At 33.7% G+C, this 144,179-nt stretch overlaps 3 protein-coding genes across 12 annotated transcripts in view; 1 reads left to right on the top strand and 2 right to left on the bottom strand.

Annotated features, from left to right (window-relative positions):
* The window catches only part of LOC138703817 (MAPK regulated corepressor interacting protein 2), a 35,471-nt gene extending 840 nt beyond the window's left edge, over window positions 1-34,631 (top strand). The window contains exons 4-6 of the mRNA XM_069832023.1: window positions 11,887-11,940; window positions 23,681-23,737; window positions 26,317-34,631. Of these exons, the coding sequence (XP_069688124.1) occupies window positions 11,887-11,940; window positions 23,681-23,737; window positions 26,317-26,387 (182 nt within the window). The 3' untranslated portion in view covers window positions 26,388-34,631. The remainder of the gene's footprint in view (window positions 1-11,886; window positions 11,941-23,680; window positions 23,738-26,316) is intronic.
* Window positions 34,632-38,422: 3,791 nt separating this feature from the next.
* On the bottom strand, window positions 38,423-52,049 carry LOC138703816 (uncharacterized). Of its 7 annotated transcripts, none has more exons than XR_011333268.1 (7): window positions 51,896-52,049; window positions 51,410-51,598; window positions 49,208-49,392; window positions 47,169-47,470; window positions 42,518-46,074; window positions 39,776-40,038; window positions 38,423-38,687 (listed from the first exon to the last, which is right to left on the bottom strand). XR_011333268.1 is itself a non-coding variant. In XM_069832021.1 (7 exons), exons 4-6 carry the CDS (start codon window positions 47,438-47,440, stop codon window positions 39,887-39,889), a joined length of 3,981 nt encoding a protein of 1,326 aa, XP_069688122.1. In that variant the 5' UTR covers window positions 47,441-47,470; window positions 49,208-49,392; window positions 51,406-51,598; window positions 51,896-52,049; the 3' UTR covers window positions 38,423-38,687; window positions 39,866-39,886. The 7 variants fall into 7 exon arrangements, 6 of the variants coding, with proteins under 6 accessions (XP_069688122.1, XP_069688117.1, XP_069688120.1 ...); XM_069832021.1 differs by having other exon boundaries at window positions 39,866-40,038; window positions 51,406-51,598; XM_069832016.1 differs by having other exon boundaries at window positions 39,866-40,038.
* A 16,731-nt stretch (window positions 52,050-68,780) lies between these two features.
* LOC138703813 (mpv17-like protein) lies at window positions 68,781-131,447 on the bottom strand. 4 transcript variants are annotated; one of them, XM_069832007.1, is made up of 6 exons: window positions 131,345-131,447; window positions 86,283-86,420; window positions 83,731-83,825; window positions 74,266-74,378; window positions 73,381-73,451; window positions 68,781-72,156 (listed from the first exon to the last, which is right to left on the bottom strand). In XM_069832007.1, the coding sequence occupies exons 2-6, from the start codon at window positions 86,412-86,414 to the stop codon at window positions 72,019-72,021; spliced, it is 549 nt and encodes a 182-aa protein (XP_069688108.1). In that variant the 5' UTR covers window positions 86,415-86,420; window positions 131,345-131,447; the 3' UTR covers window positions 68,781-72,018. The 4 variants fall into 4 exon arrangements, with proteins under 4 accessions (XP_069688108.1, XP_069688110.1, XP_069688107.1 ...); XM_069832009.1 differs by lacking the exons at window positions 83,731-83,825; window positions 131,345-131,447 and adding exons at window positions 78,297-78,391; window positions 118,534-118,683; XM_069832006.1 differs by lacking the exon at window positions 131,345-131,447 and adding an exon at window positions 118,534-118,682.
* Window positions 131,448-144,179: the final 12,732 nt, after the last annotated feature.

The following is a 144,179-nucleotide window of genomic DNA, read 5'->3' as shown; positions in this document are numbered from 1 at the left end:
TTATTCAGTGGTGTATAGAGACTCTGAAAACCACAACATTGTATCTGGATTACATTTGTTTTTACCAACAAATTTCACGGTAGTTTCCAGATTACCACGATATGTAGTGAGGTTAGGTTTGGTTTGTTTCTGTGAATAGACAAATGGGCGCACATGTTTTGTCCTCGAATTTCGATCATAGTTAATGTCCTGTAAAATTGAGACATTCATTTAATGGAATGTAGATGAAAGCGAAGAAGGAAGTAGAAACTCACGAATTTCCATGATAGACAATCAACTACCCCTTGATTATAGACACAAAGTCACGACTCTTTTGGGTGAAATACCATACCAGTACTCAACCCCATTCGAGAAATACAAATCCCTGTAAAACCGAAAGAACGATAATTTTAGTCAAACCCAGTGGATACTACGTAACTTCTGATGTTGCCCATGACTTGTCAGGATATTTTTTCATTAATAAACTTCCTCGTATGTAATCGTGTAAACTTTGTAACTAATTCAACAGTTCATAGCATAAATACTCGTAAAAAAATGACTTTCATATTCCATCGGCAAGTCTATCGTGCTATCAAAAAGGAGTGCGTTATATGCAGGGCTGGGCAAAATACTGACATCCAAGTATTTCAAATACGAATACTTCAAAGAATAGTATTTGAATTACAAATAAAAAATACTTTTAAAAAATTAACCAAAATACATTTGTATTTCAAATACTCAAAATACATTTGTATTCCAAAATACTCGATGCAATATATAAAGAAGTGAGAATATTACTGAAAATCTAAAGTATTATACTTACTTACTTACAAATGGCTTTTAAGGAACCCGAAGGTTCATTGCCGCCCTCACATAAGCCCGCCATCGGCCCCTATTCTGTGCAAGATTAATCCAGTCTCTTGTCATCATATCCCACCTCCCTCAAATCCATTTTATTATCCTCCCATCTACGTCTCGGCCTCCCCAAAGGTCTTCTTCCCTCCGGTCTCCAAACTAACACTCTATATGCATTTCTGGGTTCGCCCATACGTGCTACATGCCCTGCCCATCTCAAACGTCTGGATTTAATGTTCCTAATTATGTCAGGTGAAGAATACAATGCGTGCAGTTCTGCGTTGTGTAACTTTCTCCATTCTCCTGTAACTTCATCCCTCTTAGCCCCAAATATTTTCCTAAGCACCTTATTCTCAAACACCCTTAACCTATGTTCCTCTCTCAGAGTGAGAGTCCAAGTTTCACAACCATAAAGAACAACCGGTAATATAACTGTTTTATAAATTCTAACTTTCAGATTTTTTGACAGGAGACTGGATGATAAAAGCTTCTGAACCGAATAATAAGACGCATTTCCCATATTTATTCTGCGTTTAATTTCCTCCCGAGTGTCATTTAGATTTGTTACTATTGCTCCAAGATATTTGAATTTTTCCACCCCTTCGAAGGATAAATCTCTAATTTTTATATTTCCATTTCGTACAATATTCTGGTCACGAGACATAATCATATACTTTGTCTTTTCGGGATTTACTTCCAAACTGATCGCTTTACTTGCTTCAAGTAAAATTTCCGTGTTTTCCCTAATCGTTTGTGGATTTTCTCCTAACATATTCACGTCATCCGCATAGACAAGAAGCTGATATAACCCGTTCAATTCCAAACCCTGCCTGTTATCCTGAATTTCCCTAATGGCATATTCTAAAGCGAAGTTAAAAAGTAAAGGTGATAGTGCATCTCCTTGCTTTAGCCCGCAGTGAATTGGAAAAGCATCAGATAGAAACTGACCTATACGGACTCTGCTGTACGTTTCACTGAGACACATTTTAATTAATCGAACTAGTTTCTTGGGAATACCAAATTCAATAAGAATATCATATAATACTTCCCTCTTAACCGAGTCATATGCCTTTTTGAAATCTAATGAATAACTGATGTACTGTACCCTTATATTCCCATTTTTTCTCCATTATTTGTCGAATACAAAAAATCTGATCAATAGTTGATCTATTACGCCGAAAACCGCACTGATGATCCCCAATAATTTCATCTACGTATGTATCTAATCTTCTCAAAAGAATATTGGACAAAATTTTGTACGACGTCAACAAAACTGATATTCCTCGAAAGTTACCACACTTCTAAAATATTATATTACCACACTTCTAAAATATTATATTAACATTAAAAGTATTATCTCGAAGTTTCATATAAACACTGTAACTGAACATTCTTCCTTTTCCCAGTCAGCAATGAAATTCGCGGGTGCTCTTGTAAAGGGGGTTAAGTCAAATTGTAAGGTATGTAAACTTTTCTTCTTTGGTGCTGAACAAAACCCTTTTGTCACAAAATACGGAGCACTGTAACTGCATCATGGATGGCATTAAGTTAATCAGTTGTGGCAAGAAAACTAAGTGTATGGCTAGCACATCTGAAATGGTAGACAAATAAGACAAAAGTTCATTCTTCAAATCCAAATCCAAAACTTGAAGGACAAGAAGAAGAAGAAAGTATTTTGAGTATTTGAAATACAAAATATATCAGTTTTATGTATTTAAATACAAAATACTTTCGAAAATCCTTACAAATTACAAAATACAAAATACAAATGTATTTCAAATACTGCCCAGCCCTGGTTATATGACAATGTCTTCTTAAACTTTTTTCAGCAAGACCTCTGCAGTGCTGTTGAGGTTTCTTATAGATGAAGAATCAAGTCTCTCTTAATTACTTGACTATATTTCGCATGCTCGATTGATTTGGAACAGCAGAATTGGGGAATTCGTCCCGGAATATTCTTGTCACTGTTGCTACAGGTTCTGTTTTCACAAAATTATCACTTTTCTGACGTATATTGGTTACGAAAAACGCAACTTACTGACTATACTGTACTTAACCTTGATGTAGGATAGTGATGTCAAAGCAAGCGCATTTTTCTGACCTTGACGTCGTGTGCAGGCAGCAAGCGCTAGGTATGGAAAGAGGAAGGGTTGTGTGTATGAATAAGCAACCTGTTGGATTAAGAAAACAGTGGTGCACAAACTTCAGACGGAACGTGAAATTTTATGTCGTTATTTTTATATGGCTTCTTTCTGTTTAATATTGTCTATATTGTCTGTAAAACAAAAGTACTAACACTGATTTCTTAATATTGCACTTGTGTTTTAAATTTTAATAACATAATAGAGAGTTAAGAAGGAATATTCACTTAAATTCCATAGTAGTATAATATTATACTGTATTAAGTGGATGAAACACATCATTCATAAAGAAAGTGATGTTCCAAAGAAAGAGATTGAGTATGACATGATAAGTTGGAATTGATATTGATGGTATCTTTAGCCTTACAAAAGTAATCAATAAACTAATCAAAACAATATTACAGTACAAAGCAAAGTTACCTAGGTTCTGTATCTGTTTTAAGTGTAACTAATATTACGTAACAAAACTTTTATCGCATTATGCTTTTAAGGTAATATTTGTGAGCAACTTCCTATCATCCGAATATTAAATTATTTTCTCGAAATGTGCTGAAGTTATAGAGCTGACATTTTTACAACACATGGGCACGTATCTTTTGCTTATGATGTAACAATAGTTGCTTTGTTAATTCATTTCCTTACAAATAATTTCCATGCGAATATTTTCAAAATTTTCAATACACTATCTTCAGTAATACGTATATACGGTATATTAAATTTACGAAAACATTCTGTAACGGTACTAAATAAATAGGCCTATACCTGAAAATTTCACTTTTCTATACGAAAAGTTGAGAAAATATTTCTTTTGAATAAAAAAATCAAACTTGTGAAAAATGAGCATTAAAATTAAAACTTACATTCTTATAATGCACTTATACTTCTCAGGAAAATCTAAAAATTACCATGGATACAGTTTTAATAAGTTCTCTTCCCTTTATCTATTGAATCAGTGCTGGCCATCCCTGTATATAGCTCGACCAAGCGGCATATACTATCTCTTTCGTCTGTCTCTTTCCTTGCTGCTGTAAAGCGCTCAGGCTCTCCTGGGCTCTAAAGCGCGCGCTTGCTCCTGTGAGCATCAATTGACATGCCTGATGTAGGATCAAGAACGAGCGATGCCACCGGCATGGCTCAGATGGTAGTGTGTTTGCCTGCTGATCCTGAGTTGCGCTCGCGCGTGAGTTCGATTCCCACTTGGGCTGATTACGTGGTTGAGGTTTTTCCAGGATTTTCACTCAATCCATTAAGAACAAATGCTGTTTTTTTTTTTTCGTCGCTGACCCTGGATTTATTTCACCTATATTATCTCCTTCATACTGTATATATCATTCAGACACCAGATAACCACAACAGCTGATAAAAGCGTCGTAAATAACCCACTAAAAAAAGAAACTTTCGGTGCTGGTCCCTGGACTCATTTCGCTGGTATTATTAATGCAACAAAACTCTTTAAAAATGCCTTCTTCTCATCTTGATCTCAGTACCAGATTTGGGTAGATGGTTTAGTAGCAGAGACAGCTTTTCTGGCGCTCTTGTCAAATCCCATTTCTCGTTTCAACTGAGAGAATATGGCAACACAACACATATATCAGGCTTTCACCACCTGTAGTCCCGTCGCTCTTATTTCCAGCAGCTAATCACGTTGCAGTCAGGTACATTTAAATGTGTGCGTCTTGTCATTCACTGCTGATGACATTATGCACTTTCTAAGACTCGATAAATACTTTAATATAATCGCCCGCCATTTTCGTTCTTTCGTTGGTGTTCGCATAAAGCACACTAGAACGTTATTTGCCACTCAATTATTTGCTGAATTACAGTGCGTTTGATTTATTATCATAGGAGCTACGACGTGATAATGTTTAACAGTGCGGCAAATAGATTCCTCGTCTGGTAGCTCGGCAACGAAAGAACAAAAATGGCGAACAATACTACCTACCTAGAATTTATAGAGCCTTCACTTCCTAAGACGTAATCAAAGAGGAGGAGTCACGCCGGAAATAACAGCGACGTGACTTTAAATTTCAGAAAATAGCACTCATTGGAAAGATTATATTGACACAATAACAAAGCAAGTTACTTTGAGAATAAATATTACTTTCAAATCTAATGCTGTAGTTCTACACAAAATTATGCAGACACTAAGAAAAAAAATATTGTGAAAATATTCGCAGGAAGTTGTCACTCGAGTTCATGACTTCAAACACTCAGAAACTAGTCAGGGGGATGAGAGGCAAAGCTGGATGACTTGAATTTCTGAATACCGAAATTCCATGGTTTTCTCACAATCTGCGATACTCTGTTTTCTGTCACTCCATAGCATTCCGTACATTTTTTTTTTTGTTCATACTACGCAAGCCTTTATTTAGTATGTAGGATCTTATATGAGTCGGAATATTTTATGCATATAAGAGCTATTTTACTTTTTCATCTACTTGGTCACTGTCAGGGACATACGCAAGTGGGGGGTTATCGGATTTGCCTCCCCCCCTGAACATTTTGAAAAAAAATTACACATTTAGAATTGAGTATTTCTTTTATTCGTAATCATTTCCCCTTCTGTAATTTTTCACTGTCAGAGTAACAAAATCTACATCGACATCCCTCCTATCCCCTCTTCAATGTAATATAATATAATGTGTTGCGGCACATTCGAATTATAACAATGCTATCTTTATTATAAAGATGCCTATTCTTCACCTGACTTAATTAGGAACATTAAATCCAGACGTTTGAGATGGGCAGGGCATGTAGCACGTATGGGCGAATCCAGAAATGCATATAGAGTGTTAGTTGGGAGGCCGGAGGGAAAAAGACCTTTGGGGAGACTGAGATATAGATGGGAAGATAATATTAAAATGGATTTGAGGGAGGTGGGATATGATGATAGAGACTGGATTAATCTTGCTCAGGATAGGGACCTATGGCGGGCTTATGTGAGGGCGGCAATGAACCTCCGGGTTCCTTAAAAGCGAGTAAGTAAGTAAGTATTGTAAAGATACCTATTGCCTAGTTCCGACCTGGTAATAAAATGAAGTTTATATGATATGAAATTTAACTTGGGCAAACATATTGAAAGGGGAGCCACCGGCGTGGCTCAGTTGGTTAAGGCACTTGCCTGCGGTCTGAAGTTGCTTTCGGGCACGGGTTCAATCCCTGCTTGGGCTGATTACCTGGTTGGGTTTTTTCCGAGGTTTTCCCCAGCCATAATGTGAATGCAAGGTAATCTATGGCGAATCCTTGGCCTCATCTCACCAGATATCTTGCTATCACCAATCTGATCGACGCTAAATAATTTAGTAGTTGATACAGCGTCGTTAAATAACCAACTAAAATTAAAAAAAAAAATTGAAAGGGTTGTTCTGACAGTTCTGCAGTGCAGATGTTAGGCTAAATATTAGCAACTCCCAGTGCTCACTCATGCTATTCTGGTATAAAGAAACACAAACATTCAAGTTCTGATGCGGCCTCATGGTCTAGTGGTCAGAGCTTCTGGCTATAGTTCATGAGGTTCCGGGTTCGATTCCCGGTTAGAGCACAGGAATTTTTCTTTAAAGGGGATTATTCCTGTGTTCGTCCATGGTCTGGAATTTAGGTTAAGTTTAGATTTAAGACCTCTCCTGGCACCACATTATCATAATCCTATCACATCATCGGGGTAATGTAACTCCGCCTTGCAGACGCCCCAACCTCAGAAGTGGGTTACAACTAAGCCACGGCCAGGAGAGAAGACCAGAAATGTCGAAAGACAACCTGGTGGCATTGGATTAAAAAAAAATATATTATGCATTGTCGATTTTAAACTCCTTTTAAGAGAGCTATTCACCGGTTCGTTAGTTCGAGTTCTCACTTTATTGTGAAACGTTCGTTTAACATTTTGTGCATTTGATAGTTCATATTTTTAATATAAACTTCACATTATCGTTCCGGGTTCTTTAATATGTCTCAGCGACCACAAAGCTCAGTTTTACAATTTTTTAGCAAAGTATGAAAATGTTGTCACGAACGTTCTTCCCGGAACTAGTTTCACATCCCCATGTGAAAACTCAGCTGATGATGATGATGATACATAAATTTTAAAGTACTTGTAAAAAATTTTAATAATAACCTTAACAAAATTCTGCATATGCCACTGGTCACTGTTGTGTAATGTTTTGTGTGCGTACTGCTTGTATTTATTGGTTGAATTCTGGTTGATTCTATGACCAAAAGTTTTAACTTCTTGTTGCGGTGAATGGTAAGAAATACGCAAAACTCATACTTACTTACTGGCTTTTAAGGAACCCGGAGGTTCATTGCCGCCTCACATAAGCCCGCCATTGGCCCCTATCCTGAGCAAGATTAATCCATTCTCTATCATCATATCCCACTTCCCTCAAATCCATGTTAATATTATCCTCCCATCTACGTTTCGGCCTCCCTAAAGGTCTTTTTCCCTCCGGCCTCCCAAGTAACACTCTATATGCATTCCTGGATTCTCCCATACATGCTACATGCCCTGCCCATCTCAAACGTCTGGATTTAATGTTCCTAATTATGTCAGGTGAAGAATACAATGCGTGCAGTTCTGTGTTGTGTAACTTTCTCCATTCTCTGTAACTTCATCCCTCTTAGCCCCAAATATTTTCCTAAGAACCTTATTTTCAAAGATCCTTAACCTATGTTCCTCTCTCAAAGTGAGAGTCCAAGTTTCACAACCATACAGAACAACCGGTAATATAACTGTTTTATAAATTCTAACTTTCAGATTTTTTGACAGCAGACTGGATGATAAAAGCTTCTCAACCGAATAATAACAGGCATTTCCCATATTTATTCCGTGTTTAATTTCCTCCAAAGTATCATTTATATTTGTTACTGTTGCTCCAAGATATTTGAACTTCTCCACCTCTTCAAAAAGATAAATTTCCAATTTTTATATTTCGATTTCGTACAATATTCTCGTCATGCAAAACTCGTGGATATTAGCCTATATTTTGTTACTAGAAAAATTGTCTGCTTTTATGAGTGACACTTGATAGAGTGATAACAGTTTTTATCTTGTACTAAAATAATTTGATGAAGGCTAGTATTTCATCAGACTGTATCGTATTCTTTCGTAATTTGGTTATTATATTACTGAATTTAGGAATTTAATGATAAATATCTTGAAAATTACACACACGTACAATGAAGTAATACTGTCATTTATTCCGGAAGTGAGATTGTAAATTTGATTTATATGAAATGTGACAGTACAAGTTTAGAGAAATAAATTTTGCAATGTTGATTGATACCCTTTGGGCTTGACCTTAATGTGGTTGTATACATATGATACAAGTACAAAGATCAGTTTAACCAGCCTGATGTTCCTTTATCTTATCAAATGTTAAGCTTCCACCCAACTTTTTAGCATCATGCTCCATGTTAGCTTGACCTGTTTATTGCTACCTGAAAGCAAAGGTCTATTTCCTTACGTAATCTGATAAGGGTTACCTAAATTTATGTACAAGGAAATGTAGTTAATGTTTTACCATACTTCGAACTTTTAACGTAGGCTGTTTTTAATCAGTTGTTATGTTGAAAATCTATTGTTTAAAATAATTGTTCGGTAGCTAACGTAACATGATAAAGGCTATCCGATGTTACATAACACATTTTGTTCGTGTTTACCGTGGCAGCTTTAAGATATGATATGCTAAAAAAATATTAAATATTGACCATCATATTTACATAGTACTGTACTTCAAGCTGTCAAAATAGTCGAATCTTTTAGATACTCGGTTCTGTCTCAGAAACGAATGAAACTTTGTAACTTATTTATTCAGAGGTGGAGCAAAGTTGTTCTGAAATTTGACATTTTCTTTATACAAACAAATCTTCAAAGGATGTTAGCAATTAGAGTTAATTTATTTTGACATATCATATAGCAGAAGCCATTTTTCCTGTCTCAAAAGTTTTATCCGAACTTGACTCTAGTTTTAGTGGTAGTGTAGTACAAAACCAGCAGATCCTGGTTCGATTCCTGACAGAGAAAGGGAAAGAGAAGGCCTGAATGAACAATCAATATTTAGATTTTGGTAATACTATACACACTGTATGTATTGTGACTTTTTTTTTTTTTTTAATGTTATGTTTTCATGTAGTCTACACAATTTATGAATAGTTTCTAACCTTTTAACTCTAAAAACATTGGTACATATTTATTCCGAAATTTTACTTATCCGAAATTTATTTCAGTTGACAGAAGTTCGTCCACACCTATGGAGTAACAGTTAGCGCGTCTGACCGCGAAAACAGATGGACTGGGTTCGATTCTCAGTCGGGGCAAGTTACCTGGTTGAGGTTTTTTTCCGGGGTTTTCCCTCAACCCAATATGAGCAAATGCTGGATAACTTTCGGTGCTGGACCCCGGACTCATTTCACCGGCATTATCACCTTCACCTCATTCAGTCGACAGTGGTTGGCGAGTTGGTATAGCACTGGCCTTCTATGCCCAAGGTTGCGGGTTCGATCCCGGGCCAGGTCGATGGCGTTTAAGTGTGCTTAAATGCGACAGGCTCATGTCAGTAGATTTACTGGCACGTAAAAGAACTCCTGTGGTACAAAATTCCGGCACATCCGGCGATGCTGATATAACCTCTGCAGTTGCGAGCATTGTTAAATAAAACATAACATTTTCACCTCATTCAGACGCTGAATAACCTAAGATGTTGATAAAGCCTCGTAAAATAACCTACTAAAAAAAAAAACAAAGTTCTACTGTACAAAATTTTATTAAAGGTATGTTGCTTCGATATTATATATATATATATATATATATATATATATATATATATATATAATCCTAGTCATGATATAGTAATTTCTAGTAACACATAACTGGCAGATTTTGAACGAACATTGCAACTTCTTATCTATCCTTAATTTCACTTACTAGAGGTACTAAATCTTCTCAGAGTCTTGGGAAAATTCTCCATTGCATTCATAATAATGCTAAAGAAAATGCGTTTGCTTAAGCAGTGACAAAACTATTATGTCGATAAATGAATTTGTAGAAAATAAATCACAGTTAGCTTTCCATGAATAGCTTTTATTTGTTACATTGTGGAATAAATAATTTCAAAAGTGCCCAGACTTTTTATCTTAAAATATATAGTCTGTAATTTAATGGTCATCTGCATTTTTCCCCGCAATATAATTATTTTCAACATGGAGTGTATCAAACCTATATGCAGAGATTTATTTTTATAATGCTATGAAGTTTAAGTGATCAGATATAAGAAATAAGTGTTGTGTTGACTGATAAATTATGAAATCGAAGTATTTCTCAATTTCATTGTTATGCAGAAAATATATCTTGGAGAATAAAAATAATACACAGTTATTTCAGGCTGCCAAATCATCTATTAAATATCAGTGATTGCTTCGTGTTTTCCTAGGTATGAATGGTTGTTTTACACTTATACTGGAAATATATATGTAGGCCTAAGGTTCTGTAAATGTATTTTATAATACATCTTGATTATACAACTTTTAACACTGTATCACTTCGGAATATGTATGATAAGAACTTTCTTGTGTTAAATATTAACGTACCTTGTTAACATGTTTCGACCTATTTTCGGTCATCTTCGGAACTGGTCGTTGTTGGTTTTGGCACCTCTTGTTTCCTGTGTGGGTGTGTTCGTAGTGTAGAGTCAAAGAGTGTGTGTGTTTTGAAATTGAGATGTGTGTTGAGAATATCGTTGGGGTATGTTTTCGTGTGTCTGTATATTTCATATTGTTCTAGTGTGTTGAGTTTCTGGCTTTTTGGTTGGATGTGCAGTATTTCCATGTCTGTGTTGATGTCTCTGTAGGTGTGGTTGGCATTTGTGATGTGTTCTGCATATGTGGAGGTGTTTTGTAATTTTGTTATGGCTGTGATGTGTTCTTTGTAACGTGTTTGAAATGATCTGCCTGTCTGTCCTATGTAGAAGTTGTTGCAGGTGTTACATTTGAGTTTGTATACGCCTGTGTGGTTGTATTTGTTTGTTTGTGTTGTTTGTGTGTTGAGATGGTTTTGTAGAGTGTTATTTGTTCTGTATGCGATGTTGTAGTTTAATTTCTTGAATGAGGTTGCAATTTTTTGTGTGTGTTTGTTTTCGTTTGTTAGTGTGATGTATTTTTTGTGTTCTTGTGTTTGTGTTGTATTCTTCTGTTTTTTGTGGTTTTGTTTTGTCTTACGTATTATGATGTCTATTATGTTAGGGTTGTATCCGTTTTCTTGTGCTGTGTATTTGATTGTGTTTAGCTCTTCGTTGTAATCCTGTTGGTTCATTGGTATGTTGAGTAGTCTGTGTACCATTGTTCGGAATGCAGCTTGTTTGTGTTGTGTGGGGTGGTTGAATGTGTTGTGTATGTGTGTTGTTGTTGGTTTTCTGTATACTTTGAATGTGTGTTTGTTGTGTTGTTTGAACACACCCACACAGGAAACAAGAGGCGCCAAGACCAACAACGACCAGTTCCGAAGATGACCGAAAATAGGTCGAAACATGTTAACAAGGTACGTTAATATTTAACACAAGAAAGTTCTTATGATACATATTTTATAATGTTAAATGTGTATTAAGAATGATAATGACCTTACACATTAAACAATTAAACAATCGATTATTATGATACTAAAACTGTGCTAAAACCCTGATAAGTTCCGTATATCTTTCTTATTTTTTGTGAAATCTTCCTTCTTTTTTTTTTTCTAAAATAAATCTGGCAACTGTAATCAGTGTGCTGTTAGTGACATCAGTAATTTGTTATTTCGTGTATATGGAGGACGGGAAGGGGTTACTAAATATGTATTTTTAATTTCTCTAGTTTAATAAAATGAAATTATATATGAAGTGACCAATGTGAATTAATTTCTTCTATTTTTGTGTTGTTTGAACAGCTTGGGATAAGGTTTGCAAAGAGTATGAACAAGAGCCATCTGAAAATAGTCCGAGTAAGTATACAGTGATTATTTTGTGTTTAACTTAGTAAATTTCATAATGTCTTCCGAAGGAAAGTTTCTTTTTCTAAGTTGTGATGACTTGTGAAATAGTACGGTATATGAAGTGATGACTGGTGAACCAGTTTTCCTTTTTTTTTTATCGCAGTTCAAACTTTGGCTTGTTTGGATACTGATTAGCTCACAGAATGACACGTTATTTTCTGACTGTGTAACGTAATTCGTTAATGAAAAGGAGTTACTTAAGAATATCATAAAATAGACAATATTAGTTTATTGGCAAATAAGATTTAATTTTTATTGAAATTACTGTTGTATCTGCTGTATTTAGTTGATATATTATTTTACGTAGGTTATTCGAAAAACTTTGTGTATGTAATTTGCCTCTTACCAACACAAAACAATAAAAATATCGTATTTATTTAGGCCACTCTTCTCACAGTGGTCGAAATTTGTTGTATATAAAAATGTTGCCGTCAGATTTCGTAAAGAACAGTATTATACATATATAAGAGATTTAGATTGGACTTGTTTCCTTTCATTCACAATGAAAATTAAACATAACGTAAGCGTTAACTTAAGAATATAAACGTTGCGGTAAAATCAAGAAGTCATACCATCATTCACGATGGGAACATAAGCATAACAGCAAACAATTGGTAACCATGGAAACGTAACAACGACGCCATTTCCTCATATTCTGTCGTATACTTCAGCGCTCCACGATTGTGTTCTGTTTACAAATCATGTAAGCATAAGCATGAAAGTTTGGAGTTTGTAAACTTTCATGTTAACGTCTTACGGTAATGTTTATGTCAATGCTTATGTGAATCATTGTGAATGATCTCATTTGGTAGCCTGGGCGCAAACTTCTGTGTTTATGTTACGGTTATGTTTAATTTTCATTGTGAATGGGCCTTTAACAGTTGTGACAGCAGCTTGCCCCTTACATACTTAGCTAAGTTATCATAAGATATATTTGGAAGTGCATGTCGGATTTACGTGTGAATGTTAAAGGCCCATTCACAATGAAAATTAAACATAAACATAACGTAAGCATAAAACCTTGTGTCCACGTTATTTAATGAAAGCATTCACTAATGAATTACATAAGCATAAACTTAATCTTAATCATAAGACTCCAAACTTTCATGCTTATGTTTATGCGATTTGGAAACAGTACACAAGCGGAAAGCGTGTTTTCATTTTCGTTTAACATCTCATAGGCTTTGCCTACAGGCAATATTTTGATCTATTGGCCGTGATGATAGCTAGGCGCGCAACATGGAATCATATGACGAAAAGTTGATTATTTTACATCTCCGTTTCTTTGATTTCAAGTATTGAAAGCCATATACTGATGCCATTGTAGTTATTAGAAACATAAATTGAATAGCTACATCGTCAGTCATTGTGCAATTCTCCATTTTTATGTAATAGATTCTGTAGTTTTGTTGATTCGGTATGTTTGTTTCCACACATGTGTTATGTTTACGTTATGTTTAATTTTCATTGTGAATGAGCCTTTATAAATAATTTTCGAAGACATAATTTGCATGTCATATCTAGTCAAGGAACTTCAGTTATTATCTTTGTGTCAGTTATTTTTCATTTATATAAATGTCAGTATGTTTTTGAGTGTGTATTATGTACATGTAAATGTGAAATATTTTTGTAAGAGTCTTAATTGTTTTGGCCAGTGATGAATTCAGGGGTTGACTTCAAAATGAGAGGAGTAATATCCCATCTCTAAGCTCAAAATTTCCCCTACTCGAGTATTTCAATATAATTTTAAATATTTTCGACAAGTTTCAACTTAAAAAAATCAATATGTACAAAAAAAATCACATTTCAGCTGTACATAAACGTAAACATAAAAGTATCTCAAACAGATAAGGGTCTCTCTACTTTAAAATTGTGTATGAAAGTGAACTTTACATGCTGTTACTTAATTTCTTAACTTTGAAACTAGTAATATAAGTATCTATCCATAATAAAACATGGCTTACCAATCAGGCACTTAATCCAGAAGTGTGTTACGTATAATAGTGATGGTGATGATGATAATAATAATAATAATAATAATAATAACAGAAATAAAATGATGATAATAATAATAATAATAATAATAATAATAATAATAATAATTACAATTATAATAAAATAATAATCAATAGTAATGATGATAATAATTTATTTTATTTTTATTTATTTATTTACTGATATTTGTGTGCTGACAACATCTATAGGCCAATTACAGTCCAGCACATTAGTACAATACAAAAAAAAATGCAATAAGATAATATTACAGTGTAGTATATACAGTCACGAAGCTCAATATGTAGGAAATATGCATTCATACGTAGTTGCTAACCACTAGGATCGCTACTATCGCCCCATTACAGACAATGTGAAATAGTACCAGCACAGTCTATTGTTCCTAGTACCCTCAACAACTCAAGCTTCGTGACTGTATATACTAGACTATGATAATATCTTAATGCATTTGTTATATTATTATAACAATAATAATGATTAAGATGATTAATAAGGAGCGGATTCCTATGTAATTAAATATTCTTTTTGTGTGTGATTAAATACAATTAACAAAGTTAAAAATTCCGAACATGAAGTTTCAAGTTTAAAACCCGAATTTTATTTCACATAAAACACATATTTTCACAAAAAAATTATGTAAATACATATTTTCAAGAAATCTAATATAAACACACAAATTTGGAATTTTTTACTTAAATAATTTTTTACAAGAACTTTTAAATATTTAAAACTAAATCAATTATATCACTCAGAAGTACATTATCTTTTTAAGAATTCTTGATTGCTTCATGTTTCTAAGCGCTGTGTGGTGTATCCGTGATCCATTTTCGTAATAATTAGTATTGCCTCAAGTTCTGCTAGGCAGCATACCAGTGCCATTATTAGAGAATAAATTAACATGGACAAGGAGGAGAGATCTTGCAACACACAATTAGGAGTGTTTATTGTTGCTGAAGATGATTTAATTCCACGCTTTGTTTGTGAAACACAATAAATAAGAGTTCGGGTATAAACATTATTTAATTTAAAGAAATCTCTCGCCTCTCGCTCATGTCTATCAAGTAAGGCAATATATCTTGTTGTGATTCCCTGTTATCGGGCTTCGTAAATCGATATTCTTCAAGATATACTGAAAGATGGTTGTTTAAAAAACGATTTGGCTTTCCTAGTAGCAAATATAAGCTTTTTGTGTGACACCATAAAAAAACTCGAAACATCCAAAAACCTGTTGTCTGAAACAATGAGGTGCGTGCCGTGAAAATTAAACTAGACTCGCTACCAGGTTCAGAAGCACAATTACTAAGGGACAAATTCCAGAATGTGTTTGGGAAAAACAGTGGATATAAAAAATGTATAAAGTTGCTCAAGTATTGGAGGGTGTGCCTGTAGGTGAAATTGACGGTGTTTGTGTTTGTGACATTCCTCTCTTTAAATATCCACGTCTGACGTCCTGTGATGTGGAAAGATCATTTTCACAGTATGTCATTGATCAGAGATAATCGGCATGCATTTGTGATGGAGAATTTGGAGATGACCTTTGTTGTTCACTGCAATTCTTGGCCAACTACTAGCACTCAAGTGTGGTTGCTGAGTACCTAGTAACATTTTTTTTTCAAGCTAAGTAAGGTATTTTTGTCATATTTAAAAAAAAATATATATATATATATATATTTTTTTTATCAAATATTTTCGTACTTTTAGCACATAAAAAATAAATATATTTAAATTTTTTATCACATAAAAATCCGCTCCCTAATGATTAATGTGAATTAAAACATAACCTATGATACCAACTGACATAAATAGTTGAATTAATAAAAAAACATAAGAACATAAATTGCCAAAATTTACTATTATAATACAAATCAATTAGGCTAGTCACTACTATACATTAAATGTATCAAAATTACAACCATGCATATTGGCATTTTTTATACATATAGAGACCAGAGAAAGAGATTTAGAATTTCCAATGTAGAACATTTTGTGAACTCTAAATTCTTTTGTAGGAATACGAAAGTTGACATTACTGATGATGATGATGATGATGATGATGATGATGATGATGATGATGATGATGATGATGATGATAATGGGGGACGACGATAAAAATAATAATAATAATAATAATAATAATAATAATAATAATAATGGGCAAAGAAAGCATTTCATATTAAAAATAATTTGTGGCATGGTAACTCCAGCGAATAGGGACTATAAAGGATGGACACTGAACGAATTTTCCTGTGTTTTGTTTCTCTGTGCGCCAGCGTTTAGTTCCACTTTCAAGCGCTAGAGGTAGTGTAATCGAGGATACGCTAAGATAATAATTGAGAATACAGTTGAGACACAGGATCCAAACATCGCCTACCTTATTGCATAATCCAGTAATGCTTTGCTTCAAATAAATTCAAGTTAACAGCTTTTCCTTATTTCTCAGTGACAAACTAATTGTAATAATAATTTTTTATATTTCAGATATAATAAATTATATTATAAAATAATATAATACATTATAAAATTAAGTATCGAATTCATTTAATATTTGTATATAATATAATATAATATAATATAGGTACGTATATGGTTTTACTTCTCATAAGAGTTTTGTTTTTCCATTTTCAGCGCTATCAAATGATTACATATTTTAATTGTTGTTGGGGTCAACGTCTCAACTCTCATTATAAAGGAACTCTAGAGCCTAGACATTACAGTTAATGACGGATTTATTATTTTATGGATCCAATTTATTTTATTTGAGTACATAATGTACCTAGATGTATTAATTGTATGTGTTATATTTCCGCTGTATCGACTGCTAGCTGGTGTGATGTCAGCGCCAACTCTAGGGAAAAAGCAGAATCTCACGCTCTAGCTGGCTTGAAGGTCATTGAAATCAGTCTGGCTACATCAAAGGTATCGACGCGAAGTGTCCATTCTTTATAATCCCTATTCGCTGGTAACTCCATCCTGTTTTTCCTCCCCACCATCACGTATTACAATAATGTTCCATATGGAAGCCAATAGATTAAAAGTGAGCTGAAAGACTCCAGTGGAACATCAAGAACCAATTTATACAGTAATAGAAATAATTAAATGAACAAATAAACTGACATAAAAATGAAAAAAAGAAATAAAATCTATGGAAGCATTCGACTATTAACTGTTGATAACAGAATTGAAATGTAAATAATTGCGCCTGCAGGAAGTATCTTTAAGTTATGTTAAATAGAGGAATTGATAAATTCTATTTATTTATTTCTCTTTGGTGTCACTCATTGTTTTGGATCCTTGTACAGTTGCTCTACTGAATCACCCATGAGGCCAACTCTTACTCTGGTGTATGTTGGGTTTAATGAACTGTATGGAACTGTGAAGATACCTGTTTGTCATCAGTGAAAGTTCCAAATGGTTTAGATTGGTCATTGCTGATTTAAAACTGATGTCGAAGTGCCATATTAGTCACGATTTTATTGTAATTGTTCTAGAATGTATACGATGTGTTCTAATATTTCTGCTTGTGAAAAATTTGTGCCTCATTGTATGAATATTAATATATCCAAACGAACAGTTCTTAAAATTTACTACACTCGTATCTTATCTTTATTTATTCTAACGTTTGAGATATATATGTAAATTACTGGTAGATAGTTGAAAGAATAATTTCTTTTAGCCTTGGAAAGTCAGAATTTGAAATTATAAATCACTAGTGGCTTGTGCAGCAAATGCTGCTAACTAAGTTCATTAGACGTTCAAATAAAAATTTTTCAGATTTATTTTCAATAAAGAATACCAGACATTTTGAAAGTTATTTGCTTCCATAATAATGAAACATACTCCCTCTGAATGGTTTTTTATACCAAATATTTTTATTGAACTTATTCACCTTCAATTCTTGAGTTTCAACGCGAAAACGTAAGTAACAATGTCAGGACGATCAGTGGGTTTTTCATGTGGGAGTAAAGCAATAGCTATTTCAGGTCATTGGGGATAGTAGGTGAAAGTTAAAAAAAAAGTCAGGTTTGCTATGCTTTCGAACAATAGACCTAGCATCTTGGTATAGCTGCTGCATGTAGAGCTTGAAATGTAGAGGATAAAATCATTTTATCCTATTAAGAGATCTTGCTGAAATGAGCAGGAGACTACAAAATTTTGTAGGCCTCTTATTTTATCAGTAAATAATACCTCTTGGTCTTTCCTTAGGAACTGTAATTTTTGCGCTCTCTCGAGCCAATACTGAAGAGAATGGCGCATTTAAATATCTACACCACACTGCCATTAAGTATATGAAAAAGACCCAATCCCGCTTGATTAATAACTATAAAAATATTTGATTTTTAATAACAATATTATCTTACGCAAGTTTTGTAGTTTTATATATAAATAATAGCCACCCCTCAGTAAATTATAGAAATGAAGATCTAATTTAAGATATTCTCTACTTATATAACCCCCAAAGTTTCACTTTCATATCATCAATATAGCATTCATATGTATAATTAATGAAAAATAGTCACATCATGGCATTAACTATAATATTTCATTTCTAATGGTAATAATGTCATCAAACCATCTCAAGTTTTGTAGATTTTAATATCCAATACACAGCTGTACTCAGAAAATTACACCGCAGAATCAGACCTGTAAATTATTTTGCAAGTCTTGAAGTTTTTAATAACCAATTGACTTTGAACTCATATGCTTGTAGAAACTGATAAAAATACGCATAGGTACCTATATTTTAAAATAAATTTACTTCCTATATAAGTCAAATATGTAGGAAATCGTTGATAATCTATGATTGTTAAAAACTACAGTTTTCGCATATGGTCCAGAATTTTGTATGTGCAGATATATCCAGGTTGTGCTTATGGAAGTAGCCATAGAGTAAACGGTTTACTTGATTTTGCTGTTGAAATGTGTACTTCATCCACCCACTTAAATCAGTCACTTCACTAATCAAAGAAAAGAATTTTATGCTCGACCTTGCCGAAATGTAGTAATTATACACCTGGTAGCAGCCCTTTAATGGACTTCATTAAAGTACACCTATTCATTAAAGTTCAGGTGTTCCACCAATCAGAAAACACCATTGTAACAATATGAAAGCGCAAGTATCGATTATTCTCGGATATGCAATCGAAAGACAACTAGCGAAACGTCACGGAGGCTGGAAATCCAATACTGTCGCAGCAGGTTATGTTCTGTTACTGTAATAATTAATTAGCGTTAATTGTAAATAATATTCAAATAAATTCAATTTGTCATCTCGTTTTTCAATGTCTAAATCAATTTCAAGGTTATATCAAGATTAATGTTTATTTTACTCTCTAGATTATATCAAGGTCAATGACATTTGTGTCTCGGAAAAAATCAATACTTTCGCGTCTGCGCACATCTCAAAATTTTCGAGATATTGCACAAGGTCAGTTCCGCTCCCCAGTCAGATAAGAATAACATGAATACTTATGAATAATTTCAAGTTAGAAATATGGTCGAGCATAAAAAGTCGTATGAAACTTGCCTATAATGGTAGTAATTAAGACGCTCGTATGAAAATTATGAAACTCGCTTGCGCTCGTTTCATAAACATACTCGCGTCTTAATTACTACCATTATAGGCTCGTTGCATAATGTACTATTATACAATGAATTATTTTGTAATGTACTTCATAATTTAACTTAAATGCTTAAATAAAATGCTGTTGTACCTCGCAGTTAAAAGCAATTCTATATTTACCTTGTGCAACAAATATAACAATATCAACCTCATTGTTACGGGAGAACTACTGACCCTGGCCTTCTTCCTCTTTTGCGTCATTATTTACCTCTCACCTTTCCAACGCTTCTGTTTATTCTGCATCAGTAATGTTAATGAAAACAAAGCCAGAAAGGTTCAACCCCTTTCTTTTGTAAAACAGCTCACCTTTACTTGGCACACTGCCATATTACTTCTGGCCATCTGCCTAGAATGCGACCTGATGGATGGGCACATGGGACCATGTAAATAGCTTCTTCCCCTCCTGTGCTTTCGAGAAATACTATTCATAGTCACGAGTTTGGTGCGTTGTAAGTTTGGAGTCGTATTTTACCACCTGACATCCCCTGTGTTCTTTAGTCAGTTTTTTTATGTCTCTGTTCTTTACGACAGATGTGTGATGTAACACAAAGTTGCTTAGAAGATTTCAGCGTGTGTGTTATTCTCTTTTCCTGGAAACAAATTCTGTTTTCAAAAAATTCTTACGAGTGTGCTGTGCATTAAATTAGTTTTTTAGGTAATTGAACTGTCGGCTGAAAAGTTTCCTCTATAGCAGTGAATATTTATGTCAAAACAAATTCATGCCGACAGGTGTGTAGGCAGTTTGTAGAGAAATTCCCCGATATTCGACCTCCAAATAGAGGTATACAATAGTTCGAAATCATGTCATTAGATTGAGAGAAACTGGATCGCTGAACTCAAAAATTCGTAGACCAAAATGAAGGGTTCTAACAGAAGCAAAACTTGATGATATTGGTACATCACTTGAATGTTCTCCTAATGAATCTTTACGTCGTGTTGCACAAGAAGTAGGCGCATCAAAAACTTCAGCCCATATGGCTACTAAACTTTTAAAATTAAAACCTTACAGAGTTAAGTTACTGTAGTTCAAGAATTAGGACCGTATAACAACGAAAGTCGAGTGAATTTCTGTAATTGGGTTTTACAAAACATTGTTGACGGTATTGTTTGTCCACATTTAATCATTTTTTCTGAAGAGGGATGGTTTCATTTACGTGGTTATGTGTGGTCACAGAACAATACATTCTGGTGCACAGAAAATCCGCGATTTACCGGTATTGAAATAAAATTACGATTGTGTGCATGCCATTAATTAATGAAAGTTGTATGAATGCAATATGCAGAGATTATGCATCTAAAATGCCACGTGTTACCTCGCACTCTACAGGCCTGCCCACATTCTTCGGATCAAGCGTGACTCGATTGAACTAAGTTTATTGTTGTTTATCGTTAGTAAAATAACATGTACAAAAATACAATCTTAGTTCTTCCCTGAAGGAGTAAAAACTCGTGCTTAGGGAGATATCTAAACACAAAGATAAACACAAACAAAGATAATTATTTGACACAAACTGGGTCAAGAAAAAAAAATTACAGGAATAAATTAAATTTAAAAATACAATTTCAATTTTAACAATTTAAGTCATACAAATACATATACATATTAAATCAATATATATTCTTTAAAAATTAAATTCCTAACTCTATTTTTGAAATTTCTGATATTAAAATTTTCCAAATTTGGGTATTTATGAATTATTTTATTGTATAACCTTGGACCAAAGTAGGTACCTTGGCTCAGAGCTGTGCTTGTGAAACACTTTGGTTCCTCTAGTCGTATAAAATCGGATCTTTTAGTTCCATATTTATGATGATACAATTTGAATTTATTACGATTTTTATGTATGAAGATTAATAAGGCAATATAATAAATCTGTTTAATTTTCAAAACATTAAAATCAGTAAACAAAAGCTCGGATGAGTAATCAATTGGTTTATTAAGGCATATTTTAATTATTCTTTTCTGAATAAGTATTAGTGGAGTGAGATTAGATATACATGCATGTCCCCACCCTAAAATTCCGTACTGGAGAATGGATTGAAATAAAGCTAAGTAAAATATTAATTGGTAAATATGACCGAAGTATAACAAAGAAATAAATTGTTTTACGTAATCTATTGCATAAGTATGTAATATGTTTATTCCATCGTAAGTGCCTCATTGATTTTTTTTTTCATTTTTTTTTTTTTTTTTTTAAATATGAACTTGTATTAAAGTTTTATTTTCAAGACACAAATTTTCAGTAAATCTTCCTTTTTAATCTTTCTTTGTGTTTTCATTTGTTTTCGTTCGTATATTCTTTTTTAATTATTTTTTGTCTCGTTATAAATGTAACCTGGTGCTGCAAAAGATAAAAGTGTATGTCTTTAGCATTTTTGATATTGAAGAAGCTTCTTTTACACTGACAATCAGCTTGTGTACAGCTTTGTGGTGAGATGGTCTATCTTTATGAATTCTCAGCTACTACAAGGACTAGTTTAGAGGTTTACATTGTTATATCTGCTGGTTGTAATTGTATTTTCATTAATTTTTTAACGTTTATGATTTTAATACCAAAAAACCGTAAGTAATGTCATTAATTTTAAGGGATTATTCTTTGAGATATTTAAAAAAAAATGTAATACAATTTAGTTTGTTTTTGCATCCTTTTCGAGAAAAAAAATTATTTTATATGAAACATTTCATAGCGTATTTCAGGAAAGCTATTGAATTAATTCCAAACATGCTCAATCAATTTAAGACAGCAGTGTATTATGATAATAAATGATTGAAATAAGTTTAGTTTTGTTCGTAAAATGTGCAGAAATTTGATCCGAACAAATGTAAGTTTTTGTTCTGCAAAGGAATTTTTAAACATTATTGCTTAGAGAGAGGCAGATATAGTGAGGGTCACATAAGAACAGTTCCTAAACAGAAAATATTGCCGTCTTGTCAGTGTTGCCAACTGCTACTAGATATCACACAATCCTACGTACTAAATGACTTATTTACTTACCGTACTTTGTTGGAAGGTTATTCTAAATAATTCAATAATTTGTAACATATTTTCGTAGGTAAACTATACGAGAAAGGGATCAACATGTCAAGTATTTTGTCTGGCAATACGAAATTCATTGATTTGACTAAACAATTGACTCACGAGACCTAACCTAAAAATGTATTTTGTTTTACCACGTGAAATTATTAGTACTAACTCCGAAAACTTGCTCGACTATAATCTTGAATTATAACCACAATGTAACACATAAAATAACTATTATGTATTAATATTAATACCGATATTAATTAATTATTAGTATGTTTCAAATTTCACTAGCTTCCAGTAACCGCTCAGAAAACTAGTACAATTTTAATTTCATGGAACTCCAGTAGTGACAAATATTGTCGATATTTTGTCTCAGCTGCCAACATACAAGTTACAAAATCACTACCACATGTAGTGTTTCTCAGTATCAAAATTCGAAACGAAGTTGGCAAAAGAAAATTCAACCTGCAAACTAGAAAATCACCATAATCCACTAGCTTATGTAGTAATGGGGGGAAAATAGTTAGGTTTCACCCTTAAGGTATGAAGTAAGCTGACCCGGACTATATACGTGTCATAGGTGAGCTGGTGTGCTCAAGACATCTGGTGAGAAAACGAGAAATGTAAACATAACACACACAATAGATTTTAAAGACCTCTCGGGAAATTTTACTTATTGTATGTAAGTTTACTGATTACCACTTTAAAGATGAAAGTGGGAGGGAACTATTTCAAAGGCCAAAACTAATTTTTTTTTTCAATAATTTATTTTCATAATACACTGCTCTCTTAAATTGAGTAGCATATTGGGAATTAAGTAAATGGCTTTCCCTAAACACGCTATGAAGAGTGTCGTTTAAAACAATTTTCATCTTGAAAAGAAAGCAAAATCAAGCAAAATTATATTAAACTTGTTCGAAATATCTCAAAGAATAAACACCTGAAATTAATCTCATGCTGTATACTCAAGATACAATTCCTACTTTAGTCCCTAAGCACATCAATTGAATTGAACAATTTTTAATTTCAGATACTCCTCACTGTATAGTATACCATAATGATGGTGAACCAAATGGAGTACTGCAAGGTATGTATTGTTTGAGTGTTTGCACAATGTTTTGTGGGTTGAATGCAGTAATAGTGAATCTACATTTTATTGTCACACATTATAGCAAAATTGTTCTGAAAATGAGCAGGTTAAAGTAGGTGGTAGATAAAGTATTTTTTGATAAATTTTTTTCAATAAAAGTAACGCAGAAAGGTAGGAATTCGTATATAAGATGTGTGCCTCATTTGCGTATTAATTATCTTTTTATGTATTATTTTGAAGGTTTAACTTTCGAGTTATTTCCCTTTTGAACTAGCTCATCGATATGTAGAGAGATAACTTAAACAATTTCTACTTTTAAAATCTGTGTATTAATTAACATAAGTATATATGCTAATAGGAAGACCCAAAAAATTGATAAAAGTTTATGAAAATAAATAACTTGACAATATGCATCTAGAATAGAAATGACTGGAAGAAAATCGTTGACAAGACCAAAACTTATATGAAGTTGTAGAGCTTAGATAAAAAGATATCTATACTAATAATAAATCTGTAGCCGAAATTTTTCCGGTAATTCTCGATTTTCCAAAAATATTTGGTCCTAACATATATAATTAACCACCCAGAAACCGAAAATCGCGTTTTGAAATTTTTGTTTGTATGTCTGTCTGTCTGTCTGTCTGTTTGGATGTTTGTTACCTTTTCATGCGATAATGGCTGAACCGATTTATATGAAAATTGGAATATAAATTAAGTTCGCTGTAACTTAGATTTTAGGCTATATGACATTCAAAATACGTTATTTAAAAGGGGGGTTATAAGGGGGCCTGAATTAAATAAATCAAAATATCTCGCTTATTATTGATTTTTGTGAAATATGTTACATAACACAAGTTTCTTTAAAAATGATTTCCGATAAGTTTTATTCCATGCAAAATTTTGATAGGATTGATATTTAATGAGATAAATGAGTTTTAAAATTAAAATAATGCCATCTAAGGCAGTGCAATGAAATAAGAAAAAATGACTTCGTCTATAAAGGACCTTGGACAACAACAATCGAAAGATATTAAACATGGCCTATAGAGAATGTTTCTGTGTTTGTATGAAGTAATATCGGATGCTAAATTAACCGATTTGTATAATTAATTATTATTTCACTATTGGAAACTGTGGTTTCTCTAGATGGACATAATGCTATAATGTTATTACAGTAACTTCTAAGTGAATCGAGAACAGGTAAGATTAAAATAACTTCTTATGCACAGAAAACTTAATAGGCTATTTTGTACATTCATTAAACTATGGTTGCTTGTAATAACAATTAAGAAACATGTTAAAGGAATTGTCATTGCACCAAATGAGTGTCTCTGGACCAAAATGATCGCATTTTAATTATTTAAATACAATTTAAATTGAGTAACATATTAAACGATTTATCCTTATATCAAACACGAATGTTCCCTGGATCAAATGTCCTATTTTAATTATGTAATTACTTTATATTTATTTCTAACAAGTGCATCGGAGCACACGGGTACGACTAATATTCTAATAATTTACTCAGTATTGTAACTTTAAACTAGAGGTGGAATACCTACTTTTAATAAGGTATAATACAGGGTGATCTGTTTACGAAGACATAAAATTAAAACGTGATAAAATGAGAACTGTTGCTATGTACTGTTAAATAATTTGTACATGTATTCTAGAAGAATGGGAGTTTTGTCCAAATTAGACCTCAATGTGCCCACAGTTCATATCCTGAAGCTAATTCCTCCCATGTGTGGTCTAACATCTCAGGGGTAACTTTGTCGAAAGCTGAGAAAATCTTTGCTCTGAAATCATGAATTCTACAGCACTCTCATAAATTTTATAGTATATTCCTATTACAAAAAAAGAGTAATTAGAATAATAGTAGGTGCCACTCTAGGGAATCTTGTAAGACTATTTTCAAAAAACTACAAATAATGCCCATGGCTTGTCAGTATATCTTTTCATTAATAATCTTCCTCGTATGTAATCGTGAAAACTTTGTAACTAATTCAACAGTTCATAGCATAAATACGCGTCAAAAAAATGACTTTCATACTCCATCGGCAAGTCTATCGTGCTATCAAAAAGGAGTGCGTTATATGGCAGTAAACATTTTTAATAGCCTCCCTATCAATATAAAAAATGAAACTCAAAACATAAAATTATTTAGGGCCAAATTAAAGAAGTACCTAATTTCTCACGCCTTCTATTCTGTAGGTGAATTCATGACATTCAATAACACTTCATGAAATTGATACTAAAACTTTGTGTTGTACTAGTAGACTATATTGTATGTAAATCTCTTGTGTATATATTTCATCTAGACTGTGACTATAAATTAAGACTTTATAATAGTATTAAGTTTTTTGACTTGTTCCATATTCTAGCTGTAAGCAATGTATGAATACCATGGAATGTTAATAAATACAATACGTCATACATATGATATGAATAATAAAAAAAAAAAAATCCCATATTAAAGTCCATTCAGTTGTTACTTGTCTGGAGAAAATAGTCTGAAATCATCATTGATATGTACTGTATATTAATATTGTTGCATTGATTTCTGCTTGTTTCAGACTTCAAACCTTTTGATCTGGAGTCCTGGTGGGGAAAGCGACTATTTAACACTATTACGAAGTCAATATAAAACTCAGAAAACTTCTCTCTCTCTTTCTCTCTCTCTCTATCTCTCTCTTACCTATCATCAAGTGAATCAAACCTGCAGGACCACTGATCCCCAAATCACGTGCAATGCAGCTCTCAATCCGTCTTAGAGAAGAAAATGGTGACTCATAAGGCCATGAACTCAATAACTACAAACTCCGAACTTCAGTTTGTTTAACTTTTTTGGGGGTGACTGTTTCTGCAGAACTATGAATTGAAGGTGTCAGCACCTTGGCAAAATAGATATTATTGTAAGATATGGCCGTAAGTCCATATTTAACAGGAAACCAGGATAGTCTGTCCTGATTTTCTGGATCCGTTAGCTATTCTGTGAATAAATGAAAACGAATAAAGTAATTTCTTTGCTGCCAATGCGTTAATTGTCACTGCAGGATAGCATCGGCACAGAGAAATTACTATAGAAGCATTTGCTCGATGTAATAGTGAACTACATCTTAGAATGTCTGCCTGTAGTAACAACCAACATCTTGTAGAGTTGGGCAATACGGTTCTTTTTTAGAAGTCGATTCCAACTATTCAATCATACATTACGAATCGATTCTAACGATTCGTTCACGATTCTTCCCTGTCTGTGATTCCAACTATTCTTTTGAATCGTCAACGGGTTCACGATTCTTCCCAGTCTGCGATTCCAACTATCTTTTGAATCGTCAACGAACGACTCACAGGACACTTTCCTTTGCAAACCACGGGTAGAACAAAAACGTTCTACATCTCTCGCATAGATGGCATAAGAGGCGAGACATTGGATTGTCTCTCTCTCATTGGCTGAACCATTCATCATGACCTTCATTAGTCTACAAAATTATTCAAGATAATTATAATTTGTCAACTGAACCTTATTATCAAGTACATTATTTGCATTACATCTCTATTTGGCTAGGTTCAGGTTCGTGTTCATTATTTTTCACACTTAACAAATGCAGTATTTTCATTTCACTCTCGCTTGGGAACATTCGGCACGGTTTGGAAATGTCCGCTCACAGGTTACATCAAACAAGTAAATAGAATCTTGGGTTACGATACCATGCCGATTCGTTACTATTCTTTTGAACGAATTTTCGTTGATACCACGAATTGATTCTTACGATTCTTTATTATTAGTCGTTCGAATGAACGATTTGTTCACGAATCGACTCAACTCTAACATCTTGGTTGATAACAGCAGACTCTGATGTAAAGCCTTCTCGATGGTAGGTGCTGCTGTCAGCCTCGGGGCTTACGATAAATTAATAATATTGAGGAACAAATTTTCAATGTGAACATTTAAAAGAAATAGAATCGTAACTCTAGTCGTACATAGCATTCTCTTCTGAGTCTGCAATAGCGTTTGCATCACATTGAAAATTTTAATCCTGTGATAATATTGTGTCTTCTTGTTCTACCAGTACTTTCAAGTTACTGGTAGATAAAATCATTTTTATGGAATATCACTAACAATGAAAAGACAGGAAACCCATTTTTTTTTGTAGGCAGATATGAGATAATTCGGCGAACTCCATTAGTAACTAGTTGTGAGATACTGTTTTCAGTATTTGATATCTTTTTTTTTTTTTTTTTTTTAAGGAAAAGTTGTAATGAGAGTTTGTCTGATATCTCTTACAAGGAGAGGACACGCTCTGAATATCACCGAATTAAATAAGATTTTGTGAGATGAAAGTACAAGACGTGCTGTTTAAAGTCATACCTGGTATGGGTGGCCAATGACCCCTCGTTTTGAAAATATTGGCTATTGTTTGTGACATACTTCCGTTAGGTGTCTAAAAGGAAAACATTAGACTGTGTAACGGCGTAGCCCATATGGTTGTATGCTGAGTTATCATCCAGGCAACCTGAGTTCGAATCCTAATGCCTTCTCATTTTTTTAAAGCTTGATATTATTATTATTATTATTATTATTATTATTATTATTATTATCATCATTTTAATTCACTTTCAGTTGTCAGCTCCTATATTCAAAGCCATGTTGAAATATGCGTGGTATGCATCAAAATTAATAAACGAATGAGAAGTGTTTGTGAATATGAAGGATGTCTGTTTCGCAGCAGAAGTGCGGAAAAATGTGTGTGACTGTGGACAACCTTCTTTCATTTGCTGTGCATGGTGCAGGAAATATATATATTTTGTGTGTTTTATGACATTTATCATAATGAATCGGGACACAATAAAGTGGAATGGCTGCTACAGAAACAGAACAGACGCCAGTGACACATCTTACCTGCCTACATAAGCAATATTTCCTTGTTTATCCTTTGCAATACAATGTTAGTTAATTATAATTTGTTTAAAACATGATGAAGCGTTCAATACATTGAGAAATATGATATATGTAAATAGATAACTGTGATCACAATATTAATCATTATTAAAAAAAAAATATATATAGGACCAGTTAAGATTCGAACTCAGATTGTCTGGATAACAACTCAGCATCCAACCATATGGGCTACGCTGTTACACAGTGTAATGCTTCCCTATTATGCACCTAACGGAAGTATGTCACAAACAATAGCCAATATTTTCAAAACGAGGGGTCATTGGCCACCCATACCAGGTATGACTTTAAACAGTACGTCTTGTACTTTCATCTCACACAATCCTATTCCATTCGGTGATATATAGAGCATGTCCTCTCCTTGTTAGCCAAATTTGTTTTTATATGGACTGCAGAAAATTTATCTTTCTGCTGCAAATGTCATTCCAATTAATGTTTTGGAAAACGAAACTAATTTTTCTTCCCCCTTTATTGGTTTGGTAAAGGGTGACTGATCTGGCTGCTGAAATCTTGTAGTAATATTATAATTAAGGATGCCAATATGACTTCCGTGTTAATTGAAGTATGTTATTGGATTACTTAATTGTTTGAATGTATAGATCTTGTATTCAAGATGATGTACGAAAGCATATTATACCCATAATACACACCTAAGCTAGCCACTAAACAATTTCTTTTCATACTTTCTTACATTCTTAAACGTTACTTGCTGTCGGTGGAAGATTTATATGTTTGTCTAGCTAAAAATTTATTGTAGACATTAAATAGTTGTTAAAATTGTATTATTACAGTACTAGATTTTGTGGAGAATTGGTTAGAAGGGATCTACATTTCTGGATTTTGAATAGTGTTTCAACTATTATTTACGTAATAATTATATCTAAAAGTGTTGCATGAAATGCAAAATATAACAAAAAAAAAAATCCTTGCTAAAAGAAATGGTACGCCTGAGTTGCCAAGCTTTTTTACGAAATTGCTATACCCGTCATTCTCATTGCAGTAAACAGGTTAAATGATGACGTAATTATATTTTATGAATTGAATTTTGCTGAAATTGTGTTCTGTCTGGAAATCACATTCAAGAACATTATTTGGCATGTTTTGTTTTCTCTTGTTTTCTGCAGACATTTCTATTGGAATTTTACTAAATGAGTTACGTCAGAAGTAAATGTCAATTTCCAGTTCTGCTACACTTCAACAAAGAACATTATTTTTACTAAAATAAACCCATATGTTTATATAATGAATGGAGAACTTCCATTACATAATTCGAAAATGGTGACAATATTAATGTAAATTAGAGAAAACAAAATCAAAATGCATTATACTACAAAATTAAGAATTTATTTTATATTTTTACACCAAACTGTTATATGACGTCAAAGATGAATGTCCTCCAGTATTTATTTTGCATTGTGATTTCTTTATATTTCCAATATTCGTCACACAAGTAATAATTTCTTCCTGGTTCCAACGTGGAAAATGGGAAGTTACTTTCTACGTCTGTAGAACTTAATCACATATGTTGCATGTACAAACATCACTCTATAAAGTGTCGTCTTTGAATATTAATATTTGCACCAAATACCTTACTATAATAATACCGGACAGCTGTATACTAGCAGCATTGATGTGAGTGCGAAATATCGCGGACCTGACATCTAGTGGAGCAGCGTGGAATTACGTCCACAAATACAAATATTAACATAGTGGGATTCGGACTATTGTTCAAAACGTGAGTTACTAATGTGGAACAATATATGAAACACTTACGAAATGTTGAATAATATTTAATATAAAATTATCTTATATCAAAACTGCATATTATGAGAAATATTGCATACTTCATATAACTTTCCGTAATTAATTGTTATATATTTTTTCTTTGATTTAATGAGACAAAATCAGTTCTGACATTAGGAATGAATTTACAATAATGCTTTATATACGCATTGCTGACAACTGCAAAGATAAAATTGATAGTACTGATGTTTCTAATAATTAGTAAAGCCATGTGGACAACAATAAAACTTAATTTGATATAACCTTAAAATTTCCGATACATTTTAACTTCTATTCATTTATTAGGTCTAAATAAAAAAGCCAATTTGTATTTTTCTATCAACACAAAGACGAAGGAATTAGGCCTACTAAAGAATGTTGTTGACTCACGTTTTATGATCCCTCGGAAATCGAAAGTACGATTTGGAGCAATTTGTAATGCTGTAATTGTAGCAATTATAAACATCACATAATATATACCCTGACATTTTAACACAGCACTAATTAATAAAACTATTAACTAGCCCAGCAACAATATACATTGCAGTTGATTACAGCTTGTTTCGCGAGTATCGCCCACCGGCTGCCTAGGTAGCAGCACCAGCGTCGTTTGTGCACTGTCCGGTATTATTATAGTAAGGTATTTGTTTGCACCTTTAATATTTGTTTGTTACTGTGTATAATTTTCTCTTTGGTGTAGTGTTTATATTTGAAAATATTGATAGAATATTCTAACAACAAAATTATGGTATTCTAATGACGTCATTCTACGTATTTTAATCCTATTATGTGAAGTTTATGTAAGTAATATGTCTCTTCTTTGAACTCAACTTGGAATTTGGATTTTGTGAGGTGATGGCTAACAGTTTGAAACATTGTTAATTATAGTACTGAAATTTAAGTGGCTTGCTTTGGTAGTGTGAGCAATTGGTAATAATGTGGTGTTTAATTGTTAGGTTGCTGTGGTTATGAGGTTTGCAATTAATTAGTGTTTGATACATTCATTGGCTCAGTTTCATATACCTATATAAAATGAATCGTCGATTCTGTGGTAACTCTGGTTACAACTGTAATATGCCTTTAGTGAAATGCGAGATATATTACTTATGACCAGAAATTTGATTGATTCATCAATAATGAAAAGTGGACCTGCAGGAAATACTGTATGTTCCTTCTGGGCCTTAATGGGCTGAAAAGACTTGCGTATTAATTAGTAATTAACAGATAGCATTTTATGACATTTTCATTGATTACGAAACAATAGTGATGCAGGTAGTAGTAACTTTGATACTGACATAATTTGGTATTTAAAAAGTATTGGTGATAAATTTCTAATTCGCTGTGTAGAAGAATTTTTGTTGTCATGAAAGATTTTATTTTTTGTACTTTAGAATCTGAAGTGTGCCAAAACTGTACTCCCTGCTTATGGCGTAAGTATTTTAAGATATAACTCAGTTTTGGCATTAGAAATTAACAATACGACTTTAGACTAAATATACAATGTATTCTTGTACTTATTCAGTATATGTAGAAGTCTCTATTCATATCTATTTATACTGATTCTCCTATTGATGAAGGATAATTTTAATGAAGTTGATACTAGCGTTCTTTATTGGATGTAGAGGATTTTGTTTCTTCAGGGCACACAGTTTACTTTCTGCTTAATTTATTCCCTGTTTCAATGATTTCACTACAGTGAAACCTCTCATTTACGGACATCAAAGGAACGTAACGATATGTCCGCATCTGGGAGGTGTCCTTTATTGGGAGGGAGACTCCCCAATCTAACAGTAAATTTATAGTATGTGTTATCTATCCCTTCACGCTTTAAGTGAGCGAGTGCGAATCCGATCTAAAACGAGAGGACCCCAAGATCTGGCTGCTGGACAGAAGTTTCGAGTGGCACTACCTGGCTGCAGACTTCACGCAGTACTTCCGCATGATGCTGGTACACCAGGGTCTGCCCCAGTGGCAGTTCAAATTCACGCCCATGGACCTAACACCGTGGGCTGAGCAAATGTTCGTGTTGATCGCACCGCATCTGCTCCAATCTGATGTGAATAACCCACTCACACAGAGCGTGGACTAGTGTGACATGCCGTATAACCACCTCGACCCTGCGGTCTTAATTGAACTAATTTATTTCCAATTAATTCAATTAATTTTAAATTACTCTTGATTTATTGCAATGTAATCTATTTTGATTAATTAATTTTATTTCATTGATTTAAAAAAAAATGAAATGTATTACTGTAGTTTAATTCTAAATACAGTATACTGTACTACAGTAAATTCTTTGCAATTTTGAACTATAGTAGATAAGACCGAAAAAGGAAAATACAGTACTGTGCCATGCAATTTTATTCTATGTCTACAGTTATGCAGTACTGTAATTTACAGTTTACAACTTAAACATTACGTTCAGGTGCCATGTCTCTCGAAACAGAACAACTGATAGAAGTGAAGAGAATAATCCCACTAACACAATCATGTGTCGAATACAATTGAAGACATTATTACAAAAACAACCCTTGTCAAAATTGCTATTTTTCAGGAGAACAATAAAAATAAATAGAACAACATAACTCGGCTGTTCCCGTACAACTGGTGTTTATCCTTGTGGCTATTGCATCTGACATGGGCCATTTTTTGAGTCTATAAACATTTGAAATAGTAGCAAATGTATCCTTAACTCAATTTCATTAGAAGTGACTATGGCTGTTTTTGTAATAATGTCTTCAGTTTCACGATCGCTGAGTCCACACCTGTGGAGTAACGGTCAGTGCGTCTGGCTGCGAAACCAGGTGGCCCGGGTTCGAATCCCGGTCGGGGCAAGTTACCTGGTTGAGGTTTTTCCGGGGTTTTCCCTCAACCCAATACGAGCAAATGCTGGGTAACTTTCGGTGCTGGACCCCGGACTCATTTCACCGACATTATCACCTTCATATCATTCAGACGCTAAATAACCTAGATGTTGATACAGCATCGTAAAATAACCCAATAAAAAAGAAAATAAATAAAAATAAAAACGATCGCGGAAACCTTGGACCCATCAGACAGGTTAAATTTTATGACTTTGTTTTATCCTCCAGCTTCCAGTTAACAAGGGGTAGCCAGCTGGGCTAGTGGTAGCCTACGAGACTCTTATTGTCTTCTTTCATGTTAAGGGATTTCTGTACAGTTCTCAAAACTAAATTTTCCATTTTTGTAACACATTAGGTCTTCAAATCCAAGTTCTTCTGCAATCAGGAGGTAAAGCAAGCTTTAGGACTGTGAAACAGCTGTCCATGTCCATAAAAAAAAATAAATAAAATAAAGGTATCCCTGTAACATGCCATGAAGGCACTTGGGGGCATGGAGGTAGAGCCCCATGCTTTCCATGACCTCGGCACTAGAATGAGGTGGTGTGGTCGGCACCACACTCTGGCCGCCTTTTACCCCCGGGAAAGACCCGGTACTCAATTTTATAGGAGGCTGTGTGAATCTCAGGGCCGTTCTGAAAGTTTGGCAACGAGAAAAAATCCTGTCACCACCTGGGATCCAACCCCGGACCTTCCAGTCTGTAGCCAGCTGGTGTCCGTAAACGAGAGTTAAATTTATCATTATTTCTATATTATTTCAGTTGGGACATAAAAATCTGTCCGCATATGAGGAGTGTCCGTATCTTCGGGGTGTCCATAAGGAGAGGTTTCACTGTATATAAATTTCAGCCATAGAAATGTATTTAAATGAAAACTGCTTGCTCAGTTTAAAACATGACTAATGAGTGATTTACTAGTTTCTTGCAAGTTTTGTATTTGGACCAAATGTATAAGAATGTAAGATTACTTTAGCAGTTATACAATAACCCATAGCACAGCCACCTGATCATTATGCACTGTGATACTAGTGAACGTAGTCAGCTACAGCGTGTGGGCCGCCGCTGCCCCTGTGCACACTGCTGGCAGTGGAAATGGACTTACTTTCCCAGCACAGTACTTTGCACTGTACTGTTTTATAGGAACAGTATTTTTGCTGTAGCATAGCGAAAAATAGTTGTATATAAATTTAGACTGAACAATACGGCAAAGTTGTTTTGTTTTTGTTATTTGTAGTTTATTAAAAATTACTAGACAAATAAATTGCATACTGTTGTTGCTGTTGCAAATATTTAAAATGATTGTTTTTCTCTTCTTATAGTGATTGATCCTGGATTTTAAAATACAGGGCTACTACAAAGGCTTTACCCGATTCCATAGCCTTGTATTATGAAAAGTATGAGACATACATTATTGAAAGTTATACCAATAAAAAGAGAAACTCGTCAAGTTTTTGGTCCATCAACTGCTACAAGTGCTCGATGTGACCTCCTCAACAAACATCCACTCGGTAGTCTAACTCCTGCCACACCCGCTGGAGCATATCACGATCAACTCTAGCCACTGCCGCACGGATCCGGTTATTAAGTTCTTCAAGATTAACTGGCAAAGGAGGTACATACACTTGATCTTTGACAAACCCCCATAGAAAAAAATCACAGGGAGTCAGATCTGGCGACCGAGGAGGCCAACGGAGAACACACCAATCGTTGTTAGAAGCCCGTCCACACCATCGCTGTGGTAGATGCTCATTAAGATACTCATGCACTTCCAGATGGAAATGTGGTGGAGCCCATCTTGTTGAAATAAAAACCATGGTTTATCCTCATGTAACTGAGGCATCAACCACATCAACAGGCTTCTAACAACGATCGGTGTGTTCTCCGTTGGCCTCCTCGGTCGCCAGATCTGACTCCCTGTGATTTTTTTCTAAGGGGGTTTGTCAAAGATCAAGTGTATGTACCTCCTTTGCCAGTTAATCTTGAAGAACTTAATAACCGGACCCGTGCGGCAGTGGCTAGAGTTGATCGTGATATGCTCCAGCGGGTGTGGCAGGAGTTAGACTACAGAGTGGATGTTTGTCGAGGAGGTCACATCGAGCACTTGTAGCAATTGATGGACCAAAAACTTGATGAGTTTCTCTTTTTATTGGTATAACTTTCAATAATGTATGTCTCATACTTTGTATAATACAAGGCTATGGAATCGGGTAAAGCTTTTGTAGTAGCCCTGTATATTCTCCCTATGTTACAGTTTGTGCATTCACTGGATGTACAGTTTGGTATACTTAATGAAACTTTTGTCCCCTTTGACGGGTGCCTTAAAATTTATGGCCTTAAGAACTCACAGTTGAAAGCATAGTATGTGTCACTCAACCTTGCATGAAGAGAGCATTGGTGCTGCCTGCAGATATCAAGAAACAGGAGTGTTTTAAAAATGTGGAGATAATGGAAGTCAGTGTAAATATAAAGGGTCCTTAAGCTATCGCAGCGGACTCATTATCTTGTGGGCCCGATTTCGATCCCCAGCATACCCCTGATTTATAACTTGTGTTAGGCATTAAAGAAAATAGATGCTGATTTAACATCGCAGTTCACCAAATATTATTGGGACGCATACAGGAGAATGGAACAAATCCAAGATCTTTAGCATTGGTCAACAAGAACAAAATACAGTAGAACCCCGATTATCCATCATCCTCTTAACTGATTGATGGATTAACCGTCTGTCTTTCTCTGTCGTTGTTGTTTTTTTTTTTTTTTTTTTGCTGTAGAAATATAATCATTAGGCGCTGTACATTGTATTAGCACGTTATTTTTATTCTAGAGAATGTTATTACAAGCCTTTCCTTACACAGTATAGTCTATTGTTCGAATTGTCGTACTGTATAACTTTTATATGAAAATTTAATGTAATTTAATGTTTTGTACGGGTGTCAAAAGAAATCTCATTGTGCTAAGAATGGAAAAAAAAAAAAAGTGTAAATGGTTTGGGGGAAGAGAAACTGTGGCACATTTCACATCAGAATACAAGGTTGGAGTGTGTAAAGTACGTAAATCTATAACACGAGACCTCCACTACTCATATCTTTCCACAGACAGCCATTGCAAGGAGTTTTATTGCCCCTTAAAAACCCATCGTTGACAATCAGACTTAAATTAGCGAACTTCTGATCCACTATCTAGCATATTAAACGCAACATCACGAAGGGAATTACGAAAATGTAAAAATATTATTCACTAAATTTACGAAAAAATTTTATGGTACGGATTATCCGATTTTTTCGATTAACCGTTCAGCCCACACCCTTCATTACCACGGATAATAGAGGCTCTACTGTATATAAACCCTGAATGATAGTTCAAAACATAAGATACTATAAACAGGAATATGATTTGCAGCATAATAAAAGAACTATGCTTGTTAATTGCTTAAAACGTATGAGGAAGTATTTGGCATATTCGTGACACTAACGTTTCCAACCTGTAATGATCATTTAACCATTGTTTCATTCATTCAATTTTGAATAATGAGTTGAGAATCTTTTCTTTTTAAGTTCTTTTAAGACGCCCAAATCCAGTGCCGGCTCCTGCATATTTCTTAAGAGGAGGAAAGAAGTTAACAGCACGAAATGACACCTTCTTGAATGAAACATGCTACAAATTAGCATACATGTAAGACCAGGTAGTGTTGGGGTTGGCCTTCCCTTCTGTATAGCAATAATCTGTTCTTGTAAACTGATTTTCATAAATTGTCCAAAATATATTATGTTTTCACTTCCATTCATTGCTGAATAATTGCGCAAATTAACAATTACAAGGAAATTCACAACCTCGTAGCATTTTTCACGCATACTACAGCATCACACATGTTGGAAGAGACTAGCTACTAACTCGTAACCGGAACCGTTTTACGGAAATGGAAATGGGAATGGGAAATAATCTAAGGAAAGCGAGAACACTGCACCCACCCACGTGGTCTGTGTTGCCACATGTACATTTTACAAGTTCAGTATCACATGCTTTTGAAGAATATCAGCTCTTGTAAAGTCATACTACCATTATTGTTCAAAGCTGCCGGTGGCCGATTAATTTTTTATGTTAAAAATGATGTAGTTTGGAGTACCTACTTTCAGTTTCAAATATATTTGTACAAAACTGACAACTTGGCTGTTGCCCTGTCTAGTAAACAATGAATAGAAGTGAATTTCAGGGGCCAACTACGTAGAACTACTTCCTCTTTATTTTACATAAACCCGACTTTAACTTTCAAATATCCACGAAAGTTTCAAACCATGAATAGTAGCCTATATAAAGTGCTATGAATAATATTTTTGATTTATAATTTTAAAAAAGTTTACATGGTGTCTTTCAAAGCGTTGCGTTAAAACTGTTTTTGTTGTGTCTCCTCCTAGATGTGTTATAGTCTGGTTGAATGCAGCATTGTTAGGTGGCAGCGGTAGCGAGCTTGCTGCACGACCAGTCGGTTTCTATTTCCCGCCCATGACTGATTCAGAGGAGGATCTCCTCCCTATCCGTTCATTTGCTTGCTTTAAAACTCTGCTTCTTTCTCTGGCCGCTAGCGCGCTGTTGTTTGTGTGTGTTAACTGCAGTAGAGGAGGAATGGAGTGCCTTTCCTCCACACAGACGATCTCGCATCTTTCTCACAGTTTTCTAGCAGCACATGAGCGCACATTGTTTAAAACTCGATGAACTGAGTTTTTCTTATAGCTGTGAACTTAAAAATTATCGAATCTTCCTCGAATTTCAAGGCACATATTTTATTTGGTATTTACTTTCAAAAGAAGAAAATGTGAGGAGGACGTTCCTCCCTTCCCTCCCCCGAGGAACTGCCACTGCCCAAATCATAGTAATATCTTTTATTGATTCAATTTCTGTTTTTTCTCGTTCCACATTTCGATGCTGAGTTCTAATCTTCATGAAGAGAAATATAAAGTTGGAGGCACCTTGTTGGGATGACATTTAATGGAGATCTAGTTTCTTCCACTACCCAAGTAGCTGTTATGATACATTTGGCAAGCCAGTGGTGGATTTATAATATTGTATGCACAGAAAACAAATGTTCTGCAATATCCATTTTATTTCTCAAGTTGAAATAAGTCATTATACAAAAAGAACAAATGTAGAATTTTTAAAAACAAGTACAAACACTTCATAACAGCTCAATAATGTTAGTGTTATTACAAGAGTGAAGACATATTTATTCTGAATAAAGTGTTGGATAAAGTACTGCTACTGCTGTTATCTTTCGTAACAGTTCTGCTGCACTTTCGTGTGTAATTATATGATATTTCAATATCCTTTTCGAAATTTCGACACCCCACAACCTGAAAAAATAACGTAAATGAGCATAAAAACATTAATTTGCTAATTAGTTGATTGAATAATGAAATCTACAGTTATTTAGCTCTAAACCTTGTCATAAATATTTGCCTTTATTATTTTAATGCTGTAATGTTTTATATTTTTGTCTCTTCTAGAATTGAATCAGGAATTTGCAAAAGTAACCAAGTCCGAAAAAGTAAATTTTAAGAAAAAGACAAAAACTTTTTGTACGGATCTGGATGTATGACGTCCAAATATGTTTATACATAATTCAAATGTGTACATTCTATAGGACTTGGCTCCATGAGAAATAATCCAGTAAGAGTGTACCTTGCCTCCCGTTTCAGTTACCTGTCATCATATCATAATCTCTTCACACGCACGCAAAATAGCCGCATACTAGCCATACCAACACATAAGACATCATCGTATTCATCATCGTACACAATCTCGCTCTCGCGCTTGTGGAATACCCTACCCAGTGACATCAGACACTGTCGGAATTTAGTAGCGTTCAAAAGCAAACTTATTAAGCATTTTCTAACTGCGTAGAGTAGGTTTAATTTTTACTTAGTTAAAAAAAAAATTCTCTCTTCTTAACTTTTACAATAAACTGTCTAGCCTTTATTAGTCACTTCATCTTCTAGTACTTTGAATTTTATTGTATCTGTAAATTTAATATTAATTGTAATTATAATTGTAGTTGTAATCCCCTGGTAGAGGGGGAGAGAAGGCCTGATGGCCTTATCTCTACCAGGTTAAATAAGTAAATAAATAAATGGAGAGCCAGAAACGGGTATAAACTAAATTTGCAAAAAATATGGACTTTGTCCATTTTGCAAATTCCTGATTCAATTGTAGAAATAATACAACTGTCCCTTTCCTATAGTAAAATATCTTTCATGCATTCTGCGCCATTTATTTTCTGAAAATAGATCTTATTTTCCAATGCTAACAAGAATACTGACAGTGAAAAAATAATTCTTGCTCCGTACTGAAATACAGGTGTAAAGTTTATTTTCATCTTTCAAATTTATGAACTTTTATATTCACTTCTGATAGAAGATTTTTAAATTTATTGTTAGACTACCTTAATATTGCTGATTTTAGCTTAGCTTGGAGTTAGATGCAGTAACAATTCAATGAAACTGGCAACAGCATTTGTCCAAGTATTACGCACTTGTATTACTGGGTGTACCTATCACTCGGATATAACAGCATCCAACTTGTATAACTCCAGAACCGTCTCATCCAGGATCATTTGGGCATCTTGTTTGGAGGTGATCAGAGCCTTGTCTGCTATAATGCCAATCTGAAGATGCCCGTGGTAACTTAATACAGTCACGCCAATACCTGTGCAGATAATGAAAAGTTGTTAGTTTAATAATGTTTAATGTAGTATTTGTTAATTTTGAAACAACATTCATTTTGGCTATAATTCGAGTGAAAGCATGACGCTGAGAAGTTTCACCAACAGACTTTTCGTCTACAAATTTTTTTGCCAACACAGTAATCTATAGTTAAAAAATTTGTTCAATTTTCGGATAGAGAGGTGCGGTATTTAGGCAACAGTATAGTTTGCAATATTGTCAGTAATTCCAATTATGAATCCACAAAATCTCGTTCAATTTTCGGATTGACAGGTGCAGCATTCAAGCAATAATTTAGTTTGCAATGTTGGCAATAATTCCAATTATGAATCCATAAAATCTCAATCAATTTTCGGATAAAGAGGTGCAGCATTTAGGCAACAATTTAATTTGCAATGTTGGCAATAATTCCAATTATGAAGCCATAAAATCTCGTTCAATTTTCAGATAGAGAGGTGCAGCATTTAGGCAACAATATAGTTTGCAGTGTTGTCGATAATTCCAATTACAAATCCATAGTTACAAATCTTGTTCAATTTTCGGATAAAGATCATACACACAAACGTACTGTTGCCCAATTATTATTATCGGACAAAGTGTTGACTAAGGAAGTAGTGTTGTCGAAATTAAAATGTTAGTAAAAAGTTTGTAGACAGCTCTGAAAGTGAGAAGGCAAATTGTATAAAACGGCAAGTCTGATGTCAACTACAACAACTATGATATTTAATTTGAAATTATTTAATTCCTGACAAATTTAGTAAATATATGTAGGTAGCTTTCATTAATACTGGATTATGGAATTATATTTCATATTAAAATATTTATGCATTTATATACATAAGTAAAGCTTTTCACTCAATTGATAGGAATAAAATATAACAAGCTTTAGAAATATGATCGCGAGAATTAAAAATATATATTCAAATTGCATAAGTTGTGTAAAAGTAAAAAATAAAAAATCAAGGTTGTTTGAAACTTCAAAAGGAGTTAGACAAGGAAGTGTACTCTCTCCATTATTGTTTAATGTTGTATTAAATGGAATTCTAAAAATTATGACAAATAAAGACATAGAAGAAAATATGAAAATTTTGACATTTGCAGGTATATTAATATGGGAAGAAAGTAAAATGAAATTAAAAAAAAAAAAAAATTGGAAGAATGGCAGGGAGAATTAGAAAAATATGGCCTACAGCTAAATCTTGAGAAGTGTTTAGTGATGATTGGAAGAGAACAGTCTGGTAGTGGTTGGAAATCACATTTTAAAAGAAGCTGAGGAAGTAGATTGTTTAGGAAGCAGGATTTCATACACAGGAAAAATTCAGCAAGAAATCACTGATAGGATTGGACTAGGTACTAAATTTTATAACATAGTAAAACATATTTTTTTTGAAACTCGGAGGTGTCAAAAGAAATCATAATTATGATGTATACATGTTATTACATGCCTATAGTTACATACCTTTGGTGCTGCACCATGACTAAGGAGTACATAAGTAGAATCCAGGCTGGAGAAATGACATTTTTACAAAGCATAGAAAAGGAAACAAGAAAGGACAAAATCAGAAATGGAGTTATTAAACAGACATTGAGAATTAAAAGATAAAATAGTGAAAATGAAATTAAAATGGTTCAGTCAGTTGAAAAGGATGAATGGAAGAAGAATACCAAGAATGGCAGTGGAAATGAAAGTCGAAAGGTGTAAGAACATTAGGACTAGGTGGTTAGATCAAGTACTCATAGATTTAAAAGAGCAAGGCCATATCTGGGAAAGAATTTAAGAGGAGGAATTGTGGTAAGACAGGACTTTGTGGAGGAAGCTGTTTCTGAGACGATCCACAACTGACAAGCAAACATTCTGATGGGGGCAGATAAAAAAGTTTAAATTTTTTCTTCCACCATGTTAATAATGTCAAAAGAAGTGCTTATACAAATTTTGGCCACTCGACTATAATTACGAGGCCATCCAGAAAGTGATTTTTACTGGGGCTGTTTACAGAAAAAAAAGCAGATACAGCAATTGTTGCGCTATTTGTCAACATATTCCCCACTGAAATTGAGACATTTGTCATACCGTGGGATCAATTTTTGTATCCTTGTGAAGTCAGCCGCCTGAGATCAGAACCAGGGTCTCTGTCGATCCCATGATATGACATAGTCTCAATTCCAGTGGCGAATATGTTGAAAAATAGCTCAACAATTGCTATGTCTGTCCCAGTAATTTTTCCAATTAAATTGTGTTTTCTTTCTGTTAACAGCCTCTGGCGAACTTATTTTTTTACGGCCCTCATAATTGTGGTCGAGTGGCCAAAATTTGTATAAGCACTTCTTTTGACATTATTAACATGGTGGAAGAAAAAAATTTAACTTTATCTGTCCCCATCAGAACGTTTGCTTGTGAGTGGAAATGTCTGCTGATGATTATTGAAATATTTATTTCAGAAATCAATGAACACAACACTCACCTGTTGTATCACGATTAGGAATCCAGAACATCATGGTTCGTAACCTGTTGCCAGCAAGACTCAGTTCCTGGGTTGGCCCCACTATGTTGCTCACAACGAGGCTGCTTTGCGAACTTCGAATCACGGCTTCCAGTAGGGATGCCGGCAGGAATGTTGCAGCAACACGTAGTAACCAGTAATTCACTTGGTAATCTAACCCCTTTCTCAAGAGTTCTGAATAATGGTGAACTTCATTCAATCTTCTGCGAGGTGAGAGTGTTTTGTAAGCATTTCCACTGCCTTCCTTCATGTTGACTGTTGCTGAAGTGATTGGAAGGGTTAGTAATGCCAATGAAAAACGATTATTGAGCAAAACAGTTTTATCCTGAGACATATCTTCACATTCTTGAGATGGAAGTTGTATGATATATTCTTCACGTACCTCATTACTGTTTACCCAGTCTCTCATCTCATCTTCAGAAGTTTTAGAATCTGTACCAGTATATTTTGGTAAAGGAATATCTTCTTTCTCAAGATGTGATGCTTTGAATTCAGCACAATGTTTTCCTGTCCGATCTGATGCAGAATGTCTTGAAATATCTGAATTTTCTTGTAAGATGAAAGGCACTGTAACATCACTGTTCCCCACCTTTTCAGTTTTTATGTTCATTTCTGGTGTCAAGTTAACATTTGTAATTTGTTTTGTGCTCAGATATTCCATCCTAGCTGGAACAACAACAGTAACCACTTCAGGAACTTTGTCACTGCTTGCTGTTTTATGAGTTTCAAAATATGTTTCTAGACTTGCAGATAATGCTGTTAGGAAAACTTCTGTGAAACGATTGTTAGAATTTTTCTTGACTCTCTTGATACATTTTAGCAGATCTCCTGTTGGATCCTGATGCCAGGCAACGACTTTTTGGCCAGATAACAGAGGTCCATGCAAGGAATTTACGTCTGCGTCTCTCATAAGTGCCTGGTGTATTAATGATGCTGGTGCCAGTGCCAAAGCACAGGCCTTCTGTATTAAGTTTGACAATCTGTCATATTTGCTTAAACTAGAATTGCTGTTGCTGATTGTGTTCAGTAGCTCCACGTACTGATTTCGAAGTTGTGATTCTGAGGACAGTGTTTGCTTATTTTCACTGTTATTTTCGTCACTTGTTACGCTGCTCCAAATTTTCTTTAATTTATCAAATTTGAATCTTCCATTAGTAGATGTTAAGTGAGGTTCATCTGCATTTTCAGGTGCCGTACATGTTGTGGCATTACAATTATCAATGAAGTGGTTTATATTTTCTGTTTCATGGCATAATTTTATATCTGTTGTTCCTTTGCTATCATGTGCAGAATTAATATTTTTCACAAATGAATTATTGTGATCTGGATACGTGGTAGCATGTGACGGGTAATGTGAATCTGATGGAATAGGCTCTTTTTTATCAGACACTTCCTCTTCTGTTATTGTTCCAAGTTCTGTCGCAATTTGCATATCAACAATATTCCATTCTGTTAGATCTAGTTGTGTATTGTCTGTTGGCCTTTGAAGATGAACTGCGTCACTCAAAAGTGATGATCTGCATGGAGATGGCACATGGGGCGAAGTTTGTGTTGCAGTTGTACAATTATTTCTCTCAAAGTTATCATTAGAACGTTCACTGCGAGAGTTACGCTTTTCAGCCACAAGTCTACTAGAAACATGATTACTTGTGTTATTATTACATGGTATATGCTCGATTTTATTTGCAGCGTCTGCGACACAATTGTCAGTTTCTTGAAGAGCCTGTGAGGAGACATCAGATTTGAATGCTGATGAGTTGTTGTAGTAGTATATTGTTGTGGAAGTATTTGTACCTTTGTCTGAAGTTGGTATCACTGGTTCACTGCTGAATGCGAGCTCTTCAGGGACTGTGATGTAACTATCAGATGTACTTCTGTTGTAGCAATGAAGTTTCGTAGTATTGCAGTGATCACCGTTGAAATAAGGAATGTCTTGAGTTGATTTACTTGCAGATTTCGAGATGTAGTGATCTTTTTCAAATAAAAGACAAACAGGCGGTCTTTTTTGTGATTCGATTTTTTGTGATAGATGTATAGTTGTAGGTCGTTCTAATTTGGATGATGAAGTTTGTAGTTCTTCAAGGTAGACTCTACTTTTTGTTGGAGATGAGCATGTAGAATCTTGAATACATTTTGTTATACTTCCCATGAAAGGGAATTCCTGAAAAGAAGCTAAGCTATTTGTAGAGAAGCATTCGGATTTGACTATGTTTGTATTGGATGATTGTTTTTGAAGAGCTTTTTTGTTTAATGAAGAATGTTGATGGCTTGTTAGAACAGGCAAACTGTTGTGAAGATTTGAAGTGAAAGCTTGAGAGAAATCATTTGAAGTTACTTTTCTGTTTAATGATTGATTATAAGAACCTGTCAGTTTGTAACCAGGTTCGAACTTTGAATCCTTAATAATGTTCTTGAAATTCGAAGATGGATAATGTTTTGATATGATAGAATGTTCGTCTTGCAACGTCTTTGTGTAACATAGCTGGTGCTGAGATGAATTGAGACCAGGATATTCTGTTGACTGTTGGCAAGGATTTGAATTGTGGTTTGTTAAAAGCAAAGGCCTTCGTCTGTAAGAATCCGGACATCTTTCTTCTTTATTTATAGCAGTACATGAATTCAATTGTTTTAATGGAATATATGTAATTGATTCATTTCCCTCACTTATTTGGCATGCGCCTTCTGTGATCTTATCTATAAACTGTATGTCATTTTCTTTGTCACTTTGAACATTTAAAGATACCTCACTATCTGCTAGCTTTTCTTCAGCATCAGTCCTTGTGAGTGTTTGCTTTAATGTCTTGCAGTTTTCAATATGTTTTCTTAACTTCTGACAATTATCAGATGATATTATATGGTTCACTTCGATTTTCGGTGATTGAACTTCATGTCTAAAGTAGGCTGTATTTTCGTTTGGCTCACAGCATGTGTTATTAGTACCAGAGATTACTGTTTTCAAAGATGAATTAGAATTACTTGGAAACTTCCGGTTAGGAATAGGCATTGGAGGTGGTATTGATAGTGGTGTGGGTATTTCTTCACCCACACAGGGAAGAATATCGGCCATTGCTGATACAAGAAGGTGCATTAGCGCAATTCCATCCCCCAATGAATGGTGGACACGAAATAGAATTGGATACAATAGACTACCAGTAGATGGCTCTTCAGGAATTCCTTCTTCCAATGCTTGGAATACATCTGCTGTCTGTGACGGTGACTTTTTTATAGACTGAGAACCTACCAAAATTTCCCAGCAAGCTGCGTGGTTTGCTGGAAGTTTAGAATTGCAAACTTCTGCAATCAAGGTATTCAGTGTTTCTTCGGATATTTCACTAGAGACGTTGTTTTCATTGTTCGTAGCAGATTCTTCATGTATGACAGTCATTGATCGTATGTAATCTTGGATTCTCAGCTCTGTCTGTCGTTCCCAGTAAAAGTAACCTAAACATTTTCGACGAAAGTAAAAAATTTTCGGACATGGCAAAGGAGATTTTGTAAATCTGCCTATGACCGTTTTTCTGAAACAAAAGATAATAATTTAAATGCTGAAAGAGAGTATTAATATAGACTCCCAATACTTCAAATTTCAGTACCAGTTAAGATGGAATATTTTAAAATTTTTTTAGAGAAAAAAAGTCATTATGTATGTAACACTTTCTGATACGTATTTTATTTCAGTTATTAACTCATATTAATGTTATTATTGTCAATAATAATAGTCATGAAATGCAGCGGTTTTCTCATTGTCATAATCTTTGTTCTGAAGTAAGTTCTCTATTAATTTCAGTCTGGTAAAGCTATTTGTAACTTTCTGAAATTTTTAGACGACTGTAATAGCACCAGTTGTATGATGTAGAATAATTTTAATGTACATCTTGATTACACAACTTTTAACACTATATCACTTCGGAATATGTATGATAAGAACTTTCTTGTGTTAAATATTATTAACGTACCTTGTTAACATGTTTCGAAGATGAACGAAAATAGGTCGAAACATGTTAACAAGGTACGTTAATAATATTTAACACAAGAAAGTTCTTATCATACATATTCCGAAATTATAATATGATCAATATAAAAATGACTTTATGGGCAATAGTTTCTTCAACAAAGGAAACATCTTTAACTTAAAGTTAGATTTGTAACAGTATTTACACAATTGGAATATAGCTTCCTATGGATATAAAAAATTAAATTCAAAGCATAAGATTATTTAAGGCCAAATTTCTCACGCCTTCTATTCTGTAAGTGAATTTATGACATTTCAACAACGCTTCATGAATATTTCTGTCTTGTATTAAGTATTGATATTAAACCTTTCTGTTGTACTAGTAGACTATATTGTAAAACTCTTCTGTATGTATTTCAAATAGACTGTGACTATAATTAAGACCATATTATACTGTAGTACTATTAAGATTTCTTTTTTACATATTCCATATTCTAGCTGTGAAGCAACGTATGAATACCATGGAATGTAAATAAATACAATGCAACAGGATTCTCAAATTTTATGAATTTACATAGTGTAGAAAATGATCAAGTTTTTTTTTAAGGCTTTTGATTATGTCCATAAAAAAGATAAGAAAGCTAATAATATTATTCTTACCTGAAATTTTCTAGAAGGTTACGTCCTTGTTCAATATTCTCAACTTCAATGAGTGCAAGAACATTAATGACGGATTTATTTGTTTCTTCCTCTATGGCCCATACTGCATCAAGTCCATCCAAGAGACTAACATAGTGGGGCCTTGTTGCTTTAAGGAACAAATGTATTCCTTGGCGGTAGCACATTAGGAAAACTGTGAATAGTCCCAAAATAGGAGCTGCAGCTAGTGTAAGGACGAGGCATATAGCAGCAAATAGAAAGCGCAGGACCATTGTTTCAAAGCACACCAGGAATGACTTCGCCTGTGACAAAACAGAGAAATATTGTTCTGTTGATTTATTTTTCTACTTTTTCAGTTGAAGTGACTGTCTTCCCAGTAAGTTCTTACAATATCTGTTATCTACATGTTATCCATCTTCTATGATAAAGGTCAAACTCAAAAAAGTTTCATATCCATGGTTCAAGAATTAAAACAGAAAATCAATATCCCGAATTTAAAAGAAAACTTACAAATTAAACCAAACCCTTTAACTCTATTAAATATAGAATATAATCTAAATTTAACAGAAGAAATACTGAAATCAGAAGTAAACACTGAAATAATGAAACAATTGTCTTTAGAGACAATTAATATTAGGTAGCCTCCACAAAACTGGCTTCATTTATACACCGACGGATCCTTGATCTCCAGAGAACAAGGTGCCGGTGCAGGTGTTACGTGCTGTCTCTTCTCACTTTATAGATCTCTTGGATATGGAACAACAAGTTTTGATGGAGAAATCGTTGCAATAAATGAAAGTCTCAGGAATCTTCTATTTCACATCAATAAATTTAAGAATGCAGTTATATTGTCAGACTCCAAAGCAGCTATTCTATCAATCGTCTCTAAACACACACCTTCATCTCAAACAGCAGAAATAACTAAAATGCTCTCTCAATTAATATCACTCAATAAAAGAATTGTATTCCAATGGATACCATCCCATTGTGGAATCCTGGGAAACGAGAATGCGGATGCATTTGCAAAGAAGGGCAGCACTGCTACTTACAGACCTGTTACTAAATCTACGTATTACTCTGTGAAAAGATTTATTAAATCTACATACTTAGACTTCAACAAACAAAATTTGATAACACAATCTCAAGGGAAAAAATGGAACTCTATCAAAATCCACAGTTAATTCCCGATTTACCACGAAAATCGTCTGTAGCTGCATTTAGATTGGCAGCAGGCCATGATTGTTTGGCCAAAAACCTGCATAGAATTGGAATATATCAGTCCCCAACTGCCCATTGTGCAACTCAAACCAAGAAATGGATTCGGAACACCTCAAAATCTGTGCTTCAGTGGCTGACCATGATAATATCTTTGAAAAATATTGGAGTGCAAGAGGTCAAATGACTTTGTCAAACGCCTGGCATTAGAAAACAACAACAACAACATAATAGAAGTCACAATCGTTATTGTGATGTCATGTTACCAAGACTTGAATGTAGAATTTTTTCCTTTATTCGTCACTATTTGTGAATATTCTGGGTATGTCTAAAACGTTTCAACAGGTTAGGGAGGTAGTTCTACGCACAAAATAGCATGATTTGAAAAAAATACTCCATTTGGCAGGGTAGGTACGTGTAGTATACATATTTAGGCCGTTAACCAATTGCTCTATGGTTGCATCATTAGTAGCTCTTCATGCTTTCACTTGATTTGTTAGGTTCTTGTTTATTACAATGAATTACACAAATTCAGAAATGACGGACATGGTTTACATGTATAGACTAGCAGACAGTAATGCAAGAAAAGCATGCTGCATTTACGAGAGAAGATTCTCTGATCGCAGGATTTCAAATTATGAAATATTCAGCAGGATTTATCGACACTTCAGAGAAAATGCAACATTTACGAGGGTCGTTAAAAAAATTAATGCATCACATTTTTTCTCAGCCATTAACAAAGACTGAAAAGCACACTTCTGAGGGCTTGAAATCTGATGTTACTCCTGTGTGGTTACCGAGTTGATATTTATCGTAATTCTAACCTTGATGGCATCCAGTCTCGAGTTCAGTAGAATTGCTAGGAGCAGACCAGTGCTGAGTCCCAAATGAGCTGCTGAGGTTGTGAAGGGCAGAGTGGTGTGCTCCTCTAGTGCTTTGTCATTCAGCAGATGAATAAAATCCGGAAAACTGCTTTTGTTGTATTGCACTAAAATTGAGAAATCAGCATCTGTGTGGAAAGATGTAAAAATTAATGTCTTCTGTTGCTAATACTAGGCCCTAAGTAAAATATTGAGCCTTGTTGTTTGATTTGAACAAAAAATAGCATTATAGATACCTGTTATATTTATGGATGGGAATAGCAATCCGAATTTTTTAGTGAACAGTTTTTCCATTTAGTTTTTAGTTTGATGATTTAGTTTGATATGTTATCTCAAGTATGTAATTGATAATCCTAATGCATTAAGCAATTATATTTTTTCTGAATTTACATTGATTGTCAATTTGTGTGGTTATAACAACTTTATATGATTTTTAATCTTTGATTTTAATTTTGACTTTTAATTATAACTATCATGTAACCTAAATCTATACTAATAATAAATCTGTAGCCGAAATTTTTCTGGTAATTTTCGATTTTCCAAAAATAATTGGTCCTAACATATATAATTAACCACCCTGAAACCGAAAATCGCTTTTTTGAAATTTTTGTTTGTTTGTATGTCTGTCTGTCTGTCTGTCTGTTTGGATGTTTGTTACCTTTTCACGCGATAATGGCTGAACCAGTTTATATGAAAATTGGAATATAAATTAAGTTCGCTGTAACTTAGATTTTAGGCTATATGACATTCAAAATACGTTATTTAAAAGGGGGGTTATAAGGGAGCCTGAATTAAATAAATCGAAATATCTCGCTTATTATTGATTTTTATTAAATATGTTACATACCGTAAAGTGGGGTGACTTTGAACGCCGAGGTGACTTTGAACAGTAATTTAGCGCCTTTCTAAATTAAATGCTGCACCCTATTGCGAAAGAACTGAACTAGTTTATTGACAACTTAAATAGTTTTATCGCAATTGGGCACAGCATTTAATTTAGAAAGGCGCTAAATTACTGTTCAAAGTCACCTGTCTTTATGGTAACAAAAGTTTATTTAAAAATTATTTCCGATAAGTTTTATTCTCTGAAAAATTTTGATAGGACTGATATTTAATGAGATAAATGAGTTTTAAAATTAAAATACAATGCCATCTAAGGCAGTGTAATGAAATGAAAACAAATGACTACGTCTATAAGGGACCTTGGACAACAACAATCAAAAGCTATGAAAGATAGCCTACAGAGAACGTTTTTGTGTTTGTATGAAGTAATATCGAAAGCTAAATTAACTGATTTGTATAATTATTATTTCACCAATGGAAAGTGTAGTTTCTCTAGATGGACATAATGCTATAATGTTATTGCAGTAACTTCTGAGTGCTCTCTGGACCAAAATGATCGCATTTTAATTATTTAAATACAATTTAAATTAAGTAACATATTAAACGATTTATCCTTCTATCAAACACGAATGTTCCCTGGATGAAACATCCTATTTTAATTATGTAATTACTTTATATTTATTTCTAACAGGTGCAGCGGAGCACACGGGTACGGCTAGTCAAACAATAAGTTTTTTAGACTTATTATTAATTGAATCGGATATTTCGAAAACGTAACATGTACAGTTCTGCACAAACTACTTCAGTAGCATTTATTACATTAATCAAACTAAAACTCAGTTTATTATTCACTAGATGAAATATGTGACTTTTTTTTTAATGATTTTTTACCAATAATATGTTACAGGAAAGGGTAAAGAGCACTCTGGTTGAAAAAAGTAAAATGCGTGAAAATATCACATATTACATTTTCGAAATACCGGTACTTAACCGATTCAATTAGGTACTTGTTAGTTACACACTAGCAACTTATCAGAAAACATATCTCTTAAAATATATCTGAAGATATTGTACTAGTGTGTTAAGAAGGAGTGTTTCTTTTATTAAATATCTGACGTAGGTTCCTGTCAGCAATCTAATTTTAATTTTAGATAATATTGTACTTATTTGTTGCCTGAGTCAAATGTTAAGATGTAGATAATAAGTTAATCTTCAAGCAGATGGACACAATTCTTTCAGCCATAATATTGTATTCATTACATCCGTATTATCTCTCGTTAATAATTGACTATACGTACTTACAGTTAGAAGTATTTTGTTCCTGATATGTCCACGAGGTGTTCTCCCAAATATTTTCACTTGTACTGACAGTGTATGATTCACCTAGCCACTGAAATATATCAGGACTAGATGCCATCTTCAAGAGTGGTATCTGCACAGAGTCTTCTTTGTGGTCTTCAACAGTTGAAAACATACAGGTTCAAAGTATCTCTGAAATGGAACTTAACTGATTAAATTCAGTTTCATGTTGATGTTTATTCTTACTATTCTGTCCACTTTTCTATAATATGTACCGGTATAACTAACAACGAAATATAATCGAAAGAAATATTGATTACAGAGGTAGGTAATGCAATGTTACCTGTTAGAGCACAAATCATTAGGTTTTAATACTAATTGTGTATCTAAAGTTTCCGATAATTATATTTATTCTTTCTGTAACTACTTATATAACGAAGTGAAAATTGTAAGCAAATGAATTTTGGATTCAAAACTATTGGTATGGACCTTCACTGTCTGAGTACTTATTCCACTTCCAGCTGCAGTTCTGAGATGTCAGTGGTAACTGTTGTTGGGGTTTGTGTCTTCGAAGGACTGCAAAGAAACAACTGCAGATTTATGTCGGAGTGTTCATGACCATGTATGCATGTGAAGCCTTACATATACCCCACTTTCACCCCTAATCACACATTATAGGTTTCCCCCTGATGTGGCTATGAATCCCCAGCTTTTAAAGATGTTTGTATTCACAGAATGTCACAAAACTTTAGTCTTTTACATAACTTTCTATAACAAAAGATACCATTATACCAATTTTATCTTGTAATGGTCACTACAATTGACTTTTGAAGACATGAACATACCATATTTTCTTTGGAGAAAATATTTTTATGTGATAAGAGGCCTAAAAACTTATGTAGACCCTACATATAGCCTATATATTCCACAGACAATGACGTAAATACAAATAAATTTGCTTATGATTTAATATAATGTTGTTTCTATCATTAAACTTATCAAATATAATAAAGGTTAACAAACCCATCAATTTATTATTCATAAAGTAATTTAGGAATTCACTAACGTTTTCGACCAATTGTTGGTCATCTTCAGGTTGATATGTGTATAAATATTTTGAACACAAAAATCATAAGAATATGGCATACCATATTACAAATATGGAATCATAAATTATTTATGTGTTTTTCTAGATTTTAATTTCGTGTAAACATATGATTCCATATTTGTGACATGATATGCCATATTCTTATGACTTTTGTGTTCAAAATATTTATATACCGGTACATATCAACATGAAGATGGCCAATAATTGATCAAAAACGTTATTGAATTAAATTACCTTATGAATAATAAATTGATGGGTTGTTAACCTTTATTAGCCTATACCGGTATTTGATAAGTATAATGACGGAATCAACATTATATTAAATTATAAGCATCCACATAATTCATCAGAAAATAAAATAAAATAAAATGACTTTCAAACAAGTAAATTTGCTTTTGACAAAATATATATAAATTATTTTTCAGAAATTTTCACGTGATTTGTAACTGCATATGAATTGCATGGAAATTATGAGTGAATAAAAAGAAATTCAAGCGTACTTTTCATGTTCAGATTAAAGGATGTCGAGGATACATCATCATCATCATCATCATAATCATCATCATCATCATCATCATCATCATCATCATTATAGTCACTTGTTTATTTTATGATCTCATGCAAATACTGTTTGGTTATGATCAGAGATGAACTACGAATATATTTCTAAGATCTTATATCAGCTTTAGTTAGTAGGGCCTATAATATGTGTCGTTTGTAGAAATGGACCTATTGAACTTTGAATATCCACTTTAGCTGGTGTTCTGTTGGTTCATCTGCAGCCTGCATATTTATGGAATTCTTTGGTTATATTATTATTGGTATAATAGCTTTTTATTATTATTATTATTATCATCATCATCATCATCATCATCATCATCATCATCATTATTATTATTATTATTATTATTATTATTATTATTATCATCATCATGTCATTACCATATTACCATCATCATCATATTCCTCATCTTAAATTAAATACTGGTACGTACTTAGGCCTGTAGTCTATTTTTATTGCTTTTAATTGATTATTTCTTATTACTTTTATAATAAGGTTTTAATCATCTGGATGAAATTTTCTGCTAATGAAGAATTATCTTGTTTTCTTTGGCATGTACATTCTTTGATACGAAAATTGGTCGCTGTTCAGAGACTTAACTTAAGTCCCGTCTTGAAATAGCTCGGAAATCATCGTGTGCGCTGAGTTTATATGTGTGCTTATTAGCTACATAGATTCAAAGCCCGGTCTTTGTAATGTAAAAAAAAAAGCTCTATCGCAAGTCATAAAGTCTTTGTAGGCAATATGTCGTTTTGTGACATACAGATACGTCGCTGCTATGACTTGTCTTCATCCTTGGACCTCAATGCTTAATATTTACCCGTGTAAATCTCAAGTTCAGCTGAACGACAGACAAATTTATGGACAGGAGATCGTCCATTTTCCACGTCAAAAGACGTAGATATAATTGTATAAGTATGTATTTTACTTCACTCTTTCATTACATCTACAAGCTTGTAAAAATAATATATTTATTTATTAAATATAACAATGATGATAGGAAGTTTTCTTTTTTACTAATGGCAAGTACTTGACTGTTGGTCATTCACCCATATCGCTACATCAGAACTACAGTGGGTTATCTTGACAAACTGTGGTTTCGAGATAAATTAAGTTTTAAGCTAGCTTCATTTTGTAGATCAGTGCTTGTCAGTTTCTTATTGTTTTAGCTTCATATTAAATCAAAAGTTTGTTTACACATTGCACTCGATGTTCAATAGCAATTTTTATCCTCAATATTCAAAATATGATTTTTGCAAGGTATCCCACTGTTGTTCTGAGGTAACGATATGTAGCCAGTTACATAGATTATGTAGACCAATTTACCGATAGGGTCATTGCCCAGGGTGGTCGTAAACTTTGTAATCATTCAATCGAATTTCTTATTTCTGTTGAAAATAAAATTTGTTGATTACTTACTATTCTTTCTCGAAGAGACTGGTCTATATTACACAAGTGATGAGATGATGATGATGATGATGATGATGATGATGATGATGATGATGATGATGATGATGGAGATTTGTTGGGATGCCACAGGGGAACCAGAGCTCCTGGAGAAAATCCTTGTGTACCTGGACCTCAAGTTATAAATTGAAGGTACATTGTGGATTGAACCCAGGTCCACAGAATTATAAGTCCAGCACTCAAGCTACTAGACCATCATGGATATGTTGATAGGAAGTAGTGCGACAGAAAATAAACCACAATTACAAAATCGGATTTAACATGAATAACTTATATGAACGTGAAGATGAAACTTCACTTTATCATTTCATAACCTCGTCTGACAAGTACAGGCTATTGTCTTCTTAGGATAGTACCGGTATTTGTGTAACACATTGTATAGGGAATCGTCAGCCTTCTTATTGGTTTAGTTGACCTTAATAGTGATAACGAGCTTAACTCCTGTAGTGCTGTCTCCTCGAGTTTTCAACTTTACTGTAATGCAAAATATAATAATATACTTAAACTTCATATTATATAACCAGATTTAAATTACACACTAGTTATTAATGCTTCTAATGAAATCTTTGTCACAGAGTTGTATGTAGACTATTGAATTACAAATCGTACTGGTAATAAATGGAGGGATAGTGGATCTGATATTCACTTGTGTCTCTTTTGTATGGAGCACTTGGCACTAATCTCTTTTCATCAAACCCTACCTAATCTTATCAATGACAGTGGGACTAATCACTATCATCTCATCAAACCCTACCTAACCTTGCCACTGACAATAGGACTACTTGTCACTAATCCAGGTATCTCTTCATCAAACTACCTAACTTTATCTTTGACACTTGTCACTTATTCTCGTCAAACCCTGCCTAACCTTGCCACTGACAATGGGACTACTTGTCACTAATCCAGGTATATCTTCAAAAAACTCTACCTAATCTTATCTTTGACAGAGAATACTAATCACTTTATTCTCGTCAAACCCTACCTAACCTTGCCACTGACAGTGTGACTACTTGCCACTATTTTCTCGTCAAACCCTGCCTAACCTTGCCACTGACAATGGGACTACTTGTCACTAATCCGGTATATCTTCATCAGACTACCTAACCTTACAATTGACATGGATAATACTTGTCACTTTATTCTCGTCAAACCCTACCCAACCTTGTCACTGACAGTGAGACTACTTGTCACTATTTTCTCACTAACCTTGCCACTGACAGTGAGACTACTTGTCACTAATCCAGGTATCTCTTCATCAAACTCTACCTAACCTTATCTTTGACAGAGAGAATACTTGCCACTTTATTCTCGTCAAACCCACTTAACCTTACCACTGACGTGGGACTTCTCGTCACTATCTTCTCGTCAAACCCTGCCTAACCTTGCCACTGACAGTGGGACTACTTGTCACTAATCCGGTATATCATCAGACTACCTAACCTTACAATTGACGTGGATAATACTTGTCACTTTATTCTCGTCAAACCCTACCCAACCTTGTCACTGACAGTGAGAGTACTTGTCACTATTTTCTCACTAACCTTGCCACTGACAGTGGGACTACTTGTCACTAATCCAGGTATCTCTTCATTAAAATCTATCTAATCTTACCACTGACAGAGAGACTTGTCACTATCTTCTCGTCAAACCCTACCTAGCCTTGTCACTGACAGTCACACTACTTGTCACTAATCTAAGTATCTCTTAATAGATCCTATCTAACCTTTTCACTGACAGTGAAATCCTGTCTAATCTTATCATGGACAGTTAAGATACTTAACACAAATATTTCTGCTCACTGGCAATGGAGCTACTTGTTACTAGCAGTCAAGTCACTTGTTACTTAGGATGAGCAGAAAGGATAGAGAAGGAAAACAAATTTTTCCCAGGAAGTGAACATCAGGCCCATTATCCTTTTGTTCGCATCACACGATGGATACAACACAAGATTGTTTAGATCTATATAATGTGGATTTAAGGTCTAAACAATATATATATATATATATATATATATATATATATATATATATATATATATATATATATATATATACGCACCAGTTAAGACGCAGTTTTGATGCTCAATGGAGATTGCTGCCGTGATTTTGAATCCTGTTGAAGACATGAATATTTGCCCATTGTCATTATAAAGTCATGTGCCTGACATCATGCTTACCCAACGCCATGTGAGTCCCACAGTGTTTGTTTACTTAGTGTCAGGTTGGACAAAGTTAAAAATGGACAAGAGTAAAGCTAATTCCAGATATTAAAAACCTTCAATAGCTATTTAACTTACGTAGAAATCCATATGAGAGATTATATACGAGTATTTTTTCATTCATTTCTGGCTGGTTGGTATAGGTACTGTTTTCAGCCCAATGTTGTCACTTTCAGTTGAAATTCTGTTGTCATAATAGTGGCGCAATATTCAGAGTTTGTTCAGCTGTATTACAAGTATTACAGAAGTTTTCGCTATTATGTAATAGTAACAATGGTAAAAATTAAGGTTAAACGAGCGTTGAGCGACTTCCGCCGATTTTGGAATAGACACCGACGCACTTAGGTTAGGTTACGTTACTTTAGGCTTTTATTATCCCGTCAAGATGAAGGTGAAAGCGATTGAGTGTGATTTTTTGTTTTCTATGTTGGCAGTTCAAGTGCGTCGGTGTCTATTCCAAAATCGGCGGAAGTCTCTCAAAGCTTGTTTCACCAAAATTAACCCATAAAGTGATTGTTGGTACGGTATTTAAATTATATAAAACTTATGTGGTCTAGCAAGATGAGTTTTGTTACACTGTCTCTGAGATCATGTTGCCAACTTATCGCTAATAGCACAGTCTAATATATACAGTCACGAAGCTTGAGTTGTGAGGGTGCTAGGAACAATAGACTGTGCCGGTACTATTTTGCATTGTCTGTAATGAGGCCATATTAGCGATCCTAGTGGTTAGCAACTATCTATGGATGCATATTTACTACATATTGAGCTTCGTGACTGTATATACTAGACTGTGCTAATAGGTTGCATTTTACACGAGAAATTCCAGTGAATTATTCAGTTTTCCCCTCTCTGTGTAAACACTTCACTTGTTACCCCTCTAGCTCGCATTCTCACCTTGCTCAGAAATCTACTTCCTGATTCGTAGGTTCAAAAACTTGAAGACAATATACTAGTTACCGTAAACTGGGGTTACTTTGAACACAGAGGAAACTTTGAACATATTTTTAGAAAGTTATATTTAGGTTTCTACCTGCTGTACTTGTTATAGATGGAGCTAAATTATCATAAAACCATTCTCATACCAAATTTATCTCCATCTGTAACAAGTGCAGCATGTAGAAACCTAAATATGATTTTCTGAAAAAAATGTTCAAAGTTTCCTCTGTGTTCAAAGTAACCCCAGTTTAGGGTACTATTTTCTTAAGGTATGGCAGATTAAGAAGCACACACTTGTCTTACAACTTGCCTCTTACCAGTGCCTCAATTAATTTTGTAATTATTAGAAGTTATAACCATTACCCTAGATCATACATGTAACAGATAACTCCTCGCTACGTTAAAATCGGCAGCACTTTGAAGAGAACGACCGCCAGGATTGCCATCCATCTGCCGTAAACGAACACGAGATGGCAGCACAGTCGCTAATGCAATTCATGGGAATTATGACGTGACTCCTTATGTACCAACTAGATGGCAGTGTAGTAAACCTGACAAAAGTTGTTAACCTCAAAGCCTATAAGCCCGACATATCTGTTACATATATGATCTAGGCCATTACATACAATATTTTAGTCCGATTTGGACATTTGTTAATATTTTATAAGTGATTGTTAATAAAAGTTCTGGGTTTTGTTACCTTGTCACGAAACAATTAGTTCTTTAGGAAGAAGTATACCGGTACCGTATCTAAGAAATATCACAGAGAAACTGTTCAGTTAGGAATGGGATACAAAGTTATGTGATAGGTCATGAAGTGATCAAGGCATTAAACAGTAACTATTAATTCATTTTGGAGCCATTTACCCCAGTCATTACATACATTTTACATTCACTGACAACAAATTTTACACAAAGAAACATTTATTGGAAGCCCAGTTAAAAACTATCTCGTTCTCATTGTATCACATTCATAAGAAACCATAATAACAGAGCTGTCTTACTACTAATATTGAGCATTGCTGATAAATTCTTAATGGATTTCGTATTAATTTCCATTAATGTACAAATTCGTGTTATTACAAATTCATGACTCAAAAATGGCAACCGGCAAATAAGAGAAAATGAATTATTAAAGCATTGAGAGACTGTACGAATAGCATTTCAGTACATAATAATATTATATACATTTCAAGTGGTTTTGAGTTCTATGTTTCCTTCTCATGTTTCAATAAGAACCTAACAACTTTGAAATGTAGGCCTATAAAGCAAGTTACTCGCATCAGAAAAGATTATGAAAATTCTCTCATTCACTTACTCACTCAACTTTCAAGCAGATTTGTTTCCAAGTAACACATCATTAGTGCATTGGCTTCTCGCCATAGACATTTTCCAAATCATACTGGTTTTAAGGTGAAATTTGTGATGAATAAAAACACTGATGAGGGTAACATTCACGAAGAATGCCCACTTATTCCGTAATTACCCAATCATTTCTCCCTTATCATCTTATTGCTACGCCTTGAGAAGCACCCAATTTTGTTAGTCAATCCTGTTAACGTATCTTCTGGTAGGTACCTATATGAAAGGGGCCATCAGTATGACAGAGAAAGATAAAGCAGAAATTTTAATTCCAAAATGTTGTTAGGTATGGTAGGTACCTATATATTCCCATTTTATCATGATATTATTGATTTATTGATAAAAACAGTCGTAGTATCACAGATACATAGACAAAGTCAAAAGATAAACAAGACAAACAAACAAACTAAAATACTATATCAACAGTAGTTTCCATAAATTCATTTATATCATAAAAAGGGTTTTTGATTAGCCAGTCACGAATAACACACCTAAATCTATTAAAATTAACAATATGTGTAGATACTATAAGCAAGTTTATTAAACATAGACAATGCAATTGATGTAAACCATTATTTAGACTTGGCTAATCTAACCCTAGGGGTCACAAGGTGGTAATTATGTCTTGTACCATAATGATGAGTCTCATTATGTGGATAATAACTGTTTAAATTTGACTTAATTTTAATCAAACAATGGAAAATATACAAATTCACAACAGTTAAAATTCTTTCAGAAATAAACAAAGGTCTGCCTGAGAGACTATGCGAGCATTTCTCTTCTTTGGTATTACTTCTTTCATTGTGCTGAATAATATTTTGCTTTCTGAAACTCTGATGTTGAAATTGGCAGAGTGTCGATTGTTTATTTTGAAATTTCCAGTTCATGTGTTTCAGTTTCATAACCAATGAACTCACGGAAAGCAGTTATGAAGAGTCGCTTTTCTGGCGAATGAAAAATATTATAGAGTCTTCATACTTTTATCAACACCAGTGACATCAGTCTCAGAAGGCGAGATTTTTGTGTTAACCAAATTCTAGTCGTTTACAAATAAATTCATTTGCTTTATCAGAAAAAGAAGTCAATTGGTGGCACTGGAAATTGAGTACCTTGGGGGCGTTTCTTGAGACTGACTTCACCTTCATACAACAGAGTGCATTCTCTGTCTGCCCAGCGAATAGGGATTATAAAGAATGGACACTTCGCGTCGGTATCTTTGATGTAGCCGGACTGATTTCAATGACCTTCAAGCCAGCTAGAGCGTGAGATTCTGCTTTCTCCCTAGAGTTGGCGCTGACATCACACCAGTTAGCAGTCGACACAGCGGAAATATAACACATACAATTAATACATCTAGGTACATTATGTACTCAAATAAAATAAGTTGGATCCATAAAATAATAAATCCGTCATTAACTGTAATGTCTAGACTCTAGAGTTCCTTTATAATGAAAGTTGAGACGTTGACCCCAACAACAATTAAAATATGTAATGATTTGATAGCGCTGAAAATGGAAAAACAAAACTCTTATGAGAAGTAAAACCATATACCTATATTATATTATATACAAATATTAAACGAATTTGATACATAATTTTATAATGTATTATATTATTTTATGTTCGATCCCAGGTGGTGACAGGATTTTTTCTCGTTGCCAAACTTTCAGAACGGCCCCGAGGTTCACTCAGCCTCCTATAAAATTGAGTACCGGGTCTTTCCTGGGGGTAAAAGGCGGTCAGAGTGTGGTGCCGACCACACCACCTCATTCTAGTGCCGAGGTCATGGAAAGCATGGGGCTCTACCTCCATGTCCCCCAAATGCCTTCATGGCATGTTACAGGGATACCTTTACCTTTTACCTTATATTATTTTATAATATAATTTATTAACTTATATCTGAAATATAAAAAAAATATTATTACATCTAGTTCGTCACTGAGAAATAAGGAAAAGCTGTTAACTTGAATTTTTTTTGAAGCAAAGCGTTACTGGATTATGCAATAAGGTAGGCGATGTTTGGATCCTGTGTCTCAACTCTATTCTCAATTCTTATCTTAGCGTATGCTCGATTACACTAACCTCTAGCGCTTGAAAGTAGAACTAAACACTGGCGCACAGAGAAACAAAACACAGGAAAATTCGCTCAGTGTCCATTCTTTATAATCCCTATTCGCTGGTCTGCCTGCATAGTGCTTGACTGCATATAGAAAAAGAGATGGACTGCTTATATCTCACTTCATTTTTTTCTAACATAGTGTGTTTCTGTTTAACGGAAGCCTACAGTAAATTGAAATTTGCTCGAATACTGAACTGGATAAAAATAAAAGGCCAATGTTACTTATGTGACGTCCACTATAGAGACATAGGCCAATTTTACACATATTTAGTATAACTTGTTGCTTCTTTGACAGGTTAGGTTTGGTTAGTTTGGGTTTTTGTTATAGCCTACCTTGCATATACGATTACAGCGCAACATTGGCAGTGACAAAAGTGAAATATTCGTTCAGTGGGCGTTGGATACTCTACATTCACCAAATAAAGAATCATTTTACCATTAAATATTTAGCTAGAATTAAAAGGTTATGTATACCAGAACGATGAAGTCATATCAATTTTTAACCAGAACTGTAAATTCCAACCAAAATTTTAACCAGAACTGTGTTCCAGTCCGTTCTGGCCCAACTACATCACTGTATATAATGAATCCTTCAAGTCTACAATAAAAAAAAGCAAAAGCATATTATGTATTCGTTATATGAACATTGTAGTGTTATCACAGAGTGGAATTATGGAGTTCAAACTAAATGAAGCTAAAATATTTTTACTGTTTGTGTCACACACATACAAGCATCATCTATGACAGAAAGCACATTTTTTTTTTTAAATCTAGCATTACTCTAACACAAATATTTAGCTTCCGTTACATTCTGTAACTATAGCTACTGTACCAGTTCTTAAGAATCTGAAATAATTGTAAACTAACAGAACTCAGATCAATCACTGAGTTATTAAATAATAATTATGATGAATGTGTATTTTTATATATTTATTTCATGCTATATTTTGTCTTCTGCTGCATTTATTTGAAGAACTGATGTATTACATTTCTGAAGTGAAAATCATAATAAAAAAAATAATCCCTTCATATATCTTCGACGATATCTAAATGGCAATCTATATACAAAGATTTAAAATAAAAAAAATATAGTTGAATTAATACAATTTACTTTAAATATGAATGTAGCATAATCTTGCTAAACGTTTTAGCTTTTCTTCGTATTAGAATGAACGAAACTATAAAATATAAGTGTAATAGGAGTATTTTAAGCAGAAAATTCTGTAGTTGAACTGAAATATCTTTTTCCAACAGAAAACGCTCATACTGGTATATGTCTGTTTATGGTACTTAACTTTTTTAATGGCTTGTCGCAGATATTTCATAAATACTATCACAATACTGACTCTGAAACATTCGCTCTGATTTTCTTATTTTTCCGCAATATCACAGGTTTCAGTATCTGTACCCAATTGGCTGTGTGCGTGTTTTATATGTCCATACTTATTTTTCACAATATTACATTGTGCCTCATGTGTAAACTATATTAAAATGCGTATCTTACAAATACTTGTAGAACTGTTTCACACCACAGAGAGTAGGCTACTTTCATACATATAATTACAATGATTATATACTCCTTTGCCTCTATAGAATACTTACTCCATAAAAATATAGTTTTTACTCCTCTACACAAATACCCTGGTGTAACTCAGTGTTCTCAGTCTAATTGATCTTACACAGTTCGCCAGATTTGTAACCTTATCAATAAGTGGCGCTTTTAATGGCATCAGCTGCATTAGCTGCTTTCTTCATGGTACTCACAAGATCATTTCAAAGGAACCTCTTGTGCAGTCACACATAATTATCACTAAATGTTACTGGTATATTAGAAATGAAAGTTTTACACGAAATGTTCTATCATCTGGGATTTTTTTAGTCAAACATGGTGCCTCTTTTTTTTAATTTTTTTAATTCATTTCAATAAAGCTGTCAAATAAGTCGAATTATAATGAAGAAATAATATACTTTTAGTTTTGTTTCCGTCTTGACTTATTTTAATGTTAACCCAGAAGTATATTTGTTAACACATTGTGAACGTTTTCGCCCATTTTGGGCATCTTCAGATCATAAAGATAATTGCATAATACATATTGAAATTCTACAAACAATTAATGGAAGTTTATAAATACACTGGAAACATTTTCTAAAAAGATATACTAAAAATACAGCAACAAAAGGTAGTTGTATGATAAATATGCATATTTAATGTCATATTACAATCATTCATGACAGCTAGAGATCGCGATCAAGTTATTATATTGAATCAATAAACTGTATAATGACTCAAAGATGAATGCTTGTTTAACAATAAGACTTTTAGGTTAAATGTACATATTTTAACAGAAAGTCACATGAACATATTACATATCAAAATTCAAAATCATCAAAAAATAAAAAAAGATCAGAAAGGTATAAGGGGTCCTAGTTGACTGTTATATTGAAGTTGGTGTAAATAGAAAGGATGTGGATTGAAGGCGAAAGGTTTGGAATTACGGTACAAAATGAATGTTAAATGTAGTTTATATAAACTTCAGTGACGCTTTGATAATCTATTAAACAAATATGTTGTAAATATGTACTATTGTGAAGGTTGCAGTATTAAATAAAGTCAAATTGTTACAAGTATGTGTCGTTATTATGGATAATATCAACTTGTTATTGTTAATCTCATATTGCCGTAGAAGTTCGTTGTGTATCGAAGATTAATAGATTAATAGTATGGTATATGACAAAATATCATTATGTTGCGGTCGTAAATAACTTCATAAAAGTTGAGAAGTATATTAAAATCACATGTTAAAATCAGTTAAAAGTCTAGGATTAATGATGATTAAGATATCTTTATGGTCTGAAGATGCCCAAAATGGGCGAAAACGTTCACAAGTAAAATATTAAATGTGTTAACAAACATACTTCTGGGTTAAGATTAAAATAAGTCAAGACGGAAACAAAACTAAAAGTAGGGTATATTACCGTATTTCTTCAATGGTGCCTCTTCCTTCGTTTGTTTTGTACACTTCCAGTCTAAATTTTCCAAGACCAAGAATATACTGTAGGACGACTAGGATCCTAATGCTTGAAAAATTCTCTGAAACCCTTCAGGCAGAGTTCGTGAATACATCAGGATCCTAAATTAACAATCACTGAAAAACAACTCTGTTTCTGTGAATTATGGTTTTTAATCCTATATTCAGTTTTCTTTCACATTTGTAGAGGTACGCATTAAAAGGTTTGGAACAAACATGCAATCTAATTTATTGGTACCTATCAGTAGATTTACTCTGTTTAATAGCTTTCTGCATTTATTAAATGAACTGTTATCTTTTCAACTCAAAATCACAGTAAAGGAATGTAATGCGTAACATATTACTGACACTAAAACATTACATTTCGCACTTTGAGATTTTTTTGTGTTAAAGCATGTTAGTTGTGTCTTAACTTTCATGGTATTGTAATTTAGTGACTGTTTGGATCTCTAGTGGTATGTGTGTACAGCTACAGCTGCCACAAAATGCACTAGAGCTTCCATGGCCTACTGTATGTCTTTATCCTGTGAGTGTATTTTGAACTGTAATTGCTAATTGTTGGAGAAACGAACTACTACATAAAAGACTAATGGACTCATTTTTGCGAATGTTATTTGGAAACTTGCTGGGATGGATATGTTTCATAAATAATTTTGTTATAAAAATAGCCCTATTTGTACAAATTTTCAACATAACAAATATAGGTTTTATAGAGAGTGTAATGAAAAAAGTGGGCAAAAGTTTTATTATTATTATTTATTTATTTATTCTGATGTAGTTAAGGCCATCAGGCCTTCTCTTCAACACTCCAGAAATTCAAATACAATAATACAAATAAAAAGAAAAAAATCACACTATAAACAAAGTAAAGCCACACAAAAAATATACACAGGTTGCAGTCACACAAACTTTAAATGAGTGATAAAGTATCATAATTATATTCTAACTAATTAATGAACATAAACATAAAACGTGCAATTTTAATCTAGAGTAAAAAACACAAATCAACACTTTTAGCAATACCTAAAAACATTAACTAAGACAAAATTTTCCAATTTAATTTTGAATTGTGATAAAGTCTTGCAGTCCCTGATGTCATTAGGTAAGGAATTCCAGAGGAGATATTTCTACAGTGTAGGAGAATGAGTATAAGGACGTTCTATGAGGGATAGAAAGAAGTGCTTGATGTCGGTTTCGTAGAATTGTAAGAAACTGAAAGCGCGATAACACATAATTTGGAGTAGAAGTAATCATGATTCGTGCCATGAAAGTAACTGGAGGGAAGGCGTTAAAAATCTAAATTTCCGAACGTCCTTAATCACTACATGCCATTAAATCTTCATACACAGTTCTGTATTATTTTCTGCACATTGATATTTGTTACGCAATTTTTTAACTTTTAACTGTGTTTGATTTACATTAGGTACCGGTATGTACTGGTACCCTAAAATTCCGTTAAATTCTGCCAGGCATTCAACACTCTTCTTTTTTAGTGGTTACAATTACTTCTGTACGCATTCTTACAACTTAATATGCTACTCAGTTCTTCCACATTTCAATTTCTGCTTTTGTAATTCACAGTGTAAACTTATATTAAGAATCAATATGGAATTTACTTTGCTTCACTAATTACTGTGGTGAGTTGTATTTTCACATTATTTAAGCTAGCATATTATTGCAGTAAAAAACACAGTTATTTTTTTATATAAAGTTGTGCAATTTTCTCGATGAATACATTTTAACCATTGCCACTATTCATGGGATTTGAACATTCAGAAGCATACAAATACAAACTGGAGGAAGAGGATTTACACCATTAATTTAAAACTATTGTATCCTACGTTACTGAAAATGAACATAAAAAAGATATACGATATCAGAGATATAATTTTACTAATAAGTAGAAGACATTATTTCAACGCTTACACTTTTTGTGCACTGCAACATTTTTCATTCAAGACATATCACTCTGAAATACGATCTGTGTATATCAGATATAACGATTATATTAAAAATGGACCTTTCACTCCTTACATTCATTTATATCAACATTATGCATTAACAGTACTAATCATAGGCTCCGACTGAAATCCTGGGAGTGGGGGCAGAACTGCGCACAAAAGCCCAATAAAACTTTAATTGCTGTTTCTAAAAAAATATCCTTACATATTTTACAGAAAATTACATCGTCTGATTTTTCATATAATACCAATGGAAATTTCTTAACCAAAGACGGTTGAAAACTACGGCTCTTATGCATTACCTAGTACTGATTATACTTAACAAACACACATCTACGATTATGATCTTTACAAGAGAAGATCACTAAAACCGAATGTTTATAATGGTTAATTTTAAACTCCGTAACAAATTTAATTGTTTAAGAGAAATGTTATGTCATGTTTTATTTAACGACGCTCTCAACTGCAGAGGTTATATCAGCGTCCCCGGATGTTCCGGAATTTTGTCCCGCAGGAGTTCTTTTACATGCCAGTAAACCTACTGACATGAGCCTGTCGCATTTAAGCACACTTAAATGCCATCGATCTGGCCCGGGATCGAACCCACAAACTTGGGCATAGAAGGCCAGCGCTATACCAACTCACCAACCAGGTCGACAAGAAAAATGTTGAACATTAATAATAATAATAAAAGACTAGTTCATTTGCCAATGTATTCGTATGTATTTTTGTCTAATATCAGTTAACTAATTATATTATTATTATTATTATTATTATTATTATTATTATTATTATTATTATTATTACTACTACTACTACTACTACCATTGTTGTTGTTGTTGTTGTTGTTGTTATTATTATTATTATTATTATTATTATTACTACTACTACTACTACTACCATTGTTGTTGTTATTATTATTATTATTATTATTATTATTATTATTATTATTATTATTATTATTACTACTACTACTACTACTACTACCATTGTTGTTATTATTATTATTATTATTATTATTATTATTATTATTATTATTATTATTATTACTACTACTACTACTACCATTGTTGTTATTATTATTATTATTATTATTATTATTATTATTACTACTACTACTACTACTACTACTACTACTACTACTACTACCATTGTTGTTGTTATTATTATTATTATTATTATTATTATTATTACTACTACTACTACTACTACTACTACTACCATTGTTGTTGTTGTTATTATTATTATTATTATTATTATTATTATTATTATTATTACTACTACTACTACTACCATTGTTGTTGTTATTATTATTATTATTATTATTATTACTACTACTACTACTACCATTGTTGTTATTATTATTATTATTATTATTATTATTATTATTATTATTATTATTATTACTACTACTACCATTGTTGTTATTATTATTATTATTATTATTATTATTATTATTATTATTATTATTATTACTACTACTACTACTACTACTACTACCATTGTTGTTGTTATTATTATTATTATTATTATTATTATTATTACTACTACTACTACTACTACCATTGTTGTTGTTATTATTATTATTATTATTATTATTATTATTATTATTATTATTATTTGCTTGTCTAATTAGATCTATAACTTATTCTTTTTCTACTCCTATAATTCATTAATTTTCATTGATTACAGTTCTCGTTAACACTTTGTTAAAAATATAAAATTTATTTTGTCATACAAAAAAAGTGTTAGAATTATTAAAAAAGGTATATACCTTCGACAGACGGCCCGTTTCGACGCTATGTGTCGTCGTCTTCAGTGTCTCTTGAACCACTGGTGATCTTGACTCTGCGATGTGCAGTTGTCGATGGTAGGGGTGGGGGTGTGCTGCTCCTATGGTGGGGGTTGGCTGTTTGTATGTTATGATGTATTATGACGTCAAATAATGTGTGCGTATCGAACTGCAGTTGTGTGTTAAGTATATATTGTGGGTATGCTATTGTATTCTTATATATTTCGTACTGTTCTAGGATGTTTAACTGTGAAATTCTTGGTGTGATGTGTAAACAGGGGCGTATTTTGCGGGCTACCGGGGCTACCAGCGGTAGCCCAAGGAAATTACAAAAGAAAAAGTTTATAATATAACATAATGTAATAATTTTGTATTATTAGTTTTACCATAGTAATTAAAATTAAAGTAATTGTTAGATATATTTTGTGTAATAATAGGGTCAGCGGTAGCCCAAACCCTTTAACCAGTATACGCCTCTGTGTGTAAAATTTCCATATCTGTTTCTATATTATTGTAGTCATGATTATTGTTGATAATGTGATCTGCATAATTTGATGTGATGTAGGGTTTGGTTATAGCTTTAATATGTTCATTATATCTTGTATGAAAGGATCTTCCTGTCTGTCCTATGTAAAAATGTGGGCAACTATTGCATTTTAATTTGTAAACTCCAGTTGACACTGAGGACGACAACACATAGCGTCAAAACGGGCCGTCTGTTGAAGGTATATACCTTTTTTTAATAATTTTAACACTTTTAACGTATGACAAAGTAAATTTTATATCATTAATTTTATACTATACGTTGGACAGATCCAAAAAAAAGCTTGAATATGCATCTGTTGTATAGAACTCCATTACTTCCACTGACTTGGCTAAATTGGAGAATATTCAAAGAAAATTTATTTCTTTGTGTTCTTATAGATTTTTACCTAATTCCGTTGATTATAAATATGAGATTAACTGCAAATATTTTAATTGTTGTAGTTTATTTATCAGACGTCAAGATCTTGATTATTTATTTTTTGTAAAGTCATTAAGGGTGATATTGATTGTGAATCCTTCTTAAGCAATATCAGTCTTCGTATTCCTGCTAAGGGTTTAAGATTTCATAAATTTTTTTACAATAGAAATTCTAAATCTCTCTCTCCGGTCTGCAGATGTATAAAATATGCTAATTTGAATGGATTGGACTTGGATCCATTTAATGTGTAGTATATACTTTTGGAGTTTTATGTCAGTTATTAATTTATGTCTTTCGTTTAGATATGTATTATAATATTATTCTAGTCATCTTCTATATCATTTGTATTATATTCATTTAGCCTATATGATTCCATCCTTTCATTTTCAATTACAATTATTTTTAATTGTCATTATTTTAATCATTATTTCTATGCACTTTTATTGTAATTTCTATTATTAAAATTAAGGTTCTTGTTATGAAATTGTCATGTGCTGAAATGTTATTGGCCTCTGGCTGTTGTACAGCACATTAAATATTAGTAAGTGAACTATTATTATTATTATTATTATTATTATTATTATTATTATTATTATTATTATTATCATCATCATCATCACTTGTATTATTATATTATTACCTGTATTATTATTATTATTATTATTATTATTATTATTATTATTATTATTGTTATTATTATTATTATAGCTTGATAATACCACAGTCTAGTATATACAGTCACGAAGCTTGAGTTGTGAGGGTGCTAGGAACAATTGACTGTGCCAGTACTATTTCACATTGTCTGTAATGAGACGATATTAGCGATCCTAGTGCATCTATGGATGCATATTTACTATGTATTGAGCTTCGTGACTGTATTATATTAGTCTGTGATAATACTTATATCGCCGGTAGTGTTCGCAGCAGTTTATAGGTTTGAATTGAACTGAAAAATATGGACAATAGAACAAAAGAAGTACATCACGTGTGGGGAATTCACCGATCTCAAATGTGGGAGGAAAGAAAGGCATTGTAAGTTGCGTCACTAACACGTTCACTACGACACTGATTCTCTCTCTATTAGTTAGAAATAAAAATTTTGGGCTTATGCCCTAGATCATCTTTCAAACAAATTATTTTTCTTCATTTAATCAGTGAGAAATAATTTTTTTAAGGAATCTGACTTCGAATAATTTTGAGGGGCGAAGTCTCTCCATTAATTTTATTGAGGGGGCAACACACTTGGCTTTTTAAATTCAGGCGGTAAAAAGTGCCTCGTCCTCCTCCACCCCCTCTCCAAATCGGTGCCTATGGTTCTAATGCATCATACCATTTTAGAAATTTGGGTTTCTACAGACATCTGTCTAATCTGATCGTAATGAAATGATTCTATTTATATTTACGAAGAGCATTTGCAAGTGACTATGACTAGAACAATAGATTTATTAATTTAGGTTAGAGTTTGGATTATATATTTTGAGACTCAGTTGCTCGTGTACCAGAATTGACTCCTTCTTAGGGTACCGGTATGTATATTTAAGTAAAATATATCTGATTGTGTATTACTCGCAATGTCTTAACCATGTTTTCTAAAAATACATTCCCAGTACGATTTGGGTGTGCAATTTCACTTTTAGAAATACGGTAGAACGAAATGCTGTATTTGCACACTCTTCTTGTCTCTGAAGTCAATTTTTATTGATTTAAATTAGTACCGGTACTCTTTAGATACTTTTCAGTTTTCAAAACAAAACAAATGATTAACTCTTTAAAATATTAGACAACTTCTTTACAATCTTGTCTTGTTTATGGATGGTAAATGTTAGTTGCAACTTGCACGTATTGTGTTTTGTATTTAATGAATTCTCGGACTATATTTCTCGTATTAAAATCTTATGGACGAATATAATTTTGAGGTATTACTCCATTCAGTCGAAGGACAAAATAGGGGAGAATCAAGATCACACATAGCGTGGGTAGAAAATGATACTTGATATTTCATTCTTAAGGATATATGTACCTGAACGATCACAGTTATTATCAGAAAATGCAGGCTCTAAATTTCTAAAATGTTATAAGGAAATGAATTCACAATTGGACAAAAATTACAAGGTACCACAACAAGACTTATTAGAACTTAAATATCTGATAAAAGTATAAAAAAAGGTTACTAATACCATTTTTAAGAATTCACTTTTTACTTTAAATTAAATTTTCCAAAATTTGAAAATTTTCACACATATTATTTCATAACTCCACAACCATTAGAGATAGAATTCTGAAATTTTATACACTGATTTAACATGAATTTATGCAAAATATAGACTAAAATAATGCCCATTTCTTTGAAAATAGAGAAATTAGCTCACAAAACATTATGTAAATTTTAATATATTTTATGTAGGACAAATAAAAAATTAATTGTATTAAAATAAACAAAACTCTACATGTCTGAGAGTAGTCTACTTTTCAGAAATAAGTGTTTATTACATGCAGGAAAAATATTAAAGATGTCAGAGAGATCATAACAATGTTATGGTTACCAAATGATGTAACTGCAGAAAATTTTGTTGTGTTTTTTTTTCAAACTCTGATAAAACTGATTTGAAAAATATTATTAGTAACCTTTTTTTTTATACTTTTATCAGATATTTAAGTTCTAACAAGTCTTGTTGTGGTACCTTGTAATTTTTGTCCAATTGTGAGTTCATTTTCTTATAAAATTTTTCAAATTTAGAGCCTGCATTATCTGATAATATTTGTGGTCGTTCATATACATATACCCTTAATGTTTACCATGATACTGATATGCTGAAAATGGTATAAAATGGTTCAGAATGCTTTGAATAATACTGAGTGATGTGGTTTGTTACAAATGAGAACGTTCGTACTTGGCAAGATGTCTGTTATAAGCTGTTGTATTAGATATGACTAGTTTGCATCAACTTCTTGTTGAAGTTGTTGAGGTTTATTTGTGTTCCCCAAGAAGGAAACACGAAAAAGGTTGTTTTATATCTGTTGTCTCTTCAGCTGTGATGGGTTACATATTGTGGTCTCAGAATGGATGGTGAACACAGACTGTAGTTCGTAATCAATACTTTTGTCGTTTGATCCAGACAAGTATGTTAATCCAAATAAATGCACATGTGCCAACATAAACGACGCGTGCCACCGGAGGTATAAAAATAAAGTTTAATGTTTGTGCTGGTAGCCAGAACATGCAGCTCGTCTGAAACAGATGAGATAATTTTATTACGTACACAATAAAATGGTTCTTAGTAATATTATGCATCAGTATCATAATATTCATCTTTGTACTTCTTTATTTTAAATTAAATAATGGACATGTACTCTAGGAACTGAGTTTATTTGGCAACTTGTACAATAAAATGCATTTCAATAATAAACAGAAAGGGAACAAACGAAATTTAAACATCTCCTTAAGGAGATTCAAGAATAACCTAAAAAGTTGCGTATAAAGTGTAAATTAAAATTAAGGTGACATTAAACATTTAATTTTTTTAAGGTGACATGTATTTATTTAGCCTGACGAGTTACTCCCTTCGTTTGAATTGTAAATTATTTAAAAATAGCATGTAAGAGGGTCTTAGACTAGAAATGTTTAGCTTAAATGTAGTTCTGTTTATAAGTATGCATAAGGGTGTAATTATTTGACTTATTTGAACTGTTGTATCAGTGAAGCGAGGTGAGTCAGTGAAGTTATGGTTTTACAGTGCAGTGAACAGTTCCGATCAGTGATAATTTATAGCGTCAATGAAATGTGTTCCATAGTGTCAGTGAAATGTGTTCCATAGTGTCAGTGAAATGTGTTATAGAGTGTCAGTGAAATGTGTCCTAAAGCGTCGGTGAAATGCGTCATAGTGCCACTACAGTGAATGAGATGAGAGTAAAGTGAAAGAATATTGAAACTTATGTAGGGCCTATACATATGTAGGTTGTATTGTAAAAATTAGGTTATTTTATGTTTTATTATTAATTGCAATTTTTGTGTTAAATTGTATTGTGTATAATTGTATTGTGTGTTGTATAATTGTATTGTGTATTGTATTGTAATTTTATTGTGTATTGTTTATATTGTGTATACCACTGCCACCGGTGCTTGCCCACTTGCAGTGTAAATAAATACATACATACATACAAACATATGACTACCATCACCACCATCATCATCGACATCATCATTATCACCACAAAATGTAAGTAGTGTCAGAAATATAACAAGTTTGTTTGTAGGACTTATATTGAGTAGCCTATCTTCTCCAAAATCTCAAAACAACATTTCCATTATATTAGGCTTTTGTATCTTGGCTGTGCATTATGTAATGGAGTAGGAAGGACATAGAAAAAGTGAAGTTTCAGTAATTCTTTCGATATTAGCGAAATAGTATCGAGAAATCCTGACATTGTTTAAGTTGTTTTCCTAAACTATTACCTGAAATGTTGGTATCATTTTCTTCCGGCATTCTTCAAATATGTCATCTTTCCTCTCCATAGCACTCATGACTGAAACAAACGAAGAACTGCAGTTCGTCACAATGTGATAAATTTATGTCAGATGCAAATGGAATTGAATATAGAGGACAGTTCACTGAAAGCGTATTCCTGTCATTCTAAGTTTAATAAATGAGAATTTTTATCATTGTAATGAAGAAAGTTACTGCATTATCTGTGAAGATCACGTATTAGTAATTTAGTTTTATAATTCTGTATAACTTATTTAATTTTATTCTTAAAAATTTGATCCTGTTTATTGTTCAGAGCTTTTTGATTTATAAAACGCAACAAAACAGGAAAAATGAAGCTAGTTAGGTATATATTCTTTTGTAAGTTGTCTTAATTCTGCATCTACTTGCAGATAATGAAGGAAGAAACTCCATTGTATAGGACAAGTCCATACCATACAAGGGGAAAATGTCAATCTTTTTTTCTGAAGTGTATTTTGAAAGCTAGGGTATTTATCGTGCTATTAATGCTGTGTGTTTTGAAAATACCAAAAAATTCAATTGAAAACACCGATTTTCCCATTTGAAAATCCCACATTTTGCATTTCGAACTCAACAAAAAATTTCAATCTCTAGCAAAAAGGTATAACATTATAATAAGATACTGGTACAGTACTGTCTCTTCTTAAAGTCGTTGAGAGAGTTTTCGTGTAGGTACGTTTTCTTACATTTTACATTTGATTTCTTTGCTTACTTTCCCCGTGACAAGGAACTCTTTATATTTATGCATATCATACCCAAAATCAAATATTATTGATCCTGGTATTGGTTAATACCAATGTAATGTAAATAAATATCAGAAGTCGTTAACTTACTAACAAAGAAGGCACATAGGAGAGGCGGTGTTAGCACAAACTGATCCAGGAGGAGCTTCTTTACAATCGTCTTTGTTGCTGTCCCAACATACCGACTGTCCAACCATCTATACCTGCACAGTAAAAAAAAAAAAATTGTTTGTTCTATTAGTATCTTTTTTTTTCAAAAGATTAGAATGTTTCTCTATATACTATATATATTAGAAGTATTTTAAATCTAGAGACACAATTGTTTAGACCCACCTAACATCTTATTTTGTTATGTAGCCAAAGATACATGATGAAGGATGAGTGGAATAGAGAAAAATTCTCTCCGGCACTGGGATTTGAACCCGGGTTTTCAGCTCTACATGCTGACGCTCTATCCACTAAGCCACTATCATATGTACTTCGGTACATCGTAATAATATATGATAAGCGAAAAATAATCACTTAGTGATTTAAGACGGCGCTTATTCCGTCGGATCCCGGCCAATTAGTCACTCATAACGAGTGCACCTCTGCACATGTGTGGACATTGTGCCACTGTCATACATCTATGACGCAGTGCATGAGGGTAGGCCACTAGAGGGAACCCAAGAGGTGGAACTTAAACTGAGAGGATTCAATCCGACATCGGGATGAGAATCCGGTGTGGCTTAGTGGATAGAGGGTCAGCACGTAGAGCTGAAAAACCAGGTTCAAATCCCGGTGCTGGAGAGAATTTTTCTCTGTTTCACTCATCCTTCATCATATGATGACGCAGAATTTCTGCAAGGAAATATCATATGTACTTCGGTACATCGTATTAACAAAGATACATGCCTTCAAGTAGGATTTGTGATCTGACCTCTGAGTACATCAGATCTGATACTTTTAGTTTTATGTTAGTTACGGGAATACAGAAAAGCATAATTTAGAATTCACAAGTGAAGAAATTAATGTTATTGATGTATTGCAAAAGCAGTAGCTGTGGTAGTCAAGAAAGGTCATATCGACATTATTGAGTGAAATGGTAAAACAATTGCTGCTGAGACATTTACAGATTTCTACCGAAATGTGTGGCTTGGCTTTTGGACATGTCTTCTAGTGTACTGATGATTTAATAGTCTATAGTGTCAAAGTGAGAGAATGGTATAATTTGTAATTTTTTTTATAATTGAGGGCATATTTTTCATTTTTGTATATGTACAAATATCATTGCTGCAGCAACTTAAATTCGAGATTAGTTTTTGAAAAAGAAATTTTGGAGACCTAATTTTGAATACGAGTATCAGGAAGCAGTAATTCATTAAAATGGATATTTATCAGCCATTTTAAAAAATAAATGCAAAATATCTCTGATATTTCACTCTTAAAATTACGTTCTTTAAAATGTCTGAGCATAATTTTGATATTGGTTTCCAAAATTTTAAGGTAAACGATTACATTTTAAAAATTAATTTTATAGGTACTTTTATAGAAATATGGAGGGATATTTTTCAAATACAACAAAATAAATTTCTCTTAAAGAGAAAAGTTTCCTACTAGCCTATAGAATGTGTATTTCAAATATTATGCGTGTAGCATTATTAGTTCCGAAGATATGTAACTTTTTGTATGAGAATAAAGAAAAAAATTGAATTTTGTTATTCAAGAGATGATTTTAAGTGTACAAACTTTTTTGTAGAAGGTAATGCTTGCCAGATATGGGTTTTAATGGTCACCTGTTTAAAATCAAGCAATATCAATATTATAAATTTGGAAGAACTGGCTAGTTTTGCTCTAAGCATACCAAGTAGTAATGTTCATACAAGGAGGGTGCTTTATCTCATGAACAATAAATTGAACTGATATTTAAAACAGGAGTACGACACATCTATTGAAATCACAGCTGCAAACTGCAGCCGACTTCAACTACTACACAAAACAAAATGTGTCTCAAAATACTCTTAATTTAAGCCTAGCTGCTGAAGTGTAGAATAAAGTCTTTTTTAGTAACTGAACGTAATAATTTGCCAATTTTCTATGTGGAATTTTGTCGATTCCTTAGTTTCCTCCAAAAAAAAAAAAAAAGTTGGCAACCCTATTCCAACTTATCACCCCAAAACGTCAGTTCAGGAATTTTTTTTTGTTTTTACATTTTGATTAAGTTACACAACTTTTAACACTTTATCACTTCGGAATATGTATTATATGACTTTCTTGTGTTAAATTCTATCGTACCTGGTTTACATGTTTCGACCTATTATGGGTCATCCTCAGAACTGGTCGTTGTTGGTCTTGGTGCCTCTTCTTTTGTTTCCTGTGAGGGTGTGTTTGTGTGGTGTAATGTGGAGTCAAAGAGTGTGTGAGTTGTGTGTTGAGAATTTCGTTGGGGTGTGTTTTCGTGTGTCTGTATATTTCGTATTGTTCTAGTGTATTTAGTTTCTGGCTTTTTGGTTGGATGTGCAGTATTTCCATGTCTGTGTTGATGTCTCTGTAGGTGTGGTTAGCATTTGTGATGTGTTCTGCATATGTGGCGGTGTTTTGTAATTTTATTATGGCTGTGATGTGTTCTTTGTAACGTGTTTGAAATGATCTGCCTGTCTGTCCTATGTAGAAGTTGTTGCAGGTGTTACATTTGAGTTTGTATACGCCTGTGTGGTTGTATTTGTTTGTTTGTGTTGTTTGTGTGTTGAGATGTTTTTGTAGAGTGTTATTTGTTCTGTATGCGATGTTGTAATTTCATTTCTTGAATGAGGTTGCAATCTTGTATGTGTTTTTTGTTTTCGTTTGTTAGTGTGATGTATTTTTTGTGTTCTTGTGCTTGTGTTGTATTCTTATGTTTTTTGTGATTATGTTGTCTTGCGTATTATGTTGTCTATTATCTATAAATAGTATTACTTCTATTTGCATTTTGCTTAACTTGTAAATATTCATGAGAAAATGTTGTACAGAATGTTTACGAAATTGCTAACTTCGCACATTGTACTACTGGTATAGGCCTACTGAGGAATTTTACTTTTAATTGTCGTAATCTTTCTTTGTTAATACGATGAAAGAGTAATGGAACGGAGAAAAATTCTCTCCGGCACCAGGATTTGAACCCGGGTTTTCAGCTCTACGTGCTGATGCTTTATCCACTAAGCCACACCGGATACCCATCTCGGTGTCGGACAGAATCGTCTCAGTTTAAGTTCCAACTCTTGGGTTCCCTCTAGTGGCCGCCCTCTGCATTACGTCATAGATGTCTATGAACGTAGGACTGAAGTCCACACATGTGCTGAGGTGCACTCGTTATGAGTGACTAGTTGGCCGGGATCCGACAGAATAAGCGCTGTCTTAAATTACGAAGTGATTTACGCATATCATATATATTATTTTAATCTACCGAAGTACATATGATATTTCCATGCAGATATTCTGCGTCATCATACGATGAAAGAGTAATGGAACGGAGAAAAATTCTCTCCGGCACCAGGATTTGAACCCGGGTTTTCAGCTCTACGTGCTGATGCTTTATCCACTAAGCCACACCGGATACCCATCTCGGTGTCGGACAGAATCGTCTCAGTTTAAGTTCCAACTCTTGGGTTCCCTCTAGTGGCCGCCCTCTGCACTACGTCATAGATGTCTATGAACGTAGGACTGAAGTCCACACATGTGCTGAGGTGCACTCGTTATGAGTGACTAGTTGGCCGGATTCCGACAGAATAAGCGCTGTCTTAAATTACGAAGTGATTTACGCATATCATATATATTATTTTAATGTACCGAAGTACATATGATATTCCATGCATATATTCTGCGTCATCATACGGTGAAAGAGTAATGGAACGGAGAAAAATTCTCTCCGGTACCGGGATTTGAACCCGGGTTTTCAGCTCTACGTGCTGATGCTTTATCCACTAAGCTACACTTACCTTGAAAGAACTCTTTGGTCATTAATACTGTGTACTTAAATTTTATAATGGAATTGAAAAATTACGTGGCATGAAAATGTTTTGAGAGAAATAAAGCTATAGTATTAATGTTCTGAGAAATGACAGTTGTGTTTAAACAGAGCATAAGAGTAAGTAAGAAGTCCTCACCAGACATAATAGACGTGAGGGTAGATGCCAAGTCCCAATACAGCATAGCGCTCAATAGTTCCAAAGTCATATGCAGAAGACTCCTCGTTAGTAAGCTGAAATGAGATGCGCCACCAACATTCACCTTCCTGCACCCTCAAGCCATGCAGTCAAGCACAAATATGCACACATAAGAACAGAATCCCATTTCACAATTAAAGATTGTTCAAGAAGGAAGCTTATAAGACTGATTTTATTTGTGTTTTTCTTCACACTACTATTATTACGTACAGGGTGTAACATAACACACCGTACAGGTGTGGGATCATTCATCAAGCAACCCACGTGTGATCATGCGTCATACGCCTCTCAACTTTCAGATGTATGAATGCTGACAAGCACAAATGCACATCGAACTAGCATGTCAACCAAATTATGTTTTTGAAAACTTTTATATCTTAATTGAAAGTAGATCTACATTCTAAATTTTTATGGTAATTAATACATCACACAAAACATTGCAAATAATAAAGTTTTGTAACTACTAGGCCTAATTTAAGTTGAAATAAATGCCGTTATCTGAGTCGTTCAGAGCAGAAGTGGTGTAAGTCAAAAATGGGTAATGAGGGTTAAAGTAAACATTCTGTAAAATACAGCGCAAAGAAGCAATTAATATTCAGTTTATTTAAACTATTAGTAGTCAGTGGATAGCAAGAAGGACATATTAATAGGGATATCTTATACGAAGTTTTACCGTCAGATGGCAGCAGCGTTCCATGCGGCGCAACATGTTTTAGGGCTATGTTTTGTCATATGCTACAGTTGATTACGTTTTCCCGCTTGTTGGTTTTCTGTGCGTGTCAAAATTATATTTACAGTTATTTTGTATAACCTAGTATAATTTAATATAATTCAATATTTTCTTACCTCATAATTTAATTTAATTTACAATAAATAATAACGTAAACCTGTATAATATTGAGCGATTCCCCGAGATGGGTGGGGAAATCTGCAGTATGCAGAATATAGATACGAGTAAATTGAATGTTCATGAACCTAAACGAGAACTTTGAAAGGTGCACGAATAAAAAAACAGGAACTATGTCAAAAGTGAATATTGCCTCTTTAATAATTAGTATTTAAGAACCGTACGCTAAAAACAGGATATGCAGCCACCAAAGTGTTTTTTTTATAGGGAAGAGACTATCGAGATTGAATTCCTTGTATTTTTTCTGTAGTTGCAGAAAGATCAAATGCAATTTTTAATAGGGTGATATAATACGATCGCAATAGCATCACGATTAGTCGTGCTTTTGTAGGTTAAGGACATGCAGTTTTGAATACTGTCTGGGATGACTTTGAAAATTTGAACTTAAAACATAGTTTTAATAATTAGGGTACAGTAAATTTAAAACATTATTCACGAAATGGATTTCACTAGGGATCGTCCTGGATAATAAACATTCCAGTTTATCGAGAGTTTACTGCAGGCGTAAACTTCGGAGACTCCTACAACTACTGCATATAATCTAAGCTGACATAGCTCGCTGTCGAGGTTGCATAAGTTTTTATTAATTTTTCTTTTTCCTCTTCCAAAATGAAACTATAGTCAACAATTCCTTACTTGAAGTAGTTACTTTTATTTAATAGCTAGCACTTTCGAGGCCTAATTTTATTACTTATATTTTTTAAGGTTCAAAGCATATATTCAGAATATTTCGGGACCTGATTGAAGACAAAAAGCTTTCCCTGGTTTTTACTTATAGGAACATAACACAAATTTGCCATTTTTAGTTGTTTTTAAGAGTATTTAATATACTAATACACTACGTATATCCTCAATGTTTATATACCGAAAAACAAATGCACACGCAAAGCGCATCCCTCAAAGTACACGTGCGCTATCTGTTGGTGCTAGTTCAGGATATCCCTATTGCTACTTTGCACTGTATTTTACAAAATTTTTACTTTAAACCTAATTACCCATTTTTAACTTACACCACTTTTGCTCTGAACGGCTCATGTATTAATAGTAAAGTGTGTCCCACCCGCTACGAACACGGAATTTATTATTAATTATAATAATTATTAAAATAAATTCCGGGTTCGGTAGCGATTGGGACACACTGTATTAGTAAACAGTAAATACTATTGTAACACTTCATTAAAAAGTATGAATTGTATTGTTATTTGGCCGGAATACTATCTATATTATTTTATATTTTAACTTAAGTGAGCATATTATAGTGTGTGTTATGGAGCCGGGATTCTTTGAGGTTTAACGAAATATTTCCAGGCTTCCTCAAAACGAAAAAGGTTAGGAACCACTGGATGTGTGTTGAAACAAATGGTACCGGTACTAGAATAATTATGTAATTCATTGGTATATCAAAGGTATCAAAGATTACTTGATCAGTCTTTCACTCGCGGAAGCACAAACAATTACAATATTGATGAACTCAATGTATCATGATTTTCAACATAAAACGATTTAAAAATACACTCAGGGACAAAAAAAAAACCGGACACTTCTATATTTGCTTGTATTTTGTTGCCAATTATTTCAAAATGAAACAAAACCCATTTAAACAAAATAATGTTTCATTTAGCACCTTATACGACAATATTTGAAAAAAAAAAAAATCTCTGATGAGAAAATTTACAAAAAATTACAAAGGGCGTATAACTATGGCATCATTTGGTCTAACTGTTTTTTCATTTTATGGTGCCTTAAACATTAAAAACTCTTTCTAGTAACGGGTATTACTCCCTCTGGCTTGAATAACTGCATCCATACGTCTTGGCATGCTCTCAATTTGGTTAGCAATGTCTTCTTGAGGAATAAGTTCCCATTCTTCGCCAAGTGCTCGCCTCAACTCTTGTAACGATTCTGGTCTCGGTAGTCTATTCTTAACACGCCGTCCCAGCATGTCCCACAAGTGTTCAATTGGGTTCATGTCTGGACTCCTTGCTGGCCATGGAAAAACATGGATTCCCACTTCTTGAAGATAATCTCCAACCGCATGGGCAATATGCGGCCGTACATTATCATGCATTAAAACAAAATTATCGCCTACAAATTGGTCAAATGTCACAACATGATCAGCCAAACATTCATTTATATACCTATCAGCTGTTAGTCTTCCATTTTCAGCAAAAACCAACTCTGTACGAGCATCCGTACACACTCCTGCCCAAACTATCACTCCACCACCTCCATACGGCACATTTTCGGAAATGCAACACTGTGAAAATCGTTCTGCCCTCCTTCTCCAAACTCTTTCACGTCCATCAGGTGAGCACAGATTGAAACGGGACTCATCGGTGAACAGAACACAGCTCCACTGAGCATTTCTCCAATCCCTGTGATCATTTGCAAAACGCAGTCGTTCAACTCGATGCATCCTGAGAAGTCTGGGACCAGTTGCAGGTCTACTTGATATCAGTCCACTTGCTTTCAACCTCCTTCTAACTGTTTTGGCCGAAATTGGGCGTCCATGCATGTTAAAAAATTGCTGCGCTACACTAGTAGCTGGCAAGTTGCGATCCCTAAAAACCAGTGGCGGCCGGTGAGGCATTCTGGTGGTGGTGCCAAAAATGAAAAAAAGGTTTTACGCAAATCACCCTAGTGAAACTGATAATCGCAGCTCACGTTTACATTATGTTAAATAAAACACATTAATTAAACCAGCTATTTACCATGTGTACAGTTAATAATGCATCTAGTAACAGTTACAATAACATTTCCGAAACTAATAACGAAATTTACAGATACAGATAATGCAAAGCTATCACAGTATTGTTAGTCAAATACAAATAAATTTTATAACTAATAAAATTACTGGCAAAACACACGAGATAAACAGTGATATAGGTAATAAACCAACACGTTTGCATTTTATTTAACAGGCCGATGAATCCAAGGCAGCGGCCTGAATAACACATGTTCATGTCCTGCATAGATCTCATGTATCGATAACAAAAGCACCAATACTATAGCAACAGTGTAGCGATATTTAGTTGCCGCAAAATAAAACAAATATTACACAACATTAACAAACAGTGTTACATAATATGAAAAAAAATATTTATCTTTCTAAAAAGAATCATGACTATCTCTGCATTCAATATAGTTAAACGGATAATACTTTACACATTCAAATCCAAGTTATGTGCATTAGTTTTGAATTGGCAACATTACATTAACATTTGGTGCGGAACTTTAACTTGTGTTTTCGTGCAAGTCTGCGGTTGATGGTTCCCTTCCTAACGTCTCCAACAACCCTGCCATCTAGCGAAATTTCTGCATTACTGTGCTCTAGCGGGCGGAATATTAACTACTGAGTCAAACTGAATTCGGCTCAAAGTCTACCATAAGAAACGCATATAAACTAGAATCAGTAGCCTTTTGTACAGTGTTATATGGACGTAAGCAGTGCCACACAGAAGTGGCTCCAAAGTTCGGAAAAACGGTGCAAGAGTGCGTCCCGATCTGTGCGCGCGCTCGTTCAGATGAAATACGAATAAAAGTGTAGAAATAAACTATTACAACTGCTTTTTAGGATATTATTTTTTGTTTATTTCATTGGCGGTGCCATGGCACACTGGCACTACCCCAAAAGCCGCCCTGCTAAAAACTCTCAACACCATATACCTGTCTTCATTTGGATTTGTAGCTCTTGGACGACCCGAACCTGGTCTTCTGGTATATTCTAGGGTCTCTCTATACTGTTTTATGGCATCATGGATTGTGCTTCTAGCCATATTCATAACATTTGCAATGTAACGTACACTGCGTCCATCATCGTAAATGGCTACAGCTCGAGCCACATCTTCAGGTCGCATCTTGTTTTAAGACAAATGTTACAACCCCACTTAAACTCAGAAAATGTAAAAATAAAGAAATAACGAATGATAACGATAATGAAGCACAAAATGGTTGAGACAAAATTGTTATAGCTGAGACTCCGAAAGCAAAATTGGAATATTTGGTTGTAATGGCTTGTTTATAAAACAAAAAACAATCAACAATGTATACACGTCTTCATAACAACAGATGGCTACCATAATATTGTATGAGAAGATAATGTTTTGCAAAATACCAGCAAATATTAAAGTGTCCGGTTTTTTTTTGTCCCTGAGTGTATTATATTCACCTATATGTATATTTAACGTAGAAATGTGTAAGATATTACCATTAGAATATAATTTGATCTGTATCTTAATTAAATAACAGTTAAAATTTTTCATACTAGAGACAAAAGAAGGATGTACAATAATGTGTAACTTTTTTTTAGCTAAGTGATAAATATAAGAAGTGTATTTTGTTCGTTAATTATTTTCATAAACTGTAACAATTGATCACCATAAAACACACTTTTATCATTGCAATTTTCTTCTTCCCTAGAACAGTGTCTTATTTTACGTGAAGTGCAGCATTTATGTTGATAAGTACCATATATATAAGACGTTGGGATATATCAATGTTCCCATTATTGCAAATCGGCCCAAGGACCCCTTGTCAATCTCCTGACGTTCTGCATCTTTCACCTAAAACAAATGCCGGTAGAAAACAACACATAAAATAAATTATATAATTTTTGTTTAACTGAAGATACAAAAAAAGCAAATAACAAAAAGAACCTGAAAACTGAACTGAAAATACGTTCAAATAAACTCTGGAAATTAAGATAAGTTCGATATTTCAAACAAACCAATTAAAATATTTAAAAATAATTGAATTTAACTGAAAATAACTGACAAAACAATTAAAAGTAAGAAGCTGGTTTAATAAAATAAAGGATATTGACAGTGGTACATTGGTTCGAAGAGTTTCACTCTTCATTAAAATTATTTTTTAACATTGAAATACATAAAGAGTTTATAAATTACCCTTTATGTTATATTTTATTCAGTATATTTATTTTCAGTTTTAATGTACCCTTAAATAAGAATGTCAGTTTATTCAGGGCCGTTCATAGGAAGGAATTGTGGCCCCCCACAAATATTAGTCAGGGCTCCCTTCACCAATATTTTAATGAATGTTGAAATTCTACAATTTTAAACAGAGTGTTAAGACAAGAAGCTAAGGAAACTTTATTACAGTGTCTCCACAAAGAAGGAAATAACCCCAATTTTAAAAACTGATTGAAGATATTATTACTATTTCAAAAACATGTGATTTATCATAATTTCTTCTTTCGTATAAATAAAAGTTTTGTGAATATTTTGTGTCCTTCTCTCCCTATAAAATATCTAAAAATAGGGCCGCGCCACCTAGGTCTCGGGCCCCCATTCGAGTAGTGTCCGTTCCCCCGCATTGGGCAGCCCTGTTTACTGTAATTTGAATTAATTATAGTTAAAATAGGTCTACAATAATTATGTATTTTAATAATATGATACGATTATATTGCTAAACAACTGCCGTGTTTTTATTGTTGTAATTGTGTGTTTATAATTTTGAAACCATTGATCCCACTTCAAATCTGAAACCATATTTAGAAAACTGAAACTTTTTTTTTTTACATACGGTATTTTATAGACAGAATGTCTAGAGTCATCTTTAAAATTTTAAGAGCTTCGTGCTCTTAATAGGATCACTAACAGATTGTACAGGGACATCATGTTATTTTTACTAACATTTTTAATACTAACCTGGCTATACCTTTGGATTAAGAGTCTAGAACCGGAAACACCGCTTGCTCCCCCTTCCAAGACTGGAGTTCGATGATACTGGCGTACTATACAAACAAATCACTTTACTAGGTATAGGAGGGAAGAAAAGTAGTTCATCCATTTACGTAAACTAGGAAATATCGCAATTTTGAGTTTGATAATTTTCATTAGGTTTTTGTTTAATCAAAATACAGTACAGTATTAACAATAAGTGTTTTTACTCACGAACTGAGTTATCCATGCGGACGTATTCATTATGCAGTGTATATTATACTGTCTACAGCACATTAGCGTACAATATAGAGAATGAAGTTAAATTGAAAAATAATCATAATATGGATATTTATACATATTTTTTAAAATGGTGGCCGTTCATTTCGATACAGGCTTCAGTTCTTTTGTGCATATTATCGCACAATAGACTATTGTACCTAATCCCAATTACCAGTTTCGTCCTTCGTACTAGTAACTCATGTTGAAATAATTCTGTACCTACTCTATAAAAGAGTACCTCACTTACTGTAAATTCAATCTTCACTTCTGTCCGATCCGAAAAGATAAAATTACTCAGACATGCTATCTACTGTCCGTCCAAGTGGTTATGTCGCAGGGTCGTAGAAAGGGAGGAAATCACGTGACAGTTAATTACTTAACGAGGCCCTTTTATTTAAGTTATTTTAAACAGTTGTATAATATTGCGTAGACGTCCAATTAACTCCTAACAGAAATTAATGCTTCCAGAAAAGAGCTAAGACAGCCCAGCTATTAGACTTTACAGAGGGGCGAACAGAAGCAGGTGGGGGAAACCGGGATGCGACGTAAGGAAACGGACGACAGTACCTGTGCGAAAATATGTTTCAATATTGAAAGGTCTTTCGTCACTGGAAAACGCGAACATATTTCTGGAACGTATTATACTCACTAACTCAGTACTGCATACGCGGCCTTGGTTCTGTGTGGAGGATGGTTGGAAGTTTACTAATAGAGGGGGTGGGAGTGAAGTAAATTAAAAAACTCAGGTAAGTTACAATAAAAATTGAAGTAAAAGTAAAATGATGTCCCTGTAGATGTAAGTAAATGTAGTATACCCTACATCATCATCTTCTGGCTTAGTTGCCTCATGAGTGATAAGGTTCAGTATTATAAGTCCTTTAATTTTGAAGTTAGCACAAGTTTCAATCGTCTTACACTTTTTGTTCCCTGATTCTGTCACCCGGAATTCTCCAGTGACCCTTCAGTATAGACGTACGCCTATTTACGTCATGATATTCATTTATGAGATGTAAAATCGTTAAAGTTCTATTTAAAGAGGCGGAGAAGCTAGTAACTGACCAGAATCTTCTTTGTGATGGTCTGCTGGGAAAATTCCGCTCCTGTGACCAGTGTTCCGTACACCACTGCATTTGCAGCCATGGGATATCGCTTGAATATCGTCTTCACCGCCGCAGATATTCTGGTGGCCATATCCACCTGAAAAATAAACATAACAGTTTAATATGCGTCCATTTCCGCGTAAAATGCTTAAGTTATGAGAGATCATGGCTACAGTCTATGAGGAGGTTTCTGATTTGGCCACAAATGGCAGTAGTCAACGCATAGAAATAGTTTAGTTTAAATCAAACTCCAATTGCGGGATAATTCTGGACCCTACGATCCGGTTTGAATCAGACTGTATAGCCGGGCAGGAGTTAATTTTGAAGAAAATCTATACAGGATTAGTTAAAAGTCCCGCACCATCTAAATAACTTTTGAAGCATACGGTTCAGTGACATGAAACTTGGTATGTGGGGATAACCATATACTAAGAACTCAATAATGGTATTACCGAGTTTTTTCAACACTGAATTTGTACAGAAGTATTGAGTGTGGGTACTTTTTGAAAAGCTCTTAAGGGGAGTTGGTCATTATCGCATGCAAAATAATGGTAAAAATAGCCTATCTTCTAGCAGTCATAAATATAATAGTCTACTATTTATCAATGGTCTTTCATTTTTGTTAGCTATGTGTGTATACATATTAAGCTTTAAAATGAAAAAGAATGGTGACTCTAGAGTAAATCTGTATCCTTAAATTATTTTTTTTTTAATTAAGCACATTTTTTTTTTATAAATTCACTACATGTCTGTGATTAGGTACACTCTATTCACTTACTATAACACATATTAAATTGAAAATTTGACCACTTACTACTAATACATACTAAAACATACCCTACTAAAATTATTCATATATCTGTAATATTATGGGCATAGGGCTTATAGTAATCATCACCGTCAATAAATTTAAAAAAAATTGAAGATTAGTATAAGCCCTATGCCCATAATATTAAAGATATTTTAATAATTTTAGTAGGGTATGTTTTAGTATCTGTTAGCAGTAAGTGGCCAAAATTTTAGTTCAATGTGTGCTATGATAAGTGAATAGAGTGTACCTAATCACAGGTATGTAGTGAATTTATATAAAACATATGTTTAAATTCAGAAATTAATTTAAGGGTAAGATTTACACTAGATTAACCATTCTTTTTTCATTTTAAAGTTTAATGTGTATACATATATCACTAAAAAAATGAAATAGCTGTGATAAATAGTATTACATTTATGACTGCTTGAAGATAGGCTATTTTTACCATTACTTTGCATGCGATAACGTCCAATTCCTCTTAATGAGCACTATTAAAAATAATAATAATATATATATATATATATATATATATATTGGGTGTTCCATTTAAAATAAGAGAGTTGGAGTTACTTCCGGTAATACCATTATTGAGTTCTTAGCATGTGGTTATCCTCACATACCAATTTTCATGTCACTGAACCATATACTTCAAAAGTTATTTAGGTGGTACGTTTATTATTTTAATATTCGATACACTTTTCTGTTTTCTTGACTTAGTAACACTGAATTTGTACAGAAGTATCAAATGTGCGTAATTTTTGAAAGCTCTTAATGAACACTATTCAAATATATATATTGGGTGTTCCATTTAAAATAAGAGAGTTGGACTTACTTCTTTATTCTGCGTTTAATTTCCTCCCAAGTGTCATTTATATTTGCTACTCTTGCTCCCAGATATTTGAATTTCTCCACCTCTTCAAAAGACAAATTTCCAATTTTTATATTTACGTTTCGTACAATATTCTCGTCACGAGACATAATCATATACTTTGTCTTTTCGGGATTTACTTCCAAACCTATCTCTTTACTTGCTTCCAGTAAAATTTCCGCGTTTTCCCTAATCGTTTGTGGATTTTCTCCTAACATATTCACGCCATCCGCATAGACAAGCAGCTGATGTAACCCGTTCAATTCCAAACCCACGCTGTTATCCTGAACCTTCCTAATGGCATACTCTAAAGCAAAGTTAAAAAGTAAAGGTGATAGTGCATCTCCTTGTTTTAGCCCACAGTGATTTGGAAACGCATCTGACAGAAACTGACTATACGGACTCTGCTGTACGTTTCACTGAGAAACATTTTAATTAATCGAACTAGTTTCTTGGGAATACCAAATTCAATAAGAATATCATATAAAACTTCTCTCTTAACCGAGTCATTAGTTTAAGTAGACTAATAGTTCGAAAAATACAAATCCTTGTGACAATGATAATTTTACTCTAAATTAATGGATACCACCCAAAGAACGGCCAAAATAGAAGAATACAATGCAACAATGACACGAAATATTACATGAACATAATTTATGGTAGACTACCTTGATATTTTCGAAATATAACACTTTGAATAGTAGTTTGCAAGGCCAAGATATTAACATAATAACAACCAATGTTCACATTAAATGAAGGAACTTGATTTCTTGTCGACAACACATAAAAAAGGAATGTGACGCATTCCAGCGCATTAGAGAACTCCTAGAAAATTTAGCTAAGTATGATATTGAGTTTGTTTTTGCGATCATGCAGTTAAGTTTGCACAGTTCTAAACAATAACTTTTTGAGCATTTTCCGAAAGACACTCAAAACAATACAACAGTGACAGACGGATACTATACCTATTTTCAATCAGTCGCGTTCAACTGGCTGAACTTACCCGCCCCCCCCAAAAAGTAAATGAAAATTTCATTTAAATAGATCTTTGTACATATCTACTGTTGGAATTTTGAAACTAAGATTTTTCGCAGAGTGTACAAACAGCGCTCAACGAGCGCACCGCTCGCCGAAACGGAGAGGAAGATACGTCAGAATGACATAGACTTGCTATAGGTAGAGGAGAGGGAAACGACCACTCAGTTATTTAGAGGAGTGCAGTGTGTAGGCCTATTCTCAGTAACTGTTTCACGTTGCTTACCTACTGCTACAGTACAGTATAGAGGAATCTAAAAGACGGAACATAACATTTAACATTTAACGATTTACAGCTCGAACTTATTGATCTTAAATGTGACCTAAGGGCTAAAGATCGTTTGACTAATACTACACTGGTGGCCATAATTCTGGAAACTTTTTGTTTTTGTACTGAATTATTATAACATCTGCATTGATTCACAGATTTATACAATTTAAAATGTTACTCGTGACTGACTCGTTAATTATGGGTTATAATGTTCGAAGGAAATTATTTGACAATAGACTGAAAGCAAAATCACCCAGAGAAAAGCCATTTCTCTACAAAGGGCAACGAGAAATTCGTGCAAATTGGTGCAAAAATCATCAATTATGGACCAATGATGGCTGGGCGAAAGTGATATGGAGCGATGATACAAGGATTTCTATATTTGAAAGTGATGGAGTCAAATACGTTCGTCGCCGAAATGAAGAAACTTTGAATCCTGAGTGCCTAATCGAACAGTCCTCGCAGAAATACTAAGTCCACTGCTGTTATTATTATTATTGTTATTATTATTAATTATTGTTAGTATTAATTATTATTAATTGTATTTTTTATTAATTATGTTTATTATTGTCTTTATTGAGTCTAATTAGTTACCACTGCCACCGGGTATATACCCATTGCAGTGTGAATAAATACATACATACATACATGTAGAACTTCCTATATCTCTTTAGAAGTTTCCCTTCGATCTTTCAATGCTAATCGACAAATCTGCCTCACTTCTCTTGGACTTACTTTATGTTTTCTACCAGTCCTAGGTGTTGTTTTACAAGACTCTGTGAATTTGTATCTCTGCCATACCTTCTGGACGCCAGACAATGTAGCACCATTACCAAATTTTCTTGCAATTTCCTTGATTGTGTAGCCTTCTTCTCGAAGTATGACTGCCCTAGAAGGTGTTCAGTCCTTTCGTGGAGCCATTGTGATAAAATGATCAATGAAGTTTATTGTAAAGCAATCAGGTGTTCATCTAACGAAATCTTAAGTCAGACTAATGATAGAAACAAATTAATAATGTTCATATTTTATGCTACCAGTGCTCAACAATACTTCTACTGATCAACAATAATCTTAAAATCAACAATGGATCAGTTTTTATTACAGTAAATAATGGGAAATTGTAATTAAATCTGAAATTAATATTTAGATCTTAAACAACAAGAACATAATTTCCCACTTAGTAATGATTATTTATTGCTAAAATATTCAGGATTTAATATAATATCTTTATTATAACCCCGTAAGTAACGGGTCAGTCACGAATAACATTTTCAATTGTATAAATCTGTGAATTAATACAAATGTTATAATAATTCAGTACAAAAACAAAAAAATTTCCAGAATGATGGCCACCAGTGTACTGGCCTGGTTGAGTTTTACAAGACTAAACCTTAGCAATAATATTCACGACTGGCTGGCTGGCTGTGAAAATGATTGCTATGTTTGTCTCAACATTTATATTTGTGAGCAACTGTTTTCTATAATCAACTTTAATAAAGGCAGACATCGAACATCTGTAACTGATGTTTCATTACGATCAGTAGGCTACTGTTCCTTTCAGCTGCCAACAGCATAAAACCTCGTTTTGATGTACTGATAAATAAAAATATAACAAAATGATATTGTATGTTTAAGTGGCTATAGAATTTCTATTACTTCTGTAAAATAAATATTTCTTTATTAATTAATAATAGTCCAAGATAGTTTTGCAAACACTGAACGGGAATTCATTTCATAAACACTCGTACTAGTACTTCTTTTGGTGTATATTTTGTACGAGATCACCCCTTCTTCCAATTCACCCTTATACAGAGCGCAGCTAATATCTGCATTCCGCTCATGAGCTGTGAGCCGGCTCGGAGAGCGCAAACCTTGTGCAGGCCTGGTGTAGATCAGTTGTAAATAAAAAAATGCATGAACACCTCGAACTTGCAAAATAATCTTATCATCTACGAGTCTCATCAAAACGAACTGCAGTTTCAAGCCAGTGAACAGATCTGATTATGTTTCGAGAGACTAAATATATTTTGGAACAAAGCGTCCTTTGGTGGATGTCAAAACGCCTGTATTACATACTCATACTTCAAGCAATACATATCCAACAAGGTTCACTTTTCAGCAAGATAAAATCATCGCTCTTAAGGAAATGTTGTGCGGGTTCTTGAGGGCACGCGGTGCAGGCGCTTTGACAGCCTATTTTACGGCTAGTGTTCAGTGTGATGCGACTTTCTTTCATCACGTTATTAGTTGATAATATTTTTATGCCTTCCTCAGAAGTGTATGGAAAACTACTAGGCTCTATATAGTTCTTAATTGTAAGTTAACAGATTTATTTTACTTTTCTAATTATTGTACAGTATTAAGGCTATAAAACAAGTAAGTTGATTATTTAAATGTAAAAATATTTTTAAGTAATATTTCCTACTAAACAACAAAAAGAGAGGCATATAAGTACTGTAGGTATATTTAGTTGCTCTGTACATAAAGGTTACGAATACCTAAAATATTGATGAACATTCAAGTATCGAAATAAATAAATAAATAAATAAATAAATAAATAAATAAATAAATAAATAAATAAATAAATAAATAAATATATAAATAAATAAATAAATAAATAAAGTAATTAACTAATAAATGAGTGAATCAATGAATGAATAAGTAAGTAAATACGCGAACGAACGAATAAATAAATAAATAAATAAATACTTGACTGAATGAATAAGTGAGTAAGTAAATAAGTAAATAAACAAACGATTAAATAAATAAATAAATAAATAAATAAATAAATAAATAAATAAATAAATAAATAAATAAATAAATAAATAAATAAATAAATAAATAAGTAAATAAATAAATAAGTAAATAAATAAAGTAATTAATTAATATATAAGTGAATCAATGAATGAATAAGTAAGTAAATACGCGAACGAACGAACAAATAAATAAAAATAAATAAATAAATAAATAAATAAATACTTGACTGAATGAATAAGTGAGTAAGTAAATAAGTAAATAAACAAACGATTAAATAAATAAATAAATAAATACTTGACTGAATGAATAAGTGAGTAAGTAAATAAGTAAATAAACAAACGATTAAATAAATAAATAAATAAATAAATAAATACTTGACTGAATGAATAAGTGAGTAAGTAAATAAGTAAATAAACAAACGATTAAATAAATAAATAAATAAATAAATAAATAAATAAATAAATAAATAAATAAATAAATAAATAAGTAAATTAAATAAATAAATAAATACTTGACTGAATGAATAAGTGAGTAAGTAAATAAGTAAATAAACAAACGATTAAATAAATGAATGAATGAATGAATGAATAAAGTAATTAATTAATATATGAGTGAATCAATGAATGAATAAGTGAGTAAATATGCGAACGAACGAACAAATAAATAAATAAATAGGCTAAATAAATAAATACTTTACTCAATGAAGAAGTGAGTAAGTAAATAAGTAAATAAACAAACGATTAAATGAATGAATGAATGTACAAACCATTGAAAAACAGTGAATTACAGAGTACAATATGTGTATTGTAATTTTAAAGTAAGGTACTTTCAGTAGTTGAAACTAATTATTCATAATCCATTAATGTTAGAATTATGAATATAGTAAATAGTTGACTCATGCTATTCTGAAATATAATTAACATTTTCTGAAATGCAATAAAATTGATTACTTCTGAAATACAAATCACTAATTTGAAATACAAATGACGCTTTCTGAGATACAATTGATGAATCTGAAATACAATTGACAGGTTCTGAAATATAATCGATGTATCGGAAATACAAATGATGCTTTCTGAGATACAATTGATGAATCTGAAATACAATTGACAGGTTCTGAAATATAATCGACGTATCTGAAATACAAATGACTCTTTCTGAAATTAAACTGATCAGTTCTGAAATACATGTGCAAAAGGCGTAGAAATTATGTAATTTGAAATTTAGTCTATTAAACGAATATTAGTGCAGGATCACTATGCTATGAAAAAACATGTGAAATGCCTCCCTTTACATGAGAAATACAGCAATGAAGAGAAACCGTTTTCTTCAAAATCTGAGTCAAGTATACAGAAATCTTTTCGATTTATGTATAATATTGGTATGTTGCAATTTGCCTTCAAATAGTTGAGTTGTCTATAACAATCATTCTACTGCAGTCAAGAAATGTGGAAATGACTGAAACCATGAGATATGTGGAAGAATAATATTGTTCAAGTATATTTATAAATCCGCAGAAATCCTAATAGTCATTAGAGCAGAAAGAATTACGGATTTTATTATGATATGCTACATACGAGATGCACTATTAGATTCACAAAGCTATTGTTCACTTGATGATATAGTTTAGTAAGAAATACTGTATCATATTTCAGATTTGCTCTAGTAACGTCTTGTGACGTAGAAGTTGCATTTAGGTACAAATAGTTTTTTTCTGAACATAGGAGTACCTCTTTTGATAACCTCAAATGTACATTATTAACTATTGTAACAAATATAGAAACATATCACTATGTATATGAGTTCTTATTTTTATACGTAAATTATTTTAGACTGAAAATTAAGAAGGTTCTAATAGACAGTTATTACCTTTTTATATTATTTTCTTATAGTGTTTCTCGTCTTATGACCATGTATAATTGGCACAAAGACAAGTTTGGTTATCATCCGACTGTACGTGTTTGTTGTGCTGGTTTGTTGACGTTTAGAGCTGCCTCACTACTGTTCATTCGGTAGAGATATAGTTGAAGCTCACACAACTTAATAGTTTTGGTACCAACTTCCTAGCTTTGTTTATCACTTTATTCTACTTAAATTGGGTATCTCTGTGGAACTGAGTTCGATTATTGTGACGTTTTGTTAAGTGACCTAAGTTCTGAACTGTCAGTCAAGTTACAGCGAGTTCAGAATATGTGCGTCAGATACGTGTGCAACATCCGACGATACGATCACATATCACCGTCCTTCGCAAGTCTTTCGTGGCTCCGACTAAAAGAACGTAGAACTTACTCCGTGTCATTGCTCTTTCGAATTCTGCACACTTCAACACCAAATTACGTTTCGTCTCGTTTCTCTTATCTATACTCTAACCACGACGTAAATACCAGATCACTTATCTCTGGCACGCTAAGTATACCTCTTCATAGAACATCTCGTTATTCATCATCTTTTACAATATCCACCTCGCGGCAATGGAATTCCCTGTCACAAAGTATTAGGGGCTGCAAGACAATAAACACCTTTAAGAACAGCTTAAAAGATAACCTTATTAGCATTTCACTCCAATCATACTGATTTAAAATATTACTGACTACATTGTTACTCCTTCCTTTAGACATGCGTCCTGATAGTGCTGTATTTTCAAAATTGTCTCATAATAATCTCTTTCTATTATCTAACATTATTTGAAATATATTAACATTCTATGTATTTTGGCTTAATTCTGCTACATAGTTTGTATTTCAGTGTTTAATTAATAGTTCATAGTATTTTGTTGTTTAATTCGTAAGTAACTCTTGTTTACATGTAGCTCTTATCTAAATCAAATTGTTGAATTCTTTGTAAGTTGATACATATGTATGTATACTTTTTGCTGGTTGAGTGGACGAGAAGGCCTTACGGCCTTAACTCTGCCAGCTAAAATAAATTATTATTATTATTACTACTACTACTACTATTATTATTATTATTATTATTATTATTATTATTATTATTATATTCAGTTGAGAAGCTTTTGTCATCTAGTCTGCTGTCAAAAAATCTGAAAGTTAGAATTTATAAAACAGTTATATTACCGGTTGTTCTGTATGGCTGTGAAACTTGGACTCTCACTTTGAGAGAGGAACAGAGATTGAGGGTTTTTGAGAATAAGGTTATTAGGAAAATATTTGGGGCTAAGAGGGATGAAGTTACAGGAGAATGGAGAAAGTTACACAACGCAGAGCTGCACGCATTGTATCCTTCACCTGACATAATTAGGAACATTAAATCCAGACGTTTGAGATGGGCAGGGCATGTAGCACGTATGGGCGAATCCAGAAACGCATATAGAGTGTTAGTTGGGAGGCCGGAGGGAAAAAGACCTTTGGGGAGGCCGAGACGTAGATAGGAAGATAATATTAAAATGTATTTGAGGGAGGTGGGATATGATGGTAGAGACTGGATTAATCTTGCTCAGGATAGGGACCAATGGCGGGCTTATGTGAGGGTGGCAATGAACCTCCGGGTTCCTTAAAAGCCAGTAAGTAAGTAAGTAAGTAAGTAAGTAAGTAAGTAAGTAAGTAAGTAAGTAAGTAAGTAAGTAAGTAAGTAAGTAAGTAAGTAAGTAGGTAAGTAAGTAAGTATTATTATTATTATTATTATTATTATTATTATTATTATTACTTACTTACAAATGGCTTTTAAGGAACCCTAAGGTTCATTGCCGCCCTCACATAAGCCCGCCATCGGTCCCTATCCTGTGCAAGATTAAGCCAGTCTCTATCATCAAACCCCACCTCCCTCAAATCCATTTTAACATTATCCTCCCATCTACGTCTCGGCCTCCCTAAAGGTCTTTTTCCCTCCGGTCTCCCAACTAACACTCTATATGCATTTCTGGATTCGCCCATACGTGCTACATGCCCTGCCCATCTCAAACGTCTGGATTTCAAGTTCCTAATTATGTCAGGTGAAGAATACAATGCGTGCAGTTCTGTGTTGTGTAACTTTCTCCATTCTCCTGTAACTTCATCCCGCTTAGCCCCAAATATTTTCCTAAGTACCTTATTCTCAAACACCCTTAACCTATGTTCCTCTCTCAGAGTGAGAGTCCAAGTTTCACAGCCATATAGAAGAACCGGTAATATAACTGTTTTATAAATTCTAACTTTCAGATTTTTGGAGAGCAGACTGGATGATAAGAGCTTCTCAACCGAATAATAACATTATTATTATTATTATTATTATTATTATTATTATTATTATTATTATTATTATTATTACTATAATCGACAGATGCTGTGAATTTTAATAGGATAAATCGACTATAGAAATTCTTCGTGGATAGTTTGATTTCCTCTGATATTTTTATTCTATCATTACTCCACTATCACCACATGTATCAGGTAAGTGAATTATTGCTATTAAAACATACTGTTTCAATAAATTAGATGAATTACAGATGCACAATAACATGAAGTGAAATTTTTTTTGTCACTTTTATGCAGTAATGCAGTTTTTTGGTATTTACCTGATGATTGTCGCTCCTCTACTTGTTAAGCTCATGAACACGAACTGACGCTGTTCACTATGTCACGCTGTGCCCCATCTTGAATCTAGTTGGAGAGCACAACTTGTCTTTGTGCGATATTATTGAATAGCAGTAGAATGCTAGTTCTGTTATCTACAACAGATGCTACTGCAGGAAGACCTGTTGCCCGGTAGAGCAGCCATATTGCGGCGTCCGACGTCTCCAGTTCCCCGCCGCATGCTGCGTCCCGACGCCCAAGCCAGCCAACACAACGGACTAAAAATCGATGCCGGCTGCATAGTATTATATACATACACGGTGCTTTGCAAGTCTCGCATACCTCCTCAGACATTTAGACAGAACATTTCTACCAGTGCGCCGGCCACGGTTTACACAACTTAGGCTATCAGATTAATATTGTGTGGGCTCGAATCCCATCTGGAATATGTATGTGTATGTATTTATTAACACTACAATTGGGTATACACCCGGTGACAGTGATATGTATAATATACAATAATATTACAATAATTACAGCAATAAAATAATAAAATGAACGTAAAGTTAATTCTTACTATAAATAAATGCAATAAACCTAGGACTATAAATAAAAACTATGCTATAATAAAGCCTACTATAAGCAAAAGTAAACCCAACTTATAAGTACATCTATTAAAACCCAACTATCATCAACTTAAGTAATTACAAGTCACCTTAATTAATTACATATCAACTTGATTAATTACATATCAACTTGATTAATTACATTTCAACTTGATTAATTACATATCAACTTAATTAGTTACATCACACAACTTAGATAATTACTTTCTTTCTTTTTTTCTTTCTCTTAGTTTAACCTCTCCCTTCTAGGTTCATTTACACGACCCACGCCACCCGGGCCTTACAGGGCCGCGACCTGTCGGGAGAGGAATTAAGCTATGGATCACATACATACTTTTTTGACCACACAAGGACATGGAGGGCCTCCCCGGATGAGGGATCAGCTCAATGCCAGGGCCACCTCCGATACAACACAAACATTTAAGAGATTACACAGCATTCACTCACACATATGAAAGGATTAAGGGAAGGATCGCCGTCCATGGCCGGACTTTCAAGAGGTACAATCCCGGAATTTGCCTGGAAATAACTGAGGAAACCATGAAAAAACCTCAGTTAGGATTGCCGGCCCCTGGGATCGAACTCCGGACCTCCCGAATGCGAGGCCAGCCCTCTACCACGCCGCTAGCCCGCTCGGTTAGATAATTACACTGCATCTAAATTAAATTCTCAGTCTAATATTCTCAACCTTTCCTTAAATGTATTGATTTTGAGAGGACCACCCTGAAAGATTGCCGCAGGTAAGCTGTTCCAGTCTACTATTGTGCGATTAGCAAAGGAAAATTTTGCCACATCCGTTCTTTGTTTTCTGCATTTATGTTATGTTATGTTATGTTATATTATATTATATTATATTATATTATATTATATTATATTATATTATATTATATTATATTATATTATAGGCCTATTATGAATGGCGGTTGTACAATTAGCATAGATACAATTAATGTAGATCTCGAAGAAACTGTTCTAAATTACAACAAATGAAATGGCTGTATTCGAAGACATTTTGAGTAAAAATATGAGAATTGAGATGAAGTAACGTTTGGCTACACATAATATTAGGCCTATATAAAACAGTGTGCTAAATTGTAGAAGCGAAATATGGACAGTAGCAATCCTAGATAAGAGGCAGCACAAATAGATATTACGATAGGTCTACAAGGTTGGGAAGTGCTCTTTACAAAATCAAGGAAAAGTTTGAAAAACAAGAGAGCGAATGGACCAAATGATCTATTTGAAGTTAATTAATTAGTTTATTTAAACTTTACCATCAACAGAAGTAAGCTTCAAATTATAGGTGGCTTATATTGATGCAATACATATATAAAGTACATAATAGTGGGGGAAAAAAAAACAAGAAAAAAAATAATGCTACTCCACCAAATTTTGTACTTTGCTCTGATTGAGGTTCTGGCTGATATGTACATCTATTATCAGGCAATACATCTCACTTGACGATATGTGTCAGAGGAAGAACAATTGTTTGTATGCATCTGAAGTCTGACTAGTGTAGTATGTAGCTAGTCGGTGATGTATGCAATGGAGGGAGAAAGGAACTGAGGAATTTTGTACTATGTGCATGATTTCTGTAGACCTTCTTAATGGTGTGCTTAAGAAAATTTGCTATCAGAATTTTCCTTAAACATCAAGATTTCTGAGGGAAATTCTTTTATCTGCTAGACATCACAATTTTTACTTGATTTTATATTTGACTGTATAATGTAATTTTTTCTTAGCTCTTGAAGAATAATCTGAAAAAGCAAACAGTAAGTTATATTTCAGTGAGTTTGAAATATGAGTTTTTGTGGAGTAAATTTGTGGCAAAAATTCTCAAATTTTTAGGAGGAATAGTGATTCTTAGAATACAATTTAAATGTACAAAATTTCAATAATCCATATAATTTTTTACAAAATGAGATTAAATTTTGTATAAAGGTTATTTCTATGCAGCATATATGTGCAAATTTTCAAAGATATAGCTCAAACTGTTAAAAAAAATTCGAATTTCACCTGAGTGTATCCTTAAACCAAGTTAACATAGGATATCACTACTTAGGCAGGGCTGATCATAATAGGGAGTTTAAATATAATATCATACAATATAATATAATATAATATAATATAATATAATATAATATAATATAATATAATATAATATAATATAATATAATATAATATAATATGATATAATATAATATAATATAATATAATATAATATGATATAATATAATATGATATAATATAATATAATATAATATGATATAATATGATATAATATAATATAATATAATATGATATAATATAATATGATATAATATAATATAATATGATATAATATAATATAATATGATATAATATAATATAATATAATATAATATGATATAATATGATATGATATGATATAATATAATATAATATAATATAATATAATATAATATAATATAATATAATATAATATAATATAATATGATATAATATGATATAAGAGCCGTTCAGAGCAGAAGTGGTGTAAGTCAGAAATGGGTAATGAGGGTTAAAGTAAATATTCTGTAAAATACAGCGCAAAGTAGCAATTAATATTCAATTTATTTAAACTATTAGTAATCAGTGGATAGCAAGAAAGACATATTAATTGCTACTTTGCGCCGTATTTTACAGAATTTTTACTATAAACCTCATTACCCAATTTTGCTCTGAACGGCTCGATACGATTCGATACGATACAATACGATACAATACAATACAATATCATATGATATGATACGATACGATACAATATAATACAATACAATATCATATGATATGATACGATACGATACAATACGATACAATACAATACAATATCATATGATATGATACGATACAATACAATTCAATATCATATGATACGATTCGATACGATACAATACGATACAATACAATACAATATCATATGATACGATTCGATTCGATACGATACAATACGATACAATACAATACAATATCATATGATATGATACGATACAATACGATACAATACAACACAATATCATATGATATGATACGATACGATACAATACGATACAATACAATACAATATCATATGATATGATACGATACGATACAATACAATACAATATATGATATGATACGATACGATACAATACGATACAATACAATACAATATCATATATGATTCGATACGATACAATACGATACAATACAATACAATACAATACAATATCATATGATATGATACGATACGATACAATACGATACAATACAATACAATATCATATGATATGATACGATACGATACGATACAATACGATACAATACAATATCATATGATATGATACGATACGATACAATACGATACAATACAATACAATACAATATCATATGATATGATTCGATACGATACAATACGATACAATACAATACAATATCATATGATGTGATACGATACGATACAATACGATTCGATACGATACGACACGATACGATTCGATTCGGTACGATACGATACGATACAATATAATATAATATAGTATAATATAATATAATATAATATAATATAATATAATATAATATAACATATATTTTTAATATAATACATTTTAAAACTACATTTCAACTTAAAGCATTCTTAATGTAGTTGAAATGCATATTTTACTACGCTTTGTGAGTACTACAGATTTTCGACATAGCGTCGGTAGCTTTGTGATGTCATCATAATATTAAGTGAAACGTTGAGGCGTGAGTTGAAGCCGTGATTTCATTTACTGATAAAAATTACAGCAATTTCCCGTTAAGGGTTAGTTTTTGTTTTTGATGCGATTCTCCCAAACTAGGTGCACACGTGACCTTGACACGGCTAGTTTTTCCGTAACTGCGACGAGACGAGAGGACATAGCAAAAGTAGGGCGACGGAACTGGCATTGAATAATGGGGGAGGGCCGAACAGTCTGCTGGCGTCACACGGGGTCTGACAAACACACCCGCGCCCGATTTCCATCATAAATATTAAACTCTGAATGCATATTCAAAGTGTGGCTATTTCTGACTTCGTTCTGCAGGCTGAAACTGTCATGAAAACTCGAGGGAGATGCGTTTCTTGCGTGCGATGCAAAGATTCAACAAAGGCCAAATGATAAATTATTTTCTCATTAGGCGAAGTGTAGACAATACGATGCAAGTGTTAGAAATCATATTTTATTTTGTGGGTAGGGTTGTTTGCTATACGAGGCCATAGACCCATTTTAACAAAATAAAAATCATAATTAAAATGTGTATCGTATACTACAGTGATGTCAAAGCAAGCGCATTTTTCTGACCTTGACGTCGTGCGCGGGCACCAAGCGCTAAGTATGGAAAGAGGAAGGGTTGTGTATATGAATAAGCAACCTGTTGGATTAAGAAAACAGTGGTGCACAAACTTCAAACGGAACGTGAAATTTTATGTCGTTATTTTTATATGGCTTCTTTCTGTTTAATATTATCTATATTGTCTGTAAAACAAAAGTACTAACACTGATTTCTTAATATTGCACTTGCGTTTTAAATCTTAATAACATAATAGAGAGTTAAGAAGGAATATTCACTTAAATTCCATAGTAGTATAATATTATACTGTATTAAGTGGATGAAACACATCATTCATAAAGAAAGTGATATTCCAAAGAAAGAGATTGAGTATGACATGATAAGGTGGAATTTATATTGATGGTATCTTTAGCCTTACAAAAGTAATCAATAAACTAGTCAAAACAATATTACAGTACAAAGCAAAGTTTCCTAGGTACTGTATCTGTTTTAAGTGTAACTAATATTACATAACAAAACTCTTATCGCATTATGCTTTTAAGGTGATATTTGTGAGCAACTTCCTATGATCAGAATATTAAATTATTTTCTCGAAATCTGCTGAAGCTATAGAGCTAACATTTTTACAACACATGGGCACGTATCTTTTGCTTATGATGTAACAGTAGTTGCTTTGTTAATTCATTTCCTTACAAACAATTTCCATGCGAATATTTTCAAAAATTTCAATACACTGTCTTCAGTAATACGTATATACGGTATATTAGATTTACGAAAACATTCTGTAAGGCTACTTAATAAATAAGCCTATACCTGAAAATTTCACTTTTCTATACGAAAAGTTGAGAAAATATTTCTTTTGAATAAAAAAATCAAACTTGTGAAAAATGAGATTTAAAATTAAAACTTACATTCTTATAATGCACTTCAGGCAAATCTAAAAATTACCATGGATATAGTTTTAATAAATTCTCTTCCCTTTATCTATTGAATCAGTGCTGGCCATCCCTGAATATAGCTCGACTAAGCGGCATATACTACCTCTTTCGTCTGTCTCTTTCCTTTCCGCTGTAAAGCGCTCAGGCTCTCCTGGGCTCTAAAGCGCGCGCTTGCTCCTGTGAGCATCAATTGACATGCCTGGTATACGATTTACTTTCTTTTGCTTACATATATTTGATATAATTTCATTGTATTTCTTATATTATTCTTTCTTGTATTATTAGGTCTATTATTTTGATATTCATCACTTTATTTTTGCTTACATATATTTGATTATTTAAATTAAACGATTAAATAATTATTTTAATGTAGGCTTAAACTTGTAATATTACTTTTTCATTATTCAATGTAAACTCCACTCCCGGCCACAAGCTTTTTCTTCATCGGGAGTGCGAACCAAAAGTGTACCATTATTATGATCGTTCAAATAAATTGTTATTATTATTATTATTATTATTATTATTATTATTATTATTATTAAATTACATACGTTTGGTCAGATGCAACAGTGTTCATGAGTAAGATAGTCATATATAATAAAAATAATATAATACAGTTATATGAACACTTTTTAATGATTGAATAAAATTAATAAAATCGGTTAAAAACCATACATGTTTCGGAGGAATGCTCCTCCATCTTCAGCGGTAGTACCACGACGCTGGTACAGATGTTCGACCGCGTAGTCTTCCTTAATCTACGTTACGCGGTCGAACATCTGTACCAGCGTCGTGGTACTACCACTGAAGATGGAGGAGCATTCCTCCGAAACATGTATGGTTTTTAACCGATTTTATTAATTTTATTCAATTATTAAAAAGTGTTCATATAACTGTATTATATTATTTTTATTATATATAACTATTATTATTATTATTATTATTATTATTATTATTATTATTATTAAATTACATACGTTTGGTCAGATGCAACAGTGTTCATGAGTAAGATAGTCATATATAATAAAAATAATATAATACAGTTATATGAACACTTTTTAATGATTGAATAAAATTAATAAAATCGGTTAAAAACCATACATGTTTCGGAGGAATGCTCCTCCATCTTCAGCGGTAGTACCACGACGCTGGTACAGATGTTCGACCGCGTAGTCTTCCTTAATCTACGTTACGCGGTCGAACATCTGTACCAGCGTCGTGGTACTACCACTGAAGATGGAGGAGCATTCCTCCGAAACATGTATGGTTTTTAACCGATTTTATTAATTTTATTCAATTATTAAAAAGTGTTCATATAACTGTATTATATTATTTTTATTATATATAACTATTATTATTATTATTATTATTATTATTATTATTATTATTATTATTATTATTATTATTACTCCAAGTAACAGGGGAACTTAACTTTTAATGGCACATTTTGTATGAGAAATATTTGATACCTTTACGTTTAAGATTTCTATATTGTAATTTCACAGATTAGACCATAATGAGTTGAAGTTATTTTGTTTTTAATTAACTAAGCAGAAATGCTGTATCTTTTATTAGATTCTTGACGTATATTAAATCCAAGTATTCATGACGCTGGGCCATGCGTGTGGTAATGTCGACGGCAGCTATAATACGCGTAAATTTATTCTAACAATTTGCAATGATGATAAACGAGCCTTGGCAGCAGGTTTCTAGACTGCCGCGGAGTGTAGGATTGCTCACAATATTAATGTCTTGCAGGGCTGAACCTTCAACGGTATATTGGAACGTAAATATTGCACTAGGGTACAAAAATTCCTAGCGGACGATGTTGCTAGTAATGAAATTCACGACACATTGGTATTTATTTTACTTTGTTTTAATTTCTTGTGAATCCTTTTGTCATTTACTAGCATACACGTATTAAATGCAGACTGTATGATCATATTTTTCTTTATTTTATACCTACAGTACAATGTATTGTCATATTCATAAAAGGAACGCCACTATCACCAACATATGAATAAACCATGGCAAACTTAATTAGTAACTTCAGAAATAAACAAGTGAAGGTACTCAATAGAAATTATTAAGACAAAGCCTCCTTACTTATCCAAATTATTTTATCATATTTCAGAAGTTGGTACAATTCGGGTCAATCATTCTCAGCAGGTTTTGATTTTTCTATCAATTGTTCAGTGACCGGCCCCGCAATGAGCATTATGCCAATAATTTAAACATTATTTATTATTAACTAACAAATGCAACTTAATGAATTAAAACAAAAATAAGGTTAATATTGAATTTGTAATATTTCATACTATAATATTTCAGAATTGGCCTACAATACTACAGAATGATACAGAAATTAGTAAATAATATTTAAGTCTACATCTACATAATGTTTATATTTATTGTGCAGTTCACATAAATAAATAAATAAATAAATAAATAAATAAATAAATAAATAAATAAATAAGTACGTAAGTAAGTAAATAAATAAATAAGTAAATAAATAAGTAAATAAATAAATAAATAAATAAGTACGTAAATAAATAAATGAATGAATAAATAAGTAAATAAATACATAAGTGATTAAATGAATAAATAAATAAATAAGTAAACAAATAAATAAATAAATAAATAAATAAATAAATAAGTGAATAAATAAATAAATAAATAAGTACGTAAATAAATAAATATATAAGTACGTAAATAAGTAAATAAAAAAATAAATAAGTAAATGAATAAATAAATAAATAAGTACGTAAATAAATATATAAGTACGTAAATAAATAAATAAGTGAATAAATGAATAAGTAAATAAATAAATAAATAAATAAATAAGTGAATAAATAAATAAATAAGTAAATAAATGAATGAATAAATAAATAAGTATGTAAATAAATAAATAAATGAATAAATAAATAATAAATAAATAATAAATAAATAAATAAATAAGTAAATAAATGATTAATGAATGAATAAATAAATAAATAAATAAACAAGTAAATAAGTAAAATAAATGAATGAATAAATAAATAAATAAATAAATAAATAAATATTCATGAAATGGGCAGGTACTATGTATAGTACATAATATATGAAGGCAATATATAGTGAAAAGCGATTGTCATAGTTCCATTGCCAATCTCACATGACCTATTAAAAGCTCAAAGCCTATATTGCTCGCTGTGTGAACGTCTTTTGACAGAGGCGCCACAATGGGAGTGATTAGAAAGTATACTACATCGTAATTTTTCCCAGTGTTCCTGTTGATTCACGACTTGTAACAGACTTCATTGTCTCCATGGAAGTGAGGGGCAGACCACAACGCTACGTCTTTACGATGGAGACGCGCGGTCCGCGGTTTAATCTCTTTTCCATTGTGCGGAATGATCGCGCGGATTGCCGACCTTTCTCACGGGTTAAGTGGCGCACAATTGAGCACTTGAACCACGGCGAGAGAGCGAACGCCAGAGGAAAGTGTGACATCGGCAAAATCAAGGTTGGGAAGAAAGACTGCACTGTTACCGTGTTTATTCACTTAGAAAATTATGATGGAGAAAATATTTCGTGCCAAGCTCACTTGAAACATTTTTGCAACATGACAGTAACTATAGTCCCGTCGCTCTTATTTCCGGCAGCCAATCACGTTGCAAGTCAGCTACATTTAAACGTGTGCGTATTGTGATTCGCTGATGATGACGTTATACATTTCCTAAGGCTCGATAAATACTTAATTATAATCGCCCGCCATTTTGGCTCTTTCGTTGGCGTTCGCAGAAAGCACACGAGGACGTTATTTGCCGCTCAATTATTTGCTGAATTACAGTGCGTTTGATTTATTATCATAGGAGCTACGACATGATAATGTTTAACGGTGTGGCAAATAGATTCCTCGTCTGGTAGCTCGGCAACGAAAGAACAAATATGGCGAACGATACTACCTACACTTTATAGAGCCTTCACTTCCTAAGACATAAGCAAAGAGGAGGAGTCACGCCGGAAATAACAGCGTCGCGACTATAGGTATACTGACAGTCATGCAAAGAAATTAACTTTTCATTATTATAGTAATTGGATGCATTAAAGTTAGAATTACTCAAGTCCTTCTAAACCAGAAATGATAATATTAATTTTTATTTGATTATTGTGTTAATATAAATTATTTGAGATTTATTGTTATACACGTTTTCATTTGTTTCGAAAGCGACAGGAAAAAAGTCTGAACTATTGCCACAGTCACGAAACTTGAGTTGTGAGGGCGCTACGAACAATAGACTGTGCCGGTACTATTTCGCATTGTCTGTAATGAGGCGATATTAGCGATCCTAGTGGTTAGCAACTATCTATGGATGCATATTTACTACGTATTCAGCTTTGTGACTGTATATACTAGACTGTGCTATTACTTTATTATTATTATTATTATTATTATTATTATTATTATTATTATTATTATTATTATTATTATTACGTGTTTATCGCTATATCAACTGCGACATTACCTAACGTCATTGTAATCGGTAATGATATATTGACGAGATGAGTTCGAGATTTTGCCATATAAAATTCCTTCAAATGGACGTAGTGTTTGTATTCGCCCGCTCTTTTCACAATAACATACGGCTGCGCTTTTCCCCAGGCAATAATGATTCCTCAAATAAACAAGATACTGGACATTTCTTTATAATTAAATGCTATGGTAATTTGTTGGTTAGGTGGGAATTAGAAGATAATATATAATTGTTTCATAAAACTACAGTACAGGGAATAAGAGAAAACCAAATGTAACTCAGCCACAATACAGAAAGTAAGAGAGTTCCAACTGTAACTTAAATACAATACAGAAAGTAAGAGAGTTCCAACTGTAACTTAAATACAATACAGAAAGTAAGAGAGAAAAAAATGTAACTTAGCTACAACACAGAAAGTAAGAGAGTTCCAAATGTAACTCAGCTACAATACAGAAAGCAAGAGAGTTCCAACTGTAACTTAAATACAATACAGAAAGTAAGAGAGAACCAAATGTAACCTAGCTACAACACAGAAAGTAAGAGAGTTCCAAATGTAACTCAGCTACAATACAGAAAGTAAGAGAGTTCCAACTGTAACTTAAATACAATACAGAAAGTAAGAGAGAAAAAAATGTAACTTAGCTACAACACAGAAAGTAAGAGAGTTCCAGCTGTAACTTAAATACAATACAGAAAGTAAGAGAGTTCCAACTGTAACTTAAATACAATACAGAAAGTAAGAGAGAAAAAAATGTAACTTAGCTACAACACAGAAAGTAAGAGAGTTCCAGCTGTAACTTAAATACAATACAGAAAGTAAGAGAGTTCCAACTGTAACTTAAATACAATACAGAAAGTAAGAGAGAACCAAATGTAACCTAGCTACAACATAGAAAGTAAGAGAGTTCCAAATGTAACTCAGCTACAATACAGAAAGTAAGAGAGTTCCAACTGTAACTTAAATACAATACAGAAAGTAAGAGAGTTCCAACTGTAACTTAAATACAATACAGAAAGTAAGAGAGTTCCAAATGTAACTCAGTTACAATAAAGAAAGTAAGAGAGTTCCAACTGTAACTTAAATACAATACAGAAAGTAAGAGAGTTCCAACTGTAACTTAAATACAATACAGAAAGTAAGAGAGTTCCAACTGTAACTTAAATACAATACAGAAAGTAAGAGAGTTCCAACTGTAACTTAAATACAATACAGAAAGTAAGAGAGAACCAAATGTAACTCAGCTACAATACAGAAAGTAAGAGAGTTCCAAATGTAACTCAGCTACAATACAGAAAGTAAGAGCGTGCCAAATTTACCTCAACTACAATACAGAAAGTAAGAGAGTTCCAAATGTAACTCAACTACAATACAGAAAGTAAGAGAGTACAAAATGTAACTCAAATACAATACAGAAAGTGAAAGAATGCAAAATGTAACTCAAATACAATACAGAAAGCAAGATAGTGTCAAATGTAACTCAAATATAAAGGCTTCGTAATAACTTATAGTATTCGGATTGGAAATGTTCTGAGGTAAGAAGGAAAGAGAGAAATTTTGTTGCGTAAGTAAGAAATTGAATAACTATGAAAGCAATGTGAAAGAAGGTGGATGTTCTCAGCGCAATGAACTGTAGCGTTCGAAACACACATTAGAGTTCACTGAAGCAAAGAATTGGAAATTCACTTGTTTGGGACGATACTTTGTAAGCCTAGTCCCTACTAGTAAAGGGGACGGAATAAAAGTAAGAACGCCCTTTTGAGGTAAATATATAATTTGAAGAAAAGAAATTTATTTTATATAATGAGGGGATACAGAAAAGAAAACTGCTACGAACGCATACTCCAAGTAGACAAGTGATTACCAAAGCGTCTCTTCTCTTACGTTGCTAAACGAATGAGGGTGTATGCAGATTTAAAATGCGCTGGTTGCTCTGATATAGTCTACGTAGTATTTTCCAGCTGTATAGTTAACATTTTAATATCTGTGCACTTGTAAAGCTTTTGGGTATACACGAAAATGTAAAATTAAACAGGAAAGTACATAATTAATATTTATGCAAGAAGTTGTATGGGGTAAGATACTTATCAAGACAACTTAAAAATTTGGTTGGTAAAAATCTGTTGCTCTCTGATTATTGTGCTTTCTTTCATGCCCATTTAGTGTACGCCAGGGATGGCAAGCTCGGGCATATTGTACCCTCTGACGAGTCTTGAAACCTTCTACGTCACTGTTACTTACTTACTGGCTTTTAAGGAAACCGGAGGTTATTGCCGCCCTCACATAAGCCCGCCATTGGTCCCTATCCTGAGCAAGATTAATCCATTCTCTATCACCATATCCCACCTCCCTCAAATCCATTTTAATATTATCTTCCCATCTACGTCTCGGCCTCCCTAAAGGTCTTTTTCCCTCCGGCCTCCCAACTAACACTCTATATGCATTTCTGGATTCGCCCATACGTGCTACATGCCCTGCCCATCTCAAACTTGGATTTAATGTTCCTAATTATGTCAGGTGAAGAATACAATGCGTGCAGTTCTGTGTTGTGTAACTTTCTCCATTCTCCTGTAACTTCATCCCTCTTAGCCCCAAATATTTTCCTAAGCACCTTATTCTCAAACACCCTTAACCTATGTTCCTCTCTCAAAGTGAGAATCCAAGTTTCACAGCCATAAAGAACAACCGGTAATATAACTGTTTTATAAATTCTAACTTTCAGATTTTTTGACAGCAGACTGGATGATAAAAGCTTCTCAACCGAATAATAACAGGCATTTCCCATATTAATTCCGTGTTTAATATCCTCCCGAGTATCATTTATATTTGTTACTGTTGCTCCAAGATATTTGAACTTCTCCACCTCTTCAAAAGATAAATTTCCAATTTTTATATTTCCATTTCGTACAATATTCTCGTCACGAGACATAATCATATACTTTGTCTTTTCGGGATTTACTTCCAAACCTATCTCTTTACGTGTTTCAAGTAAAATTCCCGTGTTTTCCCTAATCGTTTGCGGATTTTCTCCTAACATATTCACGTCATCCGCATAAACAAGCAGCTGATGTAACCCGTTCAATTCCAAACCCTCTCTGTTATCCTGGACTTTCCTAATGGCATATTCTAGAGCCAAGTTTAAAAATTAAGGTGATAGTGCATCTCCTTGCTTTAGTCCAGAGTGAATTGGAAACGCATCTGACAGAAACTGACCTATACGAACTCTGCTGTACGTTTCACTGAGACACATTTAAATTAATCCAACTAGTTTCTTGGGAATAACGTCACTGGTACACCTCGTTTAAAGGCTAGAAATATCCGCGCTTCACAAGCCTGGTGTATGTAAACATTCTTTGAGGTAATTCTATTGGTGTTGAACAAAGCAAGTTACAAAGGGGAGAATTAGATTCATGATGGGGATATCTTGGGCAGAATCTTTCGAAACAGCCTTTAATAAGTACAGAATTTTGACTCTTCCTTCTATGTTAATATTCAGCACTATAATGTACCGTACATTAAAAAGAATTGGATAGTTTCAGTAATACACGTATAAATGCATTAAAGCCCATTTCTATGACACGCCATAGAAATGATGTGGATACTACACAAGTAAGATTAAATAAAACCTAAAAATATTGGCACAAAACTACACAGTTTATTGCCTGATAGTCGAAAGTATTAAGTTAAGACATTTTAAAATTAATTGTGAAAGTTGATTGATTCGCTATTGTACTGTATAATATAGTATATCTGAATTGATTGAAGTAATATTAATTTAATCTTTATCTTGATATAACTACATGTATTGTTTCATATTAGTCTATATTTATACGTATGTGAATCTTATGTTGTCTAATTCAGCCATGTGGTGTCTAATGACAATATCCTATCCTATCCTATCCTATCCTATCCTATCCTATCCTATCCTATCCTATCCTATCCTATCCTATCCTATCCTATCCTATCCTATCCTATCTTAGATAGAAATAAAAAATAGGTTGCAGCCGCCAAATTACTCTTCAAGGAACGACCACTCATATAAATTGAGGGAAAGAAGACAGAGGACGGACACTGGAAAGTTTTCTTTTCTCAATCGTACTATCAGGGACTGGAATGCTTTACCTGCAGACTTACTAAAGGCTTTACCAACAACCAAAAATGTATTTAAAAATAGGCTTAAGGACTTTACTAATAGACGGTAGTATATTATACTGTACACACTATTTAAAGGGTGTAATTTATATTTTGTTATTTGAAGTGTTGTATCAGTGAAGAAGTGTGTTGTGTCAGTGAAGTTTTATAGTTTATAGTGGCAGTGCAAAGTATTTGAACAGTGAAATGTTTTTGAAGTGTTAGTGACATCAGGATAGAATCAGTGAAATGTGTCGTAGTTCCAGTGCAGTGAGTGAGTTGACAGCGAAATGAGTATAGTGTTGAAAGGTACTTGTGCATGTATGAACATATACTCGTGGGTTTTAGTTCGAACTTAGGGTTAAGATACAAATTAGATTTACTTTAAATGTTATTTTAAGTGATCGTGCTTCATTTAATTTAGGATGCTCCTTATTATTATTATTATTATTATTATTATTATTATTATTATTATTATTATTATTATTATTATTATTATTAATTATTATTAGTAGTATTATTAATTTATTATTAATTTTATTTTTTATTTGTTGTGTTTATTATTAATTGTCATTATTGAGTGTAATTAGTTACCACTGCCATCGGGTATATATCCATTTGCAGTAAGAATAAATACATACACATATATATCCCATGCGATTCTATTCTATTCTATTCTATTCTATTCTATTCTATTCTATTCTATTCTATTCTATTCTATTCTACCAAACCTCAAAGCTGAAGTAGGCCTTTTAGAACTAACTCTTGCTATTGGAGAAGAATAAAATTGAAATAAGCAAAAAAATTAAACAATAAATAGATCACTTTTACTTTGTTATTACAATATGGTGATATACTCAAAATTGTCTATTCAGATGATTTCCTTCAATTTATCTTTCCTTTATACAAGATCTTGTGTAAAATGTATAATACGAGTATAGTATATCTGAATCTGTGTGTGAGATAATTTAATGTAAATTCCAAAATATATTAGGAAGTTAAATTAAATTTTGAAATCTACCCAAGTTAACAAAATTACATGATTTTATCATACATAAAATTATTAAATAACAGCAAAATTTAGACTCCTTGAAAATAGGACTCGCCAAGATTAAAGACTGCACAATAGACCTATAGGTGCAATTCTCAGAAGAACAGCTGCTTACACTTTGTTAGATAACAAAGGAAATGACAAAATTTCACAGGAACTGGAAATAGACAAACTTGACACATACAAAAATAACTCAATACAACACTTTGAAGGACTGATGAATACAGAATATTACGGAGCAAGTGGGGAGGGGAACGTAGAGAGGTCTCTGAAATGTTCGACAGACGAAGTTCATTTGTTCCGTGAAACTGTGTAGCTGGGGCTTATTCCACGAAAGTGTGGGGTGATCTATTCAAGTAAATTTCATTGGAATTGACACAAATCAGAATAACTGTTCCACAAAAGCTTATTACTACATACTTAGGTCTAAAAGTTTTTCTATACGTTGTCCCGACAATTTGTGCCGCTACAGTTCCTATCAAGTTTAGAATTATTCGTACACGACAATTTTATTCGTACCGCATTAAAAATTAGTACCAGATAATTCTTACCGCATTTACAATCAAACTCCTCGTTGCTCGGTAATGGCTTCTGAAATTCGATCAAGAATCGAAATTAGTTATTTTCGCCTCTCGCGAAAATCTCTAAAAATGAAGCGAATGTAGTTATTGGATCTGTGGTGGTACCTTCAGATCATGTGCCATTGTAGGCTACACAATTCACGGTAATGTGCGTTGCGAATGGTTTCCGTTAATCCTGACTCTTACGAAAGACAAAAGCCTGAATACGTATAAGAAAATTTTCCAAAATTTAATTGATGAAGCTAGAACGTCATTTGGGATAATTTATCACGAAGTTATGTTCCTACGGATTTTGAAGTAACAGCTATGAACGTCATCAAACAAGTCTTCCCACACAGTAAACTGACTGGCTGTCTACTTCATTTCAGTCAGATATATTGGCGCAACGTCAAAAGAAAAGAAAGCTCTAGCAGCACTCTACATGTGGGAAGACCAAGTGGACTTACAAGCAACTTCCATGCTGCTGTAACACTGGCATTTATACCGTATAATGTAGATTATGGTGAAAGAGTTATCAAAGAAGAGTCCAACTACTGAGACAGAAATGTTTCCTTCAACTAGAACTGAGGCAGGACTGTTTCCTTCAACTACATCTGAGACAGAAATGTTTCATTCAACTAGATCTGAGGCAGAACTGTTTCCTTCAACTAGAACTGAGGCAGGACTGTTTCCTTCAACTACATCTGAGACAGAAATGTTTCATTCAACTACATCTGAGACAGAAATGTTTCATTCAACTACATCTGAGACAGAAATGTTTCATTCAACTACATCTGAGACAGAAATGTTTCATTCAACTAGATCTGAGGCAGAACTGTTTCCTTCAACTAGAACTGAGGCAGGACTGTTTCCTTCAACTACATCTGAGACAGAAATGTTTCATTCAACTACATCTGAGACAGAAATGTTTCATTCAACTAGATCTGAGGCAGAACTGTTTCCTTCAACTAGAACTGAGGCAGGACTGTTTCCTTCAACTACATCTGAGACAGAAATGTTTCATTCAACTAGATCTGAGGCAGGACTGTTTCCTTCAACTAGAACTGAGGCAGGACTGTTTCCTTCAACTAGATCTGAGGCAGAACTGTTTCTTTCAACTAGATCTGAGGCAGGACTGTTTCCTTCAACTAGATCTGAGGCAGGACTGTTTCCTTCAACTAGATCTGAGGCAGGACTGTTTCCTTCAACTAGATCTGAGGCAGAACTGTTTCCTTCAACTAGATCTGAGGCAGAACTTTTTCCTTCAACTAGATCTGAGGCAGAGATCTGGGGCAGAACTATTTCATTCAACTAGATCTGAGGTAGAACTGTTTCCATCAACTAGATCTTAGGCAGAACTGTTCCCTTCAACTAGATCTGATGCAAAACTGTTCCCTTCAACTAGATCTGAGGCAGAAATGTTTCCTTCAACTAGATCTGAGGCAGAAATCTGAGGTAGAACTGTTTCCATCAACTAGATCTGAGGCAGGACTGTTTCCTTCAACTAAATCTGAGGCAGAACTGTTTCATTCAACTAGATCTGAGGCAGGACTGTTTCCTTCAACTAGATCCGAGGCAGAACTGTTTCCTTCAACTAGATCTGAGGCAGAACTATTTCATTCAACTAGATCTGAGGCAGAAATCTGAGGTAGAACTGTTTCCATCAACTAGATCTTAGGCAGAACTGTTCCCTTCAACTAGATCTGATGCAAAACTGTTCCCTTCAACTAGATCTGAGGCAGACATGTTTCCTTCAACTAGATCTGAGGCAGAAATCTGAGGTAGAACTGTTTCCATCAACTAGATCTGAGGCAGGACTGTTTCCTTCAACTAAATCTGAGGCAGAACTGTTTCATTCAACTAGATCTGAGGCAGGAGTGTTTCCTTCAACTAGATCTGAGGCAGAACTGTTTCCTTCAACTAGATCTGAGGCAGAACTGTTTCCTTCAACTAGATCTGAGGCAGAACTGTTTCCTTCAACTAGATCTGAGGCAGAACTGTTTCCTTCAACTAGATCTGAGGCAGGACTGTTTCCTTCAACTAGATCTGAGGCAGAACTGTGTCCTTCAACTAGATCTGAGGCAGAACTGTTTCCTTCAACTAGATCTGAGGCAGGACTGTTTCCTTCAACTAGATCTGAGGCAGGACTGTTTCCTTCAACTACATCTGAGACAGAAATGTTTCCTTCAACTAGATCTGAGGCAGAACTGTTTCCTTCAACTAGATCTGAGGCAGAACTGTTTCCTTCAACTAGATCTGAGGCAGAACTGTTTCCTTCAACTAGATCTGAGGCAGAACTGTTTCCTTCAACTAGATCTGAGGCAGAACTGTTTCCTTCAACTAAATCTGAGGCAGAACTGTTTCCTTCAACTAGATCTGAGGCAAAACTGTTTCCTTCAACTAAATCTGAGGCAGAACTGTTTCCTTCAACTAGATCTGAGGCAGAACTGTTTCCTTCAACTAGATCTGAGGCAGAACTGTTTCCTTCAACTAGATCTGAGGAAAAACTGTTCCCTTCAGCTAGATCTGAAACAAAACTGTTCCCTCCAACTAGATCTGAGACAGAACTGTTTCCGTAAACTAGATCTGAGTGGAACTGTTCCCTTCAATTAGATCTGAGGCAGAACTATTCCCTTTAACAATATCTGAGGCAGAACTGTTCCCTTAAGCTAGATCTCTGAGGCAGAACTGTTTCCTTCAACTAGATCCGAGGCAGAACTGTTCCCTTCAACTATATCTGAGTCAGAACTGTTTCCGTCAACTAGATCTGAGGCAGAACTGTTTCCGTCGACTAGATCTGAAGCAGAACTGTTCCCTTCAACTACATCTGAGGCAGAACTGTTTCCTTCAACTAGATCTGAGGCAGAAATGTTTCCTTCAACTAGATCTGAAGCAGAAATGTTTCCTTCAACTATATCTGAGGCAGAACTGTTTCCTTCAACTAGATCTGAGACAGAACTTTCCCCTTGAACTTGATCTGAGGCAGAACTGTTCCCTTCAGCTAGATATGAGGCAGAACTATTCCCTTCAGCTATATCTGAAGCAGAACTATTCCCTTCAACTAGATCTGAGTCAGAACTGTTTCCTTCAACTAGATCTGAGGCAGAAATGTTCCCTTCAACTATATCTGAGGCAGAACTGCTTCCGTCAACTAGATCTGAGACATAACTGTTCCCTTCAACTAGATCTGAGGTAGAACTGTTCCCTTAAACTAGATCTGAGGCAGAACTGTTCCCTTCAACTAGATCTGAAGCAGAACTATTCCCTTCAGCTAGATCTGAGGCAGAACTGTTCCCTTCAGCTAGATCTGAGGCAGAATTGTTCCCTTCAGCTAGATGTCAGGCAGAACTATTCCTTCAACTATATCGGGGGCAGAACTATTCCCTTCAACTAGATCTGAGGCAGAACTGCTTCCGTCAACAAGATCTGAGACAGAACTTTCCCCTTGAACTTGATCTGAGGCAGAAGTGTTCCCTTTAGCTAGATATGAGGCAGAACTATTCCCTTCAGCTATATCTGAGGCAGAACTATTCCCTTCAACTAGATCTGAGTCAGAACTGTTCCCTTCAACTAGATCTGAGGCAGAACTGTTCCCTTCAACTATATCTGAGGCAGAACTGCTTCCGTCAACTAGATCTGAGACATAACTGTTCCCTTCAACTAGATCTGAGGTAGAACTGTTCCCTTAAACTAGATCTGAGGAAGAACTGTTTCCTTCATCTAGATCTAAGGCAGAACTTTTCCCTTCAACTAGATCTGAGGCAGAACTATTCCCTTCAACTAGATCTGAGGCAGAACTGCTTCCGTCAACTAGATCTGAGACAGAACTTTTCCCTTCAACTAGATCTGAGGCAGAACTATTCCCTTCAGCTAGATCTGAGGCAGAACTATTCCCTTCAACTAGATCTGAGACAGAACTGCTTCCGTCAACTAGATCTGAGACAGAACATTTCCCTTCAACTAGATCTGAGGCAGAACTGTTCCCTTCAGGTAGATCTGAGGCAGAACTTTTCCCTTCAACTAGATCTGAGGCAGAACTGTTCCCTTCAGGTAGATCTGAGGCAGAACTTTTCCCTTCAACTAGATCTGAGGCAGAACTGTTCCCTTCAGGTAGATCTGAGGCAGAACTTTTCCCTTCAACTAGATCTGAGGCAGAACTGTTCCCTTCAGGTAGATCTGAGGCAGATCTTTTCCCTTCAACTAGATCTGAGGCAGAACTGTTCCCTTCATCTAGGTCTGAGGCAGAACTGTTCCCTTCATCTATATCTCAGGCAGAACTGTTCCCTTCAGGTAGATCTGAGGCAGAACTTTTCTCTTCAACTAGATCTGAGGCAGAACTTTTCCCTTCAACTAGATCTGAGGCAGAACTGTTCCCTTCATCTAGGTCTGAGGCACGAGTAAATGTTTAGCGCGTGAGCGTAAGCGAATGCGCTAATTTTCTCGAGTGTTTAGAATGAAAATTGGATATAGGCCTACACGTGTTACATAAAACTTTTTATTTTATTCTAACATTAAAATATGTAAAAAAAAAACTATTATAAATTTACAAAATGTAATGTTATGACGTAGTAGAGACATGAGTACTGGATATGACGTAATATATCGCATGGTTGCTAAGTAACCGTTTCTAAGACAATGTTATTTTGTTGTTGTCTTGAACTTCTTCTTACAGTTACGTTTTATAAAATTGTGTTGCGAAGGCGGTGATGACGTCACGGAATACTAGTTGCTAGTAACCTTTTCTGGCAACAGTGCGAGAATTAGGTCAATTGTACTCGATTTATAGCGTCGCAACAAGCGTGTTTTAATGCTAGGATTGCATGAAGAAATGTTCGATGTTTTTCTACTTTGCAGCTGCCTACATTAGACAGTAGTATGTGTTAAATTTGTTGTTAATGCCACTTCCTTTGCAGTTTGACTGATAAATGTCCAATATTTGCATAAGTTAATTGGTGAGTGCTTAAAATTTGCTGGGATACGTAGGCGTAGCACTACATAAGTACGGAGCTGCCTACATAATGAGCCGTTCAGAGCAAAAGTGGTGTAAGTCAAAATTGGGTAATGAGGTTTAAAATAAAAATTCTGTAAAATACAGCGCAAAGATGCAGTTAATATGTCCTTCGTGCTATCCACTGACTACTAATAGTTTAAATAAATTGAATATTAATTGCTACTTTGCGCTGTATTTTACAGAATGTTTACTTTAACCCTCATTACCCATTTTTGACTTACACCACTTCTGCTCTCAACGGCTCATAGATTAGAAGCAGAGTATTGTCAGCTGTACATCAATTACTAAGCTAAGAACATTGCTTTCAATAAATATTTACAAAATCCTCACACGTTCATTGCAAATTATTCAGAACGTAAATAATTGAATTAATTATGACGCCACTTATAACTAATATTATTAACTAATAACAAAGTGCACCGTTTTGTAATAATACACACGCTTTGCATATTGCATAGTAGGAAAAAAAAATGCAATTACATACGTTACAATATATTTCGTTTGTAATTTTAAAATTATTCCTCTCTACTTTTCTGGAATAGAATCCTAGTTGTTTTGTTAGCCTGACGCAAGACCACCGCTTAGGTTAACATAAGCCAAACACACCCTCCTTACAGAACGGAAGTAAATTCCCACAACAAACCTACTACACGAGTAGAATTGTGCACTGTCATGCCACTTCCACGTCTACGTAATTACGTAAACCGTGTGGTGTGTAAGACTCGACACTGAGATCACATCACCAGCCTGCATAAATATTTCTGTAAAACTAATTTACGAAGCTGTCTCGACGAAAATGGGTATAAATGTAACTCACCGATTTCGTTGAGGACAAGCAGTTTCCGGAAGAACTGCGTACGATATGATCTCACCACAGACAGTCTGTGTGTCGAAACACATAGTGTGAGGCTGCAGTCATGCGTGACCTTCAGAGCCGTGGACACGAACACTGAATCAATCGAGGAGCTGGAAAGAGGAGACGTAACATTCGCCTCACGTTCCGAACACGATATCTTACCGTGGATATTCGGTTGCTGTTGTCATTCTCCAGTCATACAGCGGCTGATGTAGGTAATATTATGTACCGGTGCCCGTACTTACCTATTATTCTACATTTGATAAAATAATTGTATAATAATATTTACGCTATAGGCCTACAGTGCACAAAACTTTGTAACTAATTCAACAGTTCATAGCATAAATTCACGTAAAAAATGACTTTCATACTCCATCGGCAAGTCTATCGTGCTGTCAAAAAGGAGTGCGTTATATGGCAGTAAAATTTTTTAATAGCCTCCCTATCGATATAAAAAACGAAACTCAAAACATAAGATTATTTAGGGCCAAATTAAAGAAGTACCCAATTTCTCACGCCTTCTATTCTGTAGGTGAATTCATGACATTCAACAGCGCTTCATGAAATTGATACTAAAACTTTGTGTTGTACTAGTAGACTATATCAAAATATTTGCTTATCAACAATCAAGAATATCAACGCTGGAGTTCCACAGGGTTCCGTCTTAGCACCACATTTATATTCAGTATATCTACATGAACTTCATTCTCGGATCGAGGATCGTGGATCGTGGATCGCAAGAGACATTATTTCCTTCGTAACGTGACGAGTTCTACTCTTTCAGGGACGAGCTAAAGTTGTACTGTTTATGTTATATTTTATGTTACAATTATTAGCTAAACAAATAAAATAAATAAATAAATAAATAAATAAATAAATAAATAAATAAATAAATAACAATCAATAGATTTCACATCACTGTAAATATTGTAAATAGTGAAAATACTACTCTACTTAAAATTAGTATTAGTATTAGTATTCAGTAGTAGTAGTAGTAGTAGTAGTTAGATATGTTAAAATAATTATAAGCAATTCACGACCTTTATTAAGTCAGTAGACTTCACGGCAGTGTATTATATAGTAATAGTGAAAATACTACTCCAGTTAAATAGTATTAGTATTAATAATTTTAAATAATTCATAAACTCTATTCATACAGCTGACTTTACATCCTTGTAAATATTGTAAATAGTTAACTATTAGTTTTTGTTTTAAGTTCAGACAGAATGTAAAAACAGTGTAGCAACAAATGTGTGTAGTATTGCATTACTGCAATGGAGCATATTGAATAAAAAGGGGACACATTTTTAGAATAAATAAATAAATAAATATCTACGCTAGTTAAGAAAATATTAACTTTTGTTAACAATTGAGAGACCTGCCCTTGGGCAGAACGCTATGATTGAATGAATAAATGAATGAATAAATGAATGAATTAATTAATGAATAAATGAATGAATGAATGCATGAATGAATAAATGAATGAATGAATTAATGAATAAATGAATGCATGAATGAATAAATGAATGAATAAATGAATGAATGAATGCATGAATGAATAAATGAATGAATGAATAAATGAATGAATGAATAAATGAAAGAATGAATGAATGAATAAATGACTGAATGAATAAATGACTGAATGAATAAATGACTGAATGAATAAATGAATGAATGCATGAATGAATAAATGAATGAATGAATTAATGAATAAATGAATGAATGAATGCATGAATGAATAAATGAATGAATGAATGAATGAATAAATGAAAGAATGAATGACTGAATGAATAAATGACTGAATGAATAAATGAATGAATGAATGAATAAATGAATGAATGAATGCATGAATGAATAAATGAATGAATGAATGAATGAATAAATTAATTAATGAATAAATGAATGAATGAATAAATGAATGAATGAATAAATGAATGAATGCATGAATGAATGAATAAATGAATGAATGCATGAATGAATAAATGAATAAATTAATTAATGAATAAATGAATTAATGAATGAATAAATGAATGAATAAATGAATGAATGAATAAATGAATGAATGCATGAATGAATAAATGAATGAATAAATGAATGAATGAATGAATGAATGAATGACTGGAGGAAGTTGATAACTACATAGGAAAGCAATGAGATTGGCCTGGCTGACATTCGGGAATTCGACAGTGACAGGCGGGTCTTCATTCTTTTCAGCGTACAGACAAAGCTCCATTCTCAGATGTGATCTTAGAACCTTAGGGTCCGAAGTCCCAAGCTCTTATAGCCTCTATCAGCATCACAAATCCTTCTGCCCCCAAAACTTCGCACCGGTCTGTTTTTAAGTGTTACAGATGATAGACAAGTGAAGTGGAGATGCAGTATTGGTGGAATGAAAGAGGGGGACAGAAGACTGTCTCAATATGCGGTATATTCACGTGAATTATCTGTGTAAGATAATTGTAATTCCAGAGTTGCCTTGGTTGTGCAGTCAAAACTTAATTAAAGTGTTCTTGTCTCGTCTTCTAGGACAAAAATCCAGAATTCTCTCATTGTGGGGGGGGGGATCTTTATACCTACTTCCATGTGGCAATCTCACATTTACACAAGATGGGATTGTGCCTGTATAGCTATAGCAACGCTGTGATCACCTCGACTTGCACCTCATTATCTTTATGTGAGGTTAAGACACTTCAATTAAGTCCACCGCTGTGGAATAACGGTTAGTATGTCTCACCGTGAAAGGAGCGGGCCCGGGTTAAAATTCTGGTTGGAACAAGTTGCCTGGTTGAGATTTTTTCCGAAATTTTCCCTCAACTCATTAAGAGCAAATGCTGGGTAACTTTCGGTGCTGGACCCTGGACTCATTTCGCCGGCATTATCACCTTCATCTCACTCAGACGCTAGATAACCAGAGCAGTTGATAAAGCGTCGTAAAAATAAACCGATTAGATCAATTCGATTAACAAAACTACGTACAAAGTATGTACATTTTAAAACATTTATATTTACGCATCGTCTAATATGTGCATCTTTAAAGTTGCTTAAAGGCCATGGACCACTCATAGCATGAATGGTTGTCTGTTGTAAATGTATTGTAATGATTGGTTGTTCTCTTTGGTATGACGGTCACCGTTCCTATATTTAGATACAAGGTTCGCGGGTTCGATCTAGATCGGGGGCAATTAATATTAGAGGAGAAAAATCCGCTCCGGCTCCGGGGATTGAACCCGGGTCCTTGGTTCTACGTACCAAGCGCTCTCACCATTGAGCTACGCCGAAGTCCAATCTACAGCACCGAATCGAACTCCCCTCCTCCAGTGTTTTTCCTTTTCCCTTTGTGGCCTGACTCCAAGTTGGGCATGTATGTTGACATTTTATATTGTCAACTGCCATTATACAAGCAGCGCACTCAGTTGAGTGACTTGGTGGCCGGGATTCCACAGTAATATGCACAGTAATTTGTACAGAAATATGCACTGTTGCTAGAAAAATCTACGTAAAGATTATTATATTTTTGGTCCTACAGAATATATCTGTTAAGGTGACAATTAATATTAGAGAAGAAAAATTCGCTCTGGCGCCGGAGGTCGAACCCAGGTCCTTGGTTATACCAAGCGCTCTCACCATTGAGCTACGCCGAAGTCCAATCCACAGCACCGGATAGAACCCCACTCCTCCAGTGTTTTTCCTTTTGTGGCCTGACTCCAAGTTGGGCATGTATGTTGATATTTTATATTAAGTCATCATCATCATCATCATCATCATCAGCCATTCAAGTAGTAGGCCCTAGTAGACCTAGTGTCCTGTTACAGTCTCCTTCCATCTTTTTAAGGGCCGACCCAAAGATCTTTTCCCTCGAGGTATGTATCTGATGATCTGTCTAGGCATTTTGGAACGGTCCATCCTGTTGACATGCTGGAGTCAATTCTGTCTATTGTTGAGGTGTTCGTGAATAGGGGTTATGCTTAATTCCTTTGTTATCAGGTCATTTATTTTATGATCTGAGAGACTGTAGCCGACAGTTCTTAAAACTTTCATTTCAGCTATTGTTAGGCGTTGTATATCTTCATTTTGGATCGTCCAAGGCCGTACATAAGTGTGGGTCTTGCCAACACTTTTTATTCTTTCAGTCTGGTATGTTTCTGTATTTTATTTGTTGTAAAACTTGATTAATGACTCTAAGGGCATTGTTAAAACTTTGAATTTTCTGTGGTATGTCTTGTTCAGCTCGTACGTTAAATGGTATCCTAAATATTTCAAAGAGCTTACTTGTTCCAAAATCGAGTTCCCAATACAAATTTTACTACTGAGCGGCATTTTACCTTGAGAAGTCATTACTTTTGTTTTTACTGTAGAAATTTCCTTGTTAAAATTTTGTGCTATTATATTAAGATTTTTTTAGTAGGTTATTTTACGACGCTTTATCAACAGCTTAGGTGATTTAGCGTCTGAATGAGATGAAGGTGAAGGTGATAATGACGGTGAAATGAGTCCAGGGTCCAGCACCGAAAGTTACCCAGCATTTGCTCATATTGGGTTGAGGGAAAACCCCGGAAAAAACTCAACCAGATAACTTTCCCCGACCGGGAATCGAACCCGGGCCACCTGGTTCCGCGGCCAGACGCGCTAATCGTTACTCCACAGGTGTGGACTATATTAAGATGGTGTACAGAATATTGCAATTCGTATTCCGTGTTAGTAAGGAAAAGTTGGTCGTCCTCATACAGTAAAGTGTCAAGAGAGCTACTGGTTGGAAGCTGGATGTTTCCAGGTATTGTCGATCTCCAGCGTCTGATAAGAGCATTAATGTAAATATTGAATAACATTGGCGATAAAGGGCAACTCTGGCGTTCTTCACAATTTATTGGTTTCCATTCTGAGCAATCTGAATCAATATTAATTGAAATTAAATTTTCTTTATATTAAATTGCTAATATTATTTGATTTGGAGTTTCATCATCTGCCAAAATTTCAAAGCGCTTGTTTCTGTTGATCCGATCGAAGCCTTTTTATAATCAATAAACGCCATATGAGTTTCTTTGTTAAATTGTCTGTGTTTTTCAATAAGGAGTTTTAGGGTAAAGTAGCCATCAGCACATGATCTTCCTTTGCGGAAGCCATTTCGCTCCTCATCTATGATATTTCTGTACTGGGTTTATAATTTAGCAGCTATAATTCTCGAGAAAATGTTGTACCCACTGTTTAGGGGAATCATTCCAGATTTATTCAGGGGTAAAAAGAAACGAACGGTCAAAGCAAGGAGTGGCCTTGATGGTGCATAGATCTCTGCAGAAAAGAATAGACAACTACTGTATGTTTTCTGGAATGCAAGGATTGTTCAAGTCAGAATAAAAATAGATCGAGGATGATGATGTTAATAATAATAATAATAATAATAATAATAATAATAATAATAATAAGAAAAATAATACGCCTAATATTAATAATAGTAATAATAATAGTAATAATAATAACAACAATATGCCTAATATTAATAATAGTAATAATAATAATATGCCTAATATTAATAATAGGAATAATAATATTAACAACAACAATATGCCTAATATTAATAATAATTATTATAAGTACTATAATACTTACTTACTGGCTTTTAAGGAACCCGGAGGTTCATTGCCGCCCTCACATACGCCCGCCATTGGTCCCTATCCTGAGCAAGATTAATCCAGTCTCTACCATCATATCCCACCTCCCTCAAATCCATTTTAATATTATCTTCCATCTACGTCTCGGCCTCCCCAAAGGTCTTTTGCCCTCCGGCCTCCCAACTAACACTCTATATGCATTTCTGGATTCGCCCATACGTGCTACATGCCCTGCCCAACTCAAACGTCTGGATTTAATGTTTTTAATTATGTCAGGTGAAGAATACAATGCGTGCAGTTTTGTGTTGTGTAACTTTCTCCATTCTCCTGTAACTTCATCTCTTTTAGCTCCAAATATTCTCTTAAGAATCTTATTCTCAAACACCCTTAATATCTGTTCCTCTCTCAAAGTTAGAGTCCAAGTTTCACAGCCATACAGAACAACCGGTAATATAATTGTTTTATAAATTCTAACTTTCAGATTTTTTGACAGCAGACTAGATGACAAAAGCTTCTCAACCGAATAATAACAGAATAGCAATAATAATAATAATAATAATAATAATAATAATAATAATAATAATATGCCTAATATTAATAATATTAATAATAATAACAACAATATGCCTAATTTTAATAATAGTAATAATGATAATAACAATATGCCTAATATTAATAATAGTAATAATAATAATAATAATAATAATAATAATAATAATAATAAAAATATGCCTAATATGAATAATAGGCCAAATAATGATAATTAAAATTCGGCGCATTTTATTAAGCTTTTGGCTTTCTAATTTCTAGGGAGTACCACTGATATAAACTTATTAAGCCATATTTCAGCAATAGAGAATATAACATATCGCTAACAAATATTTAAAAGTCTCCAGATGTCGTTATATTGACGACGCTGGATTTTCTTGATGTCATTGGTCGGTTAGACCAAACGCGTTGATTGATCTATGATTTAAGTGGCCATAGCAACGGCCAATCCAAAGATTCAGAATCGTTTAATATGGCTTCTTTCTAGTTACTAATGGGAATAATATTGCAGTTTTGACAGAGATGAAGGAGGGAAAGGATGTTTATAATAATTATACGAAGGGTTAGAAACTTCATGAATGTCTGCTATTGCACGGAACTAATACCCAGTACCTATCTAATGCAGAGCAATATAAAGTTCTTTTGAGGTTATGCTCCATTTTTCCCTGTTGAATGTTGCATAAGAAATCCTATATCTTGCATCCATTGTACTGAGTCTCATTTCAAACCTTTCATTACATTCAATATTCATGGTAATGATTTGAATGTGTCGTTAGTTTTTAGACCGGAAAATACATTGTGTCCACAAATATTGGACGATTATATAATATTACTAGTGGCTTCTGCAGCAAATGCTGCAAACTAAGTAAATTAGACGTTCAAATAAAAATTTTTCAGATTTATTTTCAATAAAGAGTACCAGACATTTTGAAAGTTATTTGCTTCCATAATAATGAAACATACTCCCTCTGAATTTTTTTTATGCCAAATACTTTTTCTTGAACCTATCCACCTTCAGGTTTTGAGTTTCAACGCGAAAATGCAAGTAACAATGTCAGAACGATCAGTGGGTTTTTCATGTGGGACTAAATTTTAGCTAATTCAGGTCATTGTGAATTGTACGCGAAAGATAAAAAAAAAATGTGAGGTTTGCTATGCTTTCGAACAATAGACATAGCATCTTGGTATAGCTGCTGCATGGAGAGCTTGAAATGTATAGGGTAAAATCATTTCATCGTGCTAAGTGATCTTGCTGTAATGATCTGGAGACTACAAAATTTTCTAGGTCTCTTATTTTATCAGTAAGTAATACCTTTTGGTTTTTCCTTAGGAACTGTAATTTTTGCGCTCTCTCGAGCCAATACTGTAGAGAATGACGCATATAAATATCAACACCACACCGCCATTAAGTATATGAAAAAACCCAACCCCACTTGATTAATAACTATAAAAATATTTCTTTTTAATAACAATATTATTATCTTACGTAAGTTTCGTAGTTATATACTACATAGCCGCCATTCAGTAAATTATAGAAATGAAGATCTAATTTCATATATTCTCTACATCTACTTATATAACCCCAAAAGTTTCACTTTCATATCATAAATATAGTATTAATACGTGTAATTAATGAAAAATAGTCGCATCATGGCATTAATTATAATAATATTTCATTTCTAATGGTAATAATGTCATCAAACCATATCAAGTTTTGTAGATTTTAATATCCAATACACAGCTGTACACAGACAATTACACACCGCAGAATCAGACCTTTAAATTATTTTTAGAAATTTTTAAGTTTTTAATAACCAATTTAATTTGAGTTCTAAATATGTCAGCATTCCTGTAGGTCATGGCCTTCGTGTAATAGTCTATTGTTTATTATAGTGTGTGTTTTGTTTTATTCTGAATTAGTTCTCAAAACTGACGAAAAATGGATTTTGGAAAATAGCGAAATGATGTAGGAAAATTGACATTTCACTGAAAACTACTATTTTTCTGAAAAACACTTTGGGTTCCAAGCATCGTAATGAGGGGTCATTTATTAAAATCCATTCAGCTATTTTCCCGTAATTTCCATTACCAGTTCAAATTATATATATATATATATATATATATATATATATATATATATATATATATATATATATAGATTTTTCGCTAATATTAAATAGAAAGATATGATATTACCATAGTCTAGTATATACAGTCACGAAGGTCAATACGTAGGGAATATGCATCCATAGATAGTTGCTAACAACTAGGATCGCTACTATCGCCTCATTACAGACAATGCGAAATAGTACCAGCACAGTCTATTGTTTCTAGTACCTTCACAACTCAAGCTTCGTGACTGTATATACTAGACTGTGATACTATTAGCATTTAAAAGAGGGCTATTTCAAGTTTCGTATTGCCATCTGATTTTCAGTTGTTTACCTATTTGTTTATTGCGTCACCAACAACATTGTTATTATCATTTCTTACGCTTATGTCATGAGATAATGAGTACTTATCGAGTTTTCGTAAGTGTGTGAGATTATAAAACGTTCGTGGCTAATGTTATCAAGGTCTGGCTGTAGTAATATTCGTTATTGGCTTTCACAAATTACAGAGTTTAATAAGACAAGATGTTCTGCCAGTCCATCCGACAGATGACTTCAGGGCTGATTATACTCGGTCCATTGATGCCAGTGTTCATTGTCTGCGATGAGGCAAATTGGCTTCATTAGCCGTCATGGTCGTAGCCAAGGGACGAGTGGGGCACCCTCGCATCAAACCTGTCTTTATTCCAATTTGACAGGAACGGCAAGGATTCTCAGCTTGGGGATCGCAACCCTTCATTCAGGATGATATCTGTACATATTATATGGCGAGGAATATGCAAAAAAAATATATGTATTAGGAAAAAACTTAGGGTCGGGAATGATCTTGGACCGTGCTAACCACTCTGTCAGTACTGTACGTCCCGCTGGTTGTCAATGTATGAAACTAATTAGCTGTAGGAGACAACCCTGATCTCCTACAGCTAATTAGTTTCAATATTGGTAAATCAAATTTGAGAAAGCGATCTCTCTTTCATTTACAGACAACAAAAACACTATCTCATAAAATGTCTCCACTTTTATTAATGCTTCGAACTTACAATCATCTATCAAACAAACAGGATTTAGATTTTTCGTTATCGTACAATATGTACAACAAAAAGTTATGTAAAGCATTACTTGAAACACATGTTCTGTGTTGGTGAGTTTTTTTAATAAATGAATTGAGCCTATTGGGCCTGCCGTGTAGTGCTGTATATTGAATTTATTAACATGGTGTTGTATTTGCTCTGCAATTTGCCAATTATAGCTACGCCTACATTTTGCATTTTTGGCTGTGATGTCTGTACTTGGCTCTTTTTGATTTGTTTTTATTTGGTGTTTTTCATTTATATCTGTATCTGTCTTTTTTATTTAGTTGGTATCTATTTGTTCTTTTTTCCTTCCCTTTTCCATTTTTAATTTGTAATTACATTTGTATCTGTTTTACCTCTTTTTTCGTGTTGTATGAAATATATTTTTTTATCTGTACTGTCTATTGTAATTGAGGCTTTGCCCTGTTATGGACATAAATAAACAAATACATAAATAAAAAAATAAATACATAGATAAATAAATAGATAAATAAATAAATAGATAGATAAATGAATAGATAGATAGATAGATAGATAGATAGATAGATAGATAGATAGATAGATAGATAGATAGATAGATAGATAGATAGATAGATAGATAGATAGATAGATAGATAGATAGATAGATAGATAGATAGATAGATAGATAGATAGATAGATAGATAGGTAGCTAGGTACATAGATAGATAGATAGATAGATAGATAGATAGATAGATAGATAGATAGATAGATAGATAGATAGATAGATAGATAGATAGATAGATAGATAGATAGATAGATAGATAGATAGATAGATAGCTAGGTAGGTATGTAGGTAGGTAGGTAGGTAGGTAGCTAGGTAGATGGATGGATGGATGGATGGATGGATGGATGGATGGATGGATGGATGGATAGATAGATAGATAGATAGATAGATAGATAGATAGATAGATAGATAGATAGATAGATAGATAGATAGATAGATAGATAGATAGATAGGTGGATAGGTGGATGGATGGATAGATAGATAGATAGATAGATAGATAGATAGATAGATAGATAGATAGATAGATAGATAGATAGATAGATAGATAGATAGATAGATAGATAGCTAGGTAGGTAGGTAGGTAGGTAGGTAGGTAGGTAGGTAGGTAGGTAGGTAGGTAGGTAGATAGATAGATAGATAGATAGATAGATAGATAGATAGATAGATAGATAGATAGATAGATAGATAGATAGATAGATAGATAGATAGATAGATAGATAGATAGATAGATAGATAGATAGATAGATAGATAGATAGATAGATAGATAGATAGATAGATAGATAGATAGATAGATAGATAGATAGATAGATAGATAGATAGATAGATAGATAGATAGATAGATAGATAGATAGATAGATAGATAGATAGATAGATAAATTTAATGTCATCCAGCGATTTACAGCCATATACAACGTCAGAGTAGATATATATAATACATGGCTACTACAATATGAATAAATGTAAGAATAAAGAAATGAATGTACAATGACCAGATAATCACAAAAACAGGTTAAAAGTTTTAAAAGAAAATGGTATAAAATCAGGTCAAAAATGTACATATTTGTACAGATTTGTAAATTACATGAGGTTAAAACAAATAGTATCTAAAAAGTAATATTGCTAAAATCATTGACACTGTAGATTGGATTTGCCATCAAGGTCCTTCTCACCATCCTTCTGAAAGTACAATATGACGTGTTTCTTATATGCAATGGTAAAGAATTGTAAAGTTTATAAGATATGGAAATAAAACTATTGCTTGTAGTACTATATTTGTACTTGGTGAAATATATGTCAAGTCTGGAACGGGTAGGAAGGTAGGAGAGACCAGCGAGCTTGAAGGGGCAGGTTCGAGCGAGCTGGATAGATCCGCTTCTTCAAAGCAGACTTCGGTTCTTGTCACGCTCGACAAACTTGGACCGAACATAGCGCTTGAAATGCACGACACTAAGCCAAGCTAAATGTTCCTCTCAATGAATGCCAATAATGATTGTGGTGCTACAGATAGTTCTAATGGTAGTATGAATATTCAGGGATAAACTTATCCATCCCCTTTTCTTTTCTACCAAAATTTCTACTTACATTTGTCAAATGAAAGGCGATGATTATTTGATTGATTTTTCAGTATGGAGAAAGGTCGTGGACTAGACAACTAATGCCTATGAACTGAGTCTTAATCAACACGTGGCTACAAGGTGTAAGTTCTTCTTTATACAGGGACATCATTTTATTTTTACTTCAACTTTTATTGTACCTGAATTTTTTAATGTACTTCACTCCCACCCCTTCTACTAACGAAGTTCCAACTGTCCTCCACACAGAACCAAAGCCGCATAAATTAAGCAGTAATGAGTTAGTGAGTATAGTACGTTTCAGAAATATGTTCGCGTTTTCCAGTGACGAAAACGTCCAATATTGAATCATATTTTCGCACAGGTACTGTCGTCCGTTTGCTTACGTCGCATCCCGATTTCCCCCACCTGCTTCTGCTCGCTCCACTGTAAAGACTAGTGGCTGGGCTTTCTTAGCTCTTTTCTGAAAACATTAATTTCTGTTAGGAATTAATTGGACGTCTACGTAATATTATGCAACTGTTTAAAATAACTTAAATAAAAGGGCCTCGTTAAGTAATTAACTGTCACGTGATTTCCCCTCTTTCTACGATCCTGCGACATTACCACTTGGACGGACAGTAGATAGTATGTCTGAGTAATTTTATCTGTGCGGGTCGGGCAGAAGTGAAGATTGAATTTACAGTACGTAAGGTACTCTTTTATAGAGTAGGTACAGAATTATTTCAACATGAGTTACTAAGTATGAAGGACGAAACTGCTAATTGGAATTAGATGCAATAGTCTATAGTGCGATAATAGGCACAAAAGAACTGAAGCCTGTATCGAAATGAACGGCCACCATTTTAAAAACTGTGTTTAAATATCCATATTATGATTATTTTTCAATTTAACTTCATTCTCTATATTGTACGCTAATGTGCTGTAGACAGTATAATATACACTGCATAATGAATACGTTCGCATGGATAAGTCAGTTCGTGAGTGAAACACTTATTGTTAATACTGTACTGTATTTTGATTAAACAAATCCTATTGAAAATTATGAACTCAAAATCGCGATATTTCCTAGTTTACGTAAATGGATGAACTACTTTTCTTCCATCCTATACTTGTAAAGTGATTTGTTTGTATTTTACGCCAGTATCACCGAACTCCAGTCGTGGAGGGGGTAGCAAACGGTGTTTCCGGGTCTCAACCGTTAATCCAAAGGTATAGCCAGGTTAATATTAGAAATGTTAGTAAAATAAAATGATGTCCCTGTAGAACTAAATAAGTAAAGGCTTAAAAAGTAGCAAATCCAACGAATGGATATCACAATGATTTTCTACTCACTGTTATTCTCTTCACGAGAGTTGCTAGGCAGAAATGCGCACGGATTCACGTAATGAAACGTACTGTGTACTGATTGCAGAACAGAAGGTCGGCTGGATGCTCGCTATCTCAAGATACCGGTAATTACTTATTATCACTCTCCGTTCTGCTTCAAGTAGTAAGTAGCACGATAGAAATATTCAGGGTTACACAAAACTATTTTCTCTTTCATTTACAGATATTTTCTCATATTACACAACATGTCGATGAATAAGACGTGATAATAATGTGACGGGCACATGAGATTCGATCTCACGACCGGCAGAAGAAGGGCTAGGTCGGCCGTGGTTCAGGCAGGTTGCGCGGGCATCTGCTTCCTGGGGCATGTGCTGTGGCGGAGAGAGGAGAGGAGAGAGAGAGAGCGACCGCGGTAGAGAGGAGAGTAATCCAGATTATTCGAGAGTGGAATCTTCCGGAAATTTCTAGCATTGTAGTGTGGTTATAAATTACGACACGCGAGTGAACTTGAGCAGTTTAGCAGTTAGCAGTGTTGTTATAGTCAGTGGACAGCAAGTGTAGCAGTGAAGCCAGCTTTGAGACCGAAGTTCGACTTGAGTTGTGTCCGTAACTGTGGAGTCGGAAGTCCTGAGTTTGAGTGCAGTGGACCGCAGTTGGGGGACCTGAGTTCGAAGTTCAGCGGATTGTCTCTGAAGGTCTGGGGTTCGAGATACTGTGAACTCGAGTGACTGAGCTAGAAGAATTAGCCAATGCAAACGAACTGTGAACTGAGAACTGATAGCTCTGATTTGTAAATAGTGCTTTGTGAACATTAGTTAAGATTAACAGTTCATTGTTGTTCTCAATAATCCAAGTAAATTGGCATTGTATCGGTGGAGTGCAATAACGAATACTGTGTTACTGTGTGGAATGGAAATCCCATTGTTGACGGGAGTAGAATTAAATTGTAGAAAGTGAAGAGTTATTGTTGTAAGAATAAAACTACATTATTGTTTTGAATTTTAAAAGTTACAATAATTATTATCGTCTTGAATTTTATTTATTTATTTATTTAATCTGACAGGATTAAGTCCATAAGACCTTCCCTTCCATCCTACCAGATAGCACATATAAATACAAAAAAGAAATACAAACACTGATGAAAATAATACAAATTAAATTAAAGCCCTATAGAGCATACCTGCACAAACAGCGCTCAACGAGCGCGAGCGCTCCTTCGGAGCGGGAGAGCTGTGTTTACCGCTCGCCGAAACGGAGAGGAAGATACGTCAGAATGACATAGACTTGCTATAGGTAGAGGAGAGGGAAACGACCACTCAATTATCTAGTGGAGTGCAGTGTGTAGGCCTATTCTGAGTAACTGTTTCACGTTGCTAACCTACTGCTACAGTACAGTATGGAGGAATCTAAAACACGGAACATAACATTTAACGATTTACAGCTGGAACTTATTGATCTTCAATGTGGCCTAAGGGCTAAAGATCGTTTGAATAATACTACTAGCCTGGTTGAGTTTTACAAGACTAAACATTAGCAATAATATCCACGACTACACAGGCTGGCTGTGAAAATGATTGCTATGTTTGGCTCAACATTTATATTTGTGAGCAACTGTTTTCTATAATCAATTTTAATAAAGGCAGACATCGAACATCTGTAACTGATGTTTCATTACGATCAGTAGGCTACTGTTCCTTTCAGCTGCCAACAGCATAAAACCTCGTTTTGAGGTACTGATAAATAAAAATATAATAAATTGATATTGTACATTTAAGTAGCTGTAGAATTTCTATTATTTCTGCAAAATAAATATTTATTTATTAATTAATGATAGTCCAAGATAGTTTTGCAAACACTGAACGGGAATTCATTTCATAAACACTCGTACTAGTACTTCTTTTGGTGTATATTTTGTACGAGATCACCCCTTCTTCCAGTCCAACCTTATACAGAGCGCAGCTAATATCTGCATTCCGCTCATGAGCTGTGAGCCGGCTCGGAGAGCACAGACCTTGTGCAGGCCTGCTATAGAAGGGTCAACAGGATCAAAAGAACACTATAGAGCTCTCATCGAACTAATACAAAAAAAAAGAAAGAAAATTAGAGATAGCAATGATAATAGTGATAACTGATAATAATAATAATAATAATAATAATAATAATAATAATAATAATAATAATAATAATAATAATAATAATAATAATAAAAAATACATTACATATTAATTGTCAATTTTACAACAGCATAGTTACAATATTTACTATATGTCATGGGTTAAGCCGAAGTTGCGCAACCTGACAGATATTCAACAAGCAATTCCATGAACTAGAATGTGATTTTTAAATTTAAATTTGAATTTTGATATTGTCCGACAGTCTCTGACATGGTCAGGGAGAGAGTTCCAGAGGCGTGGAATAGATATGCTGAAAGATGATGAGTAAAAGGATGTTCTGTGCAGAGGAATAGAGAGAAGGTACATGTTCCGGGTTCGAGGTAGTGAAAGGTAAACAAAACGAGATGCTAGGTAAGAGGGTGTGGATGATTTTAAATAGTAATAAGAGAGAGTTGAAGAATCTTCTTTCTTTAAGTGGACTCCAAGACAACAATTCTAGTGACGGTGTTACATGATCGAACTTTCTAATGTTACAAACGAAACGAACGCAGATATTGTGAACACGCTGTAGTCAATGGGCAAGATCAGTATTTAGATTCGTGAATAGAGAATTGCAATAATCGAAGTGGGGCCTCACTAAAGTTTGGATCAGGTTCTTTTTAAGGCTGAGAGGTAAAACGTTGGTTAAGTGTTTGAGGGAATGAATTATGGGAAAAGTTTTCTTACACATGTAGGTCACTTGACTTTGAAAATTTAAATTTGAATCTAAATATACTCCTAAATTGTATATATGTAATTGTAGTATTGTTTATTTTTGTATTTGATACAGTGGCTAGATCTATTTTGTTTAATGCTCGTTGGTGGTCCATTATTATGGCTTATGATTTGTCTGGATTTAGTGTGAGTCCAAATTTTTGCGCCCATTGAGCTACAGATGCTAGATCTTCATTAATTCTGATCACAGAGTCTTCTCCTTCAAAACACATTTCGCAAAAATGAAACACATTTACTAATACTCAAATGAGCATTAAAATTCCTATAAATTTCCTTCTTCTTTTGGTAATGATTGGGCTATAACCGGAAGTTTAAAAATAAGCCTTCAAGTACGCATGCTCGATGAGTAGGGTTTCCTTTTTTTCTCATTCTGCTCCCCCTTACTACCTCTATAAATATAGCTCGTCATGTCAGTTAACGTATTTAAATTCATTGTGGTACACTGGCGTTAAAAGATATCTGGCCATATAGCAGAAGGACAGTGTTTTACACATAGCAATTTTCATTATTGTACAAGATACAGTAATGGAGGAAAAAAATGTTGAATATTTCCAAAATTTTATTGCTGTAAGCTGTACCTAACCCCTTAAGGAGACTTCTTTGGTTGCTTTGGCCTTGTGTAGCTGTCCTTGAACAGGATCAGAATTTTTATCTCTTACATCAGAAAAATATCCTTATCACCGCCACGAGTTGCCTAGCAGACATCGTTGTTACCTAATAGATTACTGTGTGAAATTCATTCAGAAAATAGCAAACAATTTTATCTTTGCACATGACTGCTCTATAGAGAGAATACGACTGTTGATAAAATAATGAAACTGGTTTTTATATTATTCTTGATTTAAAGTTTATACTGAACTACAGAAAAGATGATGTGATGTCTTCACGATAATGGGGTGATATAAAATAAGAATGACTGAAAGTGCAAAATTTCGATCCTATCTTTTTTATTACTGTAATTTTGTTTTATATTTCGTAAGAAACATTATGGAGGAGACGGCCTCCAGATATGGACGGTAGCTGTGAATATATTCAATAAGCAGTCGCGGACAGCCGATGAGGGGTGGTCCTCCAGCTTGGGGGTTGGGCGAAGGGCTAACAACCCATCACCGTAAAAAAACAGCTTATAACGAATCCTTCAAAATCAGCCTCGGATTGGGACTGATTCTCTGGCACGACCACAGACATAGGTTTGGAAGTAAATCCCGAAAAGACAAAGTATATGATTATGTCTCGTGACCAGAATATTATACGAAATGGAAATATAAAAATTGGAGATTTATCCTTCGAAGAGGTGGAAAAATTCAAATATCTTGGAGCAACAGTAACAAATATAAATGACACTCGGGAGGAAATTAAACGCAGAATAAATATGGGAAATGCATGTTATTATTCGGTTGAGAAGCTCTTATCATCCAGTCTGCTGTCCAAAAATCTGAAAGTTAGAATTTATAAAACAGTTATATTACCGGTTCTTCTTTATGGTTGTGAAACTTGGACTCTCACTTTAAGAGAGGAACAGAGATTAAGGGTGTTTGAGAATAAGGTGCTTAGGAAAATATTTGGGGCTAAGAGGGATGAAGTTACAGGAGAATGGAGAAAGTTACACAACACAGAACTGCACGCATTGTATTCTTCACCTGACGTAATTAGGAACATTAAATCCAGACGTTTGAGATGGGCAGGGCATGTAGCACGTATGTGCGAATCCAGAAATGCATATATAGTGTTAGTTGGGAGGCCGGAGGGAAAAAGACCTTTGGGGAGGCCGAGACGTAGATGGGAAGATAATATTAAAATTGATTTGAGGGAGGTGGGATATGATGATAGAGAATGAATTAATCTTGCTCAGGATTGGGACCAATGTGAGGGCGGCAATGAACCTCCAGGTTCCTTAAAAGCCTGTAAGTAAGTAAGTAAGAAACATTACCGAAAAGCTTAAAACACATCCACCAATTTGAAGGGATTTTTGAAAAAATAAAGGAACTGGACTATAGTCCAAAAAATACGAATTTGGGATATTAAGCATATGGTGAGCGTATTGTAGCGTCCATCTACTGAATTAGTTGTTTTGAGAAAAAAAAACGCTATAGCCCTATGTTATAGGACTGGAAAGTTTCAGTGGTTTTCATAAAACAACCATAGTGAAAACAATCATTGTCCAGCCAGAACGATGGTAGCATTTATAGTATCCCATTCATATCGCCTTGAAACATTTATCCATACAATTTTAAACTGTAGTAGATTGGCAGTAGTGCTTCTTACGTACACGGCAAAAGCCACCTCAGAGAAAAATATTTTGGCACGTGAATTATTGTAGGCCTATTAGTTATGGATCATCTTTAGGTGCAGCAGTAACCGCATGTAAGAAACGTAAGCAACGAAAAGAGAAGAAACAGGATGTCATAAAGAAGAAGAAGAATAAAGGAGAGGCACACTTCAGCCACAACAGAGTATTTTTTCTTAAAACAACCATTGTCCACAGTTACCTACAAATACACATGTATTTCTATGAGGCAACTTAAGTTATATCCCAAGTTTCTACAACATTGTAAGAAATGGCATGATGAATTTCATATTTTAAGTGCCAGATAGTTTTTTATTTCTCCTGAAAATTTATGTTTTTGGACTATACAGACGTGGACAAATTATTAGCAAAATTGAAGATTTTTATTATATATTTTTACAAAATATGATTCTTCAATTTAGACTACAGTTGACATTTTTGCGTATTTCCAAATTATTAGCAAAACTGAAGATTTGTATTGCATATTTTTAGAAAATGTAACTCCTCAATTTGGACTACATTTGATATTTTTGCATATTTACAAATTATTATCAAAACTGAAGGTTTTTATTATATATTTTTACAAAATTCGATTCTTCAATTTGGAATACAGTTTGGATATTTCCAAATTATTAGCAAAGCTGAAGATTTTTATTTTATAGTTTTACAAAATTTGACTCTTCAATTTAGACTGCAGTTGACATTTTTGCTAATTTACAAATTATTAACAAAATTGAAGATTGTTATATGTATTTTTACAAAATTTAACTCTTCAATTTAAACTACAGTTGACATTTTTGCACATTTCTGTATATTGTAATGATAGAAATATGCAAAATTATCAACTGTAGTCTAAATTGAAAAATCAAATTTTGTAAACAGAATTATCATAAAAATCGTCAATTTTGTTAATAATTTGTCCACGTCTGTAGTTGTTCTTTTTTTTTTTAAACCATTATTATTATTATTATTATTATTATTATTATTATTGTTATTATTATTATTGTTATTATTATTATTATTACTACTACTACTACTACTACTACTACTACTACTACTACTATTATTATTATTGTCAGTTATCAATATCATCATTGCTATCTCTGTTTTCTTTCTTTTCGTTGTATTAGCTCGATGAGAGCTCTATAATGTACTTTTGACTCTGCTGACCCTCTATAGGGCTTTAACTTAATTTGTATCATTTTCATCAGTGTTTGTATTTCTTTTTTGTATTTATATGTGCTATCTGGTAGGATGGAAGAGAAGGCCTTATGGCCTTAATCCTGTCAGATTAAATAAATTATTATTGATTATTTGGCACAAAATAATAAGTAGCGCATTTAAAAGATTCATCAGCAAAGCTGTAAGCATTGTCACTCTGGCAAGTTGTTTTTAGTACATTTTTCATGCAATATCTATCTATTATAACTTCATTCACGAAGAGTAATAATAATAATAATAATAATAATAATAATAATAATAATAATAATAATGATTTATTTTAGCTGGGAGAGTTAAGGCCGTAAGGCCTTCTCTTCCACTCAACCAGCAAAAAGTGTATATACATATGCATGAACTTACAAAGAATCCAACAATTTGATTTAGATGAGAGTTACATGTATACAAAAGTTATTTACAAATTAAACAACAAAATACTATGAACTATTAATTAAACACTGAAATAAACTGTGTAGCAGAATTAAACTAAAATACATAGAATGTTAATATATTTCAAATAATATTAGATAATAGAAAGAGATTATTACGAGACAATTAAAATACAGCACAATCAGGATGATGTCTAAAGAAAAAAGTAACAATGTAGTCAGTGATAGTTTAAATCAGTATGATTGGAGTGAAATGCTAAGAAGGTTATCTTTTAAGCTGTTCTTAAAGGTGTTTATTGTCTTGCAGCCCCTAATACTTTGTGACAAGGAATTCCATTGACGCGAGGTGGATATTGTAAAAGATGATGAATAACAAGATGTTCTATGAAGAGGTATACTTAGCGTGCCACAGATAAGTGATCTGGTATTTACGTCGTGGTTAGAGTATAGATAAGAGAAACGAGACGAAAGGTAATTTGGTGTTGAAGTGTGCAGAATTCGAAAGAGTAAAGACAAAGAGTGTAAAGTTCTACGTTCTTTAAGTCGGAGCCACGAGAGACTTGCGAAGGACGGTGATATGTGATCATATCGTCGGATGTTGCACACGTATCTGACGCACATATTCTGAGCTCGCTGTAACTTGACTGACAATTCAGAACTTAGGTCACTTAACAAAACGTCACAATAATCGAAGTGCGGCGTTACTAGGGTTTGCACTAGGGTAAGTTTTAGTTGCTGGGGCAAGAAGTTTCTCAAGCGACTCAAACAGTGAATGGAGGAACAGATTTTTTTTATCGTTTCTTTAACTTGAAAATTCCAACTTAGATTATTATCAAAAAAGAAGCCAAGATTTTTTACGACAGATGAATAAGGGATTAGCGTGTTGTTAAGGGTAACAACTGAAAGATTACTGTTATTAAGGGAGTTAACTCGGATTGTGGTAAAGTGACTGTTGCAAATATTAATCGCTCCGCTGTATATCCGGAATGTGCGATATGTAGAAAAGAACAAATGACAAACAAACACATATTGTGTGACTTGGATAATGATCATGGCATTCACGCGTTGTTAATAATGAGTCGTTGTCCTCCGGTGCATTCCGCATTGCATCCCACTGCATTTGAAGAAGGACGCTGGCTACCGTGAGTCAACTTGTGTGTCATTACGGTTCTTACTCTTACGTAAGCTGCAATCTGACTTCACGTATCTGGCGTGTGAAATCGCTCTTATCTATTCTGCAGGCTATAAAAGTACTTCTATGTGTAAATTAGACTCCACTCGCCATACCTGCGTGCCGCTACAGCAACCGGCATGAATATTTCATACGGTGGATACCTCCGAGGTCATCTGATAAAGGATCTGCACGGGGTCAAAGGGCAGGGATCTTCCAACGCTCCTGCAGACGGTCAGGACTATCAGAGCGCTGATAAATGTAAATTTGAGGCAAGTAAGATGTTGTGGCGTTTTACCGTATCCGAAGCAAGAATGGAGAATGGTTTTATCTCTACCATCACCACCTAGAATACAATCATCGTCATTCCAGTTATAATGTCATAATCCCGTATTATATAACTGTCAATTCCATTAGACTGAATTAATTTTGGATTTTTAGCGTTTCTTGATTTTTCAACGAGTTAGAAACCTGCCAGCTGCTTGGAAAGCCAGAAATCTGTATCGGATATTAAAACTTTGTTTTCTCTAGTGTTAATATTATATAATATAATTCCATTGCAGCTGTAATTATATTTTAGTTCCTATTTTATTTTACTTATTTATTTATATTATTATTTTTTATTTTAATATTATATCTGAACTGCGACCGAGCACGAGCGCTGCTCATTCGGTCTCAAATTTTGTTAATACTACTGTATCTTCTTTTTATATTGCTTCTATTATTTTATTTGTATTTCTCTTTGTTTGTTTTTGTAATTATATTTCTTTATTCTGTATATTTGAATTTAAATAAATAAATAAAAATAAATAAATAAATAGATCAGGCATATTTAGAGCGGGCATTTCAAGCCCTTAAACGAGGTGAAACAGTGACGTAGAACAGAGAATAAGGGTGTTTGGTAATAAGGTACTTAGGAAAATATGTGGGGCTAAGAGGGATGAAGTAGAGATTGAGGGTTTTTGAGAATAAGATTCTTAGGAAAATATTTGGGGCTAAAAGGGATGAAGTTACAGGAGAATGGAGAAAGTTACACAACGTAGAACTGCACGCATTGTATTCTTCACCTGACATAATTAGGAACATTAAATCCAGACGTTTGAGATGGGCAGGGCATGTAGCACGTATGGGCGAATCCAGAAATGCATATATAATGTTAGTTGGGAGGCCAGAGGGGAAAAGACCTTTGGGGAGGCCGAGACGTAGATAGGAGGATAATATTAAAATGGATTTGAGGAAGGTGGGATATGATAGTAGAGACTGGATTAATCTTGCTCAGGATAGGGACGAATGGCGGGCTTATGTGAGGGCGGCAATGAACCTCCGGGTTCCTTAAAAGCCAGTAAGTAAGTAAGTAAGTAAGTAAGTAAGTAAGTAAGTAAGTAAGTAAGTAAGTAAGTAAGTAAGTAAGTAAGTAAGAGGGATGAAGTTACAGGAGAATGGAGAAATTACAGTACACAACACAGAACTGTATGCATTCTATTCTTCACCTGACATAATTAGGAACATTAAATCCAGACGTTTGAGATGGGCAGGGCATGTAGCACGTATGGGCGAATCCAGAAATGTATATAGAGTGGTAGTTGGGAGGCCGGAGGGAAAAAGACCTTTGGGGAGGCCGAGACGTAGATGGGAAGATAATATTAAAATGGATTTGAGGGAGGTGGGATATGATGATAGCGACTGGATTAATCTTGCTCAGGACAGGGACCGATGTCGGGCTTATGTGAGGGCGGCAATAATAGTAATAATAAAAATAATAATAATAATAATAATAATAATAATAATAATAATAATAATAATAATAATAATTAGTGTAGTATGTAGGCTAGTTAATCGGCGATGTATAGGCCTACAATGGAGGGGGAAAGGAACTGGCCACTCTATCTCATTATCTCCTGGCCTAGTTGCCTAATAAGTGATCTCTTGTTGGTGTCGCTTGTGAGGTTCAGACCAGTCTTCGGATAGTTGACTAAACAAACAAACAAACAATAATAATAATAATAATAATAATAATAATAATAATAATAATAATAATAGTAATAATAATAGTAATAATAATCTGGAATGAGGGTAGCCTATATCTGAATAGGAAAACAGTACACCTTAGACTCTTGTTCCGGGGAAGTACATAAATATATGAAAATATCCTCTAAATGTTATTTTTTATCCTTTTGTCTGTGAGTAATGCCCACCTTGTATTAACTTTCTATATAATCACTCATGTATTGTGCACGCGTCTGTTTTGATTTCATGTCAAAGCGCAACTCAATAACATTTACTTACTTAAGGCTCATTCACAATAAAATTAAACATAACGTAAGCGTTAACTTAAGAATGTAAACGTTACAGTAAAATCAAGAAGTCATACCATCATTCACGATGGGAACATAAACATAACAGCAAACATACTTGGTAACCATGGAAACATAACAACGACGCCATTTCCTCATATTCTGTCGTATACTTCAGCGCTCCACGATTGTGTACTGTTTGCAAATTACGTAAGCATAAGCATGAAAGTTTGGAGTTTGCAAACTTCCATGTTAACGTCTAACGGTAATGTTAATGTCAGTATTTATGTTACGATTATGTTTAATTTTCATTGTGAATGGGCCTTTACTTATGGCTTTTAGAGAACCCGGAGGTTCATTGCCGCTCTCACATAAGCCCGCCATCGGTCCCTATCTTAAGCAAGATTAATCCAGTCCTTACTATCACATCCCACTTGCCTCAAATCCATTTTAATATTATCACAGTCTACTATTTACAGTCGCGAAGCTCAATATGTAGTAAAAATGCAAACATGGATAGTTGCCCACCTCTAGGATCGCTACTATCGCCTCATCATCGCAGATCTCTCTCCTAGCAGCCGACAAAATATGTTACACTTTCGTTGTGTTCTTTTGGAAAAATTAACACGTTCCTTCCATTATTGAAATATTAAATGCATAAAGTTAATTTATTATTTTAATGAAGTATATTAAATTCCACCATAAACTCGAAGATACCTGCAAGAAATAGGTTAATATTATTTTTGTTTGTGCAAAACGAACTGAAATTTACTATAATCGCTTCACTCATTCAAGCTTATTGCGATAATTAACTATGAAACCAATAAATATTAATTTGCATTTCCCCTTACAACAATAATAATGGAAATATGAATTAATGGATTAACTTACGTGTACCGGTACTTGTAGTGTAGGCTTACGTAGTTAACAAAGTGGGGTGAGGTTAAGCAATAATAATCACACCAGAATTGGAAATAAAACGTGATTAATACATTTTATTGTAACAGACTTTTTCTACGTCTCTAGTAAAGTAACAAAAATAACAATAAAATTAACAGCTATAATTAAAAACATATCCTTTGAAAAAAAAAAAGTAGGCCTAAGCAATAATGATCCCACCAGAATTGAAAATAAAACGTGATCAATAAATTTCATTAAAACAAACTTAATTTTTCTACGTCTCTAGTAAAATATTGTTATTCCAATTATTGTATTTTAGCCATTAACATTTTCATTACATCCAATAACGAACATTTCACAAGCATCAATGTGAAATACGCAACGAGCTAGCACTCGATGGAAATACGATTCAGTCCAAAGTCGACCGTGGACAGTCTATTGTTTCTAGTTGCTAACCGCTTGGAGCGCTTTATCACGAGATTTGTAAAAAAATCACCTCAAGCTTCGCGACTGTATATAGTAGACTGTGATATTATCCTCCCATCCTCATGTTTACGGTTTCGTAACATACTGTTTTCTTTACAGTGATGGATTGTTAGCCCTTCGCCCAACCCCCAAGCTGGAGGATCACCCCATTTCGACTGTTCGAGATTGATTTATTCTACAGTATACGTAAAAAAATACTTAAGCGATTTTTAGAAAGGAACTCTTCAATATGTTAAAAATGTATGTAGTTTTTTGTTTATTTTTTCATAATGATTTGCTTTTGTGTTTTCATACGGGCTCTTGTGAAGATTTGAAGTGATATTATTTTTCTCTTCATGTTACGTATGAGGAAACAAGACCTCTCCTCCAGTGAACGACGCATGAGTGAAAAAAGTTATGCAAATCGTCTACGCCTATCGAAACAGAATTTTCTTATATAAATCAGGTAATGAAAGTATTACCTTTATAATTTATATAGCGCTGCGAAACCGAATGTCTTTGCTTATAGGATTAAATCAGTGGAACCGATACAAGAATAATGCCTTGGTTCTTGAACCATGTCGTGCCCGCCCCCTGGCTTCTGCCGATGCACTGGACACAGCTACTTTCTTTTCAAGCCAGAGGTTTGGATGAGAACTTCCGATACTAGTACGGTTACCACTGACTTAGTGACGATTTTTAGAGTTAATAAAAATTAGTTTAAGGGAAACAAGACATGCTTTCTCATACGATTTACGTTTTTCGAAACAATTCAGTTCATTTGCCATATTATGAATGATAGCACAATTTATACAGGGCAGATCATATTAGGAAGTTTAAATGTAGAAAACAAAGAACGGACGTGGCAAAATTTTCCTTTGTTAACCGCACAATAGTAGACTGGAACAGCTTACCTGCGGCAATCTTTCAGGGTGGTCCTCTCAAAATCAATACATTTAAGGAAACGTTGAGAAGATTAGACTGAAAATGTAATTGTAGGTGCAGTGTAATTATCTAAGTTGTGTCATGTAATTAATTAAGTTGATATGTAATTAATTAAGTTGACGGGATATATAATTAAGAATATGTGATTTAGTTGATATGTAAATAAATTAAGGTGATATGTAATTAATTAAGATGATATGTAATTAAGTTGGTATGTAATTAATTAAGGTGATATGTAATTACTTAAATTGGTAATAGTAGGGTGAAATAGAAGTACTTAT

This window comes from Periplaneta americana, chromosome 7 (assembly GCF_040183065.1).
Source record: "Periplaneta americana isolate PAMFEO1 chromosome 7, P.americana_PAMFEO1_priV1, whole genome shotgun sequence".
NCBI lineage: Eukaryota > Metazoa > Arthropoda > Insecta > Blattodea > Blattidae > Periplaneta > Periplaneta americana.
This window is presented reverse-complemented; position numbering and strand designations above follow the sequence as displayed.

Excerpts from the sequence above, each read along its gene's own strand:
- LOC138703813 (XM_069832007.1), bottom strand. The coding sequence starts at position 86,414 with ATGGCCACCAGAATATCTGCGGCGGTGAAGACGATATTCAAGCGATAT. Across the intron at positions 83,826-86,282 it reads CCATCACAAAGAAGATTCTG|GTGAAAGATGCAGAACGTCA; the intron begins GTCAGTTACTAG and ends CATTTGTTTTAG. Across the intron at positions 72,157-73,380 it reads AAATGATACCAACATTTCAG|ACGAGCTGCATGTTCTGGCT; the intron begins GTAATAGTTTAG and ends CATCTGTTTCAG.
- LOC138703816 (XM_069832016.1), bottom strand. The coding sequence starts at position 51,581 with ATGTTTTCAACTGTTGAAGACCACAAAGAAGACTCTGTGCAGATACCA. Across the intron at positions 49,393-51,409 it reads GGAACAAAATACTTCTAACT|ATGCTGATTTCTCAATTTTA; the intron begins GTAAGTACGTAT and ends CTTTCCACACAG. Across the intron at positions 47,471-49,207 it reads CGAGACTGGATGCCATCAAG|GCGAAGTCATTCCTGGTGTG; the intron begins GTTAGAATTACG and ends GTTTTGTCACAG.